At 46.7% G+C, this 144,179-nt stretch overlaps 6 protein-coding genes across 11 annotated transcripts in view; 1 reads left to right on the top strand and 5 right to left on the bottom strand.

Moving 5' to 3' along the window:
* Window positions 1-52: 52 nt before the first annotated feature.
* LOC146073772 (E3 ubiquitin/ISG15 ligase TRIM25-like) lies at window positions 53-1,960 on the bottom strand. Its single transcript, XM_083181204.1, has one exon. The coding sequence runs from the start codon at window positions 1,919-1,921 to the stop codon at window positions 251-253; it is 1,671 nt and encodes a 556-aa protein (XP_083037330.1). The 5' UTR covers window positions 1,922-1,960; the 3' UTR covers window positions 53-250.
* Window positions 1,961-5,797: 3,837 nt separating this feature from the next.
* LOC146073771 (uncharacterized) lies at window positions 5,798-10,006 on the top strand. 2 transcript variants are annotated; one of them, XM_083181203.1, is made up of 4 exons: window positions 5,798-6,625; window positions 7,157-7,231; window positions 7,707-8,128; window positions 9,045-10,006. In XM_083181203.1, exons 2-4 carry the CDS (start codon window positions 7,177-7,179, stop codon window positions 9,588-9,590), a joined length of 1,023 nt encoding a protein of 340 aa, XP_083037329.1. In that variant the 5' UTR covers window positions 5,798-6,625; window positions 7,157-7,176; the 3' UTR covers window positions 9,591-10,006. The 2 variants fall into 2 exon arrangements, with proteins under 2 accessions (XP_083037329.1, XP_083037328.1); XM_083181202.1 differs by lacking the exon at window positions 5,798-6,625 and having other exon boundaries at window positions 6,883-7,231.
* A 41,340-nt stretch (window positions 10,007-51,346) lies between these two features.
* LOC146073770 (E3 ubiquitin/ISG15 ligase TRIM25-like) lies at window positions 51,347-53,862 on the bottom strand. The gene has a single exon (XM_083181201.1). It carries the CDS (start codon window positions 53,818-53,820, stop codon window positions 52,150-52,152), a length of 1,671 nt encoding a protein of 556 aa, XP_083037327.1. The 5' UTR covers window positions 53,821-53,862; the 3' UTR covers window positions 51,347-52,149.
* A 16,302-nt stretch (window positions 53,863-70,164) lies between these two features.
* LOC146073769 (E3 ubiquitin/ISG15 ligase TRIM25-like) lies at window positions 70,165-72,040 on the bottom strand. Its single transcript, XM_083181200.1, has one exon. It carries the CDS (start codon window positions 71,954-71,956, stop codon window positions 70,361-70,363), a length of 1,596 nt encoding a protein of 531 aa, XP_083037326.1. The 5' UTR covers window positions 71,957-72,040; the 3' UTR covers window positions 70,165-70,360.
* Window positions 72,041-83,213: 11,173 nt separating this feature from the next.
* Window positions 83,214-129,271, bottom strand: BRAF (B-Raf proto-oncogene, serine/threonine kinase). 4 transcript variants are annotated; one of them, XM_083181206.1, is made up of 20 exons: window positions 129,002-129,270; window positions 107,211-107,312; window positions 104,740-104,994; window positions 104,336-104,439; window positions 103,435-103,537; window positions 102,414-102,562; window positions 100,305-100,424; window positions 99,032-99,191; window positions 98,852-98,891; window positions 97,303-97,422; window positions 96,190-96,329; window positions 95,987-96,104; window positions 94,516-94,600; window positions 93,163-93,339; window positions 93,009-93,055; window positions 92,485-92,603; window positions 91,704-91,835; window positions 89,744-89,878; window positions 88,960-89,113; window positions 83,214-85,916 (listed from the first exon to the last, which is right to left on the bottom strand). In XM_083181206.1, the coding sequence occupies exons 1-20, from the start codon at window positions 129,122-129,124 to the stop codon at window positions 85,894-85,896; spliced, it is 2,406 nt and encodes an 801-aa protein (XP_083037332.1). In that variant the 5' UTR covers window positions 129,125-129,270; the 3' UTR covers window positions 83,214-85,893. The 4 variants fall into 4 exon arrangements, with proteins under 4 accessions (XP_083037332.1, XP_083037334.1, XP_083037331.1 ...); XM_083181208.1 differs by lacking the exon at window positions 97,303-97,422 and having other exon boundaries at window positions 129,002-129,271; XM_083181205.1 differs by lacking the exon at window positions 83,214-85,916 and having other exon boundaries at window positions 88,553-89,113.
* Window positions 129,272-139,854: 10,583 nt separating this feature from the next.
* The window catches only part of MRPS33 (mitochondrial ribosomal protein S33), a 5,558-nt gene continuing 1,233 nt past the window's right edge, over window positions 139,855-144,179 (bottom strand). The window contains exons 2-3 of one of the 2 annotated variants that reach the window (XM_083181199.1): window positions 143,518-143,745; window positions 139,855-140,984 (exon numbers count right to left, since the gene is read on the bottom strand). In XM_083181199.1, coding sequence (XP_083037325.1) covers window positions 140,879-140,984; window positions 143,518-143,732 — 321 coding nt within the window. In that variant the 5' untranslated portion in view covers window positions 143,733-143,745 and the 3' untranslated portion in view covers window positions 139,855-140,878. The remainder of the gene's footprint in view (window positions 140,985-143,517; window positions 143,746-144,179) is intronic. The other variant, XM_083181198.1, reaches the window with a different exon arrangement.

Genomic DNA, 144,179 nt, shown 5'->3' with positions numbered 1-144,179 from the left:
CAGACAGTTACTGCAGCCAATCACAACTCTCAGTAAATCAGAGGCAGAGAAATCCCTCAGAAATGAACATTTATAATGACAGTAACTATCACACCAACATGGGAACACGTCCTGACAGACTGGACACCTGGTTACACATAGGGGGAGGGGCTCTGTGGTAGCTACACCCACTGCTTCATTCTATTGGCTGAATGTTTCCTAATAAGAATATTCCCCTTCCTGTGATGTCACCAGTCTCTGGGCAGATTACTTATGGTAATATCTCCCAGTTCCCGACTCCCCCAGATATAGTTACACATGTGCCATATACATATAATGCAGCATGGAGGGGCTTATTGAAGGCGGCAGTGTAGGTGTGTAAGTGTCTGATGGGGTCACACAGAGAATAAAAGGACATCTGTCCTGCCTCATAATCCAGGTATATCCTCACTCTGTCACAGGTGATATTGTCAGGTAACTGGATATCTGCATTGTCATGTATCACTGAGAACTCACTGTCACACCTACACAGACACCAGGACTTTTTATTATTACCAATGTTTGACTGCTTCCCTCTCCTGGCTATACTGGGGTAACACATCCCCACCATCCACCACCATGACTTACTGACATCCACCTCCCAGTAATGTCGCCCTGAGGAGAATACCCTGGTGCTGATTACCTGATAATCCTTAAATCTCTCTCGTGTTACTGGGCGTCTCTGGTTTGTAAGAGTTATGGTTGCAGATTTCCTGTCATCTGATATCAGTATATAATTACCAGCTGTGGCTACATCCAGTAATAGGTCTGTAGGTTCCTGCACATAGATCCCTGTATTTATCCCTGTTATTATTTCAGACTCTGTATTACCAGCTGTGGTTATATCCAGTAATAGGTCTGTAGCTTCCTGCACATAGATCCCTGTATTTATCCCTGTTATTATATCAGATAATGTGTGTAATGTCTCTGAGAGGGAACCCACATCCAGACCTCCTGCACCATGGACCTGTGTATACCGTCTCTTTCTGTCTCTACTATTATACAAGTCCCCTGTGTCTGGTTCCTGTAAGACAATCACTGGGTCCGACATGTTACACAGCTCCTCAATGTGACGCATCTTCCCGGACAGCTCGTCCTTCTTTATTTCCAGCTGCTGGATCAGATCAGAGACTGAGAGTGTAACGCGCTGTTCCTGCCTGGAGATCTCACTCAGGACTCTCTTCTCCAGGTCTTCCAGCTGTCTCCTGATGTCACTAAACAGGGCAGTGACTGTCTTTGTTACACCCGCTGCTTTTCCCTGATCTTCTCTCCTGCGCTCCTGCAGTCTCTGGACTCTTTTCTCAGTCTCCGCTCTCTTTGTGGTCAGTTTCTGCAGAACATCCCTCAGCTTCTCCTTCTTCTTCTCAGAGGCCTCACCCAGTATCTCCACCAGATGTCCCCGATGTTCTCCAGCTGAGCAGTACACACAGATACAGGCAGCATCCTCAGTGCAGTAATACTCCAGGACCTTCTTATGGACGGAGCATTTCCTGTTCCCCAGGGCAGTGGTGGGGTCACATAAGACGTGTTCTGCTGACTTGCTGTGTACTCTCAGGTGTTTATCACACAGAGAAGCCTCACAATGCAGACAGGACTTGGCAGCAGGTACACGAGATTCCACACAGTAAGTGCAGCAGATCCCAGTCTCCTCCTGATCTGGGTGAGCAGACAGGAACCTCCCCACTATGTTACACAGAGGAATGTTCCGTATCAGTGCAGGACGCTCCTGACACACTGCTCTGCACTCAGGACAGCTATAAACTCCAGCCCCCTCCTGTGTATCCAGCACACGATCAATACAGACCCGGCAGAAGTTGTGGCCACATCTCAGGGTTACAGGATCTGTATAAATGCTCAGGCAGATGGAACAGTCCAGCTCCGGTCTCAGATCAGCAGACGCCATTGCTGGCAGTAGGAGGGAGAAATGAAAGTGAGTCTCTGACACTCAGATACCAGTGAGGTCACATGGGGAGGCTGAGCTGAGCTGTTACATTGTGCACACAGGGGGAGGGGGAGCTGGGACTCAGATACCAGTGGGTGGGTGTAAAATGTTTTTACACAATGATGTTTGTCTGAAAGTGCATTTGCATATCTATAATGGGTGCAGGGTCAGTGGCAAACGCAGGATTTTCAGAAGGGGGTTTCCAAAAGGGGGGAGCAAAGCACGGAGATGGACACTTAGATAGACCAAATATATATAAATAATAATAAAAAATATACACACACACACACATATATATATATATATATTAGACATTGTAGGGGCTCTGCACACACTAAATTAACTGATAATAAATAGTGGAGATTTGGTTCATGAATTGATCAATGCATTTAAGCCTGCAGCCCCCTTCAATGGACCCCACTGTTCTACAGGTCCTACCACTATTGCTGAAAATGGCTACAATACACATAGCTATCACATCAATGTTTGATTCCAGGCAGGGGCGGATCCAGGATAAAATGACAGGGGGGGCACCATGATAAAAGAGGGTTTAGGTGGGGGAGGGCCAGTGTTAGTGGTGCCAGTGTACATGCTAAGAGAGCGGCAGAGAGAGGGTGGCAATGGGATTAAAAATAGGCCCACCATGGCAACAAAAGTGAAGAATGTAGTTGTGTGTGCGCGCGCCGAAGGCGCGCTCTGGAAAAGGGGGTGTGGCCACTCAACAGGGGGCATGTCCTTGAGTGTAGTGTACAACACCATATACAACTTCTACACATTATGCTACAAAATACTAGACCCTATTTTACTTGCCCCTTACACATGATGCCAAATGGAATGAGCCAAAATTCAAACAATGCCACATGGATTGTGTCAAAATTCACATAATGCCACACGGATTGAGACAAAATTCACATAATGCCACACGAATTGAGCCAGAATTCACATAATGCCACACAGATTAAGACAAAATTCACAATACGCTTCATAAACAGGGACATTGTCCACCAAAGGAGCGCATTAAACATTTACACCATAATGTCCATTGCATGTTAAGTTACACGCCACTATGTCCATTATGTATTATGCCAAACACCATAATGCCTATTAAAAATTATGCTACATACAGTAAGTGCTGCTTATCTACATGCTCATTGCCAAGGGTTCCATGCTCATTGCCAGAGGTTCCATGCTCGTTGCCATGTGGGATTACATGCTCATTGCCAATGGGGAATACATGCTCGTGGTAAATGGGGGACAGCCGCCGCCAGGCAGAAGTGATAGCCACTGACAGTGGCAGAGCCTGGCTGTTTTCAGAGCACTGCAGGTCCCAGCTATTTGAAATAATACCCCTTTCACACCAGAAAATGCATTCCCAGGTTGGCCTTTTTTACACCAGCCTAGTCCCTGCATTTTCTGGTGTGAGGGGGAGAGAAAACCACCCCTCCCCCCCTTTAACCAGTTATCTCATTTACTTTTGAGTGGGCTTTGAATGATTTTGGTCCAGTGAAACTGGAACATTTGGTTCCAGTGTAATCTGCCCTCAAAGAACATGAACAGCCATGAAATTACATTTAAAAAATAAAAAAATAGATTTACACGCTATATCTCTGGAACCGATTGACCGATATGGACCATCCTGGTATCATATTGAAGACCCAACGATTTGGAATTGAATGACATCAACCACAAGCTCCTGTGATGCCAGGGGGGAACTGGCAGCCGTCGGAACCGGGTGGGGGTCGGAATTGACGGGTCCCAAATTATCCTATGGGGAAAAAATGTTACAGGTTTGCCAGGCGATATCTCCAGTTCCCGGGGGGCTAGAGACATGGGGCTGGGCTCGTTGGAAAGCTCTGGTCCTCATCTACAAAATGAATGACAGGGGGAGCACGTGCCCGGGTGCCCCCCCCCCTGAATCCGCCACTGATTCCAGGCATGCTATCTGGTCTGAAGCTCACAGCACACTTTGCTTTTATAGGTGAGCAGCTACCACCACACCTGTCACTAATCATCTAGGGCAGGGGTAGGCAAGTAATTTTTGATGGAGTCCGGAAGTTTGAAATGATTTTGGTCGAGGTCCAAAAAATCACACAATCAGATGCACAATGCTGGCAATACGGGCAAAATGCTGGCAATACAATGACAATACTGGCACAATGCTGGCAATACAATGATAATGCTGGCAATACGGGCACAATGCTGGCAATACAATGACAATACTGGCACAATGCTGGCAATACAATGACAATGCTGGCAATACGGGCACAATGCTGGCAATACGGGCACAATGCTGGCAATGCAATGACAATGCTGGCAATACGGGCACAATGCTGGCAATACAGGGACAATGCTGCCAATACAGGGACAATGCTGCCAATACAAGGACAATGCTGCCAATACGGGGACAATGCTGCCAATACGGGGACAATGCTGCCAATACGGGCACAATGCTGGCAATACAGGGACAATGCTGGCAATACACTGTATTGCCAACATTGTCCCTGTATTGGCAGCATTGTCCCTGTATTGCCAGCATTGTCCCTGTATTGAATACAGGGACAATGCTGGCAATACGGGCACAATGCTGGCAATACGGGGACAATGCTGGCAATACGGGCACAATGCTGGCAATACGGGCACAATGCTGGCAATACGGGGACAATGTTGGCAATACGGGCACAATGCTGGCAATACGGGCACAATGCTGGCAATACGGGCACAATGCTGGCAATACAATGACAATACTGGCACAATGCTGCCAATACAATGACAATGCTGGCAATACGGGGACAATGCTGGCAATACGGGGACAATGCTGGCAATACGGGGACAATGCTGGCAATACGGGCACAATGCTGGCAATATGGGCACAATGCTGGCAATACAATGACAATACTGGCACAATGCTGCCAATACAATGACAATGCTGGCAATACGGGGACAATGCTGGCAATACGGGGACAATGCTGGCAATACGGGGACAATGCTGCCAATACGGGGACAATGCTGCCAATACGGGGACAATGCTGCCAATACAGGGACAATGAAGACACATTCTGCTCACCTTTTTAAAAATGCCAACTCTGCATACTGTACTTAGGGGACGGGCAGGCCGCAACCCGCAGAGGCACTTAAAAGTGCCTCCCGGCTCCGCTGCCTGCACCCCTTTCTGGAGTCTGGACTCTCTCCAGGGACAGCCCTTGCTCGACAGCCCCTGCTCAGGTGTGGGGTGCGGCGTCAGGCAGCTCCTTCACTTAGCGGGTGGGAGGGCAGGCAGCTCCTTCACTTAGCGGGTGGGAGGGCGGGCAACTCCTTCACTTAGCGGGTGGGAGGGCGGGCAGCTCCTTCACTCGGCGGGCAGGAGGGTGGCCGGGAAGCTCCTTCACTCGGCGGGCGGGCGGGAGGGAGGGCGGACGGGCTTGGCGCGCGCGGCGTCTCCACATGATCACGCTGGCCGCGCCGTCAGCCCCCGCCCCCGTGAGGCGCCGCGATAGGACGCTCGCTCGTCAGGGGAAGGAGACGTCATGTCTCACTTCCCCTGGCATATTTACACAAATACTGTGAGGTCCGGAGCTCTGGCTTCTGCGGTCCGGAGATGGACCGCGGTCCGCCAGTTGCCGGTCCCTGATCTAGGGAAATGGTTAACATAAGCTATGGAATCTTAGTTAAAACATGGTGCATGAGAGAATGTGACCACAATAAGACTAATTTAAAAAATTAATCTAATAAACAATATATACACTTAACATCGGCACTCACCTTTCCTAGTTTCTCAACTATTTATTATCAGTTAATTTAGTGTGTGCAGAGCACCTACAATGTCTGTTTAAACAATGTGGTCACAACCATAGGGCACCCCAAAACTAGGAAAGGTGAGTGCCGATGTTAAGTGTATATATTATAAATATATATATACATACATGGGCGTCAACAGCAGTGTAGACCCCTGGGCATAGCAATGTATTGGGGCCCCTACCGATCCTCCAGTGGTAGGGGTGGCGGAAGCTTTGATGTCCCGCGGGTGGTAGGGGGTATTATATCAACCGCTCAGCATGCAGGGCCTGGATCAGTAATTTCCACTAATTACCCCTTTACTGCACAGATGGTGGGAGAAGGGGGCATTGGGCTGAATGAAGGTGCCCTGATACATAACTTCCAGGGTGGTAGAGGATGTTTAATATGCAGAGGAGGGGTGTATAGTGGAGTGGGCTTATTATTCATAATTTTCTGGTGGGAGGACAGCTTGCTTGACTGCAGATATCTCCAGTTCCCAGAAATAGATTTCTTAGGGGCCGTACACACCAGGATGATTTGGCATAAAAACCTCCGATTTCGATGGGTCGTACGAGCGTTTGCTATAGATTGGTGCAAAATCTTTTGTTTTAAGCCCACAATTCCGATCCGATGCGCGTACCCGCCGGTCGTAGGTCGGATTGAAGATCCTACCTACTGCAGTAAAGATCTGTCAATCCGACCTCAGATTGGGGGCTGATTGTATGCAGATTGCGAGATGATCGTGTGCACTTGCCTCGTCAGACCGTCGTCAGATCCTGCTTGTTTATACTCATTTCCTGGTCACTCCCTCCGCAGCCATTTTGTGAGACTCGTGGATGGTACAGGATAGCAGTGACGGAGGATCCTGGAGCACAGCCAAATTGAAGACAGGTATTTGGACCTTCCCTACCCACCAATGCATAAGCTGCCCACCAATGCATTAGCTGCCCACCAATGCATTAGCTGCCCACCGCTGCCCACCAATGCATTAGCTGCCCACCAATGCATTAGCTGCCCACCGCTGCCCACCAATGCATTAGCTGCCCACCGCTGCCCACCAATGCATTAGCTGCCCACCGCTGCCCACCAATGCATTAGCTGCCCACCGCTGCCCACCAATGCATTAGCTGCCCACCGCTGCCCACCAATGCATTAGCTGCCCACCGCTGGCCACCAATGCATTAGCTGCCCACCGCTGCCCACCAATGCATTAGCTGCCCACCAATGCATTAGCTGCCCACCGCTGGCCACCAATGCATTAGCTGCCCACCGCTGGCCACCAATGCATTAGCTGCCCACCAATGCCCACCAATTCATTAGCTGCCCACCAATGCATTAGCTGCGCACCAATTACCCCCCAGTGCATTTGATGCCCACCAATGCAGTGCAGTGATATATCTGTGTGTGTCACTCCCTCCGCAGGCATTTTGTGAGACTCGTCGATGGTACAGGATAGCAGTGACGGAGGATCCTGGAGCACAGCCAAATTGAAGACAGGTATTTGGACCTTCCCTACCCACCAATGCATTAGCTGCCCACCAATGCATTAGCTGCCCACCAATGCATTAGCTGCCCACCACTGCCCACCAATGCATTAGCTGCCCGCCAATGCCCACCAATTCATTAGCTGCCCACCAATGCATTAGCTGCGCACCAATTCCCCCCCAGTGCATTTGATGCCCACCAATGCAGTGCAGTGATATATCTGTGTGTGTAAATGGTAAATAGCAAAACCACAGCAGGTCATGCTGGAATATGTAGTTCAACTAAAGCAGGAGTGTCAAGGTTGGCCAACACTGGAATAGATGAAGCTGTGTACACTATCACCTTGTTTACAATAAAAAGGAAACTGGTTGGTGAAACTTAAAACTTTATTGTGATATTAACAAAAGTGAACCTGAAATAAAAGAAGTGTCTTAACAATATATAAACTATAATCATTTAATAATTTTTTTTATCTATTTTCTTATAGACATGTCTCAGGCTCTGGCAAAGGAGCGTGACTTCGTCGAAGCATTTATCGACAAATACAGGGAGTACGAATGTCTTTGGAAGACGAAGTCCAAAGACTACAGTAACAAAATTAAAAGAGCAAATGCCCTGGATGAGTTGGCCAATTTCAGCCGTTCATATCACCCTGAAGCCAATGCGGAGTGGGTGCGGGAAAAAATCCAAAATCTCTGCACTGTGTTCCTAAAAGAGCATAAGAAAATGCAGACCACCAAGAGATCTGGTGCCGGAGCCGGCGACGTGTATGAGACCTCCTTGTGGTACTACAATCTCTTAACCTTCACCCTGAGTCAGGAGGCACAGAGGACCGGACTGTACCTCATGGTGGAGAGTGAGGGGGATGAGGTGTTGCAGACTGTGGATGAAAGTTCCCAACCATTGTCGGTAAGTACAGACCCGGTATTGACACATGTCCTTCCTCATTATTTTTTTGGGCCCGGAGAATAGGTTCAGTCCACACATGTCTTAAATGTGGTTCTCCTGCCAATGGACAGCACCCACTCCATTAAAATAGTCCTTGTACTGGTCTCTAACCTGCATGGCGCGTGTAGTCCCCCTATACTGTTGCGCCGGCGTTTCCACAGAGGATATCTGCACTACCTCCTTTGGCTCCTCTGGGACCTCTGGTGGTGCTGGTCCTGTAGGCCTTTGTGGTCTTTCCTTGCGGCGCAGTAAATTGTGCAGGACACAGCACGCCATGACGACCCAGTCTATTTTGTCCACCCTCAGGTTGATGGCAGTATGGAAAATGCGGAAACGGCTTGCCAGGATACCAAACGCACTCTCCACAAGCCGCCGTGCCCTGGAAAGCCTGTAGTTGAAAATTCTTTTGTCGTGGTCCAGGCCCCTTTTGGCATATGGCTTCATGATGTGCTCATGAAGGGCAAATGCCTCGTCTGCCACGAACACAAAATTGAGCCCATGTTTGGTTTCCTGGACCGACGGCAAGTGAAGAGTGTTGGAGGTGAGCCTCTGGTAGAACTTGGTATCCTTCAAAGTTCCACCATCCGAAGCACGCCCATTCCTGCCAACATCCAGGAAGATGAACTCGTAGTTCGCATTAACCACAGCCATTAGAACGATACTAAAGTATCCCTTGTAATTGAAGTAGTAGGAACCACTCTGTGCAGGATGGTTGATGCGGACGTGTTTGCCATCAATGGCTCCTCCACAATTTGGGAAATTCCATGTCTCTTCAAACTCTGCAGCGATGTTTTGCCAATCCTTCACGCTGGTAGGGAACTGTAGAAATAATAAATAAACTTGATTAATAAATTGAACTTTGTATTTGTTTCCACAGCAACACAGTGCAGAGACAGAACATTCACCGACCCTGGACCTGTCTGGATTGTCGGAGTCTCCAGGAACATCGCAAGGAATATCCACTACACCCACACCGCCACAACAGGCCTGTAAAAAATCGCGCCGCAAGGAAAAGAAAATAGACAACCCAGAGGAGGAATTACTGATACGGGTCGAACAGGTTCTACGTAGGCCTCCCGACCGATTTGATGCTTTCGGGAAATATTTGTCTGACGGCTTACGCCAGCTGAGTCCAACCCAGCAAATGGCCTTTGAACGCATAAGCAGCGAGCTATTGTTTTTTGGCCGTTTAGACCGCCTTACATTTGAATGCAACATAGCTGGCCTTCTTCCTTGCCAACAACCACCAGGGCCTACTCCCCCAGCACCCTTACCAGTCCCTTCCACTTTGCCAAATCAATCTCCACCTGTCCAAGCATCCTCCGCACAACCTTCAACTCCAGCCCGCTATACCCACCTGTACACCTCATTATTGCCTGAGTTCACAGGAGAGCAGGACCCTCCGGTTTTACGCGAATTGTAAAACCAATTCTTGCCCTGTTGGTATGGAGCAGTATGACACATGATGCATGAGGCGCAGATAAAGCCCATGCACACGTGGCGCATGGTGCGGAGCAATGGGGCCGGGACCACTGCTTCTGCACTATGCACCGCGTGTGCATGAAGGTACTTTGATTATCTGCGCCACAAGCACTGTGTGTTCTACTGCTCCGTACCTCTAGTGAGTGCGGCAGTAGGTTTTAAAGCTCAGTTTGTTACAAAATTTTTGACTTGTTATAGCACTTTGGTCTATTTTTATATTATGCGTACCTAATGTTTCTAAAATGACACTTTTGCCATTTGCACATGCATGGAGCAGTATGACACATGATGCTTGTGGCGCAGATAAAGCCCATGCTCACGTGGCGCATGGTGCGGAGCAATGGGGCCGGGACCACTGCTTCTGCACTATGCACCGCGTGTGCATGAAGGTACTTTGATTATCTGCGCCACAAGCACTGTGTGTTCTACTGCTCCGTACCTCTAGTGAGTGCGGCAGTAGGTTTTAAAGCTCAGTTTGTTACAAAATTTTTGACTTGTTATAGCACTTTGGTCTATTTTTATATTATGCGTACCTAATGTTTCTAAAATGACACTTTTGCCATTTGCACATGCATGGAGCAGTATGACACATGATGCTTGTGGCGCAGATAAAGCCCATGCTCACGTGGCGCATGGTGCGGAGCAATGGGGCCGGGACCACTGCTTCTGCACTATGCACCGCGTGTGCATGAAGGTACTTTGATTATCTGCGCCACAAGCACTGTGTGTTCTACTGCTCCGTACCTCAAGGCAGAAAAGTGAAATGTTTTATATATTTTTGGACATGTTATTGCACTTTGGAACAGTTTGCAGTTATGCGTATCAATGGGTTCTATTTTTGTACCATTTGTATTTAATCCAAAAAAAAGGAAAACTAAAAATGTGTGGATGTCAAAGTTTGATTTATTTTAATAAAACATTATATGTTTTCACTACAAGTGTGTGGTGTATTTTTCCTTACCTTGCAATACTCGTGCTGCAGTACCTTCACGATTGCTTTGCAGGTCTCGGGGATGATGAGGCCCAAAGCTTGCGGGGAGATGAGGGATCCAAACTTCAGGTCAGCCAGAGACCGTCCTGTAGCCAGAAACCTCAGGGTCACCACCAGCCGCTCCTCAGCAGGTATAGCCATGCGATACTTATCTTGGTATCTTGCTTCTGGATGTGGGGGGTGACGAGACGCAGCAACTCATGGAAGGTGGCATCATCCAAACGTAAGAAATTCCTATAATCATTGGGATTATTCTCACGAATTTCCAGGAGCAGTGGCATGTGAGAACGAGCCTGACGGCTCAGCATCCACTGCTTGGTCCAGCATGACCTAGCTCTTCTACGCTGGGCCCTCAGCTGCCTCACCCTGAGCACAGCATAGGAAAGCAGAAAATCTTGCTGGTAAGAATCCATCACTGCAGACTGCATAATGGACACAGGAAAAGCACACTTTGTAATGCCAGGCAAAAACAAAGCAGAGCAAACAGCTATGTACAGCGTTCAGCAGGTATACACCAAGCCTCACTAGTCACAAAGCACAAATGCACAGATCTAAAATGGCTGCTGTTATTTGTACCCCACAACTAGTCCTGCCCATTATTTAAATTTCAAAAACGACAGTCACTGTGCACACACGATGCACCAAAACGACAGTCGGACGACCATCGCAAACGACTCGCGATCGTTTGACGATCGTAAGTAAAAAAATACACCATCTTATGCAAATCGTGAGTCTGGGCCCGGGGGAGCGCTCCCGAGAAGTTCACAGCAAATCGGTTCACGATCGACGCACGATCGTGATCGTTCTGGTGTGTACGAGGCCTTAGATGTTAATGGAATTAAAAACTAGAGAATTCCACCTACCAAATGGTATTGGGGACTAGGGGATCAGAGTTCAGGAGGCAGAGCAATCTGCCAACGAGTATATAAAACTACATACCAGGTGTGTGGAGCTGGAGCAGTAACCAGCTGCTGGAAGGCTGATACAGTTATGCCCAAGTACATCGTGGCTGCGTTGCGCATAAAGTGCGCCATGCAAATCGCGCCTGGATCGCGCCTGCTCCTTGCGCTATAGTCCCGTTATAGATCGCGTTATAACGTAACGTAATCTTGTAAATGTAACCTGCACTTACACTCATTGACCACCAGATGTCACTTTTCCCAAACAGTACAGCGCATGCGTAAAAATCTCTTCTACAAAACAGTGGCCGCCACGACTTTTCTTTTTTTTTTTTTTTTTTATCTTTCTTTATTAAAGTTTTATAAATTTCATAACAATACAAAGACATATACAGACAATAAAAACATAGGTGTGATTAGGGCACATCAATGATACTTGATACAGACATATGGTAAGAAAACCAATTTCAAGCGTTCTATTTGGCTAGTTAGCCTGCCACTGCATGTAGCCGTTCAAAATGTAGGCATGTACATTTAATATACCCCTGTATCGCTCCAGGAAGTGGTTTGATTTCTCCCTTAATGGGAATTCAATCTTAATTTCAACACAACCTATCCAACTTAATATACCAACTTTTAATTTTTATATAATAATTTCCCCCTGTGCAGCCCTTCCCGGGGCTCTAGTGTTTACTAAAAACAATGATAAACATTTGAATTACATTCTATGCTAAAAAGGTGCTGACAAAATTCATTACTATCAAATATCTGCGTGATTTGACCATCTGCTGACTTCAATATAAACAAAAAAAAGAATAAGAGAAAAAAAAAAAAAAAGATAAAAATAGATTGACCCTTTATTTAATCTTAATTACCACCCAACATATCCATCAATATATACAAACTTTTTATTCTTATATAGTAACTTCCCCCTGTGCAGCCCTATCCGGGGCTCTAATGTTTACGAAGAGAATAATAAATATTATAATTGAATTTTATACTAAAAATGTGTTAACCAAATCCATTATTATCAAATGTCTGCGTGTGTTGAGAAGAAAAAAAAAAAAAAAAAAAAAAACCCCTCTATAGTTCAATTTAGTTAGTGATGGCTTTTAACTTTACTATACGGTGAAAAATACCACCTATCCCAAATAATATTAAATTTTCCTATTTCCTTCCTGGAGAGATACAGGTATTGTTCATGATCTGCAGTACTATTTACCAGAGCGATCCACTCTCGAATTGATGGTCCCTTTTTCCCCATCCAACTTCTCGCAACCGTGACCTTAGCGATTGCACATACATTTATCAGAAATTGAGCAATCTCCTTTGGCGTATCACTAGGCCATACCCCCAATATTGCCGACACGGGAGATACCTTATAGCCGCTCAGGCCTATAACTGAAAGTACCTCCTCAACCCCTCTCCAAAATTTCTGAAGATACTCGCACCCCCAGATCAAGTGCCAGAAGTCGCATTTTGATAAATGACATTTGGGGCAATTATCCCCACCCACCTGGGAGTATCTATTTATCCTGTCCGGGGTCAAATACGTATAATAAATGATATTCAATTGGACTTGATGTATTCTGGGCGAATTAGTCGCCTTACACATGTTTTTAAGGGCATTTTTCCATATTTCCTCATTTAGTTCTGGAATATTCCCCAGCCACTTCTGCATACGCCCTCTGCTGTCGTCCTTCTGAACGACAGTCATGAGGGTTCTGTAACATTTTGATAGAAGTTTATTTTTCCCCATTGCGTTAATGGCACATTTTAATGGAGATTCCACAACTAAGAATGGAATATGGCGTGTGTACTGTGATGTTACATTTCTCATTTGGAGATACCTATAGAACATACCCTTGGAGAGGTCATACTCGGACTGCAGTTGCGGGTATTGTTTAAGTTCTTGCCCATCAAATATTTGCCCAATAGAATGTATACCATAGTGTCCCCAGGCTCTACTACCCTGACTACAATTCAACTTACTGTATACCGATAATGAAAATATATTTGTGTCTGGGTCAAGGCCTTCATACTCCATTTTTCTATGTACCCATTTCCATATATAACGTGCTTGTTTTATATAAGGGGGAGCTTTGAACGGACCTTCGTGCCGAAGAAGAACCTGCAGCGGAGTGTGCCCCGGGCACACTCTACCCATGTACCCCCTAAGTTCCAAATAGTACTCATCCTCCCTCCACCAGGTAGAGAACTGGGCGATTTGGGCCGCGTAATAATACATTTTAAAATTTGGTAGCGATACACCCCCCTGATCCTTTTCTTTACAGAGAGTGGACAGACTAATACGCGGTGTTTTGTGCCTCCAGATAAATGCAGAGATCGTTTGATTAATTATTAGGAAACTTTTCTCCCTAATTAATATAGGGGAATTGGCAAATATGTATAAAAGTTTAGGCAGTATCACCATCTTTATCAGATTTGCACGGCCTATCAATGTTAGCGGGAGCCTTTGCCAGTTCTTGCACCTACGCCTAATATCACCAATAATGGGGTCTAAATTATCTCTGACATAGTCTGCAGGATTCATAGTAACTGTTATACCCAGGTACTTCAATTTTGCGACCTGAGACACACCCCAACTATTACCCCCAGTGTCGCTTTTATCAGAGTGGGATGTTAGAAGCTGCGACTTGCTACAATTAATGGTCAACCCAGAGAAAACCCCAAATTTCTTTATATGGTCAATAACTACTGGTAACAAATTATAATTATCTATCAACCCCACCAGCAAATCGTCCGCATACAGCGAGACAATATTTTTATACACCGGCTGGTTTTGGCAACTCATTCCCAAGGTAGACCGCAATTTACATGCCAACGGCTCAATGGCCAGTGTGAATAATAGGGGCGACAGGGGACACCCCTGACGAGTGCCCCTGAATAAAGAAAAGGGCTCTGACAAATAACCATTCACGAGAACCCTTGCCCGCGGTGCCCTGTACATCAAGAAGACCCAGTTGACAAATCTTTCACCAAATCCAAAGGTAATTAATACTTGTCTCAGAAACAACCACTCAACCGAATCAAATGCCTTATTGGCGTCAAAAGAGGCCACTGCTACCTTTTTATTATTTATTGCGGCCGTCTGCAAAAACATAAATAATCTTCGAAGATTGATATTGGTCGACTTACCACACATAAAGCCAGCCTGATCCGGGTGCACAATCCCCCCAATCACGCTATTCAACCTGGTCGCCAAAATTTTTGCGAAGATTTTAACATCAGTCGTGATTAGGGAGATTGGCCGGTAAGAATCAACCAAGCTCAAATCTTTCCCGCTCTTGGGGACGACCGCAATAATGGCCTCGGACATTGAGTCAGATAGTCGACCCTCCACTTCCATTTTGTTATACATTTGTAGCAACCGCGGTGCAAGGGTTCTGGAAAATGTTTTGTAAAGCTCACTAGGAAAGCCATCCACTCCTGGGGCCTTTCCAGCAGAAAGAGACCTAATAGCTGCCTCCACCTCATTAATAGAAAAGGGCTCCTCCAAGTTCTTACTATCATCCTCACTAAGAGATGGAATGTTAATGTCTGCCAAATATGCCTTAATCTGGGTTTCATCTATGGTCAAATGGGATCTATATACCTGGGAAAAGTGCGCACAGAAAGCCGCAGAAATCTCTGTGGATGAGGTGGCCAAATTACCATCACTCAAAGCTATTCTAGTGACAATAGTCGATGGTTTATCGAGTTTAGATAAATAGGCCATATATTTACTGGGTTTATCAACGTTCATATAGAATTTATGTGAGCCTATCAGAATCTTATGTGCCATCATTGTTTGAAGATGTGCCTTCCATTCTTGCTGGGCTTTCAACCATTCTTTTTTAGAGCTTTCTAACTGGTCACTAATATATTTCCCTTCCATCAACTCCACCTGTACCTCTAATTTTGCTGCTTTTTCCCGGTGTTTACCTTTAGCATATGAGATATTTTTAATATAGAGACCCCGTATGAAAGCCTTGAGAGAATCCCAAACTATAGAGGGGTTAGCAGTCTCAATATTCTGCTCTAAAAAGTCTTCCACCACTGTTTTAAATTCCTCCTCCCTCCCTATTGAAGATACCCAGATAGGGTGTAGGCTCCACAGCCTAATACTAGTTGGGTTAGATGACTCAATCTGTATTTGAACCGGGGAGTGATCCGAGATACCGCGGGGTAAATACTCCACGCCAGACACCCTCGGGGTTAAGTTTCTAGAAATGAAAATATTATCTATTCTTGTGAAGGTGTTATGCGGGGGAGAGTAGAAAGAAAATTGCTTTAAGCTAGGATGCTTTTCCCGCCATATATCCACCCAGTCGTATTCTGATACAAAGCGGGACAGTACAGTTTCATTATCAGGGCTGGCACCTCTGGTTGTGAATCTATCTCTGCCTAAATTCATAACTGCATTAAAATCTCCCAGACATATTATATAACTATCTGGGCGTACAGCGGCAAAATTAACCGCAAGCCTCAAAATATCTAGCGTAAAGGGAGGAGGGACATATACAGCTAAGATACAATATCGGTTAGTCTCCAATAGACCATCCAGGAAGACATACCGACCCAAAGGATCTATTTCAGAAGCTACCAGCTCAAACACAGTATTTTTCTTAAAAATGATAGAGACACCCCGAGCGGAAGAAGAGAAACATGATTGAAAAACATTTCCCATCCAAGGTCGCCGCAAAGAAACTGCCTTGTCGCCACTAATGTGCGTTTCCTGGAGGCAAATGACATCTGCAGGTGCGGAACGACACTGGTTAAGAACCAGGGATCTCTTAACTTTTTCCCCCATACCTCTAACATTCCAGGTCATGAAACAAACCATTAGCTTATTTTAAAAAAAAATAAATAAATAAATAAATAAACCGCTCATGCATAGCAATGCCACTAGCCGAAACCGGGCCCTTACCGCACAATATGTCTGTTGATATACTATAAATACACACCTGAAACATAACAAAAAACACATACCCACCCACCCCCCACCCTGTATCACCTATCCCTTTAGGCATACTTCAGATCCCACCACACCACCCCTACTTCCCCCCCCCCCCGATTTGGTCCACTAGGACCAATACCCCTAGCCAGGGGAAAAAAAGATTATACCAGAGCCCTCACAAGACGTGTGTGACTCTCCAGCTTGAAAAGGATCACATGAGAACACCTTCCCAACACCCCTCCCACCGACCCATGTCAATTAAGGTGATTGAAATATTGTAACTAAAAGTCACTGAGGTATCACATATAGATAGTACTTCATATTTCGATTCTGGTTGCGTCGCTACTCCAATTAATGCTAAACTTTAGCCAACTGTAGCTTAGCCGGATGCACTCGGTCCAGCCAGGCAGCTGCCTCCTGTGCAGAGTGGAAGAACTTAGTATCGTCGTCAGTAACCACACGAAGCTTAGCGGGGTAGATCATTGAGTAGTTAATTTTCAGATCTCGCAATCGAACTTTCACATCTCGGTACTGAGCTCTGTCTTTTTGGATCTCATATGGCAGATCTGGAAAGACCGAGACTTTTTTCCCCTCGTATTTAAGATCTCCCATGTCTCGGGCAAGCCGTAGAATTCTATCCCGGTCTTTTGAGAGCAGTATTCTCGCTATCAAAGTACGAGGGGGAGCACCTGGTATTGGAGCTCTGTATGGAATTCGATGGGCACGCTCCACTGCGAAATGGGGGGACAGCGCCTCGTGTCCAAACAACTTTCTAAGCCAGTCCTCAATAAACTTTTCTGGCGAGCCGCCTTCCACCCTTTCCTCCAACCCAACAAACCGTATATTGTTACGGCGTGAACGCCCCTCAATGTCAGATAATTTATTACGCAATTCCTGCATTTTTTCAGCCATGATTTTAATCTGTGCCTGCATAGGGACCAAATTATCCTCTACCCCAGAGATTCTAGACTCAGCTTCAGTTACTCTGGTGCGAATTTTCTGTACATCATCGCGGAGGAGCATAATGTCTGACTGGACTTTGTCGATTTGACCCGACAGCCGGGTTTCTGATGCGTTAATTGCCTCCAAAACTTGGGCTAGCGTTATGTCTTGCTGTTGGGGGGGACCGCTGCTCTTTGTGGGGGTAGAGTGGGGGGTGCTGTCACGCGACGGCGGCGGACCTGGCGTCTGGGTACGGGCATATTTCTCAAGCCGCGCAGCGGCTGTGTTTTGGGTAGATTTACCCATTATAACCCACTGAGACGATGTTTCACCAGCCACACAAGATATATATGTGTATTTTCAAATTCTGCCTCCACCTTCCTGCCCTCTAGCAGTGATAGTTATACACGTTGTTTTTTGTGCAAAACGATCTTCACCACACACACTATTATAGTTCACACCAGCTTATACCAGTCCCCTTGCTGCATTAAATGATCTCCCAACAGGTCGCTAAGTACGGGCCTTATAGCACCAGAGATTTGGAAACCATGTAGACAAGCCAGTCTTTAAATACAGTTTTTAGGCAACTGTTAGCAGCATTTCTAATAGTCCAATTAGTGTGTGTGGACTTTACAAGGCACGAAGGGTATCCCACAGTCATACACCAGATCACAACAATAGGCGACTCACCACACCTGCAGCTGGGTAGTTGAGTGAGATGGGGCAGCTCAGTGTAGCATACAGTACCGTAGCCGGACGCTCACAGTCACGTACAGCAGCAGGATTTTCAACTGGGCAGCTCCTGGTGAGTCAGTAGGACGCTGGTTACCGTTTTCGGCTACCCGCCACGCCACGCCACCTCCGCTCCCCACACAGCTCCACAGACCGGGTGCCACGTGCCGTCCTCCTCCACTGATACCGCGCACTTCCGATGCGTCACAGCACTAAGCCGGCACACAGACAGGCGGTGCGTCGGGCGCACTCCGAACAGCCGCGACCCTCTTCTACTGCTCCTTGGTGCCCCAGCTGCTTGTCAGGTTAGCCCGCTACTTGGGTCACTTCGGTGGGGGGGTTTGGAGAGGTCTCACCGGCTGGGAACCATAACGCTGGAGAGCACAGCCACCTCCCTCACGTGCACGCCGTCGTGGCTCCTCCCCCTCTACGACTTTTCACTACGGATTTTGTCCTTACTTTACGGACAGAGTGTTTGTATTTACTCGCAGAAGCAGCTACGTACGGTCATTTATGTAATTGGTACAGAAGCCATGCTAACCTTTGCTATTGCTGGATGACTACTTAAAACATTATTTGAGGACCTACAGTATCATACTTTACACTACGGATTTTGTCCTTACTTTACGGACAGAGTTATTTTCTTTTATTTGCAGCCGCAGTGACGTACTGTATGGTCATGAACTGTATGTGATTGGTACAGAAGCCATGCTAACCATCTGCCAGCAGTAAAATCACAGGCAATAGTGGCCTAGCGGGTAGAGGCACAGCTTCACTATCTCAGTATCAGTAGTTCGATCCTCAGTTGGTTACATTATATTTTTATTTTTGAAACGTTCTTTTTTTTTTTTAAAAACCAATACAGGTACTGTACTGTAGTTACAGTAGTTGGTGCTTATCAAATTCTTTCGGACTTTTCCACAAACAAAAATTCACAATGGCAGGCCTCCATGTACACGATAGTTAATACCCATACTGTACATACTGCGCTACAGAGAACGGTTTTTTTCGCAAAATAGATTTAGCTTTTCAGGTAAAACTCCTTGCCTTGAGGACCGAGTTTCGGGATAAAATTCGCTAACCTTTACTAACCAGCCACTTTTCACTACGGATCTTGTCCTTACTTTACGGACAGAGTACAGTATTTGTACATTACAGTATTTATTCGCAGAAGCAGCTACGTACGGTCATTTATGTAATTGGTACAGAAGCCATGCTAACCTTTGCTATTGCTGGATGACTACTTAAAACATTATTTGAGGACCTACAGTATCATACTTTACACTACGGATTTTGTCCTTACTTTACGGACAGAGTTATTTTCTTTTATTCGCAGCCGCAGTGACGTACTGTATGGTCATGAACTGTATGTGATTGGTGCAGAAGCCATACTAACCATCTGCTATAACTATATTCAGAGGCAACAGTGGCCTAACGGGTAGAGGCACGGCTTCACTATCTCAGTATCAGTAGTTTGATCCTCAGTTGGTTACATTATATTTTTATTTTTTAAACGTTCTTTTTTTTTTTTAAAAACCAATACAGGTACTGTACTGTAGTTACAGTAGTTGGTGCTTATCAAATTCTTTCGGACTTTTCCACAAACAAAAATTCACAATGGCAGGCCTCCATGTACACGATAGTTAATACCCATACTGTACATACTGCGCTACAGAGAACGTTTTTTTTCGCAAAATAGATTTAGCTTTTCAGGTAAAACTCCTTGCCTTGAGGACCGAGTTTCGGGATAAAATTCGCTAACCTTTACTAACCAGCCACTTTTCACTACGGATCTTGTCCTTACTTTACGGACAGAGTACAGTATTTGTACATTACAGTATTTATTCGCAGAAGCAGGACAGAAACAGGAAGTCCCGCTGTTCCTCGCAAAGGACTATGGGACACGTAGTTCTACACAATTAATTAGAGTCCGGCCAGGAAGCGGGAATAGACCAGGTACTGTATACTGTATAAAGGGCTCATACGCAGTAATGCAGGACACCTTGAAAAAGTCCTCTGCGGAGGAAGAAACGCGTTGGTGGACTGTGTATGGGACAGAGAAAGGAATCGTTGGACCAGGACCTTTGGCAGTACTAAAGCCCAGCTGATGTGCCCTGGAGAGACTACATCTTTAAACTCATATGGGACTGGTGAGAACTCAGTTCCCATAAGATTTGACTTTGGAGATTACAGCGCAGAACAAACTCCTTCAAGCGCCCGATAAGTGACCTTTCCCATTTTTTCTGTTATAAAGTACCGAATACAGTACAGTCTCCAGGATTAAAGGGATGAGGTGGCAACCCTAGCGGCCGGTAATGTGTGGCTTCTCCCTGCTCATAACAACACAGAGCAGGGGGAAGGAGCAGGGGCAGGAGAAGGGGAGGCGCAGAGGCGGTCCGCAAGTTGAAAGCACGCGCGGTGTACACACACACAGCGATGATGGATGAAAAATTATCCATTATCGCTGGCATGCTGGTCAAATCAGCAGACGGGAGACTTTGCTAGTGTTGTGTCTCCCATTGGTGGCCTACACTATACACACTTGGAGATTTACTGTAGATCGGAAAATTGGCAAAAAGTAGCATGATTAAAAAAAAATGGGTTACTTGTGTATTATCAAGGCGCCCCCGATTTCCATCGCAGGGCATTGTACAACCAAAAATCGCATCGCATGTGATATGAAGCGATAGGAACGATTTTTAATTGTACAGGCAACCAGATGAGTACCCTGATGGGTAATGACTATTTTAAATGCACCACCATTGTTAACGAGACCCCATTATCAACACCAACCCGAAGCGTGGCGAGCGCAGGCAGCCCCCACTACACACGTCGGCTTGGAGTTGATTTTACAGTACAGTATACTGTATAGAGCGCAGCGAGCCACCGAACCTGAAGCGTGACGAGCGCAGCAAGACCCGTGAGGGGACGCGTAATACTTGTGAAGTAATGCGCGTGCCCTCGCAGGGCTCGCTGCGCACGCCACGCTACAGTATACGGTATACTGTACAGTAAGATCAACTTCACGCCGACGTGGATAGTGTGGGTATGAAAAGGTCAGAGGATGCGTACTGCCGCCCCTCGTACTTACAATACGAACACCCACAGCTAGGGGATTTTGCACACAGCTAGGGGATTTTTTTCACACAAATACAGTATGACTGAGTGCAAAATAGCGAAAAAATACGTTATTTACAGTATTACACCAATTGTATTACGGAGAGAACTAGTATTTAGCAGCCTACAGTAGCCCACCCTAATAGAGTATTGTCATCGCTAGTCGGGGATCTGCGGCCCATACACACCAGGCAATTTTAACACATTGTACAATATTCTCAATGGCGCTACAGTACCTGTATCTCTACTGCACTGTGCATGTCGATTCCCAACATGGCTGAAAATCACGATATCACATGTGCTCCTATCCCTATATCGAGCGCAGCGAGCCACCGAGGCCGAAGCGTGGCGAGCCCCGCGAGGGGACCCGGATACCTGTGAAGCCTGCGAGGGGACGCGTATAGCTGTGAAGGTATCCACGTCCGCTCGCCACGCTTCGGGCTCGGTGGCTCGTTGTGCTCGCCACACTACAGTATATACTGTAAAATCAACTCCACGCCGACGTGGATTGTGGGGGTATGAAAAGGTCGGAGGACACGTAACGCCGCCGCTCGCCACGCTTCGGGTTGGCGTTGATAGTGGGGTGGCGTTAACAATGGGGGCATTTAGCCATCAGGGTGGGAATACAATTAAAAATGGGGTCTTGGGGGCCATTTCACATACAGTATGAAACAGGCATCTGGGTACATCTGTACATACTGTACAGTATTAAAATCGCATCAAATCGCATCGTATGCAATACAATAGCATACAATTCTATTCTATTCTATTCTAAATAGCATATTCTCGATTGAGGGAAGGGGCTGACCACGGCAGCGTCTGCGTAGGAGGCGTGTCCTCCCCCCTCCCCGTTCCCCGGTATGTGATGCCGCCTGGCTGATCTTCTCCCTGCTCCTGCCGATGAATGGACTGAGATGAGCTCCCGGCGGCGAGACGGTCCCACCTGCTAGCGAGCCAGCTTCAGCCAATACTCCGGCTCGTTCCGGCTTGTCCCCGCGGCGCGGGGTCCTCGGTGAGCGGCTCCATCCTGTCCAGGGTCTGTGAGAGTGACGCGGCGGCGGGTAACGTCACCAGGCTGCGCCGAAGTCTCGGCAGGAGCGCTCGGTGAGCGTCTCCCTGCACTCAGTCTGGAGGGGCTGCTGCTGTTGAAATTATGAGCTGCTGCTGAAATTGTGAGCGTGCTCCAGTAGGAGTGAAGTCTGCAGCCAGCCAGCAAGGAATGCTAAGGGAAAGGAGCTGACCTTAAGGGTGTCCGCTGTGCCAGCTAATATACTGCCTGCAAGGTCTTCAGAAGACAGACGTGAGTCTATATGCTATACTCTGATTAACCCCGCTGCATAACACTGAATGATTCTGGCTCTGGCTCTAACCTTTAATCCCGCTGATGCCTTACTAATCCCTGCTTGACGTTACATCAAAGCTTGCAGCTTTTTTGATCCATTAATTAACCCCAGGAGATAAATAGGGGTCAAGGCTGCCGCGGAGCACGGGGTGATCGACTGCAGTGCTGCTGTGTGTAGGCCGTGACTGTAATAACTGACTGTACGGACAGTGCTACGCTGCTTTCTTTCCATTTACCAATTTAGTTTGTCCGTAGTCCTGTCGATCTGTTACATCTGTTGGGTAGCTGTGAGTTTGTTGTGGCCTCAGCTGCGGGCCTAAGGCAGGCAATAATGGGAAAAACAGGTCAAAATACAGCCGCTGCCAGATTAGAAAAATTTGCCCGGACGCAGGCCCAGTCTGGGTCCCAGAATTCTACTCCCGTGCCTTCCCCGGTCAAAGCCAGCAGTGCGCCATCCTCCACAGAGGTCACACTCCAACAAGTGTTGGAAGCAATTAATAAGTGTGAAACCCGACTCTCAGACCAACTTGGCAAGGTGCAGATTGACATATCCTTGCTCCGGCAGGATGCCGAAAAAATAAGAGAGAGGGTTACTGAGGTAGAGGCTCGGGTCTCGCAATTAGAAGACCAGGCTATTCCGTTGGGTGCTCAGGTGAAATCAATCTCCTCCCAAGTTGTTGAACTGAGACAAAAACTTACGGACATGGAGGGCAGACTTAGGAGGAGTAATGTCCGCTTTTTGGGTTTTGGAGAAAGAGTGGAAGGGAGGGAACCAGAAAAATTTCTGGAGGACTGGCTGACTAAAACCTTCGGCAGAAGTGTGTTCACCGCCCAATTCGCCATTGAGCGGGCTCACCGTATTCCGGGGCGTCCCCCGATACCTGGGGCGCCATCCCGAACCCTCATCGCAAAATTTTTGCATTTCAAAGACCGGGACATATTGTTGAGACTGGCTAGGGATAAATCAGATCTAAGTCATGATGGAAAGAAAATCTCCTTATATCCTGATTTCCCCTTGGAAGTACAAAAGGAGAGGATGAAGTTTAAGGCCGTGAAAGCTCGCCTGAAGGAACTCGGTTTCCAGTTCTCAATGATTTATCCATCTAAATTGCGAATTGTTGCAGACGGGGCCACTAACTTTTTCAATTCACCAGGAGATGTGTTGGAATGGCTCGACCGCTACCACATAGGGAAGCGTTAGGTTCTGGTGCTCTGGTCTGTAGGCGCAGGGAGCTAATATTCTGTTTAAGGACAATGCTCTCGGAAGACTAGGCGGAGGTTATTTAGTATTACAATTATATTGTTCTGGAGTACGGAGGGGGGTGGGGGGGGGGCCTCTAGAGTGGTCTGGTAGTTTATGGCCCCAAAAGAGAGGAGCGGGAGGGTCTGGTTGGTAGGTATGTCGGGGGGTGGACATACAGGGTGGGATGGGGAGGGGGGTGGGGCTTGTGGGTTTGATTTCTTTATTTTTTGTATCTGCATTGTATGGTATTATGTTGTAACGAGCAGGGGCCGGCCACCCGTTGTTAGCAGTTTGTTTGCCTTCTATTTTTATATACTAACTATTTCCGTAGAATGGGGACACGTTTCATCTCTTGGAATGTGAGGGGGCTGAACGACAGAGTCAAACGGGCTTTAGTATTAAAGCAATGTAAAGTATACGAGGCGGATGTCATATGTCTCCAGGAGACCCACCTTCAGGGAGAGAGATTAGCCCTCCTGAAGCGGCCCTGGGTTGGCACTGTCGTTCATGCTCCCTTTACGAATATGTCGCGGGGCGTTTCCATTCTGTTTAAAAAGTCCTTGGCTTTTTCCTTGGGCACTACTAAAATTGACCCCGGAGGAAGATATATATTCGTAGAGGGCCAAGTGGACCAAACTAGGATCTGTATTTTAGCTATTTACATCCCGCCGCCATTTTCATACAATGTTCTGAGGGAGGCAGCTGAGTTCGCGGCGAGTTTCCCACACTCACAAGTGATTTGTATGGGTGATTTTAACAGGGCACCTGACGCCCATCTTGATAGATCAAGACCTAACCCCCAATCTGTTAATGAAGGGAAGAGATTTCGAGACTTTGTGAAGGAAGTGGGGTGGTGGGATCCCTGGCGCCTAAGGAATCCTGATCGAAAACAATTCTCTTGCTACTCCGAGTCATATAAGGTCTTTTCGCGCATTGACCTGGTGTTTGTGTCGGGGGATTTGTTAAATAGGGTTAACAAGATCGAGTATAAGTCCCGGGGGCTATCGGACCACTCTCCGGTGGTGGTTGAGTTGGATTTGGGGAGGCAAGCCGGATACCATTATTGGAAACTGCGACCCTTTTGGTTATCGCAGATCGGGGATGTGCAGGAAATCGAAACCCTGATAGTGGATTTCTTTAAGTGGAACCAGGGATCGGCTTCTAGTATCATGGTTTGGGACTCATTTAAGGCCTATATGAGGGGCGTGTTAATCAAGAAAATTGCATATGCAAAAAAGAGGTATAGAATGGTGGCGCAGGACCTAGAGGAGAAAATGGTAGACTTGGAAACTAAATTTTTGAATAGTGGGGTGGAGGAAGATCGGAATGCCTGGCTTCAGGCACAGAATGATTGGCGTAAGCACATCCAAGATGCAGAGTGCCTTAGGTTGTCAGTGGGGGACCACCGGCGTTTTGTAAATGCGGACCGCGCAGGAAAGTGGTTGGCTTTATTGGCCAAACAGGAAAAATCAGCCAGTACTATTTCTAAGATTAAGAACGATTCTGGCGATATAGTGTACGATACCCCCTCGATAGTCGCTAATTTCGTCTCCCATTATAAGAAGGTATACCAGTCTCAATCTAGGAACAATCGGGAGGAATTGGCCAGTTATCTGAGCGCTTTGAATCTGCCTCAGATTTCTGCTGACTCAAAGGTATCCCTCAACGCTCCAATCAGTATGGATGAAGTAACAGCTGTAATGCAGTCATTACCCAGGAATAAGGCCCCTGGTTTAGATGGGCTCCCGGGCGAGTTCTATCAGAGGTATGCTAAAGTGTTAGTTGCCCCGCTCTGGGACCTAATTGGGAATATATTTAATGACGGGAAATTGCCCTCCTCTATGTCAAATGCGGTTATAACCGTGATTCCCAAGGCGGGGAAGGACCCTTCTCGGATTGATTCCTATCGGCCTATATCAATAATGACCTCTGATGCTAAGATTTTGGCGAAAATTTTGGCGAATCGCCTAGGGAAGGTGCTGGATGAAATCATCCACCCTGATCAGACGGGATTCAGACCGGGCAAATCAACGGCGATCAATCTGAGAAGGGCCTTTTCCTATATTCAGCTCTCAAGTCTGAGTGGCGGCTCTGCCGCGTTGGCGTCTTTTGACGCCAGCAAGGCATTTGACGTCGTTGAATGGGACTATTTATGGTGTACCCTGGAAGCTTTTGGCCTGGGCGAAGGTTTTATTAGATGGGTCAAGATTTTATACCAAAGCCCTGAAGCCAGGATCTCCATAAATGGCTACGCCTCCCCCCCTTTTTCGTTAACAAGAGGCACTAGGCAGGGGTGTCCCCTGTCGCCGTTGTTATTTGCGGTCGCAGTGGAACCTCTAGCCATTATGCTTAGGCGGCGATTGTCTGATCGGGGAGCGGGAGGCGTGGGGAACATGGTATCCCTTTACGCGGACGATCTATTGGTAGGCGTCGCCAACCCGGTAGCTGATCTTCCAGATATATTGGATGGCCTTAAGGAATTTGGGGTTAAATCTGGGATAAGAATGAATTGGGAGAAGTCCAACTTGATGTTTGTGGGCCTTCACGTGCCAGCTGTCCGTCTTGCCTCCCCTTTAAAAACTTCCACCAAGATTAGTTATTTGGGTATTAGAGTGTCTAGTTCACCCAGGGATTTCTATTCTGACAACTTAGAGCCCCTGTTAAGGGACATTAAGGCCAAATGTAGAAGGTGGGTGGGCCTTCCGATATCCCAAATCGCTAGGGTCAATCTAATCAAGATGTTTATTCAGCCAAAGGTCCTATATGTATTATTGCAATCCCCAGTCTATATAAATGCAAAATTTTTTCAGGAGCTCGATAGCATTATTTCTTCCTTTGTCTGGAGGAATAAAAGAGCAAGGATTAAGTTGCCAACTCTATGTCGGGACAGAATGGAGGGGGGTTTGGCGTTACCCAATTTTAAATTATATTATTTTTCAGCCCAGTTAACCCATTTACGGACCTGGATCCAAGAAGGTGATATTCCACATGAGTCCAGAATTCTGGCCTCAGGGGGGAATCAGGGTTTAACTCCATTACAACTGTTGCTCTCTGGTGAGATGGGTCGGGGCTTGCCGCCTATAATCTCGCAATCTTTAAGAATCTGGAATTTTGTACAGAAGCTAACTCAATTTAGAGATGTAGATACGCAGGCCTCTATTTTTTCTCTCCCAGAGGTTAAGAGTCTAAAATCAAGTGTGGGGGGAATATGGGCAAAGTACGGAGTGACCTCGGTGGGTCAATTTGTTAAAGAGGGCAAGATCTGTCCATTTGAGGAATTAAAAACTACGTATGACATTCCGGATAGCTTGTTCATTTATTACCTCCAGATAAGGAGTGCTTTGAAGCATTCACTGAGAGGAGACTCCATAGGGGTCAGCGAGTCGCCATGCAAGAATTTTATTAAGAAACTGGGTCCCAAGAAATGTCTTTCCAAAATATATAAGTTCATCCATTCACAGTCCCAAAATGATGAGCTGGAGGTACTAAGAACTCAGTGGGTAAAGACTATTCCCCAGTTGGACGTAGAAATATGGAGGGAGGTATTAGCGGCCCCGAGTAAATGCTCATTGTCTATGCGGGTACAACAGATACATTTTAATATTATGCATCGAATATATATTACCCCGGCCCGCTTAAGAGTAATGGGTAAGACTTATCCTGATAAGTGTCCAAAATGTGGTAGCGAGAGGGCCAATTTCTGGCACCTATTGTGGGAGTGCCCTATGGTGCAGCAGTATTGGTCAGAAATAATAAGAATTATGTCGGAAGTGGGTATTCCAGGAGAGAGGCTAACGCCAATTAATCTATTATTGGGAGCAGGGGCAAATACCCAGCGACGTGACCAATGGCTGCAATTGTCTAGAAATCTATCTGCGACCGCGCTGGTCATACTAGCCCGGGAATGGATGGCTCCCTCTGCCCCCGATATATTCCACTGGCTGCTTATGGTAAATAGCACATGTTCTCACGAAAAATTTGAATACGCCGTTAGGGGCGTTCCTACTAAATTTCACAAGGTTTGGAATAAATGGGTTGAGTCTAGATATTATAGAGTGGTTTAGGTTCAACAGTCTACACACACTTTTTTTTTTTTTTGTTCTTGTTGGTTTCTACTTTTTTCAATCTGATGAATCACTGACAAATGTACAAAAGTATAATTAAAGGATGTTTTCACTATTTCACTAATTTAATGAAAGTTTATCTTTACAATCATGAATGAGTATATGATTGTCTATATACACTCCTTGATGATAGGATGATTGAGATAGCTTCACCTTGAATAATTGCACGTTAAGATAGCTTAAACCAGTAAACAGCCTAGAGTTAGTACAATCTCAGGAATTTGATGGATCTTGGTTGCTACCCACTAATCCGATATATGAATGCCACAGTGGAAGCTCGGTCTCCCAATAAGAGATAATGGTTTGATTTCCCAAGTGTTGGGTCCTCGTTCAATGTGTTATAGTGTATTTAATCTTATAGGTGTCGCCTCGACAGAAGGCATTCTATGACGGGAATGTTAGGTTTTGCCGTTATTTGGTTGATAAAATGGCCTGGCCGGCCCTTATACTTGTACTTGTTTTTGTTTGTTTGGGTATGTGTCTCTTTGTTAATTTCTTTTATATGTGTCGCAAATGAAAAATAAAAACTCAATTTAAAAAAAAAAAAAAAAAAAATAGCATATTCTCAATGGCGCTACAGTACAGTATCTCTACTGCACTGTGCAGCCATGTCGATTCCCAACATGGCTGAAAATCACGATATCACATGTGCTCCTATTACTGACTGAGCCTGCGAAACAGTCCGTAAACATGAGAAAAACACCGGTCCCCTCGTTTGAGGGAAAAATACGTTATTTACGGTATTACACCAATGGTATTACGGAGAGAACTAGTATTTAGCAGCCTAAAGTAGCCCACCCTAATAGAGTACTGTCATCGCTAGTCGGGAATCTGCGGCCCATACACACCAGGCAATTTTAACACATTGTACAATATTCCACATGGCGCTACAGTATCTCTACTGCACTGTGCAGCAATGTCGATTCCCAACATGGCTGAAAATCACGATACAGTATCACATGTGCTCCTATTACTGACTGAGCCTGCGAAACAGTCCGTAAACATGAGAAAAACACCGGTCCCCTTGTTTGAGGGAAAAATACGTTATTTACGGTATTACACCAATGGTATTACGGAGAGAACTAGTATTTAGCAGCCTAAAGTAGCCCACCCTAATAGAGTACTGTCATCGCTAGTCGGGAATCTGCGGCCCATACACACCAGGCAATTTTAACACATTGTACAATATTCCACATGGCGCTACAGTATCTCTACTGCACTGTGCAGCAATGTCGATTCCCAACATGGCTGAAAATCACGATACAGTATCACATGTGCTCCTATTACTGACTGAGCCTGCGAAACAGTCCGTAAACATGAGAAAAACACCGGTCCCCTCGTTTGAGGGAAAAATACGTTATTTACGGTATTACACCAATGGTATTACGGAGAGAACTAGTATTTAGCAGCCTAAAGTAGCCCACCCTAATAGAGTACTGTCATCGCTAGTCGGGGATCTGCGGCCCATACACACCAGGCAATTTTAACACATTGTACAATATTCCACATGGCGCTATCTCTACTGCACTGCACTGAACGTGTAAGGCATCAAAAATCACGATATCACTACTCGATACTGTATACAGTAAGTCTGCGAAACAGACTCTAGTATTTACGGACAGTGGGGCAGATGTACAGTATTAAGCTTTAACAAGAGGTAAATCCAAGGGTGATAAGGAGAGATAAACATCCAGCCAATCACCTCCTAACTGCCATGTTACAGGCTGTGTTTGAAAAAAGTTAGAAAGAAGATGATTGGCTGGACGTTTATCTCTCCTTATCACCCTTGGATTGAATCTCTTGTTAAGGCTTAATACATCTGCCCCAATACTCATAGCGGCAGCCTGCAGTATCTGAATACAGTATACTGTACACAGCAGGCGATTGTATACAGTATTCTGCACCGGGTGCATTTGAACAGTAGGAAAAGAAGGGAAACAGCTTCATTCAGGGAAGGGTGGGAACCGAGCGCTTCCGCGCAGGGACCGTTTTGTAGTGCTGCTTACTGTATACTGTAATGCAGCAATCAGTGAAATGTACAAATGACTGTACTACTGTATAGTGTACTTACTGCTCCAGCGAGAAGATACAGTACTGTACTCTTCTTGCGGAAGGAAGGCAGTATGATGGTAACGCTTGGTAGAACAGGAACGCAGCAACAACTTGACTTTGGATTCAGCAGAATGAATAGTCCAGGTGTACAGGTACAATCTCGTGCTTGTATACAGGCAAGAGATGAAGAGACGATCCGTAGCAATTCTACACGGTTTAGATGCAGAAAAACAAACTGGATTGTTTGACAATTTTAATATCTGTAGCTGAATTTATGCTGGCAGAGACAAAGGAAATCCTTCATGAAGCTGATAGGTGCATTTGAATTATGTACAATTACCAGCGAAACAAAAAGGCAGACTGCAATTAACATATGACTGCAATCAACATCTTATTGTCTGAGGTGTCGGTCTGTGTCTGAGTTTGGAGAAATCTATTGTTGCGAAAAAAAAACGTTCTCTGTAGCGCAGTACAGTATGGGTATTAACTATCGTGTACATGGATGCCTGCCATTGTGAATTTTTGTTTGTGGAAAAGTCCGAAATAATTTGATACCTGTAAGCACCAACTACTGTAACTACAGTACAGTACCTGTATTGGTTTAAAAAAAAAAAAAAAGAACGTTTAAAAAATAAAAATATAATGTAACCAACTGAGGATCGAACTACTGATACTGAGATAGTGAAGCCGTGCCTCTACCCATTAGGCCACTGTTGCCTCTGAATATAGTGATAGCAGATGGTTAGTATGGCTTCTGCACCAATCACATACAGTTCATGACCATACAGTACGTCACTGCGGCTGCGAATAAAAGAAAATAACTCTGTCCGTAAAGTAAGGACAAAATCCGTAGTGTAAAGTATGATACTGTAGGTCCTCAAATAATGTTTTAAGTAGTCATCCAGCAATAGCAAAGGTTAGCATGGCTTCTGTACCAATTACATAAATGACCGTACGTAGCTGCTTCTGCGAATAAATACTGTAATGTACAAATACTGTACTCTGTCCGTAAAGTAAGGACAAGATCCGTAGTGAAAAGTGGCTGGTTAGTAAAGGTTAGCGAATTTTATCCCGAAACTCGGTCCTCAAGGCAAGGAGTTTTACCTGAAAAGCTAAATCTATTTTGCGAAAAAAACCGTTCTCTGTAGCGCAGTATGTACAGTATGGGTATTAACTATCGTGTACATGGAGGCCTGCCATTGTGAATTTTTGTTTGTGGAAAAGTCCGAAAGAATTTGATAAGCACCAACTACTGTAACTACAGTACAGTACCTGTATTGGTTTAAAAAAAAAAAAAGAACGTTTCAAAAATAAAAATATAATGTAACCAACTGAGGATCGAACTACTGATACTGAGATAGTGAAGCTGTGCCTCTACCCGCTAGGCCACTATTGCCTGTGATTTTACTGCTGGCAGATGGTTAGCATGGCTTCTGCACCAATCACATACAGTTCATGACCATACAGTACGTCACTGCGGCTGCGAATAAAAGAAAATAACTCTGTCCGTAAAGTAAGGACAAAATCCGTAGTGTAAAGTATGATACTGTAGGTCCTCAAATAATGTTTTAAGTAGTCATCCAGCAATAGCAAAGGTTAGCATGGCTTCTGTACCAATTACATAAATGACCGTACGTAGCTGCTTCTGCGAATAAATACTGTACAAACTGTCCGTAAACTAAGGACAATATCCGTAGTGAAAAGTGGCTGGTTAGCAAAGGTTAGCGAATTTTATCCCGAAACACGGTCCTCAAGGCAAGGAGTTTTACCTGGAAAAACTAAATCTATTTTGCGAAAAAAAAACGTTCTCTGTAGTGCAGTACAGTATGTACAGTATGGGTATTAACTATCGTGTACATGGAGGCCTGCCATTGTGAATTTTTGTTTGTGGAAAAGTCCGAAAGAATTTGATAAGCACCAACTACTGTAACTACAGTACCTGTATTAGTTTAAAAAAAAAATAAAAAGAACGTTTAAAAAATAAAAATATATTGTAACCAACTGAGGATCGAACTACTGATACTGACATGGTGAAGCTGTGCCTCTACCCATTAGGCCACTGTTGCCTCTGAATATAGTGATAGCAGATGGTTAGTATGGCTTCTGCACCAATCACATACAGTTCATGACCATCCAGTACGTCACTGCGGCTGCGAATAAAAGAAAATAACTCTGTCCGTAAAGTAAGGACAAAATCCGTAGTGTAAAGTATGATACTGTAGGTCCTCAAATAATGTTTTAAGTAGTCATCTAGCAATAGCAAAGGTTAGCATGGCTTCTGTACCAATTACATAAATGACCGTACGTAGCTGCGTCTGCGAATAAATACAAAATACTCTGTCCGTAAAGTAAGGACAAAATCCCTAGTGAAAAGTGGCTGGTTAGCAAAAATCCGTAGCGTAAAGTCTTAACGTAGAGCATTAGTCACCCAGTGGTTAAACTATGTATTGCATGGCGTGGTACATAACGCAGGACATAACGCGATCTGCAACTCGCGAGTCAGAGCCCTCAAAAGCGCGTTGTAAACCACGATGTACCTGGCCATAACTGTATCTCTGGTTCTGGGCACAGTAGAGACAAGCTACTAATGTCCATCAAAGGGGGAGAGTCCCAGCTTTTGGAATATACCCTCAGCAAAGCTCTAAATTAGACAGAACCTGAAATATCTGACTGGGAATAACAATTAACAGGCTTGGATGGGGACCACTGCTTTGAAGTCAGATATCTCCGGTTCCCAAGGGCCGATTTTTAAAATTCTTGCACCCATGGAAAGAGGGGACTCTCAGATTTCAGCCAAGGGCCCTTAGACTCCTGGGGGGGTTTCTGGGTACTCATAAACCCCCCCTGCGTGCGCTACTGAGGGTCCACAGTGATCGCATATACACGCTATAGCACGTATTTTACTCTAAATAGCCGACCGAGGACCCACTTTTACAAAATGAGTGGGACCTGTAGGTGCGCTGTGATGGTCCCCACGTGCTGTTATGTGTATACACTATACCGATGGTGACACGCAGTCCCGCACATCACTATAACTTACAGTTATAGACAGTGCATGCACTCATATAACTATACTCAGCTCCCACGTTGATGCTGCAGCTGTGAAGCACCAGGAACATGGCACGATGGGCAGACATGAGCAGTAGACGTGACGGGAACATGGCACGTGGGTGTGCTGCAGTGTCTGCCGCAATGTCAGAGTCACTGCACACAAGGCCCATCCGCTCCTGAGGACAGGGAATTATTAGCAGGGCTCCTAACTGTCCCCAGCTATTCTGATACGGTTCGGTCACCGCACCTGCGAGCCACGGTGGCTAGTTGCTGGATGGTCAGGTTTGGGGGTCGCCCTCTGTCACCAGCTGATCTGCAGCACAGGGGCAAATGTGCGGAGACAGAGAGATTATATCCGTATAGTGCAGATAATAGGCACCAAAGTGGAGGGAACCAGACTCTAAAATACAAAGCATTAAACATATGCGCAGCCCTCACCGCTCCCAGCAGACCCGGTACACATCCGTTTGCAGTGTAGCAAGGGGATCTGACTGGTGGGGTGGACACGCCCAAGAAACGCCAGGTGCCCAACCCGGAACGCCCCCTGCTTCTCAAACAAGCGACCCAGCAATTGAAAATTGCGCATTAGCACCTATGCGCATGCCCCCGCCATCGACAAAGGGGATGAATTTGTTTGATGGGGCGATGTTAACCTGCTCACCAGGCTCCCAGTGTACGCAGCCTAGAGAGCAGGTTATCAAACACCCCGGCAAACCTACAGTATGTGCCCCATCCCCCGCCAGTCACTATACTGCGAACGGATTTGCACGCTTACATATCCACTCGCAAGCTCCCACATAGCGGAGAAATCCTACAATGGTTACTCACCATAAATTGATTTTTCCGCCAAGGACTAACTTTTCGGTTGTATGTTGTTCTACAAATTGGGGACGGGAGCTGACGCCAGCCACCCGCCCCAAGCACACAGGGGAACACCTGCATTCCCTGCAGCCTGCCCAGCATTTCTCTGGGTGCGCCCACCGTTTCAGTGGGCACGCCCAAGAAACGCCAGGTGCCCAACCCGGAACGCCCCCTGCTTCTCATCCAAGCAGCAGCGACCCAGCAATTAAAAATTGCGCATTAGCACCTATGCGCATACCCCCACCATGGACAGAGGGGCTGAATTCGCTGCTCAAAAAGCAGGTCTGAATCGGACCCTGTGTGTGTAAAGTGTTCATTGCTTCCAACATCGCGCTGCACAGCCGCACAACATGTTTTCTGGTCAGTGCCTGAGGTGAGCGCTGCTGGTGCTCAGCAGGTCACAGAAAATGGATGACCATCAAAAGTTTTACATATCGATGGTCATCTACAATGGGAGAGTTGCAAGGGGGGGGACACAAGCCAGAGTAGGGACAGGGCTTTGATGCGAGTCCAGTAGGGCAGCCGGACCTTAACAGGAGGGGAGGGGGAGGTAAGGAGAATTAAGAAAGAGCAGGGGGGCAGGGGCAGCACACACTCACCTGGAGAAGTTTGGGTGGAATTTATTTTTGTTTAATTCACAATAATCAATGCTTCTGAAAAAGAAAACTAGGCAGAGAATATTTGAACATTTACAGTGGTCCCTGCCCTGTGGAGTCGACAGGCTGCATCCTTCCAACATGTACAGGCACATTCACTCTGGGGTTGGTGTATGTCCAAGTCCGATTTGAGCGGAGTTCAGAGTCAGAACAACTAATTCGGCATAGATTTATATATAAACATATATGTATCATGTATTTAGACTCATTCCCGCAGACTGCTAACTGGACTTTCAGACATTATTGGTAAACTAGGTGATTCATCGCGCCCTACGGGCGCTCTTCACACCGTCGTAAGGGGCTGCACCCCCTTAATTTGTGAACGTTTGTATTGTGAGAAATATGGTTAGAATTGTATGAAAGATGCCTGTATTGCAACTTGAGTTATAGGTGAAATGTGTTAAATAGAGAGCATATGATGTGGAAGGGGGTGTGTATTGTTTTGTTTAATTAAAAGCGGTTACAGAGTAAGATGTACATTGATAGTGTGGATGGTACAGTGACATTTGTGGGTGGGGGGGGGGCTGTGTGTGCATGTTGTTTAGGTGTGTGTGTGCAATAGTATAATAGGGTGTTTTTGAGTCAGCGGCTCCCCACTGGCGAAGGTCACGACACAGGAAAACAGGAGGCTGGGTAGTGATAGGGGTGTGTGGGAATAAGGGGGACTAAAGAGGAGGGTGGGAGATACTGTGCAGCTTCTGCCAGTGGGTGAGGGTCCAGCGTGGCAGTAGAGGATGGTGGCCCTGAGTCACTGTCTTCTCCTACTGGGTGGGAGTTAGGGTGCATGAGAGCAGGAGTCTGGGCTATGAGGCATGATAGGGGCATGTGGGCAAAACAGCGTCAGCGACTCCCCAGTGATGGAAGTTACGGTTCAGGAGAGCAGGAAGCTGGGTAGTGATAGGGGTGTGTGAGTATATGGGGGACTAAAGAGGGGCTTAGGGGTGCCGTGAATTGTGGGAGGGGCACGGGGGGTGCCGTGAATCAAGGGAGGGAGGGGGCGCAGGTGTCCGCAAATCGCGGGAGAGGGCAGGGGTCCGCAAAGCGCGGGAGGGGTCGTGAATTGCGCGAGGGGGGGTTGCGAATTGCGAGAGGGGGGGTGCGCGGGGGTGACGTGAATCGTGGGAGGGGGCACGTAAATCGCGGGAGGGGGGGTGCGCGGGGGGTCCACGATTTGCGGGAGGGGGGGCACGGGGCGCGATGAATCAACCTAGTTGGTTATATATTCTTGTAGAAGGATGGTAGGATGTTGCTGTCATTCAGAATGCATTTACGTGCAGCAGGTCCAACCACCAGACGCAGATCCGATGCGCACGGGACCGCGCATCGAATCTGAGTGGACATCAAAACTAGCCGATTTTGGTCCGATTTCGGCTATATCCGACTGATCTGGCTGAAATCTGACCAAAATCGGCTAGTGTATGGGGGCCTTTAAAGTACCTACAGTAAAACAGAACAGGTGTTATATATTATACAAAGAATTGGTTGATGATGTCTAGGTTGACGTGCACATAGTTGTCACTGGAAAAAAATTGCCACAAGAAAAAATCAACACAGAAAGGTCAACACATGTAAATGTTGACATAAGTGTGACACCTCATAGGTGTCCATGTCGACACATGAGAATGAATATGAAAACATTCAAAAAAAGAAAAATAAATCTTCAAAAGCTCATGTCAACCTTTTTCATTGTCGACAGCCATGTCAGTGTTTTGCATGTGCCATTTAATCGTGGGGTTGCCGTGAATGGGGGGGGGAGGGAGGTGGGGGGTGTCTGCGAATTGCGCGGGGGGGGGTCGCGGGGGGTGCCGCGAATTGCGGGAGGGGGGGTCGTGGGGGGTGGGTGACGCGAATCGCGGGAGGGGGGTCGCGTGGGGGGGTACCGCGAATCACGGGAGGGGGTCGCTGGGGTGCCGCAAATCGCCACAAGAAAAAATCAACACAGAAAGGTCAACACATTAAATGTTGACATAAGTGTGGCACTTCATTGGTGACCATGTCGACACATGAGAATGAATATGAAAACATTCTTAAAATGAAAAATAAATCTTCAAAAACTCATGTCAACCTTTTTCATCATCGACCATAGCCGTGTCAGTGTTTTGCATGTGCCATTTGATCCTGGGGTTGCTGTGAATCGCGGCGGCTGGGGGGGGGGTGGTGGGGGGTGTCCACGGGACGGGGGGTGGCGGGGGGGTGTGCCATGAATTGGGGGAGGGGGGGTCGCAGGGGTGGGTGCTGCGAATTGCGGGAGGGGTGGGCGTGGGGGTTGCAGCGAATCGCGGGAGGGGGGGGCGCGGGGCCGGGGGGTTTGCCGCGAATCACGGGAGGGGGGATCAGGGGGGGTGCCGCGAATCACGGGAGGGTCGCGGGGGGTGCAGGGGGGGATGGGCGCGGGGGGGTTGCAGCGAATCGCAGAAGGGGGTGACGCGGGGGTGGGGTGCCCCGAATCACCGGAGCGGGGGGTCGTGGGGGCTGGGGTTGCCGCAAATCGTGGGGGGGGGTGCCGCGAATTGCGGTAGGGGGGGTTCGCGGGCGAGCGCGCAAATCGTGGGAGGGGGGCGCTCACCTGGTGTGTCTGGTGAGTAGCTGTGTCTTTGCTGGGTAACATGGGGAGGCAGAGGGTGTCTGGCACTGTGCATACCTCCCAACATTCCCAATGATTTTTGTCTCATAGGGTGCTGCATAATGTTATTTTGTTAACTCATTCTGTGTGGCATTTTGTGAATTTTGGATGTGCCATAATGTGAACATTGGCTCATACTGGGCCTTATTCTGCTTGGAGCGGCCAAACGTGCGTACGTTCGCCATTACCGCACGCTAGCCGTACGCGGCCGTTGGGGTTAAGTCCACCCACAAATCAGCCGCTTACGTACGGGCAGAAATACCGTAGAAGGGGAGTGGCGTACAAATGAGCGTACGGCAACGTACGCGGACGGCCCAGCCCTTGCACTCCGACAACAGGCGTACAACTGAGCGTACGGCGCCGTGTACGGCCGTCTTTCCTCCGTCTCCCCACCGACTTCTTGCGGAGATCTGAGCGTACGCCAGTTTGCACGGACGGGTCCCTATTGTTTTCAATGGAAAACTCAGCTTATGTCACCGCTCGTGAGAGTGAGCGTACGTCCGTGCACGCTGGCATACCCTTCACATATATGGACCTGCAAATCTTGCCTCTCAACTACTAATCTGACAATTGATTAATTAATCTATTTGTTATTCACTTATTGTTTTCTATTAACTCAATTGTCTACCTTAATAAAGACCTAATAAAACTACATTTGAACCCTCATTACATGTATATTTGTTATGTTCTAATGTGGCATTTTAATCACTATCTATGTGTCCCCATATTGCTGTTACTTTTAAATCAAGTTATGTTGGTGTTTCTGTATATGTACTAAATTATGTACGTAATTATTTTGTCCAAAATGTGTAACATGTATACCTACCCTGATGTTATGTGTGATGTTTTAATCGAACAACATTAAACATTCATGCATTTTCACTATGTGTTATTTTACTCAAAAACACACACATTCACACATCAATCATTACCCCTCACCTCAAATTACAAGTATAACTTACAGTACACATCTGTATGTACCTACCCTTACACGCCCTCTAACATATTTATTAGTAAAAACACAGGCAATTTCGAACTGTAATCAAACTTTTATTTTATACCAAAAAAAAAGGGGGGGGGGGGGGGATAAATAAAAAATTAAAGGCGGGCCTCCAGAAGCCCAAAAAGGAGCTGGAGGTAGACAAGGGTCAGCATTATTTCCCTCATTATTGCTGCCACCTCCTCCTGCTGCTGTTCAGTGTCTGTAATGAAGGGATAAAACAAAAAATTAATATATAACATACACAAATGTTTGTTGTATTTGTACATAATAAAAAGTTCAGAGTTATGTGTGAAGGCCACATACATTTAGAAACTACATTGAAGATGGGTCTGCTGTAAACACAGTACTAAAAAAAAATATGTTAACACACACATACTGTACATAGTAAATAACATTAATTCAATTACTCCTTCATCAATGAATGTATGCTGTATCCCAATTGGTACTTTGGTTTTGGGGGACTCTCCTCTAACCTCACAATTATCCTGTGCTATTTAAGGGTTATGACATTGTTGTGGCTTAAATTTAGGACATTGCTGTACAAATTATAGGCCTACAGCTATGTTTGTAAAGCATGCATCCGCATGGCCTCACACACTATTACCAAAACAATCTCTACATTTAAGTTGCACCAGTGGCAGATTAAGCCTTTGGGGGGCCCGGGGTACTTTAGAGCGGGGGGCCCCCTTGCACTTGTCATTACTGGCCGCACACTGCATGGGCGAATATTATACTGTCAAAACATAGAGTAAAGGCAGAATAAACTTGGTCAATGGTTACCTGCAGGGGATATATATATATATATATATAGACAGGGGGTTGGCGGCACTCGGAATAATAATAGACACCATATATATATATATACACACACCACATGAAAAGCCTGTGTTTGTCCCTCTGCCCCTTACTCTGGAGGAGACCTCACAGTCCTAGTGCTGCCTCTGATTAAAAACCCTCCTATGACTAAGCTGCTGCTGCTGTTCTCCATGGACCTGAGAAGCATGTAATGAGCTCCACCAATCAGAGCTCAGCACAAACTTCTCAGCCTCTGTCCTCTGGTGCAAAGTGTCATGGGACTTAGTCAACTCCCAGAAATGCACTGCACACTTGTGCAATCAGTGTGCCTTGCCTCCCGATGCTCAGCACCATAAATCATTGTCACATTGGCAGATAGGTGAAGCTGCAGCACTACCCCACCCATGCACAAAACATTTAGCTAAAAAAGAAAAAAAACAACTTACACATTTTTTTGGTCAAAAATACATGACAACCACAGGGGGCCCCTAGCTAGAGGGGGGCCCAGGGGCACTGACCCCTTGTGCCTCCATTATAATCCGGCCCTGTGTTGCACATCATGCTGGGAACTGGAGTTACCCAACACCTGGAGCCACATAACTACCACACCACTAATGTCGGATATCTCATTGGATGTACTGTTATGTCAATTATTCAAGGGGTGAGGCATGGCCACACTCAAAAAAACCACCAAGGGGACCCTTGTTCCTGGAGAAGGACAGGACACACCTCATGGTCGCCCTGCAGTGATATGTTGCAACTAATGTTGATGTTGGATACACATATGTGGTTGTTGTGATTGTTGATGTGTAGAAATGTGTAGGTAAACATTAGACAAATTATTTACTTACGGCTACTTGAGCCATCCTGGTCACCGCTGGTTGGCTGTGCGGTGGTTGGGGGGGTCTGGAGCAACAAGAATGATGGTCCCGGAGTCTGGACCACGGTAGTGGCTGTTACTGGGGAGTGGAGAGGTTTGGGGGTGGGTGGTGGAGAGGTATAGGGGGGTTGGAAATGGGGTGGGGAGGGGGGGGTGGGGGTTGGGGAGGTGGTGGGGGTGGGGGTTGTGGAGGGGGAAGGGGATGGGGAAATTGTGTGGGTCCAAACAGCACCCTGTGTCTCTTCTTCTTCCTCCTCCTCTTCTTCCTCCTCCTCCTCTTTCTTCTCCTCCTCTTCCTCTTCCTCCTCCTCCTCTTCCTCCTCCTCCTCTTTCTTCCTCTTCCTCCTCCTCCTCTTCCTCCTCCTCCTCTTCCTCTTCCTCCTCCTCCTCTTCCTCCTCCTCCTCCTCCTCCTCTGGCTGCTCCGGGGCTGCCTGGTCCCGGCGTGCCTGCTCCCGGGCTTCTCTGGCGGCTCTTGCCCGTGCTGCAATGTTCATGTTGATGGCATAGAAATCGAAGATTGGGATTCATAAAAAAGGGGGAAAGAAAAATTCACATTAGTCATGCTCATAACCTTCCAAATGATCATTGCTGTGATATTTCAGACATTTATCATGCTAACTATTTGATATCCTACACCAAAAAACTGAGCAACTACTTAAACTCCCCCCTATACCCCCCATATACACCCATATACACCCCATATACACCCATATACACCCCCTATACCCCCCATATACACCCCATATACACCCCATATACACCCATATACACCCCCCTATACCCCCCATATACCCCCATATACACCCCATATACACCCCCCTATACCCCCCATATACACCCCATATACACCCATATACACCCCCATATACACCCCATATACACCCATATACACCCCCATACTCAGCAACCTATTTTTAAAAAGTACACACAACATTGCTAAAAAACGCAGACATACTAGTAATCAAAACTTACATCGGGCAATATGGCGGCGAAGGCTGCACAGTAGAACGGGCTGCCGCCGGCGCAGGTCTGACCAGCGCCGCTCAACCTGCCCCAGGCTTCTGCGGACGCCAGTCGTGGAAAATATCAGGCGGCGGGCAGCATTATACGCCCGCCGCTTGTCCGCATTCGAAACATATGGGCCCCTGGGCCCCAGGTGACGGTCCATGACGTGGACCAGGGCCAACAGCTCAGGGGTCGAGAATGGCCTAGCTCTGTTTGCTGTCATGGTGGCAATGGCGCAGTTATTAATTGCAGGTACATATATCACTTTTGGTGCTTGCTGATTGGTTGAAAAAATTGTTTGTTTGGTATTAACTTTATTAATCCCTCTTACATTAACAAACTGGATGCGAATAGAAACTTACGCGGACCGTTCCGATATACACACCACAACCAACAGCATGCATTCAATGTATAGAGAGGAACTGTATATATACAGTGTGCGGAAAATAATACACGCACCCCCGTCTACTCATAACTACGCTGCTTAAAGGGGGCTCAATACACCGATTGCCATGAAGAGAAAAGTACTGTATATATAGTATGCGGAAATTAATACACGCAACCGTCTACTTATAACTACGCTGCTTAAAGGGGGGCACGATACACCGATATGCATGGAGAGGAGTACTGTATATACAGTAGGCGGAAAATAATACACGCAACCCTCTACTTATAGCTACGCTGCCTAAAGGGCCACAATGCAACATGTTGCTGTATGACAATTTCATACACATTACATATGTAAGGAAAGCATTATATCGTGATGTTTTGAAATGTGACTCACAAAGCATACACGAACTCCAACAGATACCAGCTGACAACACTCGTCATTGGAATGACAGGTGCCCACATTTCACGATGTAGCACAATGCTCCACAACCTGTGTATGTGCATATACAGGTGTTTGATCAGGTGCGTTGAGACCTGCGTAATTTAAGCGGGAATTATCGGCGGGAAATATCGGCGTAAATTTGCATCTACATTGCGGGAAAAAATATACGCCCCCTTGTTCATGGCGGGAGATTAACATATAAATATTCAGTCAGATGCAGCCCACAATTGCTGCAAACATGTCTGACTCAGACGATTCTGCAGCAGAGGACGCTCTGCAGAGAGCTACAGCAGAATCCATGCTTGATGCACTCAACAAGAGGGAACAGGAGCGGAGAAGGAGGGCCCAAGAGAGGAGTCGCCTGCAAGATCAAGCGGGCCCCTCAGTAACAGGCCCTGGTGAACCTCCACCAGCTCCACAAGGGCCAAGCAACCAGCCAGAACAAGAGGTTGCATCTCTCCAAACAGGTGTGACCCAGCAGGTGCATGGTGAGAGAACTGGGGCCACCAGAAAACGTGCTGCAACATCTAGGGTGATGACTGAGCAGGATACCACCACCAGAAGGAGAAACCCTGCATTTGTAGAGGCCGAAATGCGAATTCTAGTGCCCAGGGCACGCGAATGGATTGAATTGGCAACCAGGAAGCTGGGTGCCAGTGCAAGGAGAAACCTTTGGGACAAGATCACAGAGGAAGTGAACCAGGTGTCACCAGTGGTCAGAACTTGGGACACGGTGAAGAAAAGGTTAGTGTGTTTGTCAGGGCAATTTTTCAGCAGTCTCCAGCAGGAACTGAGGCCCTTATTCTAGTTCACTCTTTCTGCCCAAATATTTCTTAGATGGACAAAACCATGTGCACTGCAGGTGAGGCAGGTGTTACTTGTGCAGAGATAATCAGATTTGGGTGGGGTTTTACACCTGCCTCACCTGCAGTGCACATGGTTTTGTCCATCAAAGAAATATTTGGCCACACATGGCAAAAAAACATAAGATCAGCCACACTAGGAAATGTCACGTAGCTAGGGGTACCACATAGTCCCTTTAATTCCGGACACATATTAATTACACAGGTTCTGTGGCTGGCTGACTTCAAGACTCCACTTCACCTAATTTTAAACTGCCACAGAACCTGTGTAAGTAACATGTGTCCGGAATTAAAGGGACTAGGTGGTAACCCTACACGTAGCACAGTGGTGCACATATCTCATGGTGATATTTTTATTTTTAAACTTGTAGGTGGACTGACTTCAAAAGTGCCCTGAAGAGGAAGATGACTGACCGGTACAACCACAGCATGTCCACCGGGAGCGGTCCTATGCCTGACCATTTGGAGTATACCCCCCTGGAGCTGGACTCCTGTGACGTGATCGATGTGGGGGAGATCAGGGGGATCTCCAATATGGACAGTGAGCTCCCGGCGGAGGTCTTTGCTGCTGCTTTTGATGGTAAGTCACAGTAATGCATTGTATTTAGAAAGATATTTTTTATTGCGTATGTGATGGTGACATTGTTTTCAATTCTTATCCTAGCAGAAGCAGAAAGTCAGGATGTACCGGCAGCATCTTCCTCTGCAGAGCCACAGGTGGAGCAGGTGGTCCAGCCTGCACCAAGACGTCGCCCCCAGCCCCAGCCACAGGAGACATGGAGTGAGAGCCTGTTGGTGACGCTGGACAGGATCGAGCAGCAAGGGGTGGATGCTGCGATCCGTCAGCAGCAGGTGGCGGATTTTCTGGCGGAGTGGAAGGCCACAAACCAGCTGCAGGTTGAGGCGTTGAACCGCATTAATGAAACTCTGGCGGCTGGCATGCTAAGCATTGGCCAACACCTCAGCCGCCAGAATGAACTTCTTGCGGAGCAGCTGTCCACCGCCAGGTCCCTAAGGGACAATCCCCCATCTGCTGCCCCACCCCAAGCTGCTCCCCAACCTTCCACCTCGGCTGACCCTCCTGTGTCGACTAGGGGAAGACGCCGAAAGCCAGCTGACCCAAAGGCCCCTGTCCCCAAGGCCCCATCTAAAAGGGGCAAAAAAGGGCCCAAATGAGACCTGGTTCACTTCCTCTGTGGTTGGAGGCCAAAGGTTTAAATTGCACTGGACATCCGCTTCCTGAGTTGCCCATCGATCCATTTGCGTGCCATGGGCATGAAAGTTCGTATTTTGACCTCTACAAATGCAGGATATTTTTTTTTGGTGGTGTGTATCTTGCTTAGTATTCACCCTGGTTGTTGCAGTACGTATTCTGGTGTCCCCATTTCTTTCACCATTGCATTTGCAGGGTAACACATGTTTGGAGATATGCAACCTCTTGTTCTGGCTGTTTTATTATTTGTGTGTCTATTTTATTTGTTTATTTGATTTCTCACATTAAAGTGTCAAGCTGTGATGCTGAACAGCAAATAAATTTATTTTACAAATTAAAACAAAATTGTGGTATGTGTAATTTCTTGTGTGAAACAAATACTAGATTTATGTGTACTTACTGACCAGGGTATTTTTGAACATTTGTTGAAGTGTGGTGGAAGTTTCCCATGTGTAACCCTCTCCATGGCCATTCCCATGTTCCTATCCAACTTTTCCCTGCTAATTAGTTTGTGTCAGCACATGTGCAGAGCAACTTAATAGGTGAGAAAGCAGTTTGTGTGCAGGTGAGGTAGCTCCTACAGTAGTAGGTAAAAGCAGGTCCAGAACAATGCTTTCCTCATGGAGTGGGTGAGGCAGACAAACAAGGGTGAAAAGGTACATTTGTGTAGGAATGCATATGTGTCCTCCCTAAAAAAAGATGTGTGAATGGGCCAAACATGATCAATTAGCTTGTGAACAAACATGCATAACTTTTTAAATATATATGATTTGACAGTGTCATAAGCAGATGTAGGAATCCTTTGTTAGAGAGATGAGAGTGCAATAATGTGATTGGTGGCATCTTACATCCAGAGTGTAGTCAAATCCAAATCATAGCAGATGAGATAGTGGTACAGGTCATTATTTTGGGTACTATACAAAGATTGTGTGGAAAATAGTGGTCATGGGCTTCAAACATTGCTGAAACATCCTTTGTAGGTGTTAGATGTGGTTTATGTTATTGTATCCTAAATACAAAACCTATGTTAGTATTAGAGTGAACACGTTGACACATGTCGACTTGTGTAGATTGAGTGTGCTACTGCGTAAAGTCTATGAAAGCAGGTAGTGAATGTGTCTGTTTAGCAAATACCTACCTTAGCGTATAAAAAGATTCTTACCTTAAATTAAACAAACCTTTAAATGTGGAGAAGTATAGAAACATAAGCTTCCAATGTGTTTGCGTGCTGCATGTGTGGCTTGCAGGCAGTGAAATCATGGTTTGGAGTTAATAGACTGCAGCATTGCTTATTACATTCAGGTGTATGTGTTTGAGTAGTAATCAGCGTTAATTAGCCAACTCAGGCGCACGCTGGCATGCGGTATCTGTAGGGGTGGTTTGAGCTGGCGGTTGGCGGCCGCCTGTTTGGTGTCCGAAACGAACGGTGCCTTAGTCGATCGTGCGGTAGTAGCACCGCTCACACCCCCGTGTACGCCCATATTTACGCCCATTTTCCCTCATTATTTCGGCCGCTCCCATCAACACGCCCCTATGCCGCCCCATTACCCGTACGCTCGCGTACAGGTTTTTTCGCACGTTGAGACACCGGCCGTAAGCGTTGTGGAGTGTTCGCGCCGGCGCATTAGCGTATCTGCACATGCGCAGATCGTAAAAAACCCCGGGACGTACGCGTACGGCCCGGACGCTCCAAGCAGAATAAGGCCCACTGTGTGGCATAATATGTACAGATTTTCGATATAAAAAGGGGCCCTATTGTTATGGTACCTAATGTGTTTAAGGGAGGTAGCCCATGCTCAGTGTCCCATGGCGGGGGCAGTTGGGAGACCCGCTGTCGCCCCCCTGTCTCTATCTCCCCAGCCCCACAAGCTGCAGAATAGATGCTGTGCGCATGCGCCTATTCTGCAGCCTGAGGGGCTGGGGACATAGCCAGCAGCTCAGAGAGCCACTAGCCATGCCCCCACACCATGGCCTTGGTGAAATAGGCCACGCCTTCATGTCACCAGGCCACGCCCACCAAAAAAATCTGGCGTGCCTCTGGCGCACAACATGTCCCCCCCGCCCCATTAGGACTGCTTTAAGTTACTTCCCAGGCTGGTCTTCATTCCCAATCCGCTCCTGGTTGGGACCCTGCACAGTGCCGGCATCACCAAGTGCATACACATTTGCTGATGCCAGTGGGAGGGAGTGACGGAGGGGGAATGCAGCTTGGCCCTCATAAACAATGGGCTCCCTTGTCTGTAAATGAAAGAGAAATGAGGCCATACACACTAAGTTATATTTTAAACAATATCACACAGAAGGTGGAAATGAGCGATATTGTTTAAAATATCCCTTTTTGTGTGTATGTAGCTATTGAAACGCACAGGGGGTTATTCTGGTTCTCTCGCAAAAGCAAATTCCTTCTCAAATGGACAAAACCATGTGCACTGCAGGTGGGGCAGATGTAACATGTGCTGAGAGAGTTAAGCTGGGTACATATCTATACAATCCCTGTTTTCTTGCGACCGTTCGACCAACCATAGACACGACGGACCGTCCACAAACACCTGCCGATACGCGCGTACACACCTGTACAATTTTACTTGCGACGTCCGATGTACTCCCGTCCAAACACTCGCAAGAAAACGGTTGTACCACCGTACACACTCTCTCAATCTGGGCTATTGACACAATATATATAAACAAAATTATCATAATGGGCTGGGTTAAGGGCATAAGGGCATACCAAAACAAAGAAGCGTGAGTACAGAACCTAAACAAAAGTGATTTCATTTTTACATCAGTACTGGCTGTGCAGAGAACAGCAGTCTATAAAGACAGGGTACGTGTCTACAGTCAGCCGGCAGGGTGACTATGGACAGATACGGCAAACTGACTGTAGTCACGTACACCGTCTTTATAGCAGTTTGCCGTATCTGTCCAGCGTCACCCTGCCAGCTGACTGTAGACGCTTTCCCCCATCTTTATAGCAACCGGCAGGGTGATTAGGGACAGATATGGCGACCTGCTATAAAGATGGGGTGCATGTATATGATTATTTATTTAAATATACATGGGGAGAGGTGAACGCTTCTTGTGCTGTAGCAGAGATCATGCAGCTACTGAACGCCCACATGGGCGTTCCAGCTTTGGCAGTATAATCGCAAGAACAACCAGCATATCGATCGAACGTGCGTACACACTGCACTTTTGTTCCGATATGGGCCCATCCTGTCGGATGAATATTAAACAGCACTGAACCTTCGACCGACCGAGTATGGACAGACAAGACCGTTTTTTGGCCGTTTATCGGTCTTACAGAGGAAGTCGGTACTGCGTACAACAAAGACAAAAGATTTGGACTAATATATCATGCGCTTAAATAGCAGCCCCAAAACCACAACCAAAAAATTGGAGAACCACTCCAGAGGTTAGTTACATACAATACCGTGTGGAATTTGGTAGGTAATCAAGGCGCTTTGCAAACATTCAAGGTGAAACCCAAAAAACAAAAGAAAAAAACCACAATAGTGTAATAAGGTTTTAACAGTACATACAGTTCAATTAAAACTGGAATTAAATGGTCTACATATGAGGTAGACAATAAGGCGTAGGGAGGGACATATGCTTGTCACAATGGAACCAAGAACTCCTCTCACTTTCTTTAGATGCTGATGAATCTCAAACGGATAAGAGAAACTTCATGGTGCAGTATAACATACTTTTATTCACACACAATTAAAACATCACACAATGGGGGTTATTCTAGTCCATTCTTTCTGACAAAATCCTTCTTAGATGGACAAAACCATGTGCACTGCGGGTGAGGCAGATGTAACTTGTGCAGAGAGAATTAGATTTGGGTGGGGTTTTTGTTCAAAGTGAGATCTATATTAATGTGTAAAATCATGCAGTCAGTATTTTCCCTGCACAGAAACAAAATAACTCACCCAAATCTAATTCTCTCTGCACATGTTACATCTGCCCCCCTGCAGTGCACATGGTTTTGTCCATCTAAGAAGGATTTTGTCAGAAAGAATGAACTAGAATAAACCCCAGGACTCTCACCATTCAATTATGTCCACAAGTGATTGTAGACACAAAAGCATAAGATGTAAAACCACCACAGGCATCCCTGGATACTGGCTGTAAGGTGAAGTCCATCCGGTCCCCTTCCAGAGTGTTTTCAAACGACCACTGCCAACCGGTTTCGATACCTTGCGGAGAAAGATACCGCAAGGTATCGAAACCGGTTGGCAGTGGTCATTTGAAAACACTCTGGAAGGGGACCGGATGGACTTCACCTTACAGCCAGTATCCAGGGATGCCTGTGGTGGTTTTACATCTTATGCTTTTGTGTCTACAATCACTTGTGGACATAATTGAATGGTGAGAGTCCTGAGATCCCTTACATTGTGTCATGTTTTAATTGTGTGTGAATAAAAGTATGTTATACTGCACCATGAAGTTTCTCTTATCCGTTTGAGATTCATCAGCATCTAAAGAAAGTGAGAGGAGTTCTTGGTTCCATTGTGACAAGCATATGTCCCTCCCTACGCCTTATTGTCTACCTCATATGTAGACCATTTAATTCGGTACGAGTCAACTCCAGTTTTAATTGAACTGTTATGTACTGTTAAAACCTTATTACACTATTGTTGTTTTTTTTCTTTTGTTTTTTGGGTTTCACCTTGAATGGTACTGCGTACACACCTATACAATCGAACGGCCATTTGTCCCAGAATGGAAGAACGGCACGACGATTGTATATATGTTTATCCAGCTTTAGGTATAGGTGAGTTATTTTTTTTTCTGTGCAGGGAAACTACTGGCTGCTTTATTTTTACACTGCAATATAGATCTCACTTTGAAGTAAAACCCCCACCCAAATCTAACTCTCTCTGCTCATGTTACATCTGCCCCACCTGCACATGGTTTTGTCCATTTGAGAAGGAATTTGCCTTTGCAAGTGAACCAGAATAAGGGGCACAGTCTCAAAGGTGTATTAGAAAAAAATGAAGGCGTTTGGTGAAGCTGCACTACTAGGTGTGTTTATAGGAGTATTACCGGTGTTCGTATACAACTGCTGGTGTATTGAGACATTCAAGGGTTAATTTACTAAGATGGGAGATCTGTTTTTACTATTTACTAAGATGGGATGTTGGTCCATAGTAACCAATAAGATTCTTTTTTATTTAGCACCATTTAGAAAATCATAGATACAATCTAATTGGTTGCTAGGCCAACATCCCATCTTCAAACAAACACCCATTTTAGTCCATTTAAAACGTAGGGCCTAAAGCTGTGTACACATGGTGCAATATCGCTGGCAATATGGTCGCTGATAGACAGTTTGTTCTGTAGGTGAATTAAGACTTTGTGCCATAGCATCTCTTGTTGGCAAAAAAATAAGCAACTGTGTAAATTTAATGAAAATAAAATTTTGGTTAAGATTGTGTCCTATTTTAATTATATAAATATTATTCCATAGTTTAAGGTGATTTCAAGTAGATTATCTGTATGTTGTGTTCCGTTTGCAACGAGCAGTACCCAGGCAATCGCAACCGCCCTTACGTCTAAAGGCAGGAGCCGCCACTGATAGCACATACCACATCTTTTAATATCTAGCCTCTGTAAAGGTGTGTACACACAGGAGATACACCGGTGAGATGCGGGTGAGTCGGATTTCCTTCCACAGGTCCCCCATGGATTTCTTCGGACCCGGATGGATGCCGACAGACGCCGCCGACATGGACATCGACACGGAGTGGAATGCCGACATGGATCCGGACAGGGACAAGGCACCGGACCAAGACCCAGGGACTTACCTACGGGCTCAACATAGGTAAGTATCAGTATGTACAGTATGGGCTTTGGATGTATTCAAGTTTTATTTTTATTGTGTGTCAGTGTGTGTTTATTTCACTATTTTTTTTTACTGTGGAACTACAAGTGCCAGTGGGCCCTTTAATGCCCCGCAGGCTGGGACTTGTGGTTCTCCAGGTCCCAGCTTGTGGGGGAGGCTTGCTGGGACTCATAGTTCCACAGTTAAAAACAATAGTTTTTAATTCAATTTTTTTACACTCAATCAGCCCGGAGGCCACCGCACAGGACCACCGGGGACAGCACCAGGCTTCAGCCTGGTCAGGTCAGTCCTGAAGGGGGGGACCCCTTTATTGGGGGGGTTCCCACTCCCCCAGGGCCCCTGGCCAGGCTGACTGGTCGGTAGGGTGATGTTTTGGTCGCGGGACCTTATATAATAAGTGTCCCCCGGCTGTGACATTACACTGCTGGCTGGTTTGGCCTGGGGCTGGATCTTAAAATACGGGGGACCCCTAGTCATTTTGTCCCCCGTATTTTGGGAACCAGCCCCGGACCTGGAGCCTGGGGCTGGTTTTAAAAAATGGGGGAACCCCTATTTGTCGGGTTTCCTGATTTTTTATTACCGGCCCGGCTCTTTCAGCCTGGCGCTGGTTACAGCTGTGGGGGGGACCCCACGCTGTTTTTTTTTAAATGTATTTATTTTTCAATTTTTTAAACACTAAAGCCTGCACGGATCCAAATACGACAGGAAAATAAAGTGTATTTTCCTGCCGTATATTCGCGGCCGTTTCACGCCAATTAGCAGCCGAATTTTCAATACAGCTGCTTAGTAAATCAGGAACCACCATTCTTTTGAATGGTGATTCCAGTCGTATTCTAAGAATGGTGTATGCATTCGTATTTGTAAATACAAATACGAATGTCCCATCAATATGAATACGAATATTTTTATTTTTGGCATAGTAAATGCCAAAAATACGAATACACCCAAAAAATTCGTATTTTCCTAGGAAAATACGATTTTTTTCTACGAATTCATATTAGTAAATTTCCCCCATTATTGCAATTAGTTCTGGGATGTTATTTCCTAAGCTCCTAGCATTTGCACATATAGCTCTTAAAGTATTGTTTAATATGACCACGCAGGATCCCATTGCGATATGCGATCCTTTTGGTGAGATGCGTCATTCCCACGCGCACGGACGGGGCTCTGAAAGGGATGTGCGATGTGCTGAGCCGGGCGCCGGGGCTTTGCTTGGTTAGCGCTGACCCTCCAACGACCCCGCTGACCACCCGGCGGCAGTGTGGTCTGTAGCCCATAGACTACAATAGGCTACCGCCATCTCAGAAGGGTGGTATCCCAGGAACCCGAAGCAATGGCACCTGAGCAGCTTTGCATCCCCCATAGAAACCTAAGGGGGATGTTCCTGGCGGTGGTGCAGGAGGGATCGGAGATTCCTGCAGCGGTCCCTCCTACATACATTCAAGTGATACTTAATATTTAGCCGCAAACATTTAATGATAAATGGGCCCCAGTGAGTCCTATTTATCATCCTTTATGGGCACGTTACACATGCAGAATTCACATGTATGAACAGGCTCAGAGGTAATTTAAGAGAGGAGGGGCCCCTGTGCAGGCTTCTATCGGGCCCCTCCTCTCTAGCAGTTAAGTAGACTCTGGGTATATGTACTAATGTGCAGATTTTTAGAAGAATTGATGTTGTCCATAGCAACAAAACAGATTTTGTAGAAAGTGCTAGAAAAATAAGTAAAATCTGATTGGTTGCTATGGGCAACATCACTACTTGTAAAAACCCGCACATTAGTAAATATACCCTATGGGGGTGCACACTGGGTGACAGACAGTTGAGTTTGAAGAAACTCAGGAGCCCGAGGTGTGCTCCCTACCACCAGTGCTGTGCCTAAACACGTGCAAAGGGGGCCGTGCGATCGAATGGGCTTATCTCCCGAAGGAGACGGGCCCCGTTTTTCCCCTAACCCCTCTCAACCATAAGGCCGAAGAGGGGAAAATAGGGAACGGTGGGTCCTCTTCGCCGAAGCTTAGAGAGACCCTCTTTCCTCAACCCCCGGAAGGGTTAGGACGGTGGGTCCTCCGCACCCGAAGGTTTGGAGGGACCATCAGTGGACTTCCCTCCGCCTTGCGGCTCGGGGTCGTCCTCGCGGGGACCGCAGCTCTCCCCAAAAGGCGAGAGCTTTGGCACATTGGGGAAATGGAAGGCCCGTAAGGGTCGACCACACTACCAGTTACAGCAGCCAATCACAACTCTCAGTAAATCAGAGGCAGAGAAATCCCTCAGAAATGAACATTTATAATGACAGTAACTATCACACCAACATGGGAACACGTCCTGACAGACAGACTGGACACCTGGTTACATATGGGGAGGAGCTCTGTGGTAGCTACACCCACTGCTTCATTCTATTGGCTGAATGTTTCCTAATAAGCATATTCCCCTTCATGTGATGTCACCAATCTCTGGGCAGATTACTTATGGTAATATCTCCCAGCTCCGAACTCCCCCAGATATAGTTACACATCTGTCAAATACATATAATGCAGCATGGAGGGGCTCAATGAGGGCGGCAGTGTAGGTGTGTAAGTGTCTGATGGGGTCACACAGAGAATAAAAGGACATCTGTCCTGTCTCATAATCCAGGTATATCCTCACTCTGTCATAGGGGATATCGTCAGGTAACTGGGTCTCTGTACTGTTATGTATCACTGAGTACTCACCTTCACACCTACACAGACACCAGGACTTGTTATTATCCCCAATGTATGACTGCTTCCCTCTCCTGGCTATACTGGGGTAACACATCCCCACCCTCCAGTCCTCTGACTTACTGACATCCACCTCCCAGTAATGTCGCCCTGAGCAGAATCCCCTGGTGCTTATTACCTGATAATCCTTAAATCTCTCTCGTGTTACTGGGCGATTCTGGTTTGTAAAAGACATGGTTGCAGATTTCCTGTCATCTGATATCTGTATCTTATTACCAGCTGTGGCTACATCCAGTAATAGGTCTGTAGGTTCCTGTACATAGATCCCTGTATTTATCCCTGTATTTATATCAGACTCTGTATTACCAGCTGTGGTTATATCCAGTAATAGGTCTGTAGCTTCCTGCACATAGATCCCTGTATTTATCCCTGTTATTATATCAGATAATGTGTGTAATGTCTCTGAGAGGGAACCCACATCCAGACCTCCTGCACCATGGACCTGTGTATACCGTCTCTTTCTGCCTCTACTATTATACAAGTCCCCTGTGTTTGGTTCCTGTAAGACAATCACTGGGTCAGACATGTTACACAGCTCCTCAATGTGACGCATCTTCCCGGACAGCTCGTCCTTCTTTATTTCCAGCTGCTGGATCAGATCAGAGACTGAGAGTGAAACGCGCTGTTCCTGCCTGGAGATCTCACTCAGGACTCTCTTCTCCAGGTCTTCCAGCTGTTTCCTGATGTCACTAAACAGGGCAGTGACTGTCTTTGTTATACCCGCTGCTTTTCTCTGATCCTCTCTCCTGCGCTGCTGCAGTCTCTGGACTCTTTTCTCAGTCTCCGCTCTATTTGTGGTCAGTTTTTGCAGAACATTCCTCAGCTTCGCCTTCTTCTTCTCAGAGGCCTCACCCAGCATCTCCACCAGGTGTCCCCGATGTTCTCCAGCTGAGCAGTACACACAGATACAGGCAGCATCCTCAGTGCAGTAATACTCCAGGACCTTCTTATGGACGGAGCATTTCCTGTTCCCCAGGGCAGTGGTGGGGTCACATAAGACGTGTTCTGCTGACTTGCTGTGTACTCTCAGGTGTTTATCACACAGAGAAGCCTCACAATGCAGACAGGACTTAGCAGCAGGTACACGAGATTCCACACAGTAAGTGCAGCAGATCCCAGTCTCCTCCTGATCTGGGTGAACAGACAGGAACCTCCCCACTATTTTACACAGAGGAATGTTCCGTATCAGTGCAGGACGCTCCTGACACACTGCTCTGCACTGAGGACAGCTATAAACTCCAGCCTCCTCCTGTGTATCCAGCACACGATCAATACAGACCCGGCAGAAGTTGTGGCCACATCTCAGGGTTACAGGATCTGTATAAATGCTCAGGCAGATGGAACAGTCCAGCTCCGGTCTGAGATCAGCAGACGCCATTGCTGGCAGTAGGAGGGAGAAATGAAAGTGAGTCTCTGACACTCAGATACCAGTGAGGTCACATGGGGAGGCTGAGCTGAGCTGTTACATTGTGCACACAGGGGGAGGGGGAGCTGGGACTCAGATACCAGTGGGTGGGTGTAAAATGTTTTTACACATTGATGTTTGTCTGAAAGTGCATTTGCATATCTATAATGGGTGCAGGGTCCACAGTGATCGCATATACACGCTATAGCACGTATTTTACTCTAAATAGCCGACCGAGGACCCACTTTTACAAAATGAGTGGGACCTGTAGGTGCGCTGTGATGGTCCCCACGTGCTGTTATGTGTATACACTATACCGATGGCGACACGCAGTCCCGCACGTCACTATAACTTACAGTTATAGACAGTGCATGCACCCATATAACTATACTCAGCTCCCACGTTGGTGCTGCAGCTGTGAAGCACCAGGAACGTGGCACGATGGGCAGACATGAGCAGTAGACGTGACCAGGAACATAGCACGTGGGTGTGCTGCAGTGTCTGCCGCAATGTCAGAGTCACTGCAGACAAGGCCCATCCGCTCCTGAGGACAGGGAATTATTAGCAGGGCTCCTAACTGTCCCCAGCTATTCTGATACGGTTCGGTCACCGCACCTGCGAGCTACAGTGGCTAGTTGCTGGATGGTCAGGTTTGGGGGTCGCCCTCTGTCACCGGCTGATCTGCAGCACAGGGGCAAATGTGCAGAGACAGAGAGATTATATCCGTATAGTGCAGATAATAGGCACCAAAGTGACTTCTGAATGGTAGAAGGAACCAGGCTCTAAAATACAAAGCATTAAACATATGTGCAGCCCTCACCGCCCCCAGCAGACCCGGTACACATCTGCTTGCAGTGTAGCGAGGGGATCTGACTGCTGGGGTGGACACGCCCAAGAAACGCCAGGTGCCCATCCCGGAACGCCCCCTGCTTCTCAAACAAGCGAACCAGCAATTGAAAATTGCGCATTAGCACCTATGCGCATGCCCCCGCCATCGACAAAGGGGATGAATTTGTTTGATGGGGCGGTGTTAACCTGCTCACCAGGCTCCCAGTGTACGCAGCCTAGAGAGCAGGTTATCAACCGCCCCAGCAAACCTACAGTATGTGCCCCATCCCCCGCCAGTCGCTATACTGCGAACGGATTTGCACGCTTACACATCCACTCGCAAGCTCCCACATAGCGGAGAAATCCTACAATGGTTACTCACCATAAATCGATTTTTCCGCCAAGGACTAACTTTTCGGTTGTATGTTGTTCTACAAATTGGGGACGGGAGCTGACGCCAGCCACCCGCCCCAAGCACACAGGGGAACTCCTGCGTTCCCTGCGGCCTGCCCAGCATTTCTCTGGGTGCGCCCACCGTTTCCAACATTGCGCTGCACAGCCGCACAACATGTTTTCTGGTCAGCGCCTGAGGTGAGCGCTGCTGGTGCTCAGCAGGTCACAGAAAATGGATGACCATCAATAGTTTTACCTATCGATGGTCATCTACAATGGCGACCGGCGGCAGATAAGGGGGAGAGTTGCAAGGAGGGTGTCCCGCTAGCAGTGGAGGCTAGGTGCCTTGATGTAAGGTTTTTGCAAAAACGACAGAAGGGAGGTGTGCAATTGGGTAAAAGAAAACCAGTTTTAATAAAGATGAATAGTGGCACAAAGGTAATACTAAAGATATGCGATAACCAAAGTCAATGATATATAAAAGTTATTGTAAAGTTCGTAGTGGGTGGAGCACGAGGTTGATATCTGAAGATGGCTTGAAGTGTAGATTGGATAATAAACGTAAACTTGAATAATCGAACTGAAGAATATACCTGGAAAGATGATTGGATTGATGATTGAAGAATTGAATGAAAGATTGGATGATTGGACGATTGGATGGTTGGATGATTGGACGAATGGAATCCGGAAGGAATAATAGCAGGCCTGAATGGCTGTGACCAGGAGAGTTGCCGGTGAAGTGACCGTCAGGTGAGGAAAACTTTAAAATCTGGTACTGCCCTTCTTCTTCTTCTGTCGGCAAATTTTTTTATACCTTTGAGAGTCGCTGACCAAGGATTTCCTGACCTTTCTCCAATGATGACTCAGTTGTTGGAGGGTCAAAGTTACCGCTGACACAGATGTTGCAGAGAGCCGCTGGAAATCAGGAACCTTGGGATGGAAGCCATAGTTAATAAAGAAGGGAGTAGACGATGCAGACGAGTGATACTGATTATTGTGGCCAAACTCGGCCCAAGGCAACACCTCAACCCAATCATCTTGAGAAGAGGACACATGTAAACGCAGGAATGTTTCTACATCCTGATTAACTCTTTCTGTTTGGCCATTAGATTGTGGATGATAGGCTGTACTAAAGTTAAGTCGAATCTTGAGGACTTTACACAATGCTCTCCAGAATTTAGCCACAGACTGAACCCCTCGATCGGACACTCTGAAGATCTCTTTAATAAACAAATCAGCAAGTTTTGGAGCTGAAGGTAACCCCTTCAGAGGTATGAAATGCGCCATTTTTGAGAAACGATCGATAACCACCCATATGGTACTATAACCATCTGTGGATGGCAGATCTGTAATAAAGTCCATCGACAAATGAGTCCACGGTCCCCGTGGGATCGAGAGTGGTCTCAATGGACCTATTGGCGCTAGATTAGATGACTTATGTTGGGCACAATGAGAACAGGATGCAATATACTCTTGCACATCCTTTTTTAGAGCAGGCCACCAATATTTTCGGGAGAATAATTCATAAGTCTTTTGAACCCCTGGGTGCCCGGAGAATTTTGAATCATGGGCCCACCTCAAGACTTGACTCCTTGAATTAGGTCTGACAAACGTTTTACCTGGAGGCACCGATACTTGCACTGTGGTAGCAGCAAAAGCACTTGGATCCAGAATTGGACTCCCTTCAAAGGATCTGGACTCCTCCTCTATTTCCCATGACCTAGAAAGCACATCTGCTTTGCGGTTCGTTACTCCTGGAGAAAAAGACAACTTATAATTAAATTTGGCAAAGAATAATGCCCATCTGGCCTGCCGTGGATTAAGACATTATGCATTTTTCAAATAAAGCTAATTTTTATGATCAGTGACAACATTAATGACATGGACTGCCCCCTCCAATAAATAATGCCACTCTTCTAGTGCCATTTTGGTGGCCAATAATTCCTGATCCCCCTATGGCATAATTTTGCTCAGCCGAGAGAAAAACCCACAAGGATGTAACTGTCCGTCACTTTTTGCTTGAGAGAGCACAGTTCCTACACCGATGGAAGAGGCGTCAACCTCCAATATAAAAGGTAACGTGACATCTGGTTGGGCCAGCACTGGTACTGTGATGAATTTTCAATTCAATTTTACAATTGTAGAAAATCCCTTAATAAATTTTCTGTAGTAGTTCGCAAATCCGAGGAACCTTTGGACCCCTTGGAGAGTATGAGGTTGAGGCCATGACTGGATTGCTTCTACTTTGGCTGGGTCCATTTCTAGACCAGAACCTGACACGATATATCCCAGGAAGGGTATGGAAGGCACCTCGAAAATACATTTCTCCAATTTGCAGAAGAGAAGATTTTTTCTAAGGTGTGACAGCACCTCTCTAACGAGTTCTTGATGCTCTTGACGACTGCTGGAAAATATAAGAATATCGTCGAGATAAACCACAACATGTTTGTACAGAAGATCTCTGAATAACTCATTCATATAGGATTGAAAAACTGCGGGAGCATTACTCAACCCAAAAGGCATGACGAGATACTCATAATGTCCATCTCTAGTATTAAAGGCAGTTTTCCATTCATCTCCATCTCAGATGCGAATAAGATTATAAGCTCTGCGTAGATCTAGCTTGGTAAGTATACTGGCTCCCTTAATACGATCGAACACTCTGTGATAAGTGGCAGTGGGTAACGATTTTTGATGGTGATTTCATTCAGGCCACGATAATCGAAACAAGGCCGTAACCCTCCATCCTTTTTCTTAACGAAGAAAAACCCAGCCCCAGCAGGAGAGGATGGAGGACGAATGAACCCTTTGGCAAGATTTTCTTTTATGTACTCTGACATTGGCTGATCTCTGGCAAGGACAAGGGGTATGTACGGCCTCGTGGAGGATTTTTACCTGGTAGCAGGTCAATGGGACAATCCCATGAACGATGAGGAGGTAATTGGTCAGTAGCCTTTTTGCAGAATACGTCAGCGAAGTCTCTATATGAGGTAGGTAACCCTTCTGGGATTTGGAGGGTAACTTGTCGGGATGGTGTCACTGTTTTGAGGCAAGACTTGGTGCAGGCAGCACCCCACGCCAAGACCTGGGATGAGGCCCAGTCAATACGAGGGTTATGGGCACGTAACCAGGGGAGGTCTTAAACAATTGGGTATGTTGACTTGGGAATGACGAGAAACTGTATTTTTTCTACATGCAACAGATCGATCTGTAGAATCAAAGGCCGGGTTTGTAAAGTGACAGTCTCACCTAATATACGGCTCCCATCCACAGCTGTTAGGTGTTCCTCCGCTAACAATTGCTGACAGTGTGGTCTCGCTAGTGGACTCCTTCAAGTTCCTAGGAACCACAATCTCCCGGGACCTTAAATGGGGACCCAACACTGATACTGTTGTTGGAAAAGCGCAGCAGAGGCTATTCTTCCTTAGGCAACTGAGGAAGTTCAAAATCCCACAGAAGCTTCTGCTCCTCTTCTACTCCTCAATGTGCTCCTCAATACCTGTGCTCCTCAATACCGGTCTGGTACGGCTCCGCCAGCGAGACAGACAAATGCAGACTCCAAAAGGTAGTCAGAACTGCGGAGAAGATAATCGGGACGGACCTTCCCTCTGTCCAGGACCTGTACCTGTCCAGAGCAAAAAAGTGGGCAACGAAGATAGTCAAGGACCAACTACATCCTGGCCATGGCTTGTTTAATCTGCTGCCATTAGGCAGACGCTACAGGGCTATTCCCACCAGGTCCACCAGAAGCCTAAAAAGTTTCTTCCCTCAAGCGGTTCACCTGTTGACACATGAACTCGTGAACACCTCACTGTCTAGTGGCGCCATAACCCTCTGCACATAATCTAACACGGTGTCCCCTCGGAATAACTTTCTGTATGACTGTACATGTTCCCCCACCTGTTTATATTGTTTATACTGTATGCTGTTTACTTATTACCCACCTGGCTGCTGCACAGCGAACCGAAAACAAATTCCTAGTGTACGCAAGTATACCTGGCCAACAAAGCGGATTCTGATTGATTTTTTTTATGCTGAATTGATAATATAAGTTGGAATTATGTTATATTGATTTCATGTGATGCTGAATTTATGTTGCATTGATACTAAATTGTTAATGAATTGATTATTGACATTTATGATCTGATAGTTTATTGATGGTAGATGGACCTATTTAATGATGTTAAATTACCACTCAATTAATAGTGTTACTATCAGGGTAGTTGACAGTCCTGTGCCAAGAGATGCACATTAAACAGACTTTTAAAGACATACATACATAATACATACATACATACATACATACATACATACATACTACATCCATACATAATACATAGTCCAACCTCATGCCACTAGCATTTATTATCTATTAGGCACAGCTGTGGTCATGTAACCCCATTATTAGACTTCAGCCTTGTACACACGGGGCAATTTAAGCCATTACCGCTGGATAAATGGTCGCTTAGCAACCAAATCGCCAGTGTGTTATTTGTGTGCTGTGGGGGATAAATCTCTAGGAGTGCGCTCCTGTAGCCAGCCCCTAATGGTCACTGGTCGCTGGTGCACAATGCACTGTGCAGCACCTGACTACAGCTGTGCACCAGCAACCAGCGATTTCTAGTCAAAATAGAAGAGGTTAAAAATTTTTTTTTTCAAAGACAGAATTGCTGCAATTTCAGCCAAAATCGCTGGTCGCTGATGAAAATGATACACTGATCAATATATTGCTGAGATATAAGCCGAAATTGCTCAGCGACCATATTGCACCGTGTGTACACAGCTTACTAGACACTGCAGTGTCTAGCAAGAATATTGCTATCGCCCGCATTGCTATTGCCCGCTGTGTACACACAGGGCGATTCAGAGACACATTCTAAGCGACTTTCACTATGTAGCCAAGATTGCTTAGAAGGGATCTCTCCATGTGTACACCCCTTAAGAGATATTAAGCCAACATTGCTCTGCGACCATATTGCACCATGTGTACACACATTTATATAGAGCTTACCACACCTTTTATTATCTGGCCTCTGTAACACACATGTAGTGATTACACACATACAAGGAATTCTTGTACACTCTGAGGTGTCACAAGATGAACTTGGGTGTCACCCGCCGAGGGGTGACTACACAGGACCGCACATTGGATCATAATTGAATTATACTTTTCACAGGATTTATTGAAATCACGAAGAAAAGGGACAAACTGCCACATTTAGCTCCGAGTGTAATCCAGTCAGACCAGCGCGGCCAGTTCCTGCATTCTTATCATACTAGATGGATCATTAACTCCTCCTGACACACGGAGCCTGGCGGAGAAGCGCTGATACAGGTAAGTGAGGTCTGTCATGTACTGTGCGGTTATTTGTCCTCGCACCCAACTTTGACTTCACAGGTTCATGACACTAATACCCCTTTTACACCAGCCTAAATTCCCGCTGGTTTGTAAGGTTTCCAGGCCAAACTCCCTGGAATATTTGCCTGGATTTCAACCCTGCTATGGAGCAGGGATGTTCCCGGGTTCAATGCAGGGTCCTGGCTGGTGTGAAAGTGGTAGGGGTACTCACCTGGGTTGCCGGTCCCTGGTGCGTACGTTCAGGCTGGGGATCCACACAGGCAGTGGGCACAGATGACAGGACAGGTGGCAGATGAAGATGACGCAGCTCTCCAGCGTACTCACTGCTGCCGGAGAGCTGCGTCATCTGCACCTGCCACCTGTGTGGATCACCAGCCTGCACAGAGGACCAGCAACACGGGGTGAGTACTGTTCACCACCTCCCCCACTATTCCAGCTCCTGCCCACCTCCAGGCTGCCTCCTCCCCACCTTCTTCCCACACCAGAAAATGCAGGGACTTTTCTGGTGTGAAAGGGGCCAACCTGGGAATGCCCCAGCATGATCCTTGGGCCAAATTCCTGGGTGGGTCCCTTCATTTTCTGGTATGAAAGGGGTATAAGGGGGACATTTTAACTGCTTTCACATGGCAAAACTTGCTTAGACCCAGTATTTGAAAACATTTCTTAAAACGTTTCTGAGCAAGTTAAACCCCTTTCACATCACCAGTTGTAAACGGTACAATATATTACTGCGTTGGAACCTTTCACACTGAATCCGGTTCACCCATAGAAAACAGTGTAAGGTCATTTGTAATGGGATTTTATGCCTCGTATGTTTGTATTATAGCTAAAAATAAGCCTGTTTGTTGATGATTATGTACTGGACCAATTACAAAAGTCTTTAGTTATATATTAGAGCAGTGGTTCCCAAACTTTTTCAGTCCGAGGCACCCTTTGGGTCTCCATGACTTGTTCAAGGCACCCTGGTCCCCTGAAGGACTGATTCAGACCTGCAGCAGGTAAACGCTGCCCCTGTGAATGCGTTTGCAGCCATGCGCACAGGGGGGGAATTACTAACCATCAAATGATTTTGCCCCTGTCTGCAAACACTTTAAAGGCCATGGGGAGGAGGCCACAGACCTGATGTCAGCTGCCCTCCATCCCAACGGCTGGGGAACACCTGCGGTTTCTGGGGAAATCCCATAAAATGCATGGTTATGACCGCAGGGTATCAATCACGCTGCAAGAAGCCATTGGAGGCAGTGGCGGAACTTTATCCTAGCTGCCCGGAGACAAGATGATTGTTGGCTCTGCAAACCTCCCCCCTTTGCCAACTCTTACTGAGCAAGAGTTTTAGACATTGGGACAGAGAGACATGATGAGAGCAGGACAGAGAGGACATGGGGAGAGAGGCAGACAGAGGAATAGCGACTTAGGACGAGAGGCAGAGAGCCATGGGCAGAGAGGGGAAGATTGACATTGGCAGAGAGGGGTAGAAAGCAGAGAGTCATGGGCAGAGAGGGGAGAGTGACATGGGCAGAGAGGGGCAGAATGGCAGAGTGACATGGGCAGAGAGGAATAGAATGACATGGGCAGAGTGACAGAGAGACATGGGGAGAGAGGGGGACATGGGGAGGGAAGACAGTGGTAGCTCACTCAGCCATTTATTAAAACGCACCTTGTTGTCACTCCTTCCCCACGCAGGTATCCCCAGACAAGCCTACTGTGGACTCAAGTCTCACTGCCTGAGAGGAGCTGCCTACAGGTGCCTGCTGCAGCTCCTTGTAAATGTCACGTGGCTGGGGGCGTATGTGCAGCTTCCAGCAGGCTCTGGCAGGTGAGAGGTCACGCTAGCCGGATCATTCTGTAGTACAGTGAGCAGGGGGGGAAGGCTTGTCTTCTAGCCAGCGGACTCGAGTGGCTAAACGCAATGGTGGGTCACAGTGCTTGGGGCAGTGGGGGGCAATACATCTAGCGGTTCAGAGGACAGCGAGCAGGAAGGGGCTACAATGTGGATGGGGGGGGGAATTATGGTTAATGCCCCCTTTATCACTGATGCCCTGTGGCAAATGATATCTGCCCCTGGCTCCCAGAACAGTAGGTCCATTCCCTGGCTATCAGAAGCTTCTTCTGCCCTCTACATGGCTCCCAGCATCGGCAGCTCTGACCCCCTTCTACCCAGCATTCGGTGGTAGAAGCCATCATCCCTACCTCCCTGGCTTCTTGATGCTCTGTATGTCCCCCACGGATCCTGGAAGCTCCTTTCCTGACCTGAGAGCCCACACTTCATCAGGCAGGTCCCTCGCTCCACATGGCAGCTCCGTCCCCGTTGCACCCGGCAGCTCCGTGCGTCCTCTGACACATCCGGCAGTTGCATCCCCGTACTGCTTACCCTTGTCCCAGCATTCACAGTGTGCCTTGGTGCTCCTCCTAAATCAACCACTGACCAGGACACTTACTTTCTGTGTCCCCCTGTGGTGCACACTCCGCCAGCGGCTGACTCTGAACCTCAGAGTCGTCAGTTCCCCTTGTCTCCGTTCTGTTGCGGAGCTCACTACCCGCTCGGCAGACACTTGGCTACTGGCTGCCTTTGTGCTTGTGGCCATGGCACCCCTGTCACAGCGCTGCGGCACCCCAGGGAGCTGCAGCACACAGTTTGGGAACCCCTGTATTAGAGAATCCTTTACAGTGCCAGTGATTTCCCTGCCAATGTCTGGCTCCCCTCTTATCTAAGCAGCTCCCTCCCCTCCTCACCGGTCCATGGCCCTTATTCAGATCTGATCGCAGTACAAATTTGCTCTCAAAATGGGTAAAACTATGGGGGTTATTCTAATTCACTCGGAAATGCACACTCTCTCTCTAATGGACCATGTGCACTGCAGATGGGGCTGATGTAACATGTGCAGAGAAAGTTAGATGTGGGTGGGGTGTACTTCACACTGATATCTATATTGCAGTGCAAAAATAAAGCAGCCAGCATTTAGTCTACACAGCAAAAATAAAACACACAAATCTAACTCTCTCTGTACGTTACATCAGCCCCACCTGCAGTGCACATGGTTTTGTCCATTAGAGTGATTGTGCCTTTCCGAGTGAATTAGAATAACCCCCTATGTGCACTGCAGGTGGGGCAGATGTAACATGTGCAGACAGAGTTACATTTGGGTGCGGTGTGTTGAAACTGCAATCTAAATTGCAGTGTAAAAATAATGCAGCCAGTATTTACCCTGAACAGAAACAAAATAACCCAAATTGAACTCTCTCTGCACATTGCATCTGCCCCAGCTGCAGTGCACATGGTTTTGTCCATTTTGAGAACAAATTTGTACTGCGATCACATCTGAATAAGGGCCCATGTTGCCATAACTGTATGTTCTGTAGTGTAGGACTATGCCAGCAATGTTTCTCCACTACTTCCAATGCTATTTCTCTGGTTTACTGATGCAGGATAGTGACATCAGGCAGGTAGACGCCCCATCGCCTCCTTCTGCAGTGTAATGTGTTCAAAATACCGGGTCTGAGGCTTTCACACTGCAAATGGATTGGCTTTGAACATGTAGGATCCTTCTTTTAACACAGTTTCAAATATCAGTTTTCTTTAACCAGTAAATTCACTCGGGCGCGTTCACACTGCAGCTAGAACCGATTTGAAACGTTTAAAAGAAATGGCAATATACCATGAAATATGCGGTGTGAAAGGGGTATTCCTTATTTATGCCCCTTTCAGACTGCACTTTTTACCCGGTATTTAGCAGCTTTTTTTTACCTTTTCAAAACGATAATATGTGCAGTCTGAGATGTTGCTATGGGAAACCAATCATATACTATCTATTATCTTCTAGAAGGTGCTAAATAAATAAGTAGTAGATTCTGATTGGTTGCCCGTAGCAACATCCCATGTGAATACTACCATTGTAGTAAATGTCCCTATTTATCATCCGTTATGGGCACGTTCCACATGCCGAAATGTGAGTATCGAATGTGGTACTTGTTTCCTAGCACGGCCACAATCACGGGCATCGCGGGTCATTTCTAATGGTATGCGATGCGACCGACGCGATGCCCGCGATTTTACATGGGGAACAATGTAAAATGCCTCAATTGACCCAATTAAACATAGGGAACAATGTTAAATGGCCCACAGACCCCAAAAAACCCCCCTGAAGTGTGAAATGGCCCCCCAAAAAATTGTTAACGCCACCCCACGATCAACATCAACCCTAAGCGTGGCGAGCGCAGCGGTACGCGTCCTCCGACCTTTTCATACCCCTACTATCCACGTCGGCGTGGAGTTGAGAATAGAACAGTGTGGCGAGAGCAGCGGGCCACCGAGCCCGAATCGGGCCAGCGAGCCCCGTGAGGGAACGCGGATACCTGTGAAGCCCGCAAAGTGACGCGGATACCTGTGAAGGTATCCGCGTCCAGAACGTAAATATGCCAGGTTAGGGTGAAGATGTTTAAGGGGGAGGGTAGTTAGGATTAGGCACCAGTGGGGGAGAGAGAGCAAGAGATAGAGAGAGACATACACACATACTGCATCTTTAAACTTTTTGAACACATACAGACAGGCAGTGCTGCTCTGCCTGAACGCACCTTTTATCGTTGTTTTTCATTAAGCATCCATTTTCCAGCAGAGTTATTGGTCCTCTCCGCCCCAGCAGGTCAGACGGCAGATGGAGGACGGCAGAGGGAGTATGGGCCTTGCGAATGGTGAAGGGGGGGGGGTGTGTGTGTGGACAGCGGAGGTCGGACGAGACTTGCGCTGCACAGTGTTGCAACGGTGGAGGTTGGAGGGAGTTAATGCGGCAAAGGACAGGGGAGACTCGCGCTGCACCGGTGATGGATCTAGGACAGTAGAGAGCGGAGGAAGTTAATGCGCTGTGCCATGCAGCATAGGGCGGAGGGAGACTAGCACTGCACAGTGATAGGAGGAAGAAGGGAGTCTCCCGCGGCACCGCACACGTGAATGGCGCCACGGCTGACTCAACCGTGCGCGTGGTACAAGCAGCATCTCTATGTAGTGTGACAGACTCAGAGCATACTTGCCTACTTTTGAAAACTAGTTTCAGGGAGATTACATGTGGACGCCGAATGTGCCTTGTTAAGCCCAGCTCTCTGTGTCATGCTTCACTCAAAGGGTGTTTCTAGCTTCACCCATGGGCATTTCTATGCCACTCTGGGTTAAGTATCTGTGTGGTTCCCAGTGCAGGGTACCAACAAGGTGAGGTCATGTAATTTAATTACAAAATCACCCTCTCCTCCCGTAGACCCTAACCTTCCCCTCCCACAGTTAAATGGATCCGTTCGGGTCTCAATTAGCACGCTTCGCATCGGATCGCATGCCTAGTGCATGCGGTGTGCACTGCGATCCGATGCGAAGTTTAGCTAGTACAAAAAGTATGTGCAGCACATAATTTTTGTACCGTACTATGTGATGCGCGGGAGCGCGCATCGCATAGTACTAAATGGACGGTCCGGGAACGGACCGTCTATGGGCGCCTTTAGCCTAACCCTATCCTCCCCTCCTGCAGTCATTGGACACAAAAGAACTGCTAACCTGTACAAACTCAAGCGCTGATGCTGTTAGTGGCCAGATAATATACTTTGCCAGAGCTTGGTATATGGCGTAATTGAAAGTGGTGTATGCAGACATAGGTAGCTAGTACGGTTATTATATATAATAATAAAAGATGCTGCTAATTTCATAGCACTTACAGTTTAAAGGTAGGTAGGAAAGTGTGATGTGATGCTGCACTTGGATGGTACTAGTGCCCCAAGGTCAGGGACAATGCTGGCGGCTCAGCAGCATCTGAGACAGCATAGTGGAGCAGCAGCAGGGGCGTAGCTTGTGTAAGGCAGCCCCCGCCACTGCTTGGGGGAGCGGGGGCTGCGTGGGCGCCAGCTCCCGCCCGGCGCACTATGTGTCAAAACGGGCAGGTTCCTGTTTTTTTTTTACACTTACATTCTGGTGTGCTGCGTGCGAGTCGGCCACGGCACGGGAGCAGCCATGACAGTCTGACAGACTCACTGTCAGACTGTCACATTGCTTGATGGGCAGGCGGCTGTCCAATGGGAGGGAGGGCGGGCGTGATTTGGCTGTGGAATGAGAGGGCGGGCGGGGGAGTGGCCTGACACTGAGTGACAGGGTAAGCAGCAGTGGCTGCTGGTTACTCTGCCTCAGCATCTCCTATGCGTGTGACGTCATCACGTCACATGCTGGAGAGGCCAGACAGAGGAGCCCGGGAAGCTGAGCAGGGAGGGTGGTTTCTTCAGGTTGCAGAGTGTCCCAGTCGACCCAGTCTTCATAACTTCTTCAGGCAGCATTGTAACAGCAGAGGTTTGTTTTTACTTGCAATTATATAAATACATTTTAAAGAAGTATATGTGTAAAATATATATCTCATATATTTGGCTACATCTGTCACTCAAAGTGTGTCTGGAGCTGTAACGCTGGGTGGAGCCTCTGACTCACATGACTGACTCACATGACAGAGAACCAGCCCAGTGAGCCCACAGACAGTGCCAGACACCCTCTGCCTCTCCATGTTACACAGCAAAGACACAGCTACTCACCAGACACACCAGGTGAGCGCCCCACACCTCCATACCTCCCAACATGACCCTCTCCAGGAGGGACAGAATGCTCTGTTTGTGGACTTCCATCTTAATTTATGATTGTCATCACCTGTTTTAAACAGGGTAATTGATAAGAAAGGTGTTTAAGCACAGGTGATGGTAATCCATAAATTAAGAAGAAAGTCCAGAAACAGAGCAATGTGTCATGTTGGGAGGTATGCAACTCCCTCCCTCCCCCCCCCCCCCCCCCATTCACGGCATCCCCACAATTAAATGGCACATGCAAAACACTGACATGGCTATGGTCGACAATGAAAAAGGTTGACAAGATTTATTTTTCACTTTTTCAATGTTTTCATATTCATTCTCATGTGTCAACATGGACACCAATGAAGTGCCACACTTAATGTCAACATTTACATGTGTTGACCTTTCTGTGTTGATTTTTTCTTGTGGCGATTCGCGGCACCCCCCGCGACCCCCCTCCCGCGATTTGCAGCACACCCCCCCGCAATTCGCGGCACCCCCGGTGACTCCCGCGATTCGCGGCCCCACCCCGTAACATACCCCCCCCTCCTGCAATTCGCGGCACCCCACGACCCCCCCTCCCACGAATCGCGCCAACCCCCGGGCCCCCCCTCCCGCGGTTCACGGTGCCCCCCACGACCCCCCCTACCGCGATTCCCCACCCCTGACCCCCCCTCCTGTCATTGCGGCAACCCCCCGCCCCGGCGACCCCCGCGCCCTCCCCCCCTCCCACGATTCGCGGCACCTCCCTCCCGCAATTAACGGCATCCACCCACGACCCCTCCTTCCGTGATTCGCGGACACCCCTCACCTCCTCCCTACCCCCGCGCGCGATTCACGGCAACCCCAGGATTAAATGGCACATGCAAAACACTGGCACGGCTATGGTCGACAATGAAAAAGGTTGACATGAGTTTTTGAAGATTTATTTTTCTTTTTTTTAATGTTTTCATATTCATTCTCATGTGTCGACATGGACACCAATGAGGTGTCACACTTATGTCAACATTTACATGTGTGGACCTTTCTATGTTGATTTTTTCTTGTGGCAACTATGTGCACGTCAACCTACACATCATCAACCAATTCTTTGTATAATATATAACACCTGTTCTGTTTTACTGTAGGTGTTTTAAGTCAGATCTTTTACTGCTACTATTACTGTTTATGTAAATGCATTCTGAATGACAGCAACATCCTACCATCCTTCTACAAGAATATATAACCAACTAGGTGATTCATCGCGCCCGTGCCCCCCCTCCCGCAATTCACGGACCCCCCGCGCACCCCCCCTCCTGCGAATCGCAACCCCCCCTCGCGCAATTCACGCCCCCTCCCACGCTTTGCGGACCCCCGCCCTCTCCCGCGATTCGCCGACACCTGCGCCCCCCCCTCCCTTGATTCACGGCACCCCCGCGCCCCTCCCGCAATTCACGGCACCCCTAAGCCCCTCTTTAGTCCCCCGTATACTCACACACCCCTATCACTACCCAGCTTCCTGCTCTCCTGAACCGTAACTTCCACCACTGGGGAGTCGCTGACGCTGTTTTGCCCACATGCCCCTATCATGCCACATAGCCCAGCCTCCTGCTCTCATGCACCCAAACTCCCACCCAGTAGGAGGAGACACTGACTAAGGGCCACCATCCTGTACTGCCACGCTGGACCCTCACCCACTGGCAGAAGCTGCACAGTATCTCCCACCCTCCTCTTTAGTCCCCCTTATTCCCACACACCCCTATCACTACCCAGCCTCCTGTTTTCCTGTGTCGTGACCTCCGCCAGTGGGGAGCCGCTGACTCAGAAACACCCTACTATACTATTGCACACACACACACCTAAACAACATGCACACACAGCCCCCCCCCCCACACCCACAAATGTCACTGTACCATCCACACTATCAATGTACATCTTACTCTGTAACCGCTTTTTAATTAAACAAAACAATACACACCCCCTTCCACATCATATGCTCTCTATTTAACACATTTCACCTATAACTCAAGTTGCGATACAGGCATCTTAGATACAATTCTAACCAGCTTTCTCATATAAAAATGTTCACAAATTAAGGGGGCGCAACCCCTTACGACGGTGTGAAGAGCGCCCGTAGGGCGCGATGAATCACCTAGTATATATATATATACCCTACCAAAATTCCATGTGGGGTGTGTGTGTGTGTGTGTGGGGGGGGGGGGGAGGGGGGGGGGGCAATCATTTTTTTGGCTGGGGGGAGCAAAATGTATAGTTACGCCACTGAGCAGCAGAGTCTGGGAGTTGTGTGGGTGCCCCTCTGAATGTGCACTATTAGGTGGCCATCACTACACCCCACTCCACTGTGGCCAGCATCTGTCCCATACAGGCCCTGCTCCTGGCAATTCTGGACTTGCGCATGCGCAGTCCAGATTCTCAAGGGGCACAGTGAAAAATCATGAGGGTATATACAATACATGGTGGGGTGGCAAGCTGAGTTGGTCCCTACATGGAGGGAGGGGGGGCAGTTTATCCTAGCTGAAAAAAAGCTCTATATTCTACTATGGGTAGATCTTACTCATGCAGGGAGAAAGGGACAGTTTGCAAACTACTCGCTACTGCAGAAGTGTATTCAACAATGTCCCTTGCTAACAATGTGAGTCCCTTGCTAACAATGTGAGCTATGCAGATGGGTAGATCACATTACTTACTAAACAGAAGCAAGGAACCAGAGACCTGAGGTCATCCATCCCAGCCAGGCTGCAGATAAGTCTCACAGGCTGTCAGTCAGTCAGTCAGTGTTATCTCCTGCTGTGTGTGACTTGCTGCTACAGTGTATCAGTGCTCCCGGTAGCAGAACTCCGGCTCTGACAGCATTCAGCACTTACTCAGCTCCCCCCAGCCGTCATATGGCAAAAGGCAGCACGATGTGACATGCAGCACATCACAGCGCGCCGGAAGTGAAACCTGCGGAGCAGCCTGAAAAGCGGAGGCTGGAGCTCCTGTTCTGTGCTCTGCATCCCAGCACACAGGTGGCACCCAGCGCCCACGCAGCCCCCGCTCCCCCAAGCGGCAGCGGGGGCTGCCTTACATAATCTACGCCACTGCTGGGGTGCACACTGGGTGACAGACAGTTACTGCAGCCAATCACAGCTCTCAGTAAAACAGAGACAGAGAAATCCCTCAGAAATGAACATTTATAATGACAGTAACTATCACACCAACATGGGAACACGTCCTGACAGACTGGACACCTGGTTACACATAGGGGGAGGGGCTCTGTGGTAGCTCCACCCACTGCTTCATTCTATTGGCTGAATGTTTCCCCAATCAGATTCCCCTCCCTGTGATGTCACCAGTCTCTGGGCAGATTACTTATGGTAATATCTCCCAGCTCCCGACTCCCCCAGATATAGTTACACATCCGCCCCTTACATATAATGCAGCATGGAGGGGCTCAGTGAGGGCGGCAGTGCAGGTGTGTAAGTGTCTGATGGGGTCACACAGAGAATAAAAGGACATCTGTCCTGCCTCATAATCCAGGTATATCCTCACTCTGTCACAGGGGATATTGTCAGGTAACTGGATCACTGTACTGTCATGTATCACTAAGTACCGATTACAATACCATATATCCCTACACAGACACCAGGACTTGTTATTATATCCAATGCCTGACTGGTCTCCTGTCCTGTCTATACTGGGATAACACATCCCCACCCTCCAGTGCTCTGACTTACTGACATCCACCTCCCAGTAATGTCGCCCTGAGGAGAATCCCCTGGTGCTTATTACCTGATCACACTGAAATCTCTCTGGTGTTACTGGGTGATTCTGGTTTATACCTGACCAGGATGCAGATTTCCTGTCACCTGATATATGTATGTTATTACCAGCTGTGGCTACATCCAGTAATAGGTCTGTAGGTTCCTGCATATAGATCCCTGTATTTATTCCTGTTATTATATCAGATAATGTGTGTAATGTCCGGGAGATGAGATCCACATCCAGACCTCCTGCACCACAGACCTGGTTATCATGTCTCTCTGTGTCCTCAGTGTCACACAAGTCCCCTGTGTCCGGTTCCTGTAAGACAATCACTGGGTCAGACATGTTACACAGCTCCTCAATGTGACGCATCTTCCCGGACAGCTCGTCCTTCTTTATTTCCAGCTGCTGGATCAGATCAGAGACTGAGAGTGAAACGCGCTGTTCCTGCCTGGAGATCTCACTCAGGACTCTCTTCTCCAGGTCTTCCAGCTGTCTCCTGATGTCTCTAAACAGGGCAGTGACTGTCTCTGTTACACCCGTTGCTTTTCCCTGATCCTCTCTCCTGCGCTCCTGCAGTCTCTGGACTCTTTTCTCAGTCTCCGCTCTCTTTGTGGTCAGTTTCTGCAGAACATTCCTCAGCTTCTCCTTCTTCTTCTCAGAGGCCTCACCCAGCATCTCCACCCTGTGTCCCCGATGTTCTCCATCGAGTCCAATACAGTACACACAGATACAGGCAGCATCCTCAGTGCAGTAATACTCCAGGACCTTCTTATGGACGGAGCATTTCCTGTTCCCCAGGGCAGTGGTGGGGTCACATAAGACGTGTTCTGCTGACTTGCTGTGTACTCTCAGGTGTTTATCACACAGAGAAGCCTCACACAGCAGACAGGACTTAGCAGCAGGTACAGGAAAGTCCACACAGTAAGTGCAGCAGATCCCGGTCTCCTCCTGATCTGGCCGAGCAGACAGGAACCTCCCCACTATGTTACACAGTGCTATGCTCCGTATCAGTGCAGGACGCTCCTGACACTCTGCTCTGCACTCAGGACAGTTATATACTCCAGCCTCCTCCTGTGTATCCAGCACACGATCAATACAGACCCGGCAGAAGTTGTGGCCACATCTCAGGGTTACAGGATCTGTATAAATGCTCAGGCAGATGGAACAGTCCAGCTCCTGTCTCAGATCAGCAGACGCCATCGCTGGCAGCAGGAGGGAGAAATGAAAGTGAAAGTCTCTGACACTCAGAAACCAGTGAGGTCACATTCTGCACACAGGGGGAGGGGGAGCTGTCACTCAGAAACCAGTGAGGTCACATTCTGCACACAGGGTGCGGCTGAGCTGTCACTCAGATATCAGTGAGGTCACATTCTCCACACAAGGTGCGACTGAGCTGTAAATCAGATACCAGTGGGTGGGTTTAAATTATTTTTACACATTGATGTTTGTCTGAAAGAGCATTTGCATATCTATAATGGGTGCAGGGTCCACAGTGATCGCAAATATGCACTAAACTGTAGCATGTATTTTACGGTACTTGTGACTTATCTGGGCGCCCGATTTTCTTCATCGCACCTAAAAATCGCGTCAAATCGCATTGCATACAATCAGATTGCATGCGATGCGATTTGCCGCGATTTTAATATGTGAAGGCACCCAGATGCCTGTTTCATATGTGAAATGGCCCCCCAGACCCCATTTTTTATTGTATACCCACCCTGATGGCTAAATGCCCCCCATTGTTAATGCCACCCCACTATCAACGCCAACCCGAAGCATGGCGAGCCTGCGAGGGGCGGCGGTACGCGTCCTCCGACCTTTTCATACCCCCACTATCCACGTCGGCGTGGAGTTGATTTTATATAGTGTGGTGAGCGCAGTGAGCCACCGAGCCCGAAGCGTGGCGAGCGCAGCGAGCCCCACGAGGGGACGCGGTTACCTGTGAAGCCCGCGAGGGGACGCGTATAGCTGTGAAGGTATCCACGTCCCCTCGCCACACTATATAAAATCAACTCCACGCCGACGTGGATAGTGGGGGTATGAAAAGGTCGGAGGACGCGTACCGCCGCCGCTCGCCACGCTTCGGGTTGACGTTGATCGTGGGGTGGCTTTAACAATGGGGGTCATTTAGCCATCAGGGTGGGTATACAATTAAAAATGGGGTCTGGGGGGCCATTTCACATATGAAACAGGCATCTGGGTGCCTGTACATATTAAAATCGCATCAAATCGCATCGCATGCAATACAATAGCATACAATGCAGCGCAATTTTCTCTTCAAGGGAATTTCAAGGGAAATCGCATCAAATCGCATGCTTAAGGTACTGGCATACAATTTCAACATCGGGCGCCCAGATAAGTCACAAGTACCTATTTTATTCTAAATTGCAGACCGAGGACCCAGTTTTACTAAATCATACTTACCTACTTTTGAAAACTAATTTCAGGGAGATTATAGTTGGCAGGAGACTTTTGCACAGTGCCACATTGAGGGGGCGTGTCAGGCTCCACCCAAAGGGCATGTCTAGTTGCATATAAGGAGAGATTGTTAAAAGAGATTGTGCACGTGGCACCTAGAAGCGTGGGTGTGTACTGCTACATCTGAGAGGAATCTTTTAAAATGACTTATATCCAAATGTAGATGAGCCCCAAAGCAGTTAGTAAGAGCTACTGGGAAATGGCGCTGATGATTCAATGTAAATATCTGTCTCTAATTCCGTTTTTACCTAAAAAATGTAACAGTGTAATGTGGGCTAGGTGAAATGAGGGAGATTGGTAGACTAATGAGGGAGAGAGGGAGATTGCTTCTATTTCAGGGAGTCTCCTGCAGAATGCAGGAGGGTAGGCAAGTATGTACTAAATGAGTGGGACCCCAGGGTGCGCTGTAGTGGTCCCGAAGTGCAATTGTGTGTATACACTATAGCGACGATGATAGGTGGCATCACCATCACTTGCAGTTATAAACAGTGCATGCACCCATATAACTATACTCAGCTCCCACGTTGGTGCTGCAGCAGTGAAGCACCAGGAACATGGCACGATGGGCAGACATGAGCAGTAGAGACGTGACGGGAACATGGCGTGGGTGTGCTGTAGTCAGGGCTGCCAAGAGAAATCCTGGGCCCCGGTACAACAGCGTCACGGGGCCCCCTGGAGTGGCGAGCTACAAAAAAGAAGTGTGGCCATTAAAGGATATAGGGGTGTGTACCACACCATATACCCTTTATGCAACGCAAAGGTAGACTCCTTATACTTGCCCCTTACACATTATGCTACACAGAATGAGCCAAAATTCACATGGAATATCTTAAAATTCACATTATGCCACATGGAATGACACAAAATTCACATTATGCCACAGATTGAGGCAAAATTCAGGGACAGTGAGAGGAATGGTGGGGATGCAGGGACAGAGACGGTGGTGACGAAGGGCCAGACGGTGGGGACAGAGATGGTGGGGACGCAGGGACAGAGACAAATTAGGTCTAGAAGGTCATTTCTATGTAAGGGATGGCAACAGAAATCTTATACACCAATATCACTGGGATTGAAAAATGCTCAATCCCGGGATTCCCGGGATCCCGGGATTGGCATCCCTAAAAGAAAATTGCCCCCTGTGCCCCCACACTGACTTACTTTTTCTGAGCAGCGGAGGGGGGAAGGCGTCAGTAGACTGGTGGTCAGCGCTGTGGCCTGCGCAGCGTGACCTATGATCGAATCACGCAGCGCAGGCCCCACGCCGGGTCGGGAACAGCCGGGCAGTGTATGAGCGAGTGCTCAGACGCTGCCCGGCATTAGACTGCACATGCGCATGCGTGAGTTGGTATGTGACCGCCGCTGCACAGACACAGCTAACCCCATGCCGGCTCTCCTAGTCCAGTGGTCTCCAACCCTAATTGAGCGAGAGCTACTCGCGACAAAAAAAAGACAAAAAAAAAATGTCCCCGAGAGCTACTAAAATTTGAACAATTCCCCTGATACTATGCCGCACACCGTAATGCCCCTGCGCAATATGCTGCACACTGTAATGCCCGATACATTATGCTACACACTGCCATTTCTCTGAAACATGATGCAGCACACCACAATGCCTATGATACTATGCTGCACACTGTAATGCCCCTGATACATTATGCCACACATTGCAATGCCCCTCACACCTAATGCATACCTCCCAACTTTGGCAGCGGAGAAAGGAATATATGTGCTTGCCATAGGCACGCGTCAAAAATTTTTGGGCTCCGTTTTGTTTCTGTGAGGGCATGGCCAGAGCTGTGTGAACTGCTGGCCATGCCCTCAGCCTCCCTGCCTGATTAGACGCATGCAGTGTCTAATTCCCGCAGGACCGTCCCAAAAAAATGGGATGGGAAAAATTGATACACACTGACTATGCCGCACCACGTTGCCCCCCACAGTAAGGCTTCTAATAAATTATAAATTACCTGCTTGTTGCCAAGGGGGTTAATGTTCGTTGCCAAGGTGGTTAATGTCCGTTGCCAAGGGGGGTTAATGTCCTTTTAACAAGGGGTTTATATGTATTGCCAGGGGTTATTGCTTGTTGTCAAGGGGAGTTAATGTCCGTTGCCAGGGGTTCTTGCTCATTGCCAAGGGGGGGGGGGGGGGTTAATGTCTGTTGCCAGGGGTTTTTGCTCGTTGCCAAGGGGTTAATATGCATTCCCAGGGGTTATTGCTTGTTGCCAATGGGTTTATATTTGTTCCCAGGGGTTAATGCTCATTGCCAAGGGGAGGTTAATGTCCGTTGCCAGGGGTTCTTGCTCGTTGCCAAGGGGGGGTTAATGTCCATTGCCAGGGGTTCTTGCTCATTGCCAAGGGGTTATTAAATGTTGCCCAGGGTTTAATATATTTTGCCAGTGGTTCTTGCTCGTTGCCAAGTGGGGTTTATTTCCATTGCCAGGGGTTCTAGCTCGTTGCCAAGGGGTTAATATGTGCCCGGCCACCCACCCGTCAGCTGCTGCTGCCCCTGCCTTACCCTGCGCACAGAGAGACAGACGCTAGAAGTCATTTTTCACTTCCAGCGTCTCTGACAGGGAGCACAGCTCTGCAGCGTTATCAGGAAGTGCAGAGCTGTGCTTCCTGTCAGACGCTAGAGGTGAACTATAACTTCTAGCATCTGTCTCTCTGTGTGCAGGGGAAGGACAGACAGGGGAAGGCAGGGGCAGCCGCAGCTGACGGGCGGGTGGCCGGACACATGGGCGGGCGGGCGGGCGGACAGGTCCTAGTCCTCCCGACGCACCCGCAGCCCCAATATTTTTTTTTTTTTAGTGCGTGTCCGGACCCGGGCCCCACTGGCAGGCCCGGGCCCAGGTAAAATGTACCCGCCCCCCCCTGCCTCTCGGCGGCCCTGGCTGTAGTGTCTGCCGCAATGTCAGAGTCACTGCACACAAGGCCCATCCGCTCCTGAGGACAGGGAATTATTAGCAGGGCTCCTAACTGTTCCCAGCTATTGTGGTACGGTTCTGTCACCGCACCTGCGAGCCACAGTGTCTAGTTGCTGGATGGTCAGGTTTGGGGGTCACCCTCTGTCACCGGCTGATCTGCAGCGCAGGGGCAAATGTGCAGAGACAGAGAGATTAGGGGCATTCATATCCGTATAGTGCATATAATAAGCACCCAAGTGCCTTTACCTCACCCTGCAGCCAGGGGCGTAGCGAAGGCGGAGCCGGAGGAGCACAAGCTCCAGGCGCTGGAGGATCACATGGTGCCGGCGCCGTGCACCGCCAGCTCGCCGGCCGCTATTTTCTAGCATTCCCTCTAGCTTCGCTGACAGGCCGCGGCGCTCACCTCCTTTGATGAGATGGAGCGGCTGTCAGCTGTACACCGCCCCTCCACCACTGATTGTGTGCACCAGTCACCTGCATACGGTGAGTCTGAGCTACTAAAACTTTGGTTCTGTGCCAGTGTGCCAAGGTGGTCTGCCCAGGCTGCTTCCAGGAGCCCTGATCCAAGGAATGCAAAAAGGCATCAAATAACATTGTATAATAGACCAACCTCCTATAAATTTAGCAATACCCGGGTCACCACCAGGGGTCAGAGGCCATGCAGCAGACTGAGTGCTTTCTGAGGAGATGCTGGTCATGCTGCTGCCGCCGCCTCCATTGCAGGGAGCTCAGGGGTCTCAGGCCATGGAATGGTGAGTGATGCTGCTGTACATGATGGGGGAATAAGGTTTTTCATCTCACACCTCTGACCACCTTCACCCTATGAAACCGCCTCATCCTACCTGTGTGCCCACATCACTCCTCTTTGTTGCCCCCAACCCCCCACCCCCCTCCTGCCCAGCTCACCCCTCCCTGTGACCACCTTCACCCTATGAAACCTCCTCATCCAACCTTGTGCCCACCTCAATCCTCTGTGCCCCCTCACCCTACCCTGTGCCCACCTTACTCCTCTTTGTGGCCCCCTAACCACCCCCACGCCCAGCTCACCCCTCCCAGTGACCACCATCACCCTATGAAACCTCCTCATCCATCCATCCTTTGTGCCCCCTCACCCTACTCTGTGCCCACCTCACTCCTCTGTGCACCCCTCACTCTACCCTGTGCCCTCATCACTCTTTGTGTCCCCCCTCACCCTACCCTGTGCTCAGATCACCTCTCCCACAACTCACCCCTCTGTGCCCAGCTCACTCCTCCCGCAACTCACCTTGCCCCGTGCCATGGGAGCCGACATCTCTGTTGGGTCCTGATACAAAAAGGGGTATGACACAGGGGAGAGGTATGGCCAGACATCCTCTTGGTGTTTTTATTTGGGGGGGGGGGGGGGGTGGGTTGGGAGGTGGTGCCATAATGTGGAATGGGCAATACGGTGTGTGGTATACTGTTAGGCCATACCCCCTTTCCGCAGCACAAGAGCCCCAACATGCCCTTGCTACGGGCACCGTGGCACCTAGCTACACCACTGCCTGCAGCATAATATGGGGTAATTCAGACCTGCTCGATGCCAGCCACCAACCCCGAGCAGGCAGGGGAACACCTGCTTCCCCTATAGCTCACCCAGTGTTTCTATGGGAGCGCCCACCAGTTTTGTGGGCACGGCCAAGAAACGCAAGGTGCACAATCCGAATCGTTAGGCCAACATGGGGAAAGGTCGACGTAGTTCTAGGTCGACAGGTCAACACAAGCATTAGGTCGATTGTCAAGAGGTCGACATAGGGTTTTTCAATGATTTTATTTACCCAAATGTCGACCCAGTCGACATGGACACAGTTTGAAGTGCACCGCATCCCCTCGCGATGCTTCGGGCACGGTGCCTCGCTGCACTTGGCACACTATTTTATTCTCCCACCACGCCCTAGTGGATGGGAGGGCATTAAATACCGCCTGTCGGCACGTCGGCTCAAAAAACAGTGAAAAACCCCATTGTCAACCTTTTGACTGTCGACCTAGACACTGTCAACCTGATGTTTGTGTCGATCTAAACCCATGTCGACCTTGACCCATGTTAACCTATCCCCATGTCGGCCTAAGGGTGTTGACCAACTTGCTGTAGACCCATTGACCGTATCACACCCAAAACACCCCCTGCTTGTCAATCAAGCAGCATGCAACCCAGCAATGCGCAGACCCCCACCATTGACAGATGGGCCGAATTCCCTGCTCAAAAAGCAGGTCTGAATCGGACCCTGTGTGTAAAGAGTTCATTTCTTCTAACATCGCGCTGCACAGCCGCACAACATGTTTTCTGGGCAGCACTTGGCAGAAAGGGAGGTCACAGAAAATGGATGCCCATCGATAGTTTTACCTATCGATGGTCATCCATTATATAGTTTATTATTATCGATGGCTGGTCGCATTGTGGACAAATATGCCCTAAATCCCAGGATCCCGCTGATCCTGAATCTAGGATTGGCCTTCCCAGTATTATTGTTCACCTTCCGCTATGTGTGTGGACCCGCTTCACCACCAGTCATTGGAATGTATTATACCGCATTAAATCAGCCGCTTGGTGACGTACATTCCCTCACTATCTGTAGTCCTATCAGCACTGTGCAGGCTGCCACAAGTCTCCCGCTCCCAGAGGCCATGTTTCTGTCAGCTGCTAAGGATTTAAAAAACTTTATTATTCCCAAAAAATCAAGGGACAATATGGCCACAGGGAATGCAACAACGCTACTTACACCTGGCGATATGGTTAACGGTAAAAAAAGGAACTAACTTTTCACACACGTTTGGGCACATCGATGCCATCTGTATAAAAGTGGCACAGAAAAGGGGAGGGGCACGGTGTGTAACGGGTCATTACCGCAATGATACATTGAAAGAAATGGTAACTGATGCACTGAACGTGTGCAGTTACCGTTATCTTACATAACAAAATTCATGCATTTACCCCAAAGCACCGGCCAAGCAGCATCCAACGGCCATGTTACAGGCTGTGTTTGAGAAATGACAGTTATGGGCTGGATAATTTGTTTCCGTCACTCCAAGACTTCATACATCTGCCCCTTCGTCTTTTACAACGTTGTTGCAGCAGTGTAAATGAATCTGCATAAATGGACGCAGGCCGTCTTTCATCATATCAGTGAGCAACTTACACCAAGATTTCAGTACGGACAAGTAAAAAAAAAAAAAACATTTGCAAAGGTGTTTTCAAAGGTTAGAACTTTGCCACCTGCTGACAGTAAGTGGTACTGCAACCACTGTGTTTTAGAACCATCCTACTAGCTGGGAAATTATGAGGAGCCCTTCAGGTCAAAATGACAACTTTCTCTGGATGTCATGTAGCTATTTTTTCATTCTTTCTGGATATGATGTATGCGGAGATAGACCCAGGTAGATCCTCTCTGTTTTCCATTTTCGGAAGCATTTCTGCGCATGTCGTCTTGCACTGTTTATTTTTCTTCTTATGACCCGGCACCTGTTCTCGGATCCAGTGGCTGCTGGTACATGAAAGGGCGGAGCTTGAGCGGACGGCAGGAAGGAGGACGGGGAAGGGTTAAATTTACCTGTTCTATTTGTGTTACAATTCAGAATGTGCCACTCTGCGATGACTCTGAATACCGTTCGTTCTTCTATGAGTGCGTTTATGACTTCTCCTGTGGCTGGATCACTTCCCCATACATTTATATGGGGAGAGCGATTTTTATGGTGCGTACACACGTACAGAGTTATCTGTCCAATCTATCTGGTGGAAATGTATGGGAGCATATGACCATCAAATATTTCCACCCAAATGCAGGAAAAAACTGAATTTTTTTTTTGATTGAGTCATTTGCTCCCATACATTTCCAGGTTTTTGTTCCCACCAGATAGATTGGACAGATAAATCTGTGCGTGTGTACGCACCTTTAGAAGAATCTGTCAGTCATCTTCTCAAGCTCCACCCCTTTATAATCCATGTCTACCAGTCGTGGTTGCCCTTAAATCCAGATGCCATTGTTGATTAGCCCTTTAAACATAATTGTGGGGATAGACTTTAAAATTAGCATGAAGAATGTTTTATGTGGATTTAAGCCTCAAGTTGTTCCTCACACAGGGTGTGTCAGGGGGTCATCCTGACCATGCCCTCACCCATTGCAGCAGGATGCTCTAGAACAGATATCGGAAACACACAACTTTGGCAATGCGACAGAGGGTGGCAGTCAGCCCGCAGGGTAATGTGCCAGGAAGAACCATGGAAGACCAGCAACAGCCGTTCATGCAGAGTCTCTGCACAGCGGACACCACATGGGGAAGAGAACATAGATACAAATGACAAACAATAAGAGAGATGTGCTAACATAGAGGATCAATGACGGAGTGATGGTCAAAAGAAAATAAAATCAATATGGAGTTTCTGTGTGTGCGTGTACCACATGTACACGCACACACAGACATTCTAGGGTTATTTTTGTTGGGAGCCAATTAACCTACCAGTATATTTTTCGACTGTGGGAGGAAACCGGAGTACACGGAGGAAACCCACGCAAGCACGGGGGGGAATATACAAACTCCACACAGTTAGGGCCATGGTGGAACTTGAACCCATGATCTCAGTGCTGTGAGGCGGCAATGCTAACCAATACACCGTCAATGCTGACCATTTTAAAATATAACTGTCTGTTCGTATGTGTGTTATAGCCCCTGAGACTTTACTTTTAGTACATACACCCCTAAGTTTAGTTGTCAGGTCAACATAAACGGAGAGTACATCCAAATTGCCTTACAGGTGACAATAGCGTTATCAGGTGACCAGAGACGGCTCTGGGATGACCAAGCTACCAAACCACAGAGAACCTGGTACAGAATGGTAGATACATCACGGAATGGCAAGTAAATCAATGTCCGGGTACAGGGCCTGTATCCCCAGGGACATAACTATGACATCGGAAAGCCAGACAGCGACTCGCATGCAATGACAGACAATGGACAATGGAAGTGGTGGACATGGAGGTTTTAATTATTCACAGTTTTTTATGCTTTTTCATTTATTGCACTTGCTGTAGTAACTTTCTAAACTAAAACTTCACCGTATAAACAATTAGAAATATTTACACATTGTACATTGAGGACATTTTTGCAAAACAGAAAAAAAAAAATAGAATTACATGAAGATGGCCGCACGCCGTCAAGACCGCAAATGTTTATGTGGTGCGGCAAGGACCCCTTGGGTGAAACAGCGTCTCGCAGACAATACTTCATGCCAGTACATTCAGATATAAATAACATGGGTGGAAGGGGAGAGGAGGAGCAAAGGATTATGGGTAATGGTCAGGAGGTGGTTTGTAAGAGAGAATTCTGGCTGGAACATCAGTGGACATAAAAACCTAGGGATTGTACAGGCAGGAGACAATGCGGTCTTGTTACACAACATGTAACAGAAACAAGACCGTGCTCGGTTCCTTATAAACACACCAATGAAGGCAGCAGATGTTCCTAGGACAATAAGGTCTACTGCCGGTTTGGCCAAACCGTTCATGGAGATCCACCAACAGTCCATGTTTCCCAGACCACCTAACTGGTGCACAGGTGCAGTCATTACGGTCACATTTTCCAGACCACCTAACTGGTGCACAGGTGCAGTCATTACTGACAATAACATTTTCAAACTTGTGCGGCACTCATTCCTAACCGACACATTCTACAGATCCACAGGTGGCCTGCAGTAAAGGTCTAGTGCAGTGGTTCTCAAACACGGTCCTCAGGACCCCACACAGTTCACATTTTCTAGGTCCCCCAACAGGTGCATTCATTACTCATTGACATTTTTAAAAGATCCACAGGTGGAGCTATTCATTTCACTTGATTCTGTGAGGAGACCTGCAAAACATGCACTGTGTGAGGTCCTGAGGACGGAGTTTGAGAACCTGTGATCTACAGCATACAGAAAAAGACCCTGGAGGCCATTTATGGAAACTAGTGCCTGGGTGATGGTGGCGGAACATGGGTTTGACCTGCCTGGCTCCATACAGAATAGGACCAAGCACCTCAAAATGGTAAAGTCGCAGACAGGAAGGAGTGATATTAATATGATACTTAATGCACACCTGTAGCCACATCCGGCTGACCGGACAGATTAGTCGTAAAGACGGCTTGGTGTCTTATCAGCGGCTAAAATGATACAACTTAATAGAATTTAAATCGGACAGTCCCAGATTTAAAAAAAAAAAAGAAATATAGTTAGTCACCCACTGTTCACTGTGTGCAGCATTTTATCGTAGCCAGAAGATGGCGTGTCTGCCTCCTATGCAATTATCCAACTCAATCTAGATACAAAACCAAAGAACATCTTCGAACCGCAGAAGCGTCCTACAAAATGCAATATCTTGAGCGTACAGAGCTAGTGACCTCACCGGGTGAGACTGACTGCTGAGCGAGGCTCTGGCAGACACAATGGGCCTGATAAACAATGATCTAAGAAATAAGAACATTAACTGGAATGTCCCGGTCTGCGATATTGTAGTGGTAAGTTGCCGTAGTGTCCTGTAAAACACAACTTTCCCACGGTAAGAGAGAGTAGTTCCCACGGATGTGTGCTTAAGACTCTTTATTCTAAAAATGGGCAACCATTGCTACTCATGATGAAATCTTTCAAAGTGAACCGGTCGCTATAGCAACATCATTGATCTGTCAATTTGCTGCTCATGGCGGAGGCAGATAATAACCTCCCCTCCCTCCCTTCACGATCCAGCCCAAACAGTGGTAGACTCTGATAGATATATATGTAGGCTACAGGTTCACTGCACATATAACAGAAGGCAGAATGCAGATGCCGGTGAGATTATAAGATATATATGTAGGCTACAGGTTCACTGCACATATAACAGAAGGCAGAATGCAGATGCCGGTGAGATTATAACAAACATGAATGAGATTATAGACTTCACTGAAGAATATCTACAAACAAAATATCAAGAAGGAAATTAGATATAAAAAAAAATATATATATAATAATTTCGCATATGAAGTATCATGGCGACTGGTGCACGGCAAAAAAGTGGTGTAATGGACACGCTGTAAACAGTTGTAAATATGGTCTTTATTATCATTTACACGCCACTTTTATACATAGCCCCCAGTATTTCCCACCTGATTCTGCACTGCGAGTCCGTGACGGGCATTATGTACAGTAACATATAGGTGTATAGGGCTGCATTTAGAAGGCTCGTGCTGGAGATGTGCTAAACAGAGGAGGGGAAATAAAATAAAAATAAAAAAGACTCGGAAGCCTGTTCTTTAGGGTATTTGACAGAGTTCCTCAAATCAGTGTTCAATTCTATAACCCCTGGTCCAAAATCTGATTACAAAGGCTTATGGTTTACTAGCATTGTTAAACAGACTTTCACATAAGATAAACCTCCCAACCTAAAAAATGCAAAACATTTTGGAAGTAAACGAACAAAAAAACATGAAACAACATAAAAACAAAAAAAAACAACAGACTGAAAGGGTCTTTGGCCCACGGGACTGCCCCAACATCCGCTAATTTGCTGCATAGCCAAGACAAATGGAGGCACCAGACAGACTGAGCTGGTTTCATAAAAGTTAAATAGTCTTTTTGTGTATTAAAATATGGGCCAGGGTTTAAATTGCAGGACATTTTAAGTGCCCAGGGGAGCAGACACTTTCCAAACCTACTGTGCACCACCAATAAATATATATTTTTTAAATACTGGACCCAAAAGAAGCCTATAAAAATTTGAAAAGGAAACAAAAATATTTTAGTTTACTCTCCCCTCGCAGATGGGACAGAACATAAGATGTACACTTTAAGGTCAGGGGGGGTGGGGGGTTTGGTGAAACAGGCAAGGGTCCAACACAATTTCTCTGGTTTCCATAGACAAACTCCGGCCAAAAACTCAAAATTTACATCGCAAAATAAATTAAATAAATAGCATAAAAGTAAAAAGATTTTTCAGCTGTACAAAACAAAAAAGTAAAAAATATGACCTCGTCGTGTGCTACTGCGTAGGTTTAAATATTTAGTCTTCACGGTGGTACCAGTAGCGTAACATACACACACAGACAATATACAACATTGGCCTGTCCAGCATTTTAGATCATTGTAGGAAAGGCGAAACGCGTTTCTTATCAAAATGTGAAACAAATTAAAGAAAGCTTGGAAAACAGAAATTTGTGACCTAGTTTGTACCACCATGTCAAGTGCTGTGAGCAGAAGTTAGCTATTGGACATTATTATGAGAATTTAGGACAGGTTGACCAAAAAAACTGCACATGCTACAGTCGCGAAGATGTGCTGCAGATAACAAAGAGTAAGGTAGTAGGTGACTACTCAGCATGGAATGTAAAACATTGCTTCTTGGGAACCACCATTTTACACAGTGTGACCCCAAATCCATTCTATATATAAAAAAAGGACATTTTCTAAGCTGAATCCAGCAAGACAAACAAGTCCGTTTCAGTCCATGCAAGGGCTCGACAGCAAAAAGAAAAAAAGTTAGACCACCAGTGCAGATTAGGAAAAAAAAAAAAAAATAATAATATTAAAAAAAAAAAAAAAAAAAAAAAAAAAAAATCGGCAACCGTTCCCTCCATCTCCCTCACCGCTCCACCCTAAACAAAATAAAAATTGTTCCATTGACATAAAATCAAGAACAGGAAGATGAAAGAATAAAAAAATAAAAGTTGACCATATAAAATAACAGAAGAGACAAGAGATTAAATAAAATGCAGAATCTCCTTTACAACCATTTTTTTTTTCTTTCCCTAAATTTCCGTTACTCCGACGTAACACAGGACTGCCAGGTGCGGCACCAAGGAGGAGCTATGTGCGCAAGTTGTTCAAATAACTAGGTTTAGTCTCAAATTCAAAAATAGTCTTTTGGAAGCATTGCCAAATAAAATGCACTCAAAAAGAAAAACAAAAAGTTAAACTTTGAAACAATGGCTAAAAATCACCAGAGTACGGAGACTACTGCACTCTGCAACTATTATGACACGCACATACAGAAAAAGCCTGTTGGTGCCTATTAAAAAAGTACAAATATTACAAACTTGATTTTTAAGCCAGGCTTTCCTGTCGGCCGACCAAATCAGTGGGGGCAGCCATATTGGAGCTGGCGTCAATATCACTTTACTAGGAACCGGAGACATCACAAAGCACCTCGAAGCTCGGTAAAAGGTCAATCGTTCTTCTCTAATGGCTTAGAGCGTCTAGCGGTTCAGAACATAGAATGGCTTTCTCCACTCTAAAAGTGGGTTGGGTTTAACCGCCAGGTTGGGAGGAGATTCTAGATTGGGGGAGAGGTTGACAGGAGATCCAGCATTTTATTTTCCAAAGACAACAAAAGTAATTAAAATTGCAGATAGTCCCTTTCTGATTGGAGCAGAACCCACAGAGAACTTGAGGGCCCCAGTGTTAGTAATTAAGAGAGTCAGAAACACACAGCCTCCACGATGAAGAAAATCCGCCTCCTCGTTGCTAAGGCCAAGTCTCTCCTCCGCTGTGTATGCACGGGTGGGGGTGGGCTGAAGAGCAATAGAGGGCCCGTTCCCAGCGGAACACAGACGTCTCGCTTGGCACCTTACCCCTCTACCCCTGTTCCTTTGATGTTCATGCTGCTCCCTTAGAATGTGGGTGTGTGATCTGCTTGTTTTGTATGTAGTCCCAGTGCTAGGAAACTAGAGGAACACGAGACTACTGCAAGTAGTAAGGAGGTGCTTGTGCTGGCTGTGCCGTTACTTGAAGGCTGTAAATTCTCCTGCGGAGGGAGCAGAAAAGAATCAGGTTTACCACAGGCAGAAGTCTGACGCTTGTACTGACCACAAGCTAGACGTGTTAGTAGCAGCAGGAAGCACGGAAAGGATAGGCCGCAACACTCACACCCACGTGCAAACACACAAGGAAACACAAGGTTCCGGGTGATAGATCTACAGTGCAAGATGTCAACAGTTCACATTTTTTCTAGGTCTCCACACAGAGGTCCTAATTCATTAGCGAATGGTCCCCAGCCTATTCAGGTCGGGGACCGACAGTGCAGCAGGGCCACTGTACACATGACTTTGGTGACTATCACAGTTGTTGAGGCATTTGCACAGGCAGTGGAGTGAGGGGGGCGGTTAGGGGCCAGAGCAAGGGGAACACTCAGTGTTTTATACGAGTCCCCATGAAAGTGTTGGGTGTTCCCCTGGGAACGCAGGTTGCCCGATGCCTGCTGACGTTATAGGTCGGTCGGACTCAGACAGAAATAAATGTCAGTTTTGACCAATGGTCGCCTACCGCTGAATGATTTCTCTCCTCTTCCGCCAGGACGTGTATGCGTACATCCCCTCTCATGGTACCGGGGGGATTTGGTGGCAGGGTGGGATGGGTGTTCGGCTCGCTAAGCAGCAAACGACCGCTGCTTCTGTCCTGAATCAGGGCCAGAACAACAAGCGAGATAATTAGCTCCACCTGTGGATCGTTAAAATTGTGCGACTGAATAAATGAGTGCACCTGCCGGGTGACCTGGAAAACGTGAACTGTTGGGGGCACTCGAGGAGAGAGGTCGGGAACCCCTGGCATAGAGGGAGACTATGCGTTGACCTTTTTTTATGTAGACATTTTGACTCTGTCTGATTTTCCTAGGTAAGCCTTTTGACCCTTCCAACCTTTTGCGGGTCAACCTTTTTGGGTAGTCTGTCTAATAACCCCCACCCCAGGTGAACCATTCCCCCACCTAAGATTTTATGCCTGGAAAAGCCTTTTAGGATATTGGTTTTAGTTCACGTGGAGCGGTGAAAACGCTAGATATCAAATCACTTCCTAGGATTGGCCATCGATGATGAGCATCCAACCGGTCGATGGCCTGACAAGTGGCAAGTGATTTCACTGGCTGCCACGGTCAATGGATGGTCAGCCACCGATGGTTGCCAACTCGATAACATGAGCCTCGATGGTCAGCTCTCTTTCTGCCTAAACGCAGGATCCTTCCGCTAGAAGTAGTCATCTGCCATAGAACCCGCAGAGCCGCCCACTCTACACCAGCGCTGACTATTACTAGACTGATCAGTGAGGCCGATCACCGGATGCAAAGCAGAAACTGAACAAGCAAAAACGACACAACCCACTGATGGGAACTCTGAAACCCATGTACGGATAATCAATGGCAAGAATGTTGTACAAATTGGGACTTCCTATAGGGCAGAACAAGCTACTGTGTGGCCAGGTTGGTTATTCTTCTGCGCCCTTCTCCCTTATTAGGGTCATGTAGGTATGGCAGAAGCCTTTGCTGAAATCAAGGATCCCTAGAGAAAGACGTTCTGTTGGGAAATGTTGTAGGCCAATGAAAAAGGGGCCACAAACTATTAACACTGAGCCGTGTAGCTGAAACATTGTTCAAGACCTCTACCCATAGGGTCGCCATAAGTCGGCACGAGTCAAAAGCCAACCCAAACGTGGCTGTGCTGTGTCCTATTCATGGTGAATGGCAGCCCCTACTCCTTCCTACAGGAACAGGACGCACATTTATCTGCACAGATATCGGTATTTGTTTTCGCTACTTTGGAAGGTTGGGAATTCCCTCCTTGTAGAATTTCTGTGGCAGCCTATAGAAGCGCAGAACTGGGGATATCATTTGTTTCTAAATACATTGGTTAATAAAGGCCCATCAAGGACACGCCTGTGGTATACGGTCATTGGGTCAACATGCATTCGGTCGAATACTGAAGAACGACATGGTGAAAAGGTCGACACAAGGTTTTTATTTTTAAGCCGACAGGTGGTATTTCATGCCCTACCATCCACTACGTTGTGTATGGAGAATATAACAGCGCAGCGAGCCAATGCATAGGGGCGAGGTATACTTTTCATGGTCCGTGTCGACATTCGGGACATTGTCGAACGAATGCTTGTGTCGACCTTTTGACCCAGTCATTCTAAGCCATGTCGATCAAATGCATGTCAACCCATACCCACGCCTGTATAATTCTCCACGTTAATAACCACTGATTGGAGCAACTCGAGAAACTGAACGATTCACATTATTGACAACTGTGGAAATGATTGATTTACATGACGCGCCATCAACGGTGATACCTGGAGGGTTTTCCCTATAAGTTTTCATATCTTCAAAGTAAACGTTGATTTGTATTGCCTTTGGTTGTAAGATAAATACATTTATGGTCTTTTCCATAGATATTTGGTGCATCCTGCTGATGTTCCCACCTGATATGTGCCATGGAAACACAAGAAAAATGGCGGCACAGGTCAGCATCTCAGAGGGAGGGTGGGTGGGTGTGTTTATAAGCCGCGGCTAAATTACCCGTTTGGTTATCTATTCGCGGGTTACGGTGATGGCAAAGTGTTCATTTCAAGTGTGGAGGCGTATCAAGTGTGATGTAATAAGAGTCGAGAAAAGCAGAAGTACTCGACTTTAAGCAAACCAAAATAGGGAAAAGGCTGAACAACAATTCATAAGCCTTCCCCTAAACACAATACATTGTGGAAATTTGATGGAAAGAAAATATAAAATAACAAACACACAAAACTAAAAGCAAAACTAACAAAGCCCCACACACGCTTAACAAAATCCATTAATTTTGGGTAACATATTTCTGCAGTGCCTCTGCTAAACTGACTCACGCGCACACATCCAAAATAATAAATCATACAAAATATAAATTATGAATTAATTTAACGTTCAGAAACAATACACGGACAGGTTCTCTGTACACTGAACCGCCAACACAGACATTCTAAGACTCCTGCCCGCAGGACGTGCGTGCCACTTTGTCGCTCCTACAGCCAGTGTACTGCGAACCCACCATATCCACCGGCCTGGATGGGCGTTTTTGGAGAAGCGCAAGCGTACAGACTGAAGTCCTCCGTCTGGAAGCCGGCTCGGTTCAACGACGGTTCAGATGCACTGCGGTGAATTTTTGGCAAGGACCGGGCCAGGAGTTCAATGGAGGCTAAAATCTAACAGAAAACAAAAAATTTAGATGACTTTAGCAAGAACGTCCACGAGGACTTCCTTCCCACCCCTCTGTCGTACCTAAACAATCATAAATGTCAATAAACAACCTAAAATAACCCACCTTTTGCGCTGACCAGCATCTTAAAAAGTTCATTACAATTTCTGAAAAATACTCTATTATCAAATTTGCCAGTTTCTGCTACATTATGGGCTAACCGTACCAACACAGGCTTCCAAGTGTCGCTTGTCAACCGCCCCTCTGCCCAAAACCGCCAAAAGGGTGCTGCCCATTTGCATGGGCCTAATGGGAAATTCACTCTTAGGTATGTGAATTTTAGTGCAAGAAAACAAAAACGGCCTAGTGTTTAACGTCTGCATGCACAAGCAGCCAGTACTTCATCTGCATACAAACATATTTCTATATTTGCATGGCTCCCACCTTAGAATCGGCCTGGAGCCTGTGCGTATGTTACACAACTTTATGTTGCTTGTCTACACTTCTGAGACATTGTGTTGTGTAAATGACACGTGTGTGTTGTAAACACTGCACATCGTACAGACGTGGACAATGGCTGGAGGTCGCCGCCTATTTCCAGTTCTCACCAGTATGCTCTCACTCATGCTTTCTTTACCTGAGGAAATAACGGACGCTCATCCCTCTTCTTCTTCAGACAGTCCGCCATTAACCTCTTCATTGCTTTGGGACAGTTACTCCGAACTTTGCTGAGATCCGGAGACAAATATCCTCTCCCAACCATAAATATAATCTGCAAAACAGCAGCAAAATATTTGGAGTTTAAAACAAAACGGTAAAAACTTGTTGTCATTTGAGTCACAAAATGAACAAAGTGCCTAACTGTATACAAGGAACTGGCAAACACAGCTTCATCACACACGTGTCTTATGTGTCAAATCACATTAACTAACAGTTCCCCTGTGTGTCCTGGTTGCATTGCTACATTGGACACATTTTCAGCAAAAAAAAAATGATGCTGCATGGTGTACTGAGGCTGGATGTATGAGGTATATCACGCTGCATGGTGTACTGAGGCTGGATGTATGAGGTATATCACGCTGCATGGTGTACTGAGGCTGGATGTATGAGGTATATCACGCTGCATGGTGTACTGAGGCTGGATGTATGGGGTATATCAAGCTGCATGGTGTACTGAGGCTGGATGTATGAGGTATATCAAGCTGCACGGTGTACTGAGGCTGGATGTATGAGGTATATCACGCTGCACGGTGTACTGAGGCTGGATGTATGAGGTATATCACGCTGCACGGTGTACTGAGGCTGGATGTATGAGGTATATCACGCTGCATGGTGTACTGAGGCTGGATGTATGAGGTATATCACGCTGCACGGTGTACTGAGGCTGGATGTATGAGGTATATCACGCTGCACGGTGTACTGAGGCTGGATGTATGAGGTATATCACGCTGCACGGTGTACTGAGGCTGGATGTATGAGGTATATCACGCTGCATGGTGTACTGAGGCTGGATGTATGGGGTATATCAAGCTGCATGGTGTACTGAGGCTGGATGTATGAGGTATATCAAGCTGCACGGTGTACTGAGGCTGGATGTATGAGGTATATCACGCTGCACGGTGTACTGAGGATGGATGTATGAGGTATATCACGCTGCACGGTGTACTGAGGCTGGATGTATGGGGTATATCACGCTGCATGGTGTACTGAGGCTGGATGTATGAGGTATATCACACTGCATGGTGTACTGAGGCTGGATGTATGAGGTATATAACGGTGTCGTGGTACATGGTGTACGGAGGCTGGAGGCAGCCTAGCGGAGGCCCCACACAGAGGTCTGCAGGCGTCTATCCCGCGACCCCGGCATCCAGGCTCCCATCGGTGGTAGAGGTGAGGGGAAGCTACGGGAGGGCATCAGCGGTGCCCCCAGGAGACATCGTGGCCCAACTCCAGCCCAAGGCCTCACTGACTGTGCAGCTTGGCGGGAATGTGTTCCCTGTGCGATAACTGTACGGTCCCTGCTTATATTGTTCCCACCTGGCTGCTGCAACAACCAGTGGCGCCGCTGATGGCTGCCTAGGTGCCGCACAGCTCGGCGGGCATGTTCCCCCCGCATGTAATGTATGTAATAATGTCACCCCCCCCCCTCATCCCTCCTTGATGCTGCCCTGAAATCCACAAATAAAATCCTATTGTGCGCAAGCACACATGGCCAATAAAGTTGATTCTATTCTATAGCTGCAAGTATTAAACAAATGCACTAAGACCGTGGTTCCCAAACTGAGCCACTGAGTCAGCATTTTCTCGCAGTACCCCTAAACCTATGGTTTGTTTTTGAGAAATGTAATTTTATTAAATTAAGAAAATTGTGCTCATAGGTCATACTTCGGTCCAGCTATAAGGTGCAGGACAGGGCTGCGGTACAGATTGTCCAAGTATTTTATGGTTTTGCTACATGGGACAAGATTATATGCTGTATGATTTGGTCCAGAACCCACCAACCCAACCATAAAATAAAATAAAAAAATAAAAAATAAAAAAAGAAGAAGAGGAAAATGCTGATGTTAAACCAATGTTAACAGAAAACAAAGGATTACCTGATCTCGGTTGTTGATATTTTGATAAGGCAGCTGCCCAGTCATTAATTCATACATAACTATGCCAAATGCGTAGACATCGGACTGAAAGCTGTACGGGTTTTTGTCCTGCATCCTAATGACCTCCGGTGCCTAGAGAAGAACAGAGCAGAATGGGAGCGGGTTCAGGTGCTGGAAGTCTCCGGGGATAAACCAGGGTCACATCTGAGGAGTGTGTTACCATTGCCCACAACTACTGCTTAGAAAAAAAGGGATTTTTGCTTGCGTTGGGCGGGGCATGGTTTCCCTGCTCACTGTGCAGCGAATATACACAACTAATGGTGTGTACACACTGGGAGATTCCCTTGCTATTCGACTTAAGAATCGAGTGCTATACAATCTTTGCTAACTCTGTACTATTTACATACAATTCATGCTATCTGCATTAGATTTGCATTATTTGGTCATTGCTGCCCTGTCTATCTGGGTTTCGATTTGTGCTGCCACGGGAACGCAAGGTAAAAAAAGCATGTGCGATCTGCATACGATTTTGACTATATAGTCAAAACCTCATGTTGATTGTACCCCTGTGTACATACCATAAGTGTGATTTAAAAGTAGGCAGGGAAAGCAGAGTGGATGTTACTGTGCAGGCCCTGCAAGCGAATTTGCTTTGCGAATGGGTGGCGGCCGGGCCACCATTTGCAAGGCGGGGTGTGGTGGACTCGCCCCCCCCCCCCCCCCCCCCCCATAGTATATATAGTGTGTAGTCCTAAGCCCCATAGGAGGAGGATTTTCTCACCATCCATAATATAGAACCGGACAGCTGCTCAAACTGGTGCGAACCGCTCCACCGGGACTTCACTGTGGCCAGGCCAAAATCCCCAATCTTTACCGTAAGGTCTTCATGAAGAAATATATCTGAGGGGTCGGAGTCAAGGAGGAGAACGAAGGCAGTCAGTCCGCCTAAGACTCAGACATTCGCTGAAGCTGCAAATAAAAACCTGCTGAACATTCGATTAATAACTCAGGGCAGCTACCGCGGTGCAGGTGGAGATCCTGCGGACTAAGCGGAGAGTCCTGAATGCGATTTGTGCCGCCATATAGTCGTTTGTTTGCAGCAAACGGATACGGATGAGAACGTGGTGCAAGTTACGTTGCTGAGGAATGAGGTTCGGAGGCTGGAGAATTCCCATCGTGCAACGGATTAGAAAAAAAAAAAGTTTTACAAAAAAAATAAAAAATAAACCCTGTCGATTTTTTCAATGTCGACCTTACCCATGTCGACCTAATGATCCATACCCCTGCCATGCATGAAAAGGATACTATTGCTTTTCAGGTCTCGGTGGATGATCGACTTGGCGTGCAAGTAGCTGTAAAAGGGAAAACAAACAGAAACCCAACCAAATGACGGATTACAGGCGGATACGGACACTGGAGATAATCGGTCATTCTACCTAGCGCAGTAATCGCTACTTACTCCATGCCTTGTGCAGTCTGCCGTGCAATATCAATTAGCTTAATCATCTCAAATTTGGTCTCTATGATGTGTAGGTGGTGATAGAGGCTGGAGCCCTCACACCACTGGGTCACGATTGCCAGCTGCGGTTTGGTAGAATATCCCATGAAAAGCAGGATGTTTACGTGTCGTGTTTTCCTGTAACAAAGAGGTCAGACCATTAATAATCACACAAACTGCACCAAAACCGCGGCCATTGTGGAAAACCAGTTTCTTCCATTAAAAACACCATGGTAGATTCATTTGTACATATGGTCAAGAAGTTTAGTTGTTTAGACCAGAAAATTGCGATTGTAGAATGGATATTGGTGCCAGATTGGGAGATGTGACCGATCTGAGATTTTCAGGTCCACAGATCTGACAAAGTCATGCAAAGCTTAAAAAATAAATAAAAATAATCATCAACACACAGAGTGTTAGTTCTGTGGGCAAAACTTTTAAAGGAGAATGACCAAACCGGATCAAGATTACAGATGGCGTCAATCACGTTTATAGTCGCTCAGCACGTTGAACCGTGAAGTGGATGGGGCTCCAGCAGCAGGAGACCACAACGGGTTCCTCTCCTGTCAAAGAATAACAGGGAATGGAGGCCGCAGTGGGCACAGATGAAGATTGGAAAACCATTGGCTTGTACGACTAATCCATCCCAGCTTGTGCCAGCGGCTCAGGCTGGTGATGGTGCGGGGGAATGAGTTCTTGGCACACACAAGGCTACTTAACATTTTTTGTTTTAAAGGTCTCAGCCTAGTTTCCTTTATGGCCGCAGCCTACCCATCCTCTCCGGCGACTTCCAGCAGGATAACGCACCACATCACAAAGCGCTCGTCGTCTCAGGCTGGTTCCACCAACATGACCACAAGTTCGGTGCCTCTGCAGTGCTTAGGCCTAAATCCGATACATCACCTTTTGGGTCTCTACACAGAGCTCCCAGCACCTGGTTGGATCCACGCCACAAAAGGTTCAAATTGCTCTTGCATCCCCGCTCTGTGTGGTGCATTGAGGTCAGATGCATGAGGACACATCTGTAAAACCTAAGCTACTGCTAGATTGTTTATCAAATGCAAGGTCCCCCATCCGGTCTATGACCATCTTCTCCTGCAGCTTTACAACGGACAGTTCAGCAGATTGCTGGGGGTGTTGCGTCCTAGCGGAGCGTCATGTATTATCCCTACACTAGAGATTTAGCAGCCCCCAATTATTTTACATTGACCAAGTGGAGTTAGGTCATCGGACACTCTTCTAGGTCCAAGAACACACACTCTGCTTGCTACACTTCAAGAATAAGCTTTGGTTTCATAACCGGGAGTACGTTACCTGAGCACTCCGACTTCATTTTTAAAGGCCTGTAGTTGCTGAGGCGTTGGTGCCGTTACATTCAACATTTTCACAGCTACATCACCTGAAGCAGGCAGGAAGAGAAACATCGGTATTGTGATGTATTACACGATATACAGTGCTGTGTGCATGTTGGAGTCACTGAACTACAAAGTCAGTGTTTGGAGATTTTTCAATGAGGGGACGGCACTGATTAAACCTAAATAACAGAAAGCTTGTTTCAATGAAGTTCTAGTCCAATACACCACCCCATAGAGGGCACGTTTGAGCTTATAGCTAAACTCTTTTTATACATTTAAACATCGAGTCCCCTTGTTCTGCAGCTGCATAAATTCTAAAAATATTATACGGCAAGGATTAAAATTACCATGCGCCATCAAATCCAGCGGGTTATTTACGCCAGATTTGGTCCATTGGAAGTACCACAGCAGCACAACCAACGCGTTTCGTAGTACAATAACCCACTTCCTCAGATGACGTTTTAAGTTCTACAATGAAACGCACAAGGTATTGCTATGATAAATCCGATCTTCTCAGCTTACTGGTAATAGAGCCATCGACAGTTTTAGCGTACTTGCTGTACTCTACTGACAAAACCGTAAAATGTTATGGTCATAGAACAAGCCACAGCTTGTTCCGTCTATGAGGAAATCCAGGCCAGAGAGGGACTAATGTACACTCGCCGCTTGGTCGCGTCCACAGACTAGGTAAATGCAGGCAGTAGCAATCGTTATCCCCATCACGGTATGGAAATGCTAGGCTGGGATAGCTACGTATTGGGTGCGCACTTCTCCTTACAGTTTCTTACTGCCCCAAACCAGACATATTTAACCCCTTGAGTGGTGGGTTTTGCTGGTGCAAGACAAACCTACCAGGGCAGGTTTGTCCTGCCCCAGCAAAAACCACCACAGATCGGAATTGGCCAGTCCCCCTCACCTTCACTCCTAAGTTAGTACGGCGGAGCTCCCCAACCACCGCTGCCCCCTGTCAGTGATCACACAGGCGGCAGGCTCGGGGATGTTTTGCGGCGGCTCGGGAGGACTCGGGTGCCTGAACTCTCCCGAGTCCCCCGAACATCCCCGAGCCTGCCGCCTGTCAATTACTACTACTAATGGCGGCGGGGGCAGGGGAGCTCATACACCGGAGCTGAGACGAGGTGCGGGGCATTGAGGGGAGGGGACAGCAGAGTGGCCACTGGGGGGTGCCCAGAAAGGTGATGCGCCAGTGGTGCACACCTGGACACCACTGGCGCACACCTTCATTTTAGTGGTATGCCCGAGAAATTTCCGGGCACACCACTCAAGTGGTTAATGAGAACCGTGGCATTAGAAGTTATTTAAAAATCAGGACATTTATGGAATATTGCTAAAGGGCCCCTAAAGCAACAAGGAGCTGCTGGACTTTCCATATCAGTATTGGTATGAGGATGTATACTTAGATAGATATATACCATGCCACTTTCCCTTATACACTGTCCCAAAAGAACCAGATCCTATCCGCTGTCCAACTGTGATCTGCCCATCTGGTATCTCCCAGTCGTCGCTCGAGTCTCGCCGCCCAAGCGTTTTCTGCAAAGGACAACAGGTTAAGGATCTGGCGGCTGCAGGTCACAGCGGCACTGTCAGCGGTGGGGAGTTTTTGGAGAAGACTGACCATTCGATTCCGTTCTTCTGAGGAGGAAGAGGATGATTTGCGCTCTCTTTGCTGCCCTGGGGATTTTTGGAGAGCCTTGACGCTGGTGAGGGAGCCGGGAAGGGATGCCGGAGGGGTAGCGGACAATCCTGGGGTGGTGCCTGTCAGCCCAAAAGGGGAAATACGTTAAGAAAAAAAAAATAATAAGATAAGAAGAATAGAATAAAACAAAGATGAACCCACACTAAAAATGAAGTAAAAAAATAAATAAATGAAAGAAAACAAAAATGATAAAATATAATATTTAATGTCTAACAAATTATTCCTTCAATTACAAAAAATAATAAAAATAAAAAGTTAATTATCCTGGTTAAAGGAATTGTATGCATAGGGTTTTTTTTTTTCCATAACTGTATTTGTAGTAATATATTTGATCACTGTAAAATTGTTCTAATGCTATAAATAGCTTATACATTTGTTTCAAGATTTAAGACTTAAACCCCATACACACGGGGCGATATCGCTCATTTTGGAGCTTCTGAGTGATCTTATTCTTTATATCTCCCAGTGTGTATGCGCTGCCTGAAAGCCGATGCGTGCTCCTACAATTTGTAAATGACCACCTCCGTCGGATCATTAAACGAGGGCCGGAACATTAAGGTTCTACGCACCAGCACCATAATCTATATATCTAGGTCTATATACACACACACACACAATTTCTAATCGTAGAGAACCACAACTAAAATTCTAGCATGCACAGTAAAATACACACAAGTGGTGGTACGTGATTTGGAAAGTTAGTGGCAAAAAAGTGATTTATTTGCATATTAAAATTAGATGAGAAAGAGACAGTGGATAAGTAACACTTCATGCACGTCTACTGGCTGAAGGTGCTCCGCTACGTCAGAACAAAAGATACACAAATGCAAAACCAGCACACAAATAAAAAACCTAAAAAATAAAGCTACATGTTTAAGTCAATTCAAAAAAAATCTAAATAAAAAAATATATATATGCATTGCCTGTGTTTTGCCCACCAATACAAGCGGTGCAAGCAGAGGACTAGACAGTGCTAAAAGGGGTTGATTTTAGGCAATTTCAGTGGGAAGGTGAAATAAACAGCCCAACTACCTCTGTACACTGGGTCAGACTCAAAATCAAAGACTATTTCACTGGGGACAGAATGGAGGAGTGGGCTGGGGTTCCGCGAGTGGTATTTCCGAAGGCAGCGAGTCGGCTGAACCTGAGGGGCTGTGGGAGAAACACAGGTATAAAGAAAAGGAAAAAAAAAAAAAGGGAGCGGTGGGGGAATGGGTGGGGTAAAGAGTAGAAAAGGGGGTATTAAAATGTAGTAGTGGGAGGGAAAAGTTTGATTGGGAGGGCAGAATTAACAAGACATAATTATTAGATTATTGCCAATATACAGACAGCAAATTCACAGTTATACAGGACGGAGGTACAATTTATGGGCTTTTTTTTACGTCCTGCAATGAAGCTTTTTTTTTTTAAATAAACAAACATTCAATTGCAAAATAAAGAACACCAAAAAAAAAAAAAAAAAGCGGATAAGGCTCATCACCCTTCCCTGAAAGGGCTTAATAAAGTAAGATCGCCTATTAGAGGGTTTTTCGCTCCTGACTCCGTGAGTCTCTAAACTGCCGTCTTGCTGAAAAGACAGCAGTTTGACATGAATGGATTGGAGGGGGTTCCAATCTATTCAATGCTATTTTTTTTTTCGGCAGGTCGAACTCTTTCGACCTGCCGAAAAGCAGGTGGATTGACAGAATAGCCGAAAAGCCACCTACTTAGGACGGAAACACAGCCAAAACTGAAAGGCTTTGGCTGTGTTTCCGTCAATCTCAAACAGACATGAAGATATGCCGGATTGAGGCAGGGAGGACGGCGCCGGGTAAGCAGCAGCAGCTTACATGGCGCCGTCCTCCTGTCCGCCGCCGTCCCCACCCTCTCATACCCACCGCCGCCAGGCTGGCTGAGAGCAGCTTAACCGGCCCCGTCCTGGCTCCCACCGCAGCGCTCACCGGGTCCCCACACCGGCCAGGTGAGCATCAATCAGCGGCCAAATCCAACGTCTGATTTGGCTGCTGCATCGAATAATGGATGCCGGATCCATTCCAGCAAAAGTATTTCCGGATCCGGCATCAATTGAATATATACCAGAGACTAATCAGCAACAAATGCAATGGGCGCTCCCAGTTTACTCTTTCGCTCTGAATGAAATACATCTCTATTACGGCCCGGGAGCCAGTACCATTGTGGAAAACAGAAGATCTGAGTGCCAAAGTCTCTGAGATCCTCAAAATATCCACGTCGCTCACAGCGACTGTTCTTTTAGTATAAATAAAACACAAATACATCAAAGTTCAGTAAAATATTCCACACTGGCATTTTATTTTTTTACGGATATTGAGGATCTTCCACAGCAATGTTGACACTGAAAGGGTTAATAAAAAAAAAAAAAAAAAAAAAGTTTGCTTGCCAATTGTCACCCCTATATTCTAAGCAGATCATTTGTTAAGAATGAGGAAAAACAAGAAAATAAAGCACCCTCTAGATTAAAGAGTTAATGGAGAACATGGCGGTGAATTGATGGAGGACGTAAATAGGTTACGTTGTAATGACGGATACATCCACGCCAGATAGGTTCCTTAGGACCACTTACCTCCCTCACTGCGCTGAAGGCCCTGGTCCCGAATTAAGTCCTAGAAGAAAGGAAACATCTTTATGCTTTTATAAAGTTTCTAAAAATTCACCTGAGCGTTGTTCTATGTATCCCGGGCAAAAATAATACAGAAATAACATAAAGAGACATTTGACACATCAGCGCATTGTGGTCACTTACATCGATGTCAACAGGTTCGATGGTGTTTATGTGAACGTTGGGGGCAGAGGAGGAGCGGTCTCGCTGGCCAAACTGGTTTCGGTGGTCTTCGTCGGCGGGTCGGAATGGCTGCGGAATGGGGATGGACTTGGACGGAGAGCTACTTGGGATGCTGAGGGGCCTAGAAGGGAAGTAGCAGCAATTAGCAGTAGCGGGAATGTATTACCATGAGAACTATACAAGGGGGGGGGGGGGAGAATGACGACAAAACACTTTTCCAGCAGGATCTAGTTTAAAGGGACGAACATTTATCACAGGAAGTAACATAAAGCTTCTAAGCTGGGGCTAACCTTACAGTTCCAGCACACAATAAATCATCATCTAAAGCAGGGGTGGCCAAACCGGTCCTCAAGATCTACCAACGGTCCGCGTTTCCCAGACTCCCTAGCTGGTGCACAGGTGCAGTCATTACTAATTGTCACATTTCCCAGACCACCTAGCTGGTGCACAGGTGCAGTCATTACTAACTGTCACATTTCCCAGACCACCTAGCTGGTGCACAGGTGCAGTCATTACTAACTGTCACATTTCCCAGACCACCTAGCTGGTGCACAGGTGCAGTCATTACTAACTGTCACATTTCCCAGACCACCTAGCTGGTGCACAGGTGTAGCCATTACTAACTGTCACATTTTCAAACCTGCTGCATTCATTCCTACTACAGGTGACGTGATCTACATGGACTGTTGGTAGATCTTGAGGACAGGTTTGGCCAGCCCTGATCTAAAGCATAACTAGGAAAACGTATTCATGGATAAAATAATTATTATTTAATACCGTAAATCTTCCTGTGTCTGTACTATTAGCTGGAGGATTATGCTGGGAGTGAAAAATAAATGTTTTTATTAGGAGTGGAGGGCGGGAAGAGCGAAGTGTAAGAGACAAATCATTTCCTACAAGGATTACAGACAATCCAACATCTAACCAGCTCCATTAGCAGATCCCGGCTCATCTGACTGCTGGGGATGATCTGAAATTACAGCTGTGCTACAGATTACACGCCAACAGTAATTCCTATTTGCTGATCATTTGGCTGCTCCCTATATGAAATGCAGGGGAATCTTAAACCACGGGGAGCGTGCAGAAGCGCACACACACTGGCAGCTGCGGCAACGGAGAACGGTACTGAGGGTTCCCAGTGGTCTGGCCCTTCCCAGGCAAGCAGGTGTTGGGCCTCTGCCCTCTCGTGCTTTATAGCCAAGGTCCCAAGGACTAGAATACTTCGGAACCTTACCCGCCCATATCTGGAGGAGGTGAAGGTGAATAGGATTCGACAGCTGGTGCGGCTTCTCCGAAAGGGCCTTCATCCGGAGATATTGGGTGGTGTTCGAAGAACTTTGAGACAAACAGCAGACTGCGAGAAGAAAGAAAGAATGAAGAGTGAGATTCACCTAACTCATACAATGATCCCAGCAACTCCGCAGCACGGTAACATCGCCGATTTATCAATGGGAACTAGAAAGCAAGGTAACAAGGTATGCCAAGCTGTCTACTGCATCTCCAGGGCCTCCAAACAACTGAGTGGGTCAGAGTACTAGGAGAGGGGCGTGGTCACTGAACAAGGAGTGGCTACATGCTGAAGAGTGTTAGTTTAGAGTTAAGGTGGAGGCGATTTGGTCCGATTGCGATCAAACGGCCCATTAAATCGGACCAAATCGCCTCTCCCTGACATGCAGTCGGGTCCGATACGCGGTCCCGTGCGCATCAGACCAGACTAGGTGGTCGGACCAGCTGGCCGTCCGACCACCCATTCTGGGGCAAGTGGGAAGCAGGGACGCATGCGATCCATCACAACGGAGACATCGCAGCAGTGTATGGGCACCTTTAGGGTGTGGTTACACCTCCCCTGTACTGCTACCTCCTGGCGGCACCCCAACTGATATATTAATCACATGACTGAAGTTACATCCATACCTGCATTCTGTTACACGGACTATGGGCCCAATTCAAACCTGATCGCTAGGCGATGTATATTTGCTGCCTGGCGTCCAGGTAAACACCACCCCACCGAACGCATGCCCCCCAGCCGAACTAATCCCCGCACTAGCATGTGAGTGGGTGTGTACGCTTAAACATCCTCTCGCATACGGCGACGAATAGGATTTCTCCAGCCTTCGCTCTGAAAAGTCCATACTTACTTTTCAGATGGCCACTATCCGGCGAATTGGGGGCCGGGCCCCGACGCCATGTGGCATCAGCCGCCCGCCCCCGAAGATGCATGGGCACAGTTGTGTTCACAAGGGTACGCCCAGCATTTTTGTGGGCACCGCCATAAAATGCTGGGTCCGCCTCCTTCCTGCCCACCATTGAACGAATGACCCCGGCGAGTGTGGCACTCACTGGAGGCACTCACTCACGGGGTTTGCACATAGTCACGTCATCGGAACCAGGTGCAAATCCGGACCTGGTCTGAATCACCCCCTCTATGCAGCCAGCATGATAGAGAACTACGTTCCAACACTGCTGCAAAGGGTGTAGGAACACCCACGCTCCCAGGTCACCAAAATACAGTTAAGCACCAGATTTGTGGGCAGTAATTATCTTGGAGGTGCTACTCAAAAAAAAAGCCACATGTACAGGTTACTTTGTTTGGAGCTGCAGAAGAGGTTCAACTCTTGTGCAGCTCCTAACAAAGTAACCTGTACACGTGGCTTTATTTTGAGTAACTACTACTTTGATCATATGCTCATTATAAGTGATCTAAAGTGCTTACTTCTCATTTATGCTACAATAAAATAATCACTACGGGATTTGGGATTGTTTACGCTAGAAAAGAGACGGTTAAGGGTAGACATGCTTAACATGTACAGATATATCCTAGGCCAATATAATGAATGGTCAGGCACCCTCTTTGCTTTGAGAAAGGACTCTAGGACACGTGGGCATGAGTTTAGACTAGATGAAAGAAGATTTTATACCTTTCAAAAAAATAAAAAATAAAAACATCCAGGGGTACAAATAACAATTAAAATATGTATATAATTAAATCAGAATTCAGTTGTATAAAGGGATAAAGCAAATAGATCACGCACTTTAATAACGAAGGATGAACTTGATGGACGCCTCTTTATTCAGCCTTAACTACTATGTAACTATGTTTTATGCAACTTAAAAAGTAAAATTGGAAAGACAAGTTCCCCCTGCGTTTTGCCAGCTACGAATCACCAAGTAGCCGGTCAGGAACGATCCCAGAATCTGGCTGACGTCACAAGCATGAATTCAGAGACATTTAGAGATAGAACGTTGTACGGAATGATGAAGTGATCATTACAAGACGCAGAAGGGCATGGCTGTCACCCGCCCCTAGGCTAAAACTTAGCGAAAGGGTCCCATGGGTACTTACTCGAGTCGGTCATAATTAACGCACATAAGCGGCACTTCTGTACTACACCGCTGGTGAAACTTGTACCCGCAGGTCTGGCAGCGGAAACCCTGGAAAAGCAGCTTCCGGCAGAAGTCACAGAACGCCAGGGTGAAGAAGGTTTTCCGTACCTGAGGGCACAATACAGGGGCACTCAGAAAACAGCTCCGTGGTGGTACATACATAGCAGTAACTAGTGTCTGCAGTGACAGAGGGGCAGACTATACACCGCCTCATTTCTGTTGCTGACTGTGGGGCAGATTGTTAAGCATGGTGCAGTAATAAAGTGGAAGGTGATCATGCACCAGTCAATCGACTCCTGACTGTCAAGTTAGAGGCTTGGTTTAAAAAAATGACAGTTAGGAATAGATTGGCTGCTGCATTATCACTTCAGCAGGCTTAGTACATCTTCCCCTGAATCACAGTGTGGTCCAGTTATGTTCTGTACATACACACGGAAATAGCAGAAGGTGGGGGCCCTGGGACAGCGGACATGGGGTGAAATGTAGTAAAGGTACATTACCAAAAAATAGACCAGTTAGAACCGTGCAGAGATCAGAGAGACCCCCCCACAAAAAAAAAAAAAAGTGTGTGTGGGGATCCCCATATTTACGAACCAGCGATCGGCCTATAATCGCACATGTGACAAGTGTGATCTGGTGCGATTTTTTTTTTTTTACTACATGTCACCCATGAGCTGCAACATAGGTACTTTTACTAATTACATCCGTTCCTCTGCCTGTGCTATTCCGTCACCCTTTTATATTGACATGGTAGTGGTCAGTGCTCTGGGATAGGACACACATCACATATGCCTGCAGCTGTTCCTAGCGCAGTCACTCCAGAACGCTGGAGTTACACATCAGACCAGACACAACAAACTACAAAGGTCTAATAGAAATGAAGTCTAGATCATAGAATCTGAATGCTGAACTCTTGCAGCGATGAACAAAGCATTGTGTGTAAATGGCATGTATACATTGTTTTCTTCTATTGTACCTACAAAGTTATGGGTAGTGAGGGGCACATTCTCCAAAACTTCCACGTGTAGCTCCTCCCCCGTCAGCCAGCTGATGTCTGTGTCCCAGCCGATTGGCTTCTTTTCCCTGTTGGGAGGATATTAAACGTATTCAGTAACGGAACATGTCAAATAGTTTTGAGACGAAATGGTCAGACACCCGTCGCCTCCCCTTTGGCTCTGGAGAACTCACTTCTGATCCTCAGACCAGAACATTAAAAAGACGCAAGGATTTGGTGGGCCTATCTCTATGCAATATTGTCCAAGGAAGGTACAGCAGCATAGGTTAATAAGTACACGTATAGGGCAGTTGGAGGCTGCCGGGTCTAAGAAAGAGGGCCCCCACCCGTCCACCATCACCGTACTTACCAGTAAGTCACCTCCACTCTTGTGCGACACCAACCCAGTATGATATATTGAATAAGCAAGGAAGCGACTATACAAACCTCAAGAGAAGGATCCGACTGGGGCTCAGATGGGGTCACGTGTTTAGGAGAACCGCCTGACTTACATAAGCCAGTTCCTACAAGGTATAGTGTTCCTCTAAGGCAGGGATGGGGAACCTTTGGCCCTCCAGCTGTTGTTGAACTGCACATCCCAGGATGTCCTGCTAGTTTTGCTTTTCGGCTATACTAAAACGGTTGCATGGCATGCTGGGATATGTAGTGCAACAACAGCTGGAGGGCCGAAGGTTCCCCATCCTTGCTCTAAGGACTGAAGTGATGCCCTATTTACTATAGTGCATACAGACCCATAAGGAGCTGCATACTGTGCATGGACTGGTGACCGTGGAGGTTACCTTCATGAACAGATGTGACAGATTGGGGGACCCTCTGTAGAGTTCTAAGTCTGCCCTATTTAATAGATCAATGGAGGTAATCCTTACCCGTCCTGAACCCTGTACACCGCACAGCATTCTGGGATCAGACCTCGCATCATCAGTGCTTTCTTGAGGCTGTCCCGTACGGTCACTCCACATCTGGCTGGTACCTGGGACGACAAACATGTGTATTACTCCTACGGATCAAATAAAGGCCCCACGGGGAGAGACCCAAATCCCCAGTCACGTTACTTCCATTTCCTTGAAGTTTCATGGCTTTAATACATACAGATGATGTTCTAGAGTTTAATAAATCGGAGAATATTCTGTAACCCCGGTCTTGCGGTCAGCTCATTGGCATACAACTACTGAAAGCCTTTGCCGACACTTTGGGAATAATAATGTTAATAACAACAACATGGCCCTCACCCACCAGCACGGTCTTCCACTGGTTGCTTAGGAGTACTCACCACTGTGCGCTGTTTGTTAGGTAGGAAGACTCTAACAATAGGTTTCTGGGGAGATTTGGGGTTGATTCGGGAGAGATCAGAGGGGTTCTGTAGGACGGACAAGGACGTAGGCGCTAGAGACAGAGAAGAGGGGACCGATGATAGAGTCATTTCTGAGGATAGGGAAGAAGATTCGGATCCATTCCCCATGGACTCTAGTAACTGCTGCTCCCTCTGCTGGAGGGCATCCAGCTTACTGGTGTACTCCTCATAAGCCTGTGGGGGGGAGGAAGAACACAGAGGTAATGCCACCATACAGTAGGACAAGACCCTAAAACACTAGGTGGTGTATAAACAATTCATTTAACACAGTCAAATCTACAAAAAGTACCAATTAATCCTAAGGATACCTGGAAAACATGCACTAGATTCCACGTGGACAGAGTTTAGGATGTAGCGCCCATGTGGCCCTATTTGTGGACCTTGAAAGGGTCAGCATCGTAACCATAAATGGGTGTTTCTGGTATAGCAGATCAATGGCCAACTAGATTGACAGTCACATGGTCGAACGCATCTAGATAGACGCCTGAAGATAGTCGACAGCGTTTAGATCAAGGGTGGGCAATAAGCGGTTGATGAACTACACATCCCAGCATGCTTTGAATCAGTTTCAGCATGGCCAAATAGCAAAACTAAGGCAAGGCATGCTGGGATGTGTAGTTCATCAACAGCTTATTGCCCACCCCTGGTCTAGATGAACCGTAACGTAAGTCAGACGCAAGCGCGATCAACCGTTACTAGGTTGACACAAGTTTTTCACTTTTTTTTTTGGTGCCTGTTGACATGGACACCAAATAAGCGTACAGCGTCCCCTCGCATACTTGCTACGCACGGAGCCACGCTACACTAAGCACACTATTAGAATAGAACTCTGTGCCCACTTGGATGGTACAGTATGAACCATGTCTGTCTAAAGCAAAAAAAAAAAAAAAAAAAACATGAAAAACAACCATGAAAAAAACTTGTCAATCTTGTGACCGTTGATCACGTTCCCTCTATTCGGATGCTTACATGCAACGTTACCGTAGATCTAGACGCTGCCGACCGGCTCCAGTTTCTGGGTAGCCAGGGACGTATGCTTATTTTTGTCCAACGCGGTTACATGAATAAAGGAGGCGGGCTTTTCTAAATTAAGCCTATGCAGGCCACGATTTCAGCGCGCCCGGTATAACCCAGCATAAGTAATAAAGCAGACTTGTCTGACGGCGCGAGAACGGCCCTTCCTTTACTACACCTCTCTCACAATTGCAGTGAGCCAAAAATCTATCCGTGGGATTTCCCCTCAGCCGCTGTAATGTGTCAGCTTTGTGATTTGCCGCACACACACCGATTGCTGTAATACGTTACTGTAAACCGACCTGAACTAGACTGCACTCCCCATGCCGGCTGTGCTAAGATGGAGGTTGCAACTTCCGAGAGAAGAGTAACTCAGGCAATTGGACAGGCGGGACAAGTCCATTATTTAGCAGCATCGCCCCTCTTCTGCTGGAAACAAAAACCATTTTTGCAAAAACGCTGCAAGTATCCTGGTGGTTTGTGCTAGAAGCCAATCGACAAGGAGGAGGAGGTGGACAGCTACAGTGAAACAGACGGGGGCAGAGGAATGAGCTGTCCGGGGAGACAACGCAGCATGTTTGGAGAGCTCGTCACACTGTTTATGAAGAGTGTCTGCTTCAGTTTACACAACACACAGGGAGAGCCCGGAGGAAAATTTAAATGCTGGACCGATGACAGCGCTTTGGATCGGTTGTAGGGTAAACACAAAAGGGAGGTGAAATAACGTTTCCTAATCAAACGCGTGGCAAAGCCAGACTTGCTGACTGCACCTACATTTATAAAAGGGAACGATTTATTTTAAATAAAAAAATAAAAAAAAGGGACATAGCTACAAACTAAGGACAGGCGATACTTGTAGTGTCACTGCTAGGAGCGGTGCAGGCAGCGTGAACTGTAAACTAGCAAAACTAAGGGCCTGATTCAGGCTGCGAACATCGCAGTTTACGGAGCGCCTGCGCCGCCGTCCGGCACCATGCGAAGGCATGTGTAACGAGAACACATCCCTCTCGCATGCCCCCGCTAGCAGGAGAAATCATTGGATGGTTGCCCCAGCAGGCATTGGCCCTCCCGCATACCCATGGGAATGCCCACGGTTTACATGGCGACGCCTATAAAAGGCTGGGCGTTCCCGTAGTCCAGCACCATCACTGCCGCCAGCCCTCCCTCCCTGTAATGAACAGCCCGGTGAGTGTTTAATTCGCCAAAACCGCTCGATGTCGGGTTCTGCACAAATAAGCGCTCGCGCAGAGCCGCAAACATCAGAACGGGGCCGAATTTGCTCCTTTCCGATTGAACTTGAATCAGGGCCTCATTGTGGAGATTGAAGGGTTATATACACACATTGCAATGAGTTTAAACAATAATAATAAAAATACCTCTACATATATTGATGGGGGGTTGTGCTCGCCTCCAAATTTGTCTAGGAGGGCTTCAATGTGCTCTTGTGTTAACTTAATCATCTGCTTGATATTCCAGATCTGAAAAAGAAAAAATACGACATGTGAGCAGGACGATTGTTATCGGTCATCTAGTTATAGAGGCTTCTAGGACCCACCTGAAAGTTCTACTCCAAGTGATCCCCCCCCCCCACGACCCCAGAACGGTCCAATCAGCACCTCTGCTGCCTTGTTTTTATGCTGAATTGGTTTACAATGGAATAAAATCAGGCAGATACTCTTCCCCAGAGGGAGCTGTGCCAAAATGACCTGGAGGAGGAGGAGGAGTCACGCCCAGGCCAATCAGATTAAGTTGAGTTAGTTTGCTCAAAAAGCTATCCCTTGCATTCCTAAGCAATACGGCAGGGAGCGGGACGCAGGTATTGCGGTGTCTCTATGACAATGCCATGGGTGATGGTCTTCATATTCATGAGATATGAATATGATAAATGGCGCTTAGCCAATCAGCTCCTGTTATTTTACAAACACAGCAGCAGAAATGAATTAGCGCAACCTCCTGAAGGACATAGAATTGCCGCATTAGCATTGTTGTAGGGAGCAGTGTGTGGCGGATTGAGGCTGGTGTAATACTCCTCCAGTCTTCTCCATCCCAATAAAGAACAGGTGACAGGACACTCCTAATGGAACGGCGAGGGCTTCGGATCGCTGCAATCTTACTTCAGCAGGTTTATACCAACCAGATAGACTATTACAGTTCTGTAGAATTCCAAGGAAAGACTTATTGGCAGACTGCGGAATCATTGGTAGACACAAAGAAAGCTGCTTCTATGCAAAAAAAAAGGTTCAAGTTTGAGCAGAGTACAGAGAGGGACGTTAATTTTAGGCTTCTTTTTAGAATGACCGACCTGCGCCAGGCTGACCACACCAGAATTATATGCACCTTCTATAATCAGCTGCGCAGTTGGTGTAACGTAGATACAAGTAGATCATGTGCTCCACCAAAGCTAGTGGCTTCTGTGACATTCAACTTTCCGGGGAAATAGAGTAGCACCCAATGGCCAGCCTGCATTTAACCGTTCACGTATTCAGAACACATTGGTGCATGGCACGCAGAATGGGACTGGTTTAATAACTTCCATTTTATTTCCCTCGAACCTGCTCGCGCCCGACTCCTGTGCCACCATCCCAGCAGACCACAGTCCCATTGCATAGCGAGACCATAAAACAGGCCTGGACATCTTCGTTGAACCAGTCCCCGAGACCCAACGAGGTGGTGTGTGATGTGGAACGAGCCCATTTATGGCACCTGCCCGTTAAGGGCGCGTATAACGCTGAAGAAAATATTTACTGCAACAAGTAAATAAAATTCCAGCTTGCCATTCCGGATGAAAGGATTCTCCTCTGGATGGTCCCCTGAGGTGGTGGGAGTTTGATAGCAGATTATGGTGCATTAAGCACCTTCTCATTTGTAACCATCCGTTCAGTTGCAGGATCAGCGGCAGATGTGCGACGTCTCATTGCTGTTTAGGGTTTGCTTTTCTCTCTCTTAATAACCACACGAAACGCTAAACAGATCAATCTTACATGACGGCGCTCCTGTCGCCTGAAGAGGCTCCGTCAGCTGCCTTATAGGCGTGTTTTCTATTATTCATATGGAACCAGAGGATACTTAAAAGGGGAACTCCACGAACAAAAATTAAGACAATTGAATAGGTTATAGTTCTTTATAAAGCGCACACATACTCTGTAGCGCTTTACAGACAATATTCAGTCAATCATTCGTATCAGTCCCTGGATTAGCAGAGATAACAATCTATGGGGGAAATTTAATTAGCATTCAAGTGCCCGGAAATTTCTCGGGCTGAGCTGCGCTACCTGTGCAGGTATTTTCCAGGAATGCCACTGATTGGTAGGTGTGCGCCAGTGGTGCCTCCAGCTGTGCAGCACTGGCGCACCACCACTAGGGGTATGCCCCCCCCCCCCATTGTCACCTCCGGGCTCCGGCCAGTGCCGACTCCCCCACCGCCGGGGCTCAGTGCTGCTGGCGGCAGGACCCTGCTCGGGAGGAGTTTGGGCACCCGAGTCTCCCCGAGCCAGCCGCCTGGTCACTGCTGTGATTAGCAGCAGGGGTAGCCACAGGGGAACCCCCGGCGATCCTGGGCGGGAAGTCGGCACTGGATGGCAGTGAGAACAGGTGGGGAGGGGTAGACGACAGGGGAGGGGTTGCCCCCATGTTCTGTGGTGGGTTCTTCTGGGGCAGGACAAACTTGCCCCAGAAAAACCCATCACTCAAGGGGTAATGTGTATTACTGCTTGCACTCTTGAGGTGGTGAGCAGAAATCCACAGTAACTAAGGTCTGGGGCTATCCGCAGTGTAACCCCCGTGCAGCAACTGCATCGCGCCTAGTGCGTAACATTTTTTTTTGTCAGATTCCAATTCACAAACAACCATGTTTTTGGATTGTGGGAGGAATCCCACTCAAACAAACAAAGGGGGAAAACATAAAAACTCCAGATATGGGAAGCAAATTCAAGTCCTCAATGCTGCGATGCAGTAATGCTAGCTAATATGCCAACCGTGCTGCTGCGGTATTTCGTTGGGTTTTACCTCTGGGCTTTTAATGCTAGAAAGCAGTAACATATGGGCCGACCAAGGTTTCTAATAGATACCAATGTTTCACAGTGTTACTAGAATAAGAAAGGATTATTTCTTCCGTTAAAACATTGATGTGGTATATATAAATAAAACCACACAATAATTTTCCTCCCACAAATCTGGTTCCAGCCGGCAGATATACATTTTGACCTACATACTCTGGTCTCCTGCCAGGAACGTCTATACAGGTATGCAGTTTGTACAGGTTTTTTTGTATTGTAAACAGCAAAAGGTTTTTAAGTTAAAAAAAAAAACAAAAAAAAACAAAACACAGTCCCGTGTACATGGTGCGATTCCATTTCTATTCAAGCCTGATTCGATTTTGCCTACATAGTACAGATCTGTACTATACAATCTATTTTTCTATTCAATTTCGAATCGGGATCAAATGCGGCAGAAAATCATTCAATGGCCCTTATCCAGAGCTAATCGCAGTACAAATTTGTTCTCAAAATGGGCAAAACTATGGGCACTGCAGGTAGGGCAGATGTAACATATGCAGAGAGAGTTAAGGTCCATACACGCTGGGCGACTATGCCAATCATCGCTGCGGGGAAAGCCGCTCAGTGCATACACACTGAGCCGCTTTCCCCCTGCCCGGCGCCGACGGAGGGGGTTGGACGGCGTTGCATAGCGCAGCGCTATGCGAAGCCGCTCATCTACTGGTAAAACCACTACATGGTCAAAATCAAAATGAAAGCTAGTCAGGATTGCACCATGTGTACGGAGCAGTACCCGCTGATTAACATAGTGAGAGGTGTCCAGCACCAGAACAGCAGTGTGCATCTCTGGGTTCCATCTGGTTGGCTGAGGGGCACAGATGGACAGAGAGGGGTGTAAGATATTCCCAGGGCCATCACTGCAGTGCACCCTGCGAGTCCCCAGCCAGCGGTGCAATGGTCACAGTTACCACTACACTTCCCTAGAGTTCTAACGGCTTCTCTCTTCAATGGAGATGTCAAATTCTTTAAAAGGTTTCCTATTTAGCAACTATATAGCTGTCTAGCGTCGGATTGTGTGCATCCGAAACATTGCCATCTGTTGACAGCGAGTGAAACTACCTCTTCTTCTCCCACACATGCACAAACTCAGAGGCAGTCACAAGGTAGAAAATGCTCTGAAAGCTATAACTGGATTATAATTGTTCCGCAGAACACAGAATAATGGAGACCAGGTGCTTTTCTTTTAACAACGAAGGGGAATGAAGTCGCGGGAGATGGGACACTGGGACTCCTCACTTTGGCGCATGTGAGCAGTACATATAGGATAAAGGTCTATATAGGAGATCGGAACGGTTCTTTTATTGCCCAGCTAGTAGGAGATTCCACACGCCATCCAGGGCAATGGGGAGAACCACATGACAAGTCCTAGAATAGAATATCTGGGCGTATTCATACACAAGCTTCTGTCTATATTTAACATTTTAAAAAGGATTAAAAATGATTGGTCCATGATCAACCCCCAAAGCTCTGTTTCCTATCAGACCCGGGAGCCATGACCGGCAAAAACAAACATACAATTACAGGATTATGGTCATGAATTGGAGGCATGATCTAAAAATAGCGGGAACTGCTGACTACGTAGATCAGCGTTACTGTTTGGTAGTCTATGAAAGACTTTCCGTATTAATGGTCGTAATTTATCCATTCGTCAGAATAGAAGAATCATTGTGGAGGTTCTTGTGACCAGACGGGCACTCGCTCAACACAAACCAGCCAAGTATTTCATAGGAATTCCGTGTCACATCAGTTTGCACATAAGACGCCCCAAGTGACCATGCACGAGAATCTGCCCCAGAGAGGTTAGACCAGGGGTTCTCAATCTCAGGTTTCAAGTACCCCCAACGGTGCACGGTTTCCAGGTCACCCTGCAGGTGCACGCATTAGTCACCGACACGTTTTAAAAGATCACGGGTGGAGCTAATCATTTCACCGGTAGCGCTTGGAGATTACATCATCTCCAGGTGCCTACTGAAGGCAGGAAGACCCGGGTGGCTGAAAGACCCAGGTCTGTGTGACGACCCCAAATAACCTGGGTCATCCCTATGTAAGAAAGGGTAGCCCTGGTTTCAATCCGTGGTGTGTCCCAGCCAGGCGGAAGCCGGGTAATTCTGTCCAAAAGGGGCATATAGGGTACAATTTAATAGGACGAGAAATTCAGAAAGTGACAGATTGGCTAAGAAATCTCCAGGTTTTTTTAAACCAGCAATCATTTACACTGCAAAACCAGTTTGATTTTGTAGGGTAAATGATTGCCGCTTTAAAAAAAAAAAAAAACAACTGGGAGGAGATTTCTTACCAAAAATCGCTCACGTTCTGAATCTCTCATCCTATTTAATTTCACCCTGCGTGTTACTAGTAATAGTCAATGACCAAATTCTTTTGCTGGTTGTCAAGTTTTATTCCTTCGCTTCAACCGCATATTCCCCTCTGTCTTCTCTGAGGCTCAGGGGAGCCACCTCTGGCCCAGATCAGGAACCGCTTCCTCCAGTAGTAGTGGACTAGCCAAGTCCTGACGAGCAGCCAGTGAGAGCTGTGCAGGAGAACAGGCGGAGCCACCCAGTAGCTCTCTACAGCAGCTACAGTACGACGACATTAGCAGCATTATATGCAAGCCTATCCGGTCCATAAAAATCAGGGTAAGTATAGCGTTGACCACTGGAGGTGGACATGGCCAAGGGCGACAGTTGGAAGGTTGACAGTCAAAAGGTCAAAATGAGTTTCACATTTTTTTTGTCCCAAAATGTCGACATGGATACCATCTAAGTGTATCGCTGTGCTGGGCACACTATTCTGCCATCATGCCATAGTGGACGGTAGGGCATGACATACCACGTGTCGGCACGAGTCAGCTCATAAAAAAAAGTCAAAGACTCATATCTACCTTTTGACTGTCAACCTATTTCAGGTGTCGACCTAAAGTCTTCTCAACCAGTGGTCGACCTAGTGACTATCCAAAATTACAATAGAAAAGCAAAAGTTATGAATTAAATTGATTGATTGATTGTCTGTTCCCCCCCCCCCAATACACTACAACAATTTTTCACAATTTCCTACAATTCCGACCTTTTGGGACGATACATCGTCTTTAAAGTGTCACATTGTATGCGTTTTCCATCCAATCCGATGCGCAACCAGACTCGATTATCTTCTAGAGAAGGTGCTAAATAAGTCGATTCTGATTGGTTGCCCGTAGCAACATCCCATGTGAAATATAGATCTCATCTTAGTAAATTTCACATACATGTGGAACAGACCCACAAAGGCGGAAATTAAAAAAAAAAAAAAAAAAAAAAAAAGGGGGAATTCAGGTGAAGTAATACCGGGAAGGGCGCTATATACAGGTGATGTGTGCCCTGAATGTCACCCAGACCTCGTGCAAACTTACAGCGTGTTTAATCGAATCGTCCCCATTGTAATTCTGTGCCGCCGCTGCAAGTTGCACATTCGATAATCCGTTCTGACACTGAGCCCTCGTTAAATGAGCATAAAACCGAAAATACAACATCCATTGCCTCTTAATTGGAGAAAAGGGCTCTAGCAGTTTGTAGCTGTAAGCCCAGCCTAATCCCCTGGTGCCAAATCATCCCAGTGGGTGTAACATGGATACAACCTGGTAACACATCATTATTGCACCACGCACAACCTGTGACTTACTGCTGAGTGCACGTTTCACAGAGTCACGTGAAACAAACTATTCCCACATCTGTAGGCTAAGAGGAGGCAAGTGTGTAACACGGATGGGCTTCTGTGTGGCCAACAGGGCTAGTCAGACACACTAGCCCTCTACCGAACTGGAGATACCGGGAGGTCCAACACACACACACACAGGCACTACATTAACACAAAAGGATACCAGAGTCGCCCATCTATCAGATAAGCAGCACCGGCAAAGTGTACCGCGTTCACTCGTTATGCTTCGCTCACGGTGCCTAGCTCTGCTCGGCACACTTATTCGGTACTCTTTACCTAGAACGGCGCCAGCGATTGAAATAGCGGTCGTCGTGGGTAAAAATCGCGGTCATCGCGGGTAAATCGGGATGACCGCGATTTCCCATAGGGAACAATGTTAAAACGGCAGATTGACTGCGATTTTACTGTTAAATGCCTCAATGGACCCGATTTGGGGCCCAAAAAGGCCAAATTAACCCTTAAATGTCCCCCCAAATTTTTAACGCCACCCCACAGCGAGCGCAGCGAGCCCGCGAGGGGCGGCGGTACGCGTCCTCCGACCTTTTCATGCCCTACTATCCACTAGGGCGTGGTGTGAGAATATAATAGTGTGGCGAGCGCAGCGAGCCACCGAGCCCGAAGCGTGGCGAGCGCAGCGAGCCCCGCGAGGGGACGCGGATACCTTCACAGGTAGACGCGTCCCCTCGCAGGCTTCACAGGTGTCCGCCTCGCCACGGACACCTGTGAAGCCCGCGAGGGGACGCGCATAACTGTGAAGGTATCCGCGTCCCCTCGCTGCGCTCGCCACACTATTATATTCTCACACCACGCCCTAGTGGATATTAGGGCATGAAAAGGTCGGAGGACGCGTACCGCCGCCCCTCGCGGGCTCGCTGCGCTCGCCACGCTTCGGGTTGGCGTGGATCGTGGGGTGGCGTTAAAAATTTGGGGGGACATTTAAGGGTTAATGGGCTCTGTGGCCCATTTAACATTGATTCCTATGGCCAAATCGGGTGGATTGAGGCATTTAACAGTAAAATCGGGTCCATCGCGCCTTTTAACATTGATTCCTATGGGAAATCGGGAGCATCGCGTCGCGGGCATCGCGGGTACATTTATGGCCGGCCGCGACGCGACCGACACGATTTTCATGTTTAACATTGGTTTCAATGGGAAATCGCGGGCATCGCGTCGGTCGCGTCGCGGCCATACATAAATGTACCCGCGATGCCCGCGACGGGCGCCGTTCTAGGTAAAGAGTACCACTTATTCTCCCACCGCGCCATACTGGACAGTAGGGCATGAAATACGTAGTGCCCATTGTAATGTAGCTACAAAAAAGGCCAACAAAATTCTGGCATGTATTAAGAGGGGAATGGAAACTAGGGACTCAAGGGTAATTATGCCACTATATAAAGCACTGGTGAGACCTCACCTCGAGTACGGAGTACAGTTCTGGGCCCCGCACTATAAAAAGGACATCATAGAATTAGAAAAAGTCCAAAGGCGAGCAACAAAGCTTATTAGGGGAATGGAGAATTTAAGCTACGAGGAGAAATTAAGCAAGCTGGGACTATTTACACTAGAGAAGAGACGTTTAAGGGGGGACATGCTCAACATGTACAAGTATATCAAGGGCCAATATAAGGAACTGTCACGCACCCTCTTTTCTACTAGAAAGGAATCTAGGACGCGAGGGCATGAGTATAGATTAGAAGAAAAAAGATTTTATTCAGCTAGTAGAAAGAATTTCTTTACGGTCCGACAATCAAACTCTGGAACTCTCTTCCCAGAGAGGTGGTAACGGCTGGCTCATTAAATGCGTTCAAGGCAAAGTTGGACAAACATTTACTGGAGAAAAACATCCATGGGTACAAATAAGAAATATAATCTGTCTGTAAAATACCAGAACCTACCAAATCAGCAATGGATATCTATACCAGGTTGAACTAGATGGACGCAAGTCTTTTTTCAGCCTTACCTACTATGTAACTATGTATACCGCCTGTCGGCGCAAATAAATATTTAAAAACTCATGTGGACCTTCCCATTGCCTTAACTAGGTCGACCTATATCGTAGGTCGACCTAGTGACCGTATCCAGTTTGTATGGCATTCTTGTTTTTTTGGACAGATTTCCACAAGGTGTCTCCAGTTTTCCAACACACTCCAAAAAAAACCTGGTAGTGTGATTGGTTGTGTAGGGAGAGATAGATCTTTAGTTATTAGTGAAGAAATAAATATAAACATTTTAAGCAACATGTCGGGGAGACTGACTTGCTATTTGGGGGGGGGGGGGGGGGGAGGAAATAAAAATGTCCAGAACACACAAGTAACCTGTGTGTTTTCCCCTGCCGTAGCAAAATTCCTGATAAGTCGCGGCAAGCGCCACCATAATCCGGGCTAATTGGATGGCCCCCTGGGTGAGGCAATAACTCGCGATAAGTGATCTTGGGTAATTAGAGGGAAAAAAAATAAGAGAAATGACTGTCTAGTCCTTAGGTTACTGGACAATAATCCACACTCTTTTTCCACCGGAGCAAGCTAATGAGATACGTTTGATTTATCACCCCCAGAAATATATTGGCATCACTCACACACCAGTCCTGCACCCGCGGTTAACCGATTGGGAGACCCATTGAGAAGACGCCTGTTTGACAGCGAAGTCCTCAGCGCCATATTGATACCGGCAAATCATCTGCCGCTGCACTCCAAACAAGCGTGAGTGCCCGGTAAATTACAGCTGCGGGCGACCCGCCGTGTTACCATCTGCCACCCGTGTGCACTCGGGACTGCTCATCGGAAGAGGAACGTGGTGGTTCCCCGGGTGGCTGTTCCATCTATCCATCCGGGTGACACCCCCGAGCCGACCCGACTGTGACCACATCCCTTCGGAGTCCTTTAACATCAACACGGGTGTCAGCAGTTTTATCATTGTCACCACCTTGGTGCCGGCGATTTGTGAGTTAGCCCTGATTTACCAGTGAAAAAAAGCCTCCTTGGTTGGTTTTTTTGGATGACCCAACTACTGGACATTAACCCTCTTTAAAGTGTATATGTAATTGGTTTATTTTATTTTTGTCTTTTAGAAATTGTGATGATTTTATCTATGTTCAGATAAAAATATTATTAAAAATGAATTAAATAACTATTCAACCATTGCGTTCTCTGAGAGATATTTCTTAATCTAAAAATTTGTAATATTCAAGATTACAATTGGGAGCCACATACACAGAAATTCAAATTTTCGCCTGATTTTTTTTCTATTATGGTTTGTTTTTTAGAGGGAGTTTGCAGCGGTTAATAAAAACGAATCATACAGCACAGGAGAAGCATTTCCAAATAACGTCGGGTTTCAAGGATTCCAGGAAAAGTGTAAGACGTCACACAAGTGCATGGAGAAGCCGTAACATAGGAGCACAGAGAAGGGTTCTACGTGTGGTGAGATAGTAAATTCTGTGCACTTCAGATTAGACACCACCAAGGGCCGTACCTGTACTGCCCTATACAGCTTCACCTACATGCTATGCCAGATGCGTCCAAACTACCCCAATGCAGGCCAGGTAGTGAGGATATCCGTGCTTTAGTCCACAGGTTCTCAAACTCGGTCCTCGGGACCATACACAGTGCATGTTTTGCAGGTGTCCTCACAGATTCACTAGTGAAATCATTAGCTCCACCTGTGGATCTTTTAAAATGTGTCAATGAGTAATGAATGCACCTGCCGGGTGATCTGGAAAATGTGAACTGTGTGGGGTCCTGAAGACCGAGTTTGAGAACCACTGCTCTAGTCCAAATGGTTAAAACCAAACTGAGTTACTAATTAAGTATATCTAGCCCGAAAACCTGGACTGTAATGGCGGAGCTTGGGAACCTATGTCCAATGCCCACCACCAATATCCACACCCCAAGCTGGACTCCACTGTGCCACGACTCCATCAGAGTCGGTGGCAGTATAAATGGCACTATAATGGAAACTACTGAGGAAGAGAGGGATCTAGGTGTCACTATTTCAGGGGACTTAAAAGCAGGTCATCAATGTAACAAAGCAATGAAGAAGGCAAGTCAGATGCTTGGTTGCATAGGGAGAGGTATCAGCAGTAGAAAGAAAGAAGTAATAATGCCACTGTATAGGTCATTGGTACGACCTCACCTAGAGTATTGTGTTCAGTTCTGGAGGCCATATCTCCAGAAGGATATAGATACATTGGAGACTGTACAAAGAAGGGCAACTAAAATGGTGCATGGCCTACATCACAAAACGTACCAGAAAAGACTAAAAGATCTTAATATGTATACTTTAGAGCAGAGAAGGGAAAGGGGGGACATGATAGAAACTTTCAAATATATCAAGGGTTTTAACAAGGTACAGGTGGGAGACATTCTTCACAGGAAGAGGAGCAGCAGAACACGAGGACATGCACTGACACTAGGGGGAGGAAGATTCAGGTGGGAGACATTAGTCACAGGAAGAGGAGCAGCAGAACACGAGGACATGCACTGACACTAGAGGGAGGAAGATTCAGGGGAAATGTGAGGAAGAATTACTTCACAGAAAGAGTAGTAGATAAGTGAAATAGCCTCCCATCAGAGGTGGTAGACGCAAATACAGTAGTACAATTTAAACATGCTTGGGATAGGCATATTGATATCCTTACAAAAAAAATAAGGATCAAACATGGTTTAAGGTAACATGTTTAAAAAAGGGGCAGACTAGATGGGCCAAGTGGTTCTTATCTGCTGTCACATTCTATGTTTCTATCAGGAACCACATTGCAATAAGAGAAGATGAATGCAACCGGAGCACTGTTGGGATCCAGATGATGGACTGACAGTCAATAAGTCGACATTGACAAAAAGTTTTTCAAGATTTCTTCTTCTTTTTTTTTCTCACCATCCATGCGGACTCCGATTGGGAACGGTCACATGTGCCAATCACGGTGGTAGTGGATTGCACTACACTTTTTTAGGTCAATGGTCTCAGGTGAAAAAAAATAATCATGTTGACCATTTCATGTGTTGACCGTTTGTCAGTGTCATCCTTTTGGTGTCGACCCCATGATCCCTACCCGCACTGCTAGTTCCTGTATAAAGATGGTGCAGTGTAGGTGATGACACAATCTCTCATTGGCCGGACAGGCAGAAGCTGGTAGAGTGTGCACTCACAAGATCCCTGGGTTCATCCAATGCCAGTAGTCTGGTTTTGTGAAATGATTTTTAAACCTACTGGAAATCAGAAGACCCAACTGCCAATCATCAGAGCAACATACCGTAGCAGTGCTTACGCTTCCAGATTGCCCAATTCATCCCTGCGAAGTCTGATTTGGAGTTGGATCCCTGGAGAATTGGAGTATATACCCAGTTGAAGAGTGGGTGCGTGATCCAGAAGCCAAAAGGGACCCTTAATAATGCATCTAAGGCAGATATATTTAGCCTGGAGAAGTGATAAAGTGGCTGTGATAACACACCAGCGTATCAGCTCCTAATTGTAATTTTTCAGACTTATTTGACAGTTAAGAGCTAATTTGGCTGGTACTATAATCACCAGCCATGTTATCACTTCACCAGGCTTAATACACCTGCCCCTAGTCACCTGATCCATAAAAAAAGGGGAGAGATGGGAACCAATGGGATTACAAAGACTTAAAAAGGAAAAAAGTTCCGCCTCCCAGATAATGGACAAAAGAGGTGGCCAATGGGAGGCAGGTGTAAGGTACAGAATCCTTGTACTCTCCCCCATAAGACTGTAAGCTCTTCTCTCACATGTCAATCATCTCCCCGCGGCCAACACCAGCACCAGGGTCCGGCTGTCCCGCTGCTGGGTCTGTAGACAGTACATGCTCTGCAATGCATCTGTACAGCAAGTCACTTTGCTTGTTTTATACAAATAAGTAAAAAAGTCCTCACGCACACACAAAGACACTGCTGCTGGTCCTACTTCACCAATGATAGTGTTAACCACAACTACCAAAAAAAAGACAGAACTATAAACAGATAGATGAAAAACTGCAGCGCTGTGTCAGATGTTTAGCTTTAATAAAGGTATATAATTCACGCTATCTTATTGAAGGACACAATCTTATATACATTGCGAATCAGGTAGTCCCAGATAGTGCAAATAAGTAAACAAGTAAACAGCAGCGGATCAAAGTCCATACAGTATAGATACCCTTATAGTAAAAATAGTGAGGAAAGTTACCCTAACATGGGTGGGTGGTGGGGGGGGGACGGACACTCTTGATGTGCGCTTTATTATAAACACGGAACGGTACGCATTTGAAGTAGTGAAGTGAGTTCTGGGCTTCCCAGGGACAGAGGGAAAAGGATAAGTGAAATTAAATTATATAAAGCTATATTTTATTTCTATTTTAAAACTTTTTCCTTTTGGATATGTCAACACGAAGCCGATAGCTAATAACACGGTGGAAAAAGATCAGAGAAAATAATAAAAAAGATGGGAACATTAGTAAATGGAAAAGATACAAGCATAAAATATACTTAGCGTGGAAGACACGCCGTAAGAGTTGAGTAAGTTGATATAGAAACCCAGGGTTTTATGAAGAACGTTAGAGGAGAGTAAGTAAATATTAGACGGAAATTTAGGTAAAAGATAATAATAACACAGTTGGTTAAGTGGGAATAGCGGAACTCACTAGACGGAAAAACTAAATGTAAAGACAAAACGAAAATGTACCTAATCAAGATATTATGCATTGAGAATATAATCCGTACACTTTTTGTATGTATTGGAAAATGTAAAATGAAATGGAGTTAAAAAAAAAAAATGGAAGTAGTGATTCAAACACCAAAAAGATAGAGAAAGAAAGAAAAAAAAAAAAATTTTTTGTATGAAGCTTAAAAGGGAAAAAACCCTTTTAAATACAAACCCTTTTAAATACTGGAAGGTTAAATATATTCCACGCAATCGGACACATCTCTTCATTAAATATTTTCCACAGAACCAGACACACTTCATTACTCCAAAAAAGTTTGATAATTTGTAAAAAAAAAAAAAAAAAAGTCTAAATAAATATATATATATATATTTTTTATTTTTTTAACAAGGACATCGCTCACTGGACCTTCAGGGTTGTACAGTAAATGTTCCTCCAATGGAATTATGTACTGCCCGGGACTCACCGCTGGTAACCTCCCGCTATTCTGACTCTAGATCAAAGGCCTCAGATGTTAGTTGCTCAAATAGGGGTACTCTAACCTCTGCCACAGGTACCCCCCCACAGTCCCACCCCGCAGACAGTAAAGCTGGCCATACACACACAGATTTATCTGTCCAATCTGTCTGGTTGGGAAAAAAAAAGCCTGGAAATATATGGGAGAAAATGACAATCCAAAATTTGCTCCAAATGCTGGAAAACAGACAATACTCATTCAGACAAATTGGTTAAATCAATTTAATACAATACATTTTTGTCTGTTTTCCAGCGTTTGGTAGTAAATTTTTGATGGTCATCTTCTCCCATATATTTCCAGCCCAGAAGACCAGGACACGCAATCTTATACAGAACAGAATTTATTGTCAAGTGTAACATTCGTTCAAAATGTTCCTTTATAGCGATCATTGCCAGAAATAAGGGCAGACTGTGCCGCCTGGCAAAAGTGCATCTAAGCATTCTGTGCCAAGAACCATAGGGCTAGCAGGAGCACTGTAAACCAAATTTGGCAGGTTTTTTGGAAAGAGGGAACATGTGCAAGGTTCCTAGAATTCGCAATTTTTTTTAACCCTACTGGGGGGGGGGGGGGGGGGGGGGGGAGGGTGCAAATTTAATAGTTACGCCACTGGTGAAACTAAAAGTCCCATCATGTCTAGCCACAGTTTTGCTATTAGGAAATGCTAAAACTAATACCCCGTTCACGCCGATCGGTGAACCCAAGTTATTGCTGGGGAAAGGCCGGTGTGACTCAGTTCCAGGCTCAGTCTGCAATGGTCAACCGGGTTAAGCTTCCTGGGTCTGCTACCCGGATGGAACCATGGTTTAGCCAGTGTAGGCTGTGGTGTGAAAAGCATTAACCAGGTCACGCCTAAAAGGAGTGTATTGGCAGGTTCAGGAGCACATGGAGAGGGTGACGGCTAAACACCCAAGCCTGAATGATGAAGACCCAGGACAATCCAGCAGTCTGACCGTAGACCTGACAGCCGACCTTAACAAATGTTCAGTATCCCGGGTCAGGCATGGGTGGAAGACGGACTGCAGTGTGAAAGTGATGTGAGAGGTGGACTCCAGATGCCTCATACCTCTGTACTGAACGAGTATAAAGCATATACCACAATAAGACCCCTGTTAGAATTTGATGCAGACTGCTGCCAGGTGCCTCACGCAGGTACGTCCATTTCCTACAGACAGGCATAAAGTGGGGCTGTACATAAACAGGGGTGAGTCACACCTGTCTGCTGGGTTTCATTCTTAAATAATAGGTTTTTTGTAAAGCCACAACATTAAATCTTCTGACAAATATAGGATTTCAAACTCTATCCTCATGGCACCCGAATGGTCCGGGTTTTTAGTATATCCGTACTTGTCCGCATGACTCAATTTGTGCCTGATTCAGAGTTGCACAGGGGCAGGAAGCAGCGGTGGAAAACCGTACAGCTACATGCTAATGCAGCAGGGGGCGTCTGGTGTAAACAGCCACCTGCTGTCCGCTTCAGTGATCTCCTGTTGGGTCTCTAAACACATTAATCAGATCACCCTGCGTGACCATTGGTCATCGGAGTCAGGTTCCGTCCCTGGTCTGTGAGGTCAGTAATACTGCCAGAAGCAGACAAGGACTAAAGGTGGCCATACATCTACAGATCGATTGTCAGATTGGGCTGGTTGGAACAGACACCTGGTAATATCTGAATGACCGTTTTGGGCAGTTTTCCAGCAATTCAAAGCAAATGGTCAACGGTCATCTGCTCTCATCCATTACCAGGATTTGGTTCCAACCCGTTCTCCAGAAGCGCAGTGTCCTCCTCCATCGGACTTGTATGCTAATCGAATGGTTCTCATAGGAATCAGAATCACACCCTTAATAAGTACCTTAGATCATTTGATTTAACCAAATGTGCTGACCCACGGGTAGATTACACCCTGCACTGATAAACTGGGTACACATTACACAATATGATTTTCCCTTCAACTGCCTAAGCTCCTTAACAAATGATACCATTCAGCAGCCACATCCAGGAACATGCTGTCTGACGAGATGGTCAGGATTTAAACTATATCCCCCACCCCCTGTCCTCTCTTTTTCACAGATTTTCAAGCAGGTCCTCAAAGTCTCCCTGCAAGCTGCTGCAATGTTTATACACATTTCCTGCATGTCCTTGCACTGGAAGTCACAGTTAGTCGCTGCAGGACCCTTGTGTCACCGTGTAAATGATGCATAAAAGGAGGATATATTATTATTATTATTATTATTATTATTATTATTATTATTATTATTATTATTATTATTATTATTATTATTATACCTCAATGAGCGTTCACATAAGACTCCAGTGTCATGTACTGAATAGGTTGGGGAGTATACTTCATGTACCGAATAAACGGTAAATGCTTACGAGGGCTGCAGGCTGTGCTGAAACAAGGACTGTTCATTGGGCTCGTACTGTACTGGTCCATTCATACAAGTCAATTGCGGGGCTATCAGAGCCGTCAGGACATTTTAGGGTCTATTCAGTTATACGGTCAGGTCGACATACCTAAGGTAGACATTGGGTCAACCACTAACGGTCGACATGGGCTTTTCACTTTTTCTGTGCCGACACTCGGTATTTCATGCCCTACATCCACTAGGGCAGTGGTGTCACACTCATGGCCCTTCAGCTGTTGAGGAACTACACATCCCAGCATGCCTTGCCATAGATTTTATATAAAACTGTGGCAGGGCATGCTGGGACGTGTAGTTCCACAACAGCTGGAGGGCCATTAGTTTGACACCCCTGCACTAGGGCGTGGGGGGAGAATAGAATATTGTGCCAAGCGTAATGTGGCCCCGTTCCCAAAGCAAGGGGGACGCGGTGCACCGATATGGCGTCTATGTCGACATTCGGGACAAAATCATGAAAAACCAATGTCGACCTAATGACCCTATCGACCTAAGCCCATGTCAACCTTTCCAGGTGTCGACCTAAGCCCACATTGACCTTCCTGTGGTCGACCCAATGACCCATACCCCAGTTCTACAGGAGGGATGCTTTGTGCATCAATACGGTAGATACACGCTCCTAAATGACACATATTAATAGGCTGCGCCTATAGGATGAAGATCAAAAAAATAAATAAACACAGAAAAATAAAAACACACATTTTAGTGGCAATGAAGGGTACTGCTGAAGAACACATTGCCCTCTTAGGGAACCTGCATGAAATGCCACAATGCCTAAAACGGACGTAAATTGATACTACAGTAGACAAAAAAAAAAAAAAACTCTGTATACAGCTCATTATATAGTAATAGAGCAAAAAAAATAAATAAAAAGTTTTTTAAAAGTTGAAATAACACAATCAATGGATGCACGGAGGGGCGAAGTAAGCCTGCTCAAAATGTAGAAGAGTCCTCCAGAAAATGGACACATAGGATCCATCTATTTACTAAAGGTGCCCATACACTCTGCAATTATCGCATGCGTTTGTGGGCTATATCGCATCGCATGCGATTTGCACGCGATGCGATCAGGACCCAGTTCAAAAAGTATGTGCAGCACATTTTGAACTGTGCGATGGGACGCCCGCAGGAGCGCGAATCGCATCATACACGGCAATAGCACCTTAAGATGGGAGTTCTAGTGAAGATGAAATGTTGCCTATTACAACCAGATTCTACTTATTTATCACCTCCTGGATATGAAGAGATAAAATCAAACTGGTTTTGCTGTGTAAATGATTGCCGCTTAAAAAAATAAAATAAAAATAAATAGATAAAAAAACACACCTGGAGATTTCTTCCCAAATCTCTCACCTTCTGATTCTCTCATCCTATTACATTTCACCCATTGTGTGTTCCGTGCAAATTCCGTTGCGCTTTCCTTAGTTTCATTAGATCATTTGTTACAGGAATATAGTTAGCCGGAATGACGACTGGTGACCCAGAGTTATTTAATGCAGACTGAGTGCTGACAATAGGGGAGATGTATACAGGTAACACCCTACTGAGGGTCTTGCTTCTTAAGGGAAAAATAAAATAAAAATTGTCAACGCTTAATCACTCCAGTGCAGGTAACGGCCAAGGGGGAGCACACCTGGTGCCACAGGGGTGATTATCCTCAGAAAATGCTGTACGCTGAGTCTTCATAGCTTAATTGCTCCCGTGTGACAGGTAAGGGGAGATAGCCCATAAGTTTAGTCTGTCACTGCAGGAACTATGGGAGGACTGTCAGCTGGTAGTAGGACAATACTCCTGAGAGCCAGAGGAGATCTTACAGAACCGATCACCTGCGCTAGGCTACTGGTAACTGGGCACAATAGCTTTCCCACCCTGTGTACGGAGGTCCGCGCTCTTATTAAAATCAGATTTAGGCGTTTATTCTACGGCCAAGAAAATTTGTTCCATTAGTTAGGAGGCGGCCAGATGCACGAAGCTTCAGAAAGTCATGACCAACCAACCAGCTCCTGCCTGACATTTTTTTGAAACAGTCATGGCAGGTAGGAGCTGATTGTTTATCACTTTTTGAACCTTAGTGCATCCGGCCCAGTAACTTATATTTTCTGTGTGTGGGTACACACTGAAGCGATTCCTGCGGCCGGGAATATAACTATATCGGCGGTGCCGCGGGAGGACGATATAGCGCATATACACTGACCAAAATCGCTCCCGGTACTGGTCAGTGAGGTCACTAGCCTCCAGTTCTGTACATGCTGTCGCTGACAAAAAGTATTTAACGACCAACGCCCGCACACATTGGGGTGTATTCAATGATTTTTGCGCGCTGTGACAGCTGACTGTCACAGCTCGCAAGGTCAGTATTCAACTGACCCCCTGCACACGCCGTTTCCCCCTTGCTAGGATTTTGTGGCGACAGGGAAACCAGCGTGTGCGACCACTAAAACAGCGAGGTTCGCAGCTAAATGCAGCGGGCTCCCTGCATTAGCCACAAGCCTCTCTGTTTGGGGGAATCCTTGCTGTCCTCTGATAGCAAGGACTCCCCCGGAACATAGAATAGGGTGAGTGGCCAGCACGGGGGTTAAACGGCGATCCCTGCATTGAAAACCGCCCATTGTTATCGATGTTGAACACTGGACGTTATGCACACTATATTGTTATCGATATCGTCGTTATTGATGTATCCCCCAGTGTGTACTAAGGACGGACATCGGAAGCCCACCATTAAATGATGGGTTGGCTTCTGTCATCGACTCTTTTGATGTGATGGTAACTGACCATGGCACCAACAGAAAAAAAATTATGATGATGATTTGCAGGGCTGTGGAGTCGGAGGCAATTTTGAGTACCTGGAGTCGGAGTCGGCAAACAATGCACCAACTCCGAAAATGATGATTAATGACTTCTCTACTGTAAGAATAAAGACCAATGCATGCAGTGCCTCACGTAACCGCAAAATGAACACGTTAAGTGACCGTGAAAAAGCATGCTTTTCACGTGCTTCACTATATGGCACGCAACGCACAATTCGGAGCACCAATACTTATAAATGTATTCTCCCTTGTAGTTTACAACTTATTTCCAACGTTCAATAAGGTTTTCAATACCTCGTTGGTAGAAATCACCTGATGTAGACTCGAAAAATTCATTCAACCGAGCTCTCCCACCATACGCACAACATCTTTTTACGCGGATGAAGATCTTGTTTCATGCGCGGGGTCGTTTGTTTACCTTGGCTAAGCCATTCCTTACGCTGGTTCATATTGATGTACAGGCACCATTTTTCGTCGCCAGTAACGATTCGGTAAAGAAATCGTTCCTTATGTCCATGAATTGAACGGTGACGAGCAGAGCAAACCAGCGGAGATTGTGGCTCGTTGATTTTTGTTGTCGTCACAAAGCATGCGGAACTCATGCGCCACACTTCTGAACCTTTCCTATTGTTTTTGTTCCCAAAACAACCAAATAAATGTGGTTTTTATCTTTGAACTGGTAAAGTTCCTGTTCCTGATGTTTATGCCTACTGCTACTATCCAGCCATTTAATTAATTAAAAAATTAATAAAACTTTGTTTTCATTGTGTTTGTCCTTTGCTTTAGACTGTTGGCTTCCCAGCCTCTAGTTTCTGTAGTAATAATATGTATGTTGCCTTTCTTTCCTTCAAGGAATGTATCAAATACATTCGCATATTAATACAGAGGAGTCGGAGTCGAGGAGTTGGCATCAGAAGTACGAGGAGTCGGAACATTTATCTACCGACTCCACAGCCCTGATGATTTGTGCATGCGTTAAAAAAAGCCTTCTTGCACATGCACTGCAGCATGGCTTGCTGAAGGGGCGGGACCATCGACTCACCATTCGATGGCAGCAAACAGCAGAATGCCACCATCGAATGCTAAAAGCACTACCATCAAAACAAAAATCGATGTCCATCCCTAGTGTGCACCCAGCTCAAGGATGACCTCATTCCCATGATCAGTCCGGCACTGCCTTACACGAAGCATGCATACATGAATACATTGCAAAAGGCTGATCAATTCAAACTGCAATAATCACATGCATCTGTGTTGCATTGAAGCTCGCAGACCATATACCACCTGCAAGAGACAGTATACACAGCCTGTGTATGTACGTGAACATAAAAATAGCTGTGCGACCAACAAGAAAATGCGCAATTCTGTAAGGCGATAACAAAACAAAAATATAAGACCAAAAACAGCTGTTAATGGCGGAGCAGAACAAGAATACCTAGAAGACGAGGAGGTGTAGAAATAAGGATTTGAAATAATCCAATGGCGACCAAAGAGATCAATGTTCTGGAGAACAGATCGTGGTTACCCAGAGCAACCGATCAGTATGGATTTACATTAGCTTAACACATTTCAGACTGGTCACTCCGGGCTACTAAACAGTTCAACATTATTATTATTATTATTATTATTATTATTATTATTATTATTATTATTATTATTATTATTATTATTAGGCCCCAAGGATTGCGTAAGCCCAACTTGTCCAAAGAGACTGGTTGTACAACATGAAGGACAGCGGCCACTATTTACTATCTGCACAGGAGACTATGGAACGAGAGCACTAACGAATAACGGATATTTACTCCAACCAAACAGGTACTGTGCCATGTCTACCACACTGACAAGGCGCCGCGTTGCTGCGGGAACCTAAAAAAAAAAAAAAAAAAAGGACTCCAGCGAAACACATGTAGCATCAGCTCTCTGGTACAGACCCCCGCGATCCCACCTTTGCAGACAGTAATACAGCTTACAGAATCGGGCTGATCGAGGCCGGAGCTGAAGTCACAGACATACCTGCATTTTTCCTGACACCACAAGAACGGCGGCTTCCTGTGAGTCAAATTGGAAGGGGATTGCGATTGGATCCATCTGCTAATTTGTTTTGCCATTTGGCCTTGTGCTACGATGCGCAAGCATGCGCAGTCCTACGATAATCTTTCAGATTGCTAGTCGCGCAACAGCAATCAGCTCTGAATAAGCCTCAATATGTCACACTGTATTATACCTAAAATAGTATTCACGCCATGTGACACAAGAATGCCATCATGATTGACTAATAACAATAATATTATACACAGTCACAGTAATGTCACGATATATACTCTGTCAGAATAAAATATAAACAATGTCATAGAAAGCACAGAAGATGATGACTTATGTCATGACAGGTAGACAGACATAACATGCATCACCCTATAATGGCTTGACACACAGAAAATGCACTATTACATTATTTTGTGTAAGAACATATAGATTCCTAATACTGTCATGACATACAGAGAACAAGACTTCAGTCATGACAGGCATGACATACAGCCCCCTATAATGAATGACCTGTCATACACATAATAATGTAGTAAGTTCTCAGTAACAACAGATACACTCACAAAATGGTCATGACATGCAGAGACAAAGCCTTATGTCACGACAGACAGGCAATTAAAACATACAGCAACCCAATAATGGCCTGTCATAATAATGGCCTGTCATACACACAACAATGTAAGCACTGATTCTTTATTAGCAACATATATACTACCAAAACTATCATGATGGGCAGGGAAAAATGACATATGTCACGACAGACAGACAATAACATTCAGCCCCCTATCATGACATGACATATATAGTATAAAAATAATAACGGCAAGGCATGCTGCTAGTCAGAAACACGCACACGCAATGATATGTCACGACATGGCACGATAATGACAATAACACAGGACCATGGTCCTGGGCAGACACAGCAGCATCTCACTGACAGAGGACCCCGCTGGGTTTGGGGTGCTCTCCCTTGCCACCTCACCTCCTCCGGGTAACCCCCAGCCGCTGACATCTCCCCGGCTCCGCTCAGGCTCCCAGCCTCGGACTCCAGGTCCCCGTTGAGCAGTAAGGGCCCCTCGGCCGATCCCCCGCTTAGCGCCGCCATCTTAAAGTGATCCGGAGCCCTCGGGAGCGCGGGCGGGAGGCGGGGGGGGAGCGCGCGTCCGGGACAGCTCTCCCCGCCCCCTGTCAGCACGGCTGCAGGGACAGAGGGATGGTGGGAGGGGAGGGAGGGATGTACGAGCGGGCAGCAGCGCGCTCTCGCCTCAAGCTCGGCCAATCGCGGGTATGCGGGGCGTGACCCGAACGGTGCGGTTGACGTCAGACAAGGGGAACCCTCGCTGGCTGGCTCCTCCCCTTGCTCAGGTGCAGTGAGCGCGCTCCCGCGACGGCCCTGACGTCAGAGCTCTCCTCTCGTCTTCTCTACACTACACAGTTCCCTTCTCCACTGTGAGAGGGGGGCAGAGGGGCGAGCTAAATATATCTACACAGGGGCACACGCAGGTACAGGTGTATACACAGACAGGATCATGTAGATACAGGTGTATACACAGACAGGGCTGACAGCTACAGGTGTATATACACAGACAGGTGTACCTACATAGGGATACAGGTAGAACACATACATACAGGTGTACATACACAGGCAGGACAGACAGCTACAGGTAGATGCAGGTGTATACACAGACGTGTACCTACACAGAGACACAGACAGCTACAGGTAGACACAGACACAGACGTGTACCTACACAGAGACACAGACAGCTACAGGTAGATACAGGTGTATACACAGACAGGGCTGACAGCTACATGTGTATACACAGACAGGTGTACCTACATAGGGATACAGGTAGAACACATACATACAGGTGTACATACACAGGCAGGACAGACAGCTACAGGTAGATACAGGTGTATACACAGACGTGTACCTACACAGAGACACAGACAGCTACAGGTAGATACAGACACAGACGTGTACCTACACAGAGACACAGACGTGTACAGGTAGATACAGGTGTATACACAGAAAGGGCTGACAGCTACAGGTGTATATACAGACAGGTGTACCTACATAGGGACACAGGTAGAATACATACACAGGCAGGTACAGGTAGATACAGGTGTGTACACAGACAGGTGTACCTACAGAGGGGCACAAGTAGAATCAGGTTTATACACAGACAGGTGTACCTACACAGAGACAAATGCAGGACACATAGATACAGGTGTATACATAGACAGGTTTAACTACACGGGGACACATATGTACTGTACAGGGGTATATATAGACAGGTGTAATGACACAGGCAGGATGCAAACATACCGGTGTATACATAGACAGGTGTAACTACACAGGGACACGGGCAGGACACATAGATACAGGTGTATACATAGACAGGTGTAACTACACAGGGACACGGGCAGGACACATAGATACAGGTGTATACACAGGCAGGTGCACCTACATAGGGACACAGACAGGACAAATAGGTACAATTCGATACAGGTGTATGAACAGACAGGTGGACCTACACAGGGACACATAGGTACAGGTGTATACACAGACAGGTGTAACTACACAGGGAGACAGGCAGGACACATACATACATACATACATGTGTATACACAGAAAGGTGTACCTGCACAGGTAGGACACATAGGTACAGGTGTATACACAAACTGGTGTACATACATAGGCACAGGTAGGACACATAGGTACAGGTGTATACACAGACAGGTGTACCTACACAGAGGCACAGGTAGAACACATAGGCACAGGTGTATACACAGACAGGTGTACCTACACAGAGCCACAGGTATGACACATAGGTACAGGTGTATACACAGACAGGTTACCCACACAGAGCCACAGGTAGGACACATAGGTACAGGTGTATACACAGACAGGTGTACCTTCACAGTGGCACAGGTAGGACACATAGGTACAGGTGTATACACAGACAGGTGTACCTACACTGAGCCACAGGTAGGACACATAGGTACAGGTGTATACACAGACAGGTGTACCTACACAGAGCCACAGGTACTGTATGACACATAGGGACAGGTGTATACATAGACAGATGTATCTACATTGTTACACTGGCAAGACACATACATAGATGTGTATACACAGGTGTACTGACATAAGCAGGTAGTCAGACAGGTACAGGTGTAGCGTCCATAGGTAAAGGTAGTTGTAGGTATATACATAGAAAGGTGTAGACACAGGCAGGACAAACAGGTGTACCCACACAGGGAGCTAGACAGGTAGGGAACATACAGATATAGACATACATACTGTAGACCGGTAGAGTACAGATATATAGATGGATCTGGAGGTAGACAGATATTGTAGATGTAGGTATGGTAGATACAGGTATAAGTGGAGGAATATGTGTAAGTATATAGAGAAGTATATAGAGAAATATATGTGTAGACAGGTATGGTGGATACAGATATCCAGGCCTGATTGCTTTTCAGGGGGGTTGGAGCTGAAATTTGAAATCGGCACTAAGTTAGTGTAAAGCTGGAGCGAGGTGTACCTGGTCGGAATGGCAACCAACAGGCCACCATATAGAAACCGCTGTACACATCTAAGCAATGTTACCTTGCACAGCATCACAGCATTTGGTTGGCCGTGCAGCACGTCCGTACGATATCGCATGCAATTACAGACTGGCAGTACACACTGAACGATCCGGACAATATGTTATTCCAATTAATTTGGAAGTTACATGAAGGGTCGATATCGCTCCAGTGTGTACCCAGCTTAACGCTCGGCTTGGTGTACACAGAATGTGAGCGCCTCTTTAACTTTTCAGCTCCAACCCGCCAAGACATATAGCCCTATACTAATGAACGGAAAATGCAAGATCGTCAGGTAGCAAGTTTTGTATGTGATCATTTGTTCATAAAATGTCATTGAATAAGAAAACTTTATTGTCCTGGAGACCGCGTGCCGCTGGCCATTTATGTGCCACACCAGTGATGTGTGGGGCCCTTCAAGCTTTATTTATAATAACAACAAAAATACATCACAAAATATGTGTGTGTGTGGTGATGGGGTTGAGGGTTCCATATAAGTGTTATATATCATGTCAGTATGTGTCTACTATATATGTCTAGTCAGTGGTCGAAGTGGAAATTTTGAAGTGGGGGTATGGAAATTTTGAAGTGGGGGTATGGAAAAGTAAAGAGTGAATATAGTGCGCACCTTCGGACACCCCCCTGTCCATCAACGTCCCCTGCCAGACTGCCCCGTTGTACAGGGGTATTACAAAAGCACAATATGCGCTGCTGAGTGATCAGATTAAAGTGGCGGTATGGCATACCCCCGTATACCGCCCCACTTCGACCACTGTGTCTAGTGTACAAGTGACTGCAAAACACAGCCATTTGTTGGAAGCAAGTGAAGGTACATCTACTAGCTTTGGAAGCATTAGCTTAGAGCGGACTTAGTAGTACTGTTATATGATTGCAAAGAACTGATACATACTGACATATGACTGACATTTATATACTAGTTAAAAAGCTGTCAAAATGACGGCTTCTGCAATGTACTTTCCCTTTGAGCTGTGACAGTTTTTACTTTCACTCTGAGCTGTGACAGCTTTTAGTCCAAAAACTCTCCATCCCACCCCCAGTCCCGATTTGCCTCTAATTTCTATGTCTCTCTCTCTCTCTCTCTCTCTAGATATATATAGCAAAGATTCAGAGGGGGCTGATGTACAAACCTTAGGTGTTAATACATATACTTTTAGCATTTGATCAAAACTAATTCTCAAACATATTTTTAATTTTTTTCATTATAAAAATAATTTTTCACACTTAAAAATGTATTATCACAATTAAAATGAGCACACCATGTAGGTATTAGCAGTCAGCCTATTGACATCAACAATGAAGATGATCATCCGCTGGATAAGAGTTACAGATTGACGGAAATGGAATCATCAACAATATGGAACCCAACGCGTTTCCTCAAAACTGACTTCATCAGGGGTAGATACATAAAATTGATCAACAGCCGTAACTATCAGAAATTGTAGAGTAAATCTTCATTTAGAGATGATATTATGAAGAATTGTTTGACGGTTATTGCTGTATATTGCTCTTATAAGGTTGTAGATAGGGCAAATCCTCTTATTTGGTTGAAAGGGAACAAGGCCCTTAGGGAGAAAGGAATCCCAAATGTTAACCGTACTGTGGTCTACAATACAAGCGTGCCCTCACTAAGGCTCCTGAGACACATCTGTCCCCATCTCTGAAAAAAAAGGAATTTAGCCCATCAGTTGTGATTCTGGATACTCAGGAATCCCCCCCCCCACCCCCCCCCCCCCCCCACCCCACCCCAATATGTGCTACTGAGTATGAAATACAAGCTGTATTATTCCACATACCTATGCAGGGAAAACTTCTGTGGAGATTGGCCTGGTTTCTGGGTAATTGAGCAGTGACAGTTGCTACTCATACTCTGTGAATATAGAAATTAGCATTTTTGCAGAAACACACAAATAGTGCAAGACGGCACAGATGAATACATCTGCAACCTCGCTTTCCCACGGACTTATTAACCAGCTTGAAAGGGTCAAACATTGTACCTGGGAGACAGACCGTCCCCAGAGCAGCCTGGCCCAGATTCCAGAAGTATCTGTCACTATAACAGAGACGTGACAGAGTTCTTCCACGAGAAAATACATTGCTTAATATTTTGATAAATACGGTGGAAAGTCTGCGCGCGGCTCCAGGATTTCTTTTCCCTATAATTGCTGCACATAAGTTGTTGCTTTAAATATCCCTTTATCCACTATATTATGTAATCAGTGGTTCTCAAATTCCGTACTCAACCACCACCAACAGGGTCATGTTTTCTGGATTTCTCTATCCATGAACAGGTGAGTTAATATTTTTTGCTGGGTCAGTAATTAACCAACCGATTTCCTCAAAATGTGCCCAATTCAGATCTGTCGAAATGCCGATATTAATGTACAGTAGTTTCGCAACTGCACATACGTGATCAACTCTGGAAACCCCTATGCACACAGAAGCTGTAGTGTTTGGGACAAACAGTGGGGCAGATGTATTAAGCCTGAAGAAGAGATAAAGTGAAAGGAGATAAAGCACCAGCCAATGAACGGTGTTTGAAAATGACAGTTGGGAGTTGATTGGCTGGTGCTTATCTCCTTTCACTTTATCTCTTATTCAGGCTTAATACATCTGCCTATGAGAAAAGTGATGGGCGTTCCTGTGATTGGGGAAGGAGTTTGTGTCGGCACTTGCAAGAAACTCACGAACAGACGACTGCAGGGCCGGACTGCCGACGGCCTGTTGGGTCGGTCAAGCCAAACAGAAAACTCGGGTGTCTGTGCAGCGCAGCCTCCAGTGTCTCTGTTTGCCCACACTCCAACTTGTCAATGGCTAACATACTGATAAATGAGAGCACGCCCAGTGGCTGCAGGGCTATTGTTACTCGCTGCGTCTGCCCAGGACCTGCTGCCGGCGAATCAGTCTGCGGTCCGGCTCTCCCTGCTCCTGCTGCCATAAAAAATGTGACACACAGAAAATGGCTGCCCCCATACTGCAGACCGTTTTTGAGGAAGCTAGAGGAGGCGGAGGCTATGGGGCTTAGCCAGATTAGCCACATGGCTAAACCCCATAGCCAGATTAACGAGGAGATACTGTACAGTCAGGTCACGATCTGCCAAGGGGCTCTCCAGCTGGAGCACACTGACATCACTAGCTCTCCCGCTTGTGCAGCAGCACAATCGGGCAGACAGTCAATAAATCGACATCTATAGGTTGACATGAAAAAGGTTTCGCATGCACTAGGTCAACATTAGCCAAAAAGTCAACATGGTCAAAATGTCGACACAAACAAAGTGTCCACGTGGAAAATGTCAACATGGGTTTTTCTAAAAATGTGTCAATGTCAACATCTGTCGACATGGACCCCCAATTACTGTAACATGTACCCTCGTCATGCTTCGGGCCTTGTAGTCCACGTGGATGGTAAAGAATGAAAAAAACAATCCCCCAATATTGAAAAAACTCTATATGTGGACCTATTCATGTTGACTTTCCGAATTTGCGAATGGTGGTACGTTGGCCCACCATTCGCACAGCGCATACGTGCACACGGCATGCGAATAGATGTTTTACATAAACAGAAACATCGGCCCTGTGCGAAGTAACGCGGCCGCGCAAATGGACCAGAATAAGGTCCTTTGTCTGTGTCGACATATTGCATGTTGACCTTTGGGGTAGACTTGTCTATCAATCGGAACCACAGGTTTTATGATTTACCGGACCGTGCATCCCGGCCAGAGGATAGATAGGAGGTGGGAGTGAACTGTAAGTAAACCTGGGTGTCTGAGTCCTGTGTTGTCTTATGAGAGCAATAGAGACTAGAGCAGGGCTAGGCAACACCATCAACATCTGGAGGGCCGGTGTTGCCCAGCCCTGGACTAGAGAGTGAGGTACACAAAGTTCTCCCGAGACCTGTCCAAGGGCCTGATTCAGAATTGATCGCTGATCAGCGAATTCGCAGACCGAGTGATTATAAGGACTGCACATGCGTATGGCGCGTAATTGAAATGTGGCCGGTGGTAACTGACAGGAAGCCGGCATTTGCGGGTGGCCTAAAGGTGCCCATACACGTACCAATTACCCGGTACTTTTTGTGCTAAAATAGCATCGTTGTGCATGTGTTGTGCATGGGATGCGATGCTATTTTAGCACAAAAAGTACCGGGTAATTGGTACGTGTATGGGCACCTTAAGGCTCAGAATTTTGACTAGCAGAACACAGCTGGGTTGAGTAAGATAAAGGAGAAGGGATACAGCCCAGAACCAATCACAAAGCAGCAGCCAAAGCTCAGGTAACGAGCGAGTCCACCACAGAGGAAACAGAGCCAGAGCACACACACAGAGACATCATTACTCCAGCTGGGCAGGACAGACACACAGAGGCTGATTACAGCAGCTGTAACTAATGCCTAACAACAGCCAGGAACAACTACAAGAATACTTTTTAAAATAGTTGCCAATCATATAGGTGTCACAGTAGCCAGACACCATTATTTTTAATTTAATACAGGCAATCCATACAACATGACCCATTGCAGGAGGGACACAATGCTCTCTACGTGGACTTCTCTCTTAATTAATGATTGCAGTCACCTGTGTTGAAATAACATTGTTATCAATTAAATATTTCAACACAGGTGATGGCAATCATATATTAGAAGGTCAGTCAAGGTAGAGTGCATTTAGACTAGGGTGGCTAATTCTGGGGCATTATTTCAATCCCGGGATTAAACAATGCTCAATGCTAGTATTGAGCTACCGGGTGCCGGACGGGATCCCGACAGTCATTTACTCGACTGTCAAAACTCCGACAGACGGCCACCCGCTATTCTTCCTCGTGGAGGCCCACAACCCCCATAGAGGGAGAATAGAATAGGTGGCGAGGGGCTTTGTTGGGTACTCTTTACTTAGAAGGGCGCCCACGATTTTGATCGTGGGCATCGTTAGTAAAAAAATCTCGGGCATTGAATGCACTAAAAAATCGGGTGCGATCAACCGACGAGATGCCCGAGATTTCCCATAGGGAACAATGTTAAATGTCTCAATTGACCCAATTTTCCTGTTCAATGCCTCAATTGACCCGATTTTTCCATAGGAAACAATGTTAAATGGGCCACAGAGGCCAAATAGGCACCCTGAAGTGTATAATGGCCACCGGAATTGTTAACGCCACCTCACGATCAACGTCAACCCGATGCGTGGCGAGCGCAGCGAGCCCGCGAGGGGCGGCGGTACGCGTCCTACGACCTTTTCATACCCCCACTATCCACGTCGGCGTGGAGTTGAGAACAGAAAGTGTGGCGAGCGCAGCGAGCCACCGAGCCCGAAGCGTGGCGAGCGCAGCGAGCCCCGCGAGGGTACGCGGACAGCTGTGAAGCCCGCGAGGGGACGCGGATACCTGTGAAGGTATCCGCGTCCCCTCGCGGGGCTCGCTGCGCTCGCCACGCTTCGGGCTCGCCACACTTTCTATTCTCAACTCCACGCCGACGTGGATAGTGGGGGTATGAAAAGGTCGTAGGACGCGTACCGCCGCCCCTCGCGGGCTCGCTGCGCTCGCCACGCTTCGGGTTGACGTTGATCGTGGGGTGGCGTTAACAATTCGGGTGACCATTATTCACTTCAGGGTGCCTATTTGGCCTATGTGGCCCATTTAACATTGTTTCCTATGGAAAAATTGGGTCAATTGAGGCATTGAACAGGAAAATCGGGTCAATTGAGACATTTAACATTGTTCCCTATGGGAAATCTCGGGCATCTCGTCTGTCGCATCGCACCTGATTTTTTAGTGCATTCAATGCCCGAGATGGCCGCCCTTCTAAGTAAAGAGTACCCTTTGTTGCGCTCACCATGCTCTCTGAGTCCGGGCAGTCGGGATCCCGACGTCGGGCTAATGACTGTCGGGATCCAGACTGCCGGGACCATATACCACACCTTGAGCTACCTGCATCCAAAATGAACAGATACATATGAAGCCATAACTGTGGGGGCAGTACGGACGGTGTAATGGTTACATTACTGCCTCACAGCACTGAGGTCATGGGTTCTATTCCCACCATGTGTTATATATACGGGGCAGTACGGATGGTGTAATGGTTACATTACTGCCTCACAGCACTGAGGTCATGGGTTCTATTCCCACCATGTGTTATATATACGGGGCAGTACGGACGGTGTAATGGTTAGCATTACTGCCTCACAGCACTGAGGCAGTAATGCTAACCATTACACCATGTGTTATATATACGGGGCAGTACGGATGGTGTAATGGTTACATTACTGCCTCACAGCACTGAGGTCATGGGTTCTATCCCCACCATGTGTTATATATACGGGGCAGTACGGACGGTGTAATGGTTACATTACTGCCTCACAGCACTGAGGTCATGGGTTCTATCCCCACCATGTGTTATATATACGGGGCAGTACGGACGGTGTAATGGTTAGCATTACTGCCTCACAGCACTGAGGTCATGGGTTCTATCCCCACCATGTGTTATATATACGGGGCAGTACGGACGGTGTAATGGTTACATTACTGCCTCACAGCGCTGAGGTCATGGGCTCTATCCCCCCATGTGTTATATATACGGGGCAGTGCGGATGGTGTAATGGTTAGCATTACTGCCTCACACCACTGAGGTCATGGGTTCTATTCCCACCATGTGTTATATATACGGGGCAGTACGGACAGTGTAATGGTTAGCATTACTGCCTCACAGCACTGAGGTCATGGGTTCTATCCCCACCATGTGTTATATATACGGGGCAGTACGGATGGTGTAATGGTTAGCATTACTGCCTCACAGCGCTGAGGTCATAGGTTCTATTCCCACCATGTGTTATATATACGGTGCAGTACGGATGGTGTAATGGTTAGCATTACTGCCTCACAGCGCTGAGGTCATGGGTTCTATCCCCACCATGTGTTATATATACAGGGCAGTACGGATAGTGTAATGGTTACATTACTGCCTCACACCACTGAGGTCATGGGTTCTATCCCCACCATGTGTTATATATACGGGGCAGTACGGACGGTGTAATGGTTAGCATTACTGCCTCACAGCGCTGAGGTCATGGGTTCTATCCCCACCATGTGTTATATATACAGGGCAGTACGGATGGTGTAATGGTTAGCATTACTGCTCACAGCGCTGAGGTCATGGGTTCTATCCCCACCATGTGTTATATATACGGGGCAGTACGGATGGTGTAATGGTTAGCATTACTGCCTCACAGCGCTGAGGTCATGGGTTCTATCCCCACCATGTGTTATATATACAGGGCAGTACGGATGGTGTAATGGTTACATTACTGCCTCACACCACTGAGGTCATGGGTTCTATCCCCACCATGTGTTATATATACGGGGCAGTACGGACGGTGTAATGGTTAGCATTACTGCCTCACAGCGCTGAGGTCATGGGTTCTATCCCCACCATGTGTTATATATACAGGGCAGTACGGATGGTGTAATGGTTAGCATTACTGCTCACAGCGCTGAGGTCATGGGTTCTATCCCCACCATGTGTTATATATACGGGGCAGCACGGATGGTGTAATGGTTAGCATTACTGGGTCACAGCACTGAGGTCATGGGTTCCATTCCCACCATGGCTCTAACTGTGTGGAGTTTGTATATTCTCCCTGTGCTTGCGTGGGTTTCCTCGGGGTACTCAGTTTCCTCCCACAATCCAAAAATATACAAGTAGGTTAACTGGCTTCCAACAAAATTAACCCTAGAATGTCTGCGTGCGTGTACATGTGGCAGGGAATATAGATTGTAAGCTCCACTGGAGCAGGGGCTGATGTGAGTGTACAAATATTCTCTGTACAGCGCTGCGGAATATGTGTGCGCTTTATAAGACACTGTTAATAAAAAATAAAGGTTTGTTCCAGGCTATAGATCAGATTCAGAGGTAGGCGTAATGCCGAGGTTTTGCCCAGTTGGCTGTTTCTCTCTCTACTTTGCACGCATCAAAGTGCGTGAATACCATGGTGGTCTGGTGTTGGTGGTTGCAGTATTCAACTAGAAGAGCCAAACCAATTGCCAGTGAATCCCGGCCAGGGATGTCTGGCACAGGTTGGGGCAGCAGTTTGAATTTTTGCTCGGCCCATAGCATTTTGTACCTAATGGAATGGGTCATTTTGGAGGATATGTCTCAAATGACATTATAAATGACTTGCCAGCAACTGCACCCTCCGACGCAGTGGTTCTGGCCCCATACTCTTAGCTGCGATGGACATAATGGTGCACCCTCTGACGCAGTGGTTCTGGCCCCATACTCTTAGCTGCGATGGACATAATGGTGCACCCTCTGACGCAGTGGTTCTGGCCCCATACTCTTAGCTGCGATGGACATAATGGTGCACCCTTGCATGCAGGTGGTGGATCAGACGCCACTGGCCAATCCGCTGCGTACAAAGATGAAATGTCAGGCATTGCATGTACCTCCGAGTCACCAGGCCCTATGTCACCTGCTTCTAGCCTAGAGCAGTGGTATTCAAACTCGGTCCCCAGGACCCAACACACTTCAGGTGACCTAGAAAACATGAACTGTGTGGGGGCCCTGGGGACAGAGTATAAGAACAACCCTAGAATGTCTGTGTGTGTACATGCGGTAGGGAATATAGAGTGTAAGCTCCACTGGTGCAGGGACTGATGCGAATATTAAATATTCTATGTACAGCGCTGCGGAGTATGTGTGCGCTATATAAATAACATGTGGCCTAGGGCATTGCTTCGAACCACAAGTAGCACTAGCATTCCACGTTTAACCACTTCAAGTCACCCGGCAGGTGCACTACGTATCGGCAATTGTTACGTTTTAAAAACCCACAGATGACCTGGACTGTGTGGGGTTCCAAGGACCGATGTTGGGGAACCTGCGGCTGTTAACCTGTTCTGCTATAAAGGTGTTGGTCTCTTTAAGTTGGTTGTGATTGACAGCTGCCCTAACAGTGGATGACACGAATATATATTTCCCGTTACCATGGGAGATTATTGCATCATCTGCAAAGTTCTCCAATCACAGATGAATTTAAAATGACATTGGCACAAACGGTTCCCAGGAAGGTGTGACGGTAACTTTATTTAGGGAAGCGGCCAGGCTTCTTTATATGCAAGCAGTGGCAGTCCGTGACGCATGCGCCTCTGCCGGCTGACCAGTGGGGGGCGACGCTGGTGTACGGGAGACTTGCTGCACCTTTCACCATGTCCTTCCTTCCCAGCTGTAATGTATAAGTGCATTGTCCGGATAGGAAGGAGATTATTTCTTCTTCATGGCTCTCTTGCCTTCGCCCTTCTTGGGCGGGCCTTTACCACGTAGTCGCCGCAAACGTTTCATTTCATCCTTAAAGTCCTCATGCTCGTCCCTAGAAGAGGAAACATGTTATGTTACATTGACACCATACATTCCTGGTCATAGCCGCTTCCTTGGATGCAACAAACGAGGCTTCCTATGGTAATGCAGCAGGATGCACCTGGTATAAATAGACGCCTCGTGCATACATGTGGGATCCACTGTTGCAACACCAAAGGCCAGCTGAGAAATCCCAGGGTGCCACGGCACACAGATTAAGAACCACTGCTCTAATGCCTAAGAACATATATAATAAACTCTGAAATTTAACAGCATAAAATTGAGGTTCTATGCATAATTTTTCAGCCAAAATAATGGACACACCTACCACGGTCAGGTGACCTCCAGAACCAGCACAACCCAACCACAAGGCTTTAAACTAGTAGGATGTAGCAGTTTAAGGGCCAGATGTAGCAAGCTTTCAAAGAAAAGTGATAAAATGGAGAGAGTGATAAACAACAAGCTGCTAACTAGCATTTTTTTTCAAATCCAACCTGCAACATGATAGATGGGAGCCAATTGGCTGGTTCTTTATCGCTTTCAATTTTAACACTTTCTGAAGCTTGATGCATCTGGCCCAAATTGTTAAAAATTCTAACATTAATAACAAGTAGCAACTAAGTGCTAGAGGGGTCATGTAGGTGAGGATTGGTAATTAAGGTGTTTAAATGGGTAAAATTAGTACAAAAAAAAAGTTTTAGTTACACAAAATGTTACATCAAGTGTTACAATAACACAGCAGCCCAGCCACAGCAATTCATGCCACACCAACCCAAGGGTACCCATGCATTAAACCCACTCCTATTCCTGGCATCCTCACCCAAATGTAATGGGGGGTGAGAATCAGAAAGTGAAAGGTTACTATGGGGAATGCAAAGCTGGCCAATGTAGCAACATTGCTTCGGGTCCCCGGGCTACCACCATTTTGAGATGGCGGTAGCCCATTGTCGGGGCACCACCGAGATTGCATTGTATATGTGATCATAATTGGCCCCTTTGGGAGAGTTTTCCCTTTTTTTTTTTTTTTTTTTTAAAGCACCAATCAATTACATGGCAAAAACAACCTGGCTTTACAATGTAAATGGTTGCCGCTTTAAAAAAAATTGGGAAAACTCTCCCAAAATCTCTCACACCCTATTACCTTTGACCCTATTATTCACAAGAGGCATGAAGAATAATGCTGGTTCCTGATTTGAAAAAAATCACCCTGAGCCTCCTGTATAAATTTCCGTTTTGGTGGAGACATCGGTGAAGCAACAGTTAAGCAGTTATGCTGCACAAGCCACTTGCATATTTAATATTGCTGTTTCTACATGCGGTTGCTTGATTTTGTAAGAACAACAGTCAGAGCACTGACGTTAATATATAGGATTTGTACAATACTGTCATTTTTTTCTTCTCTTATTCTTAGGTAAGAGGTTTAATAAAATTAAATAAAAATAATGATATTTGAATGAATAGATCGGAAACAGATTTCAGATTAGAAATATAGGTATATCTTCTTATTACTTACAATAACTGTTCAGTATAATTGGTAATACAGAATTTAGATTGATGCTTAGTTATTGCATTATACAATATTTGTATTATATTCTGTATGCTTATAGAATATATTTAACTGATATATGAATGTTTCTCGCTGAGATCTGTCTGTAACACTCTACTCTCAATAAAAACAACTTTATTTAAAAAAAAAAAAAAAAAAATTAAAAGTCACCGCAGGCGTATTTATTGATAAAAATAAATAAATACACAAAGTGGAAAACCCATCGACTTCAACCAAATTTATTAAATATGATTAACACGCTTTCCCCACAGCATCCCACCAAGGCTGCACTCTAGTAGGGAAGGGGGGGGGGGGGGGGGAGAGGCGGCTGCCTGCAAGTGCTGTATAACACCAACCAAACACATTGCAATTAATTTTAATACCACTGCTAAGCTCCGTAATGATCAAAACTTTTGAATATTGTGACTGCGCCTACAGTGTGACTATTTTTTTTTTTTCCCATGAGACATTGTCTTTACAATAAATCAAGTTAATAAAACCAGGAGTCATGAAAATAAAACCTTACAAGTGCACTCTCATGGTAAACCATTCCGCTGCTTATTAAATCAAACGTGTGCAATCTGTACCTGCATAGGTGCTGGCTGTAATACCTATGTTTTGTTATACTCAACTGTATTTATTGCATCTATTAAGGTCCATACACACTGGGTGATTTTGCCCAGCGTGTATGGAGAACGATGATGAGGAAAATCGCTGGGCTGAAAAAAATAAATAAAAAATCAATCAGTGCATACACACTGAGCGATTTTTGCGCTTCTCAGTGATTTTACCTGTTGTGGACGACTTTCCATAACAGGACGCTATGAAAAGCCATCCACCCCGCTGAGGCAATGATGCGGGACTGTGCATCCACGCTCTCCGCTGGCCCATACACACTGGGAGGCTTCTGAGCTGAAACCAGTTCAAACGACAAATCTGAGCTAGGGTATTTCTGCTGCAGAACAATGGTGACACCACACAGCGCTCTGTAAATAATTACCTGTACAGCCCAAGAAACCTCAGATTGCGCATCAGGGGCCCATAGATATTGAGTGGCGGGTACCAGTCATAGACCTCTTTCCTTTTAGCAAGCGGCTGCTCACTGAAAAGCTTCACTACTTTCATGGAGCGAGTGTCAGTCGGCTTCACCACCTCTCCAAAGATCCTGGCGCTCAGTCGCGACATTCGGAGGGCGTAGCTTGATAGGGAGGACATGGCAAGGTTGCTGCTAGGGAAATTAACATATAAAAAGACACATTGAGGGAATTTTCTATTTCACATGAGATGTTGCTCTGGGCAATCAATCATATCCTGTCCATTATCTTCTAGATGGTTCTCAACGTCGGTCCCCAACAGTTCACGTGTTCCAGATCACCCGGCAGGTGCACTCATTATTCACTGGCACATTTTAAAAGATCCACAGGCGGGGCTAATTACTTCACTTGCGATTCTGTGAGGAGACCTGGAAAACGTGAACTGTTCGGGGGTCCTGAGGACCGAGGTTGAGGACCACTGTTCTAGACGGTTCTGAGTAAATGAGAAGTAGATTCTGATTGGTTGCCCATAGAAATCACATGTTAGTAAATTTCCCCCCCATTATGTTACTTGTCAGTATTAACAGGACAATGATGATGCTACTTTATTAAAATAATAATAAATTGC

The sequence above is a fragment of the Crinia signifera genome, chromosome 4 (genome assembly GCF_055691185.1).
Source record: "Crinia signifera chromosome 4, ASM5569118v1, whole genome shotgun sequence".
NCBI lineage: Eukaryota > Metazoa > Chordata > Amphibia > Anura > Myobatrachidae > Crinia > Crinia signifera.
Note: the sequence above shows the minus strand (reverse complement) of the source record. Positions and strands in the feature narration are given on the sequence as shown.

What these genes read in the sequence shown, in the direction of transcription:
- BRAF (XM_083181205.1), bottom strand. Translation starts at nt 129,124, where the DNA reads ATGGCGGCGCTAAGCGGGGGATCGGCCGAGGGGCCCTTACTGCTCAAC. An exon ending in AATGAAGTCGGAGTGCTCAG is followed by an intron (nt 93,340 to 94,515) that starts GTAACGTACTCC and finishes TCTTTGTTACAG; the next exon opens with GAAAACACGACACGTAAACA. An exon ending in CCGGTTCTATATTATGGATG is followed by an intron (nt 91,836 to 92,484) that starts GTGAGAAAATCC and finishes GTTCTTCTCTAG; the next exon opens with GCACCGGAGGTCATTAGGAT.
- LOC146073771 (XM_083181203.1), top strand. Translation starts at nt 7,177, where the DNA reads ATGGTACAGGATAGCAGTGACGGAGGATCCTGGAGCACAGCCAAATTG. An exon ending in CACAGCCAAATTGAAGACAG is followed by an intron (nt 7,232 to 7,706) that starts GTATTTGGACCT and finishes ATTTTCTTATAG; the next exon opens with ACATGTCTCAGGCTCTGGCA. An exon ending in AAAGTTCCCAACCATTGTCG is followed by an intron (nt 8,129 to 9,044) that starts GTAAGTACAGAC and finishes TTGTTTCCACAG; the next exon opens with CAACACAGTGCAGAGACAGA.
- LOC146073769 (XM_083181200.1), bottom strand. Translation starts at nt 71,956, where the DNA reads ATGGCGTCTGCTGATCTGAGACAGGAGCTGGACTGTTCCATCTGCCTG.
- LOC146073770 (XM_083181201.1), bottom strand. Translation starts at nt 53,820, where the DNA reads ATGGCGTCTGCTGATCTCAGACCGGAGCTGGACTGTTCCATCTGCCTG.
- LOC146073772 (XM_083181204.1), bottom strand. Translation starts at nt 1,921, where the DNA reads ATGGCGTCTGCTGATCTGAGACCGGAGCTGGACTGTTCCATCTGCCTG.